Consider the following 144179-nt stretch of genomic DNA (forward strand, 5'->3'; position numbering starts at 1 on the left):
TTACCCAGATTTTCCATAAAAGGCTATTCCTTGTCTTATCCTCTCAACTATTTCAGCAGAGGGGAGATATGGTGGCCACACTATGCTATTGATGACTTTTTACTCTGTAGATAATATCATGACTCTCTTTTCCCAGTCTCTTATGGCTTTGCAACCATATGTTCCAGGGACCATCCCTTTTATCTTTTCCCAAAGAGTGCACAACTCAGAAAGACTCTGGCTCACTTTTCCTAGAGGAGAAGTCAGGTGTTACAGAAAGACAAGTCTCATCAAAAAGGGAATTTCAGTGTCACACAGCTTTTTCTTCATGATATAAAGGTGGTGCAGTTGAATAACAAAAATAAAGATTTGAGGTATTCATTTATTTCTCATTGCAACAAGACAAACAAGTGTAATCCCATTTTTAACAAGTACAAATGGTAGCAATCCCAAGAATCTTAAGCATATGTATAAGGCAAATACTAGTAAAACAAATGTTTGTCATCTCATGGGCATCAAACTTTAGATGACCTTGGAAGAATCACTCCAGGCCCTGAATACCAAGGCTGATGTGCAAAATGAACTTATCTAAAGTAATTTCAAACCTAAAATAAAACATTAATATTCAAATACTTTAACAAAATTCAAAATACAACCAGTACACCAGGAATCATCCTTAGCTAAACAAAGGATCAAGAAACAAAACCATGAACAAAAACAATGCAAAAAAAAAAAAAAAAAAAAGGAAAGGAAAAGTTCATCCAAAAAGACTAGATGTCCATCAAAATCACATCTCTTCTTCTGATTCTTGTTCTCGTTCAACATTTTTCAGGAGTCCAACTTCTGAGGGGCAGGTTCTATTAAGTCGAGATTTAACCAACCTGAGAAGAATGAGAGGCATTTCACATTATGTTGTTTAAGATTAAAAACCCAGAGCAATACGTACTTATAACAAGCTCCAAATTATTTGTGCAAATGGGAGAGGCACCCCAAAAGAGAAAATCACTTTTATTTGGTTTTGGACATACCTGAAAATTTTATTTTTTTATTGTTTTTAAATAATTATTTATTGTTGAAAGTATTGCATTTGTCCCCCTTTTTCCCCCATTGACCCCCCTCCAGGCTGCTCCCCCTCTCCCACCCCAGGCCCTCACCACCCCATTGTTTGTGTCCAAGGGCCATGGATATATGCATACAATGTCCTTGGTTGATTACCTCCCACCCACCTTCCCTCCGAGATTCCGCACTCTGTTCCATGCTTCCATGTCTCTAGATCCACTCAGTTCATCAGTTAAAAATCGTGTGGTGTTTTTATTGTTATTATTAAAGTAAGGTATAATAAGCAAACAGGTCTAAGGTAGCTTCTGAATGCACAGCATGATTATTTGATTACGCATCAAAAGATGCCTAATTATTCAGAACTTTTATCATTTCTGAAACAAACAAGACAATCTCTGGGTTGTAGGAAGCCTTATGAAACCAAACTCAGCCAAGCTTTTCCAAGTCTGCACCCAGCTGTGTATAATAAGTAGGAGCCCTCTTCTGAAAGGAAGTGCATAAGGGTATCTCCTTCCCCATGTCAATCTGGGCTTTATTGCAGCCCCTACTGGAGCCTTCAGAGAGGTGCTTTTGTGCAGGCCACAGGCTGCCCACTGCACATGGTGGTTCAAGTTAGAAGTGCACTCCACCCTTGTTTTCATAGATTAAGAGAATCTTTAGGATTAGGGGAAACAGCAATTATAATTTTTGACATTGGAAGGTACTAAGCTTTTTAGGAACAGAAATTCAGCAGGCTCTCCCCTTTTCTGATGTATTAAGGTCTAGAAAAAGGTTTTCTCTGTGCAGGATGATTTGTAAAGACATTGCACTGTGACCATATCAATAAAACATATTTAACTTACAGAAATACATGGGAATATACAAACAAACTTGATCAACCAAATCATCAAAATTATTCTGATTTTATGAAAAAATTCCCCAGCCTGTCTGCATCTTTACCCTTATTATCTGCCTTTCTTTTTCTTCTTGTGAATGTCTGGCCTGCCCCTATCAATATGCATTGTCTTTACTTGTGCTCTGCATCCACCGTGGTCGGCAAACTCATTAGTCAACAGAGCCAAATATCAACAGTACAACGATTGAAATTTCTTTTGAGAGTCAAATTTTTTAAACTTAAACTATACAGGTAGGTACATTGTTATTAACTTAATTAGGGTACTCCTAAGGCTTAGGAAGAGCCACACTCAAGGGGCCAAAGAGCCGCATGTGGCTCGTGAGCCGCAGTTTGCCGACCACGGCACTAGAATATGAGGTTTATAAGAGCAGAGGCCTCCTCTTACTTACTGTCCTAATCCCAACCAGAGTCTAGAACAGTGTCTGGCACATATGGTGGCTCAACACACATTTGATAAATCAATGGCCTTTGAAGCAATCTTCCAGGAATTCATATCACTCACCTATTCATAGATAATTCATAATTCTTCAGTCAACTCCAATTCAACACTAATTCCTCCAATACATAACAACTGAGCAGTGTTTAGTAACATCTGTTGACTCATCAAGATCCAAAGAAAACTCAAAATCACTTGTCTTGATTATTAATTGACAATTGATGCTGCTTCCAATATCCTCAACTCCTCAAGGCATTGTTCTCATGAAAGGCTAATCGTCTTAACATCTGGGACAGCGTTTGTGTCATTTTAAAAAACCCACACAGTTATTTCCACATGATACAACTTCAATGCATGCTAAATGAAATGCATTAATTAGTTAATTTATTCTCAGGTTCATTCCTGATAACTTTTGTAGAAAATAAAACAAAGACACAGCTACTTACTACAAATTAATTGCTAACACGGATCCTAGTGATTTTTCTTGTTTCCCCTTCCTCCTCTCTGGATTGTACCTGCTATTGCTTCAAGCAGTGAGGATGAATATACAGATACTTGAAATAGGCTCTATCTGCACCTTGTAGCTCTAGATATTGGCACACGCAGAAATGGCCACTGGGGACAGACTGAGGGATAGCGAAAGAAGATGAAGTGCAAATAATTACTAGTTCCTGGAATGAGGCAAATCCAGGGAAATACAGTCAAGGTGTGTTTGGGCTTTTGTTTGCACATGTTCCTCTGGATTAATATGAGGAAGAACAGAGCTGAGACTCTGGGTGTACTTCCAGAATCTATTTGGAAATCAAACTTCCAGAAGTCAAATTATCATATACCTGGAATTGTGTCATCTATATTTGTTCTTCAAAATAGCTCACGTGAATCATTGCTTGGAAAACCAACCTGAAAATGTTAGGGTCAAAAATAGAATATTAATCATGCTCTATTAACCATGATTGCTTTGTTCTGATTGAAGAAAGGACATTCTAACCTGGCTGGGCGTTGTACACCCCTGGGACATGGGAGTCAACCTTGGACCTGGCAATCAGCCTTGGACCTGGGTGTCAACCTAGGAATGCAGTCCATTCTCATTCAAGAACTTCCTAATATGATGGAAAGATTAACAACCTTGTTGCCAAAAAAAAATGGAGTCTCACCCCAACCCCCATTGCCTACTTCCCCATGCCTGTAATTCCTACTTTCCTATGTAATCTTTGTCCTTACCAATGTGAGCAGCTGGCTTATAGGGGATTGGAGAGCAGATTTTTGTGGATGACCTGCTGCTCTCCTATACTGCCATCAGTATTGGAATAAACGCTCATATATGATTCAACCCTGTCTGTGCTTAATTGGCTCTAGTAGTGACAGGCAGCCCGGACTCATTGGTTGTCCGATTTCAAAAAATGGGCAATATTTCTCAACCCATAGAGAAGGGCTTTTGAAATAGCTCTATGCAACAGGGGTGTTTAAATATTTGACAGTTAACTCGGCTGGCATGGCTCAGCGGTTGAACGTCAACCCGTGAATCGGAAGGTTCCTAGTTCAATTCCCAGTGAAGGCACAAGCCCGGGTTGTGGGCTCAATCCCCAATAGGGGGTGTGCAGGAGGCAGCCAATTGATGTTTCTCTATCATTGATGTTTCTCTCTATCCCTCTCCCTCTCTCTCTAAATCAATAAAAACATATTTTTAAAAATAAATATGAAACTTAGTAAAACATGTAATAGGATTTCCAAACAGATAGGTTTCTCCTGTGAGCTGTCCTGATCAAGACTGCAGGCATGGGACTGGATGAAGCAATCTTTGAACCATTTGTCTTGGGAAACTGGGAAGTACAGCTTCATTTTTCAGAGACTTGGACGGGGGGTTGTGGGGGGCGGGGAGAGCTGGGGGTTCCATAAATCCATTTTGCTGCCATGGTAATCTTTGTGCTATGTCAAACATACAGCGTCCTGAAAACCTATCACCTGTCACGGAGTCATAAACCATTCCACAGTCAAACCCTGACAATGAGGCTTTCAAAGAGCCTTATGATTATAGGACTGAATTAGCCTGCCATGTGACCTCACTACAAGTCAGTACTGACTCGTCATGATATTTTTTAAGCTATTGTTTAAGTTTATATCAAAATGTCAGAACATGAGTTTCCAGTCTTATATTTTCAATAAAACTGAAAAGCGTATAAAACATGATTTCCAAACAAATGAAGCCTGTATTCAAATAACTCTGAAACAGATCTATTAAAACAGATTAAGTGTTTATTGAGCATCCACTATATGTTTGACAGTGTGTCAAGAACTGTAAGAAATATGAAAAAGATATTTTCATCAAGGCAACACAATCTGTTAAAACTAACATGAGCTAAGCACAAACATCACACAAGATAGATCACAATTGTTCCAATGTTTGGTAGAGACTAAAGTGATATACAACTCATGAAGGGCATAAGCAAGGGCTAGGATAATCACAATAGTTTTTGTAGAAGAGATCAGCATTTGATTTGATATACAGGTAGAGGGAACTACAAGGTCAAAAGTTTAAACGGAGGGTAGGCAGAGGTTGAAAAATAAACATGGCATTCCTAGAGAACTGTAAGTGGATATGAAAATTATTAAGGGTCTGAAGGTTTCTGAAACAGGAAAAGACAGTAGTCTTCTTTGGGCTCTGAAAGGGAGCTGACATGCAGTAGAGAGGTTCCCTGAATGTTGGCATTGGTCTTGGAGGCTGCCCAGCCCCTAAGGAGATGAGGCCCAGATGTCAGCCTAGAACAACAGAGGAAGAAGCCAAGTTTCACTCAATAGCAGAGCTAGCCTTAACAACCAGCTCATGCACAAGCTTTGGGGGAATGGGATAGCATTCATAGAAATTAATCAATGAGAAGATAAAATTTCCCAGCACCCAAGGCACTTAAAAAGGCAACTACGGATCAAAGTGGGCTGACCCAAAGCCTAGCAGAGACATCTGGGAGACATTTTATTAATGGTTTCCTTACTCAGAGAACCAGCACTTCAGAAACTCAAAGAAGCATAGAGCAGGAGAGGTGACAGGGGTAGGGGGTGGAGGGGGCAAGTCTAGAGAGAAGAGTAGACAGTTAGGAGTCTGAGAGTAGAAAGATAGGAGGCAGAGGCTGAGGCCCCACTGGGCCAAAAGCAGCTGCTGAATTTTAGGAATCCAGGGAACCTACTAGATGTGTACTGTCCAATATGGTAGCCACTATGAATACGGATATTTCAATTAATTAAAATTAATGTGACACTAGGAACATGTCAACATGCTCAATAATCACACGTAGCTCATGGCTACCATAATGAAGGCTGCAGATAAAGAACATTTTGATCAGTGCTGAGGTATAAAGGATTAGGTATTGCTGGCTGCATGCCTAGTAGCTAGGATCAGCCAGGCCACTTGTGGTTTGGCATTAGCTACCTTGGAGAGAGGACCCATGTTCACCCCTTTCTGTTCCTGCTCATCCTCCAAACTGCAGCTTAATTCTCAATTGTGAGGAGGCCTCCTCTGAGTTCCAATCGTGCTTTCTTCTTCTACTATTTCCACTTATTGCACTGTACTTAAATTATCTGTCTCTCCCTATAGAGTCTATACTTATGCATTTTTTATATAGGAGAAGAACAAGAATAGGAAGAATAGCAAAAAGAACAAGAACAATAAGAATAACTTTCATTGAGCCATTATTATGGCCTGAGCAGTTTAAATGCATGATCTTATTTAGGTACTACAATTATCCCCTTTTTGTGAACAAAAAATAATCAGACAGATAACAACAGAACTAGGAATATGTGTTTTTATCAATTGGCTCTATTGCTCCTCACCCATCATAAAACATTGTATCAGGGTCCTTGTAAGAACATGTACGGAATCTTACTTTTAGAAATCCTATCTAATAAAGAGGAAATATGCAAATTGACCATCACACCATCACAAAGATGGCAGCGCCCAGTCCCCTCAGCCCTGCCGGAGTCTCCCAGTCCTTTCGGCCCTGCCAGGGGAGAGGGGGGTGACAGGCGTGTGGTGCGGCCAGACCTGCCCTCAGTCTCCCAGCTGCCCAGGGACAGCCTGAGGTGCAGGCAAGCCTCGGATGGCGGCTGCCCAGCCACCCAGGGCTGCCCGAGGCTCAGGTAGCCAGGGCTGGCTGAGGCTTGCACTGCCAGCAGTGGCAGCAGCAGAGGTGTGAGGGGGGTGACACCTTCCCCTGATGGCCGGGTCGCCTCCTGCCCCTGAGGGTTCCTGGACTGTGAGAAGGGGCAGGACGGGCTGAAGGACCCCCCCCCCCCCCCCGTCCAATGCATGAATTTTCATGCACCGGGCCTCTAGTATTAGAATAAATGTCAAATTAATCAGGTACTCAAATTTAACGGGAGACAAACATGTTGGTCAAAAAATGATACCAGCCCTGGCCAGTGTGTGTTATTGGTTGGGCATCGTCCAGTGGACCAAAGGGTTTCCATTTCAATTCCCAGTCGAAGGCACGTGCCTGGTTATAGGCTCAATCTCCAGAAGGGGGCATGCAGGAGGCAGCCAATCAATGTTTCTCTCTGAACAATGTTTCACTCTCTCCCTCTCTCTCTGAATATCAACAAACTATTCATTTAAAAAAAAAATTTAGCCCAGCCAGTGTGGCTCAGTGGTTGAGCATCGACCTATGAACTCAGGGCACATGCCTCAGTTGCAGGCTCGATCCCCAATAGGGAGTGTGCAGGAGCCAGCCCATTGATGATTCTCATCATTGATGCTTCTATCTCTCCTTTTCCCTTCCTCTTTGAAATCAATAAAAATATATATATTTTAAAAATTGACATCAAGCTTGGGAAGTGCTATAATTGATGTACAGCTGGGCAAACGAAGGACTCAGTCAATGCAGGTGTGGGAAGGGCCATTTATAAGAGGAAAGAGCATATGTAAATGCACGGAGGCACAGAAGAGTGTGTTGAAGGGTGAGTCATAGGTCAGAGGCACAGCAGAGATACTGCTGAGCTATTCTAACTTTAAGCCAACATTTATTCTTTCTATTGGAAATTTCCATGTTTGCAGATAATTTTCTATATTACCCTGTCTGGTGGAATGCTAAGGAATAAAATCCCCTATAATTTTAAGTTCATACTATCAAGTCTTGTTGATCATATATCAAGAAATAGAACTCCCATGAACAAAAGTCACAAACTTACCAGATAACAAAAGCATAAAGCACTCCAATGATGATAAAGGAGAATGCATAATGCCAACAAAAGCATATGGTGAGAAACTTAATGTTGTCATGATCCAGTAGATCCCATGCAGGACCTCCACTGGGGGGATAAAGGACAAAACCAATCTGCAACGTAAAACAAAAGCACACATTAAAATAATCAGCCACATTTCAAAATGCTTGGTTCCAAGAGGAATGGTAACCAAGACAACTCCCATTATCTGAACTATACAGAGAAGACTCAGGTTTTATTGTCTGTTTTAGTAATATAGACAGTACTAGTAGGTCATATTTTTGAAAAAAAATTTTAAGGGCATTTAAAGATCAATTTCAAGATATGCATAGTAATCATCTCTGGGGACTGGTGGACATTCAGAGAATGTACTTAGGTTTCTGAATTGTGCAGTTTCACTTGGTTACTTCAAAATTAGAGTACAGAAATGTTTTAAAATAAACAAATGCCCACAGCTAACACTATGTTTAATGATGAAAGGTTGAAAGCTTTTCCCCTAAGATCAAAACAAGTCAAGATGTCTGATTTCACCACTTCTTTTCAACATTATACTAGAAATTCTATCAGAACAATTAGGTAAGAAAAATAAATAAATCACATATAGATTGCAAAGGGAGAAATAAAATTATCTATATTCACAGATGACATATATAAATATTAAAAACTCTAAAGAATCCACACCAAGAAAAACTGTTAGAGCTACTAAATTAATTCAGCATATTTGCAGGTTTACAAAATCAATGTACAAAAGTCAGATGTATTTTCCATATGCAATGAGCAACCCAAAATTAAACGGGGGGAAAAAACAGTTCCACCCACTTGCAATAGCATTGAAAAGAAAAAAAATACTGTACAGAAGTAAATTTAATGAAAGAGGCTCAAAACTTATAGACTGAAAACTATAAAACATCATTGAAAGAAATCAAAGAAGATCTAAATAATTGGGAATACATCTCATGTTCATGGACTGAAAGATTTAACATTGTTAAGATGGCAATAATACACAAAGAAAACCCCAATAGCCTTTTTTGCAGAAATAGAAAGCTGATCCTAAAACTCATATGGAATTGCACAAGACCAAGAATAGTTAAAACAACTTCGGGGAAAAAAAGTTGTAAGACTTCTGCTTACTGATTTCAAAATGTAATACTTCTGGACTCTCAATTCTGTTCCATTGGTCTGTGTTTTGCCAGTACCATACTGTTTTGATTATTATAGCTTTACTAGAGGTCTGGTGCATGAAATTCATACACAAGTGGGGGGGGTTTCCCTCAGCCCAGCCTACACCCTCTCCAATCAGGGACCCCTTGGGGATCCCCAGACCAGACCTAAACCGGCAGTTAGACATCCCTCTCACAATCTGGGACTGCTGGCTCCTAACTGCTCACCTGCCTGCCTGCCTGATTGCCCCTAGCTGGCCCCCCTGCCGGCCTGGTCACCCCCAACTGCCCCCCCCACCCGCCAACCTGGTCGCCCCTGCCCCCCTTGCTGGCCTGGTTGCCCCATGCAGCCTGCTGTTCAGTTGTTTGGTTGTACCTCACTAATTCCCCTGCCGGCCTGGTCACCCCACACAGCCTGCTGTTCAGTCGTTACTGTTACTGTGATGGGATCACAGACAATTTGCACATTCTGCTATTATTAGTATAGATAGTATAGTTTGAAGTCAGGGAGTGTGATGCCTCTAGCTTTGTTCTTTTTTGTTTCCAGGATTGCTTTGGCTATTTGGGGTTTTTAGTGGTTCCACACAAATCTGATGATTTTTGTTCTATTTCTTTAAAAAATGACATTGGACCCAGTTCAGTGTGGTTCAGTGGTTGAGCATCGAACTATGATCCAGGAGGTCACAATTAAATTTCCAGTCAGGGCACATGCCTGGGTTGTGGGCTAGATCCCCAGTAGGGGTTGTGCAGGAGGCAGCCCATCTATGATTCTCTCTCATCAATGATGTTTCTATCTCTCTCTCCCTCTTCCTTTCTCTCTGAAATCAATATATATATATTTTTTTATATTCACAGATGACATATATTAATGTCAAAAAAATATATATATTTAAATAACATGGGGATTTTTATGGGGATTACATTAAATCTGTGTGTTGCTTTGGGTAATATGGCCATTATAACTGTTGATTCTTACAATCCATGAACACAGAATATTTTTCTATTTCATTATGTCTTTTTCAATTTCTTTGAATAATGCTTTGTCATTTTCAAAATATAAATCCTTCACATCCTTTGTTAAGTTTATTTATTGGTATTTTATTTTTTTCTGTTGCAATTGCAAAAGAAATTGTGTTCTTTTAATTTCTTTTTCAGAAATTTCATTGATAGTATACAGGAAGCAGTGGACTTTTGTACATTGATTTTGTACCCTGCAACTTTACTGGTTTTGTGTATTGTTTCTAGTAGTTTTTTGGTGGAGCCTTCAAGATTTTCTATATGCAGAATCATGTCATCTACAAAATGTGACACTTTTATTTCTTCCTTTTCTGTCCAGGTGCCTTTCATCTCTTCCTCTTGCCCGACTGCCCCGGCCAGGACTCCCAGCACCACGTTGAGTGAGAGTGCTGAGAGTGGGCATCCTTGTCTTGCTCCTGATCTTAGGGGAAAAGCTTTCAGTTTTCGCCAATGAGTATGATATTGGCTGAGGCATTAACAACACAAAGAGTTCTGAAAGCCTGACTTTATTCCTTACCTCAAGAGGAGTCCTTTTATTTTATTTTAGTTCCACTGGAACCAAACCACCAACCATCACTGTGCTATAGGCCTGCAGCCCAGCACTTATGCTGTGCAGTGCTGTTCTGTGTCTGGTCCACAGAGAGCTTGCTCTGTTTTTGTTCACACTATTTAATTGCAGCGAGGTATTTTTTTACTTTCTTATTTTTGTTTGTTTATTTTCTTCTTTTAATTTCTTTTGTATTTTATAAGTAGTTTCGATACTGTATCTGTCATTGTTATTTATTTGGAACAAAGAAGATACACTGACGTATAAACTCACTGTGTCATCTTGACCAGAAGTTATCTCTTTAAAACTTTTTTTTAGCACTAGCTGGTTTGGCGCAGTGAAAAGAGTGTCAGCCTGCATACTGGAGGGTTCTGGGTTCAATTCCAGCCAAAGGCATGTACCTCAGTCCCGAGGATGTGTTCTAAGGCAACCAATCGATGTTTCTCTTTCTCTCTCTCTCTCTCCCTTCCACTCTCTCTAAAAATCAATGGAAAAATATCCTCAGTTGAGGATTAAAAAAATTGTTTTAATTTATTTTTATTTGTAAACTAGAGGCCAGGTGCACAAAAATTTGTGCACTCGGGGGGAGTGGGGGGGTCCCTCAGCCCGGCCTGTGCCTTCTCACAGTCTGAGACCCCTCGGGAGATAACGACCTGCTGGCTTAGGCCTGCTCCCGGGTGGCAGAGGGCAGGCCCAATCCCTAGGTGCAGCCCCTGGTTGGGCTCAGAGCAGGGCCGATTGGGGAGTTGGGGCGCCACCCCTGTCATGCACAGAGCAGGGCGGATCCAGAGGTTGCGATGCCACCCCCAGTCACGCTCAGGGGAGGGCCGATTGGGGGGTTGGGGAGCTGCCCCCTGTCACACTCAAGGCAGGGTCGATGGGGAGGTTGCGGCGCCACCCCCTGTCACACACAGAGCAGGGTCGATCAGGGGGTTGGGGAGCTCCCCCCCCCCTGTCACGCACAGAGCAGGGCCCACCAGGGGTTTGGGGAGCTCCCCCCTGTCACCCACAGAGCAGGGCGGATTAGGGGGTTGGGGCACCGCACCTGTCACACTCAGGGCAGGGCCGATGGGGAGGTTATGGCTCTACCCCGTCACACACAGAGTAGGGCCCTTGGGAGGGGGGGTTGGGGCGCCGCCCTCTATTACCCACAGAGCAGGGCCGATCAGGGGGTTGGGGCACCACCACTGTCACACTCAGGGCAGGGCCTATGGGGAGGTTATGGCTCTACCCCGTCACACACAGAGTAGGGCCCTTGGGGGGGGAAGGGGGGTTTGGGCCCCACACCCTGTCACACACAGAGCAGGTCTGATCAGGGGGTTGGGGCGCCTTCCCCTGTCACGAACAGAGCAGAGCAGATAGGGAGGTTGTGGCCCCACCCCCTCTCACACACACAGCCGCAGGGCAATTAGGGGGTTTGTGCGCTGCCCCCTGTCACGCTGATCCTGGTGCTGGGAGGCCTCGCGGCTCCGCTGATCCCAGTGCTGGGAGGCATATTACCCTTTTACTATATAGGATCGAGTCCTGGTGCACGGGTGGGGGCTGGCTGGTTTGCCCTGAAGGGTGTCCTGGATCAGGGTGGGGGTCCTCACTGGGGTGCCTGGCCAGCCTGGGTGAGGGGATGATGGCTGTTTGCAGCTGGTCACACACCCTTCAGGGTGGGGGTCCCCACTGGGCTGCCTGGCCAGTCTGGGTGAGGGGCTGAGGGCTGTTTTCAGGCTGGCAGGTGACTGAAGCTCCCAACCGCTCCTTTTTTTCTTTTTTCTTTTTTTAATTCTGGGCCAGCTTTAGCTCTGAGGCTTGGCTCCAGCTCTGAGGCCTCTGCTGCTGAAAGCAGCATCTGGTTTGTTTGTGTTTTATTATCGAAACACTGTTTCAACTCCAGCTCTGAGATCCCGACTGGCTGAAAGCAGGTTTCTGGGATTTTGTTTAGCTCCTATATTTGTAACAATGTTTCAAACTGCAAGCTCAGAGGCCGGCAAGGCAGGCGGGAAACGTTGGCTTCCTCCATCACTGAAGCAAGCAAGCCTCATGTTAGCTTCCAACAGCCTGGCTGCCGGCCACCATCTTGGCTGGCAGTTAATTTGCATATCTCCCTGATTAGCCAATGGGAAGGGTAGCAGAGGTACGGCTTATTACCATGTTTCTCTTTTATTAGATAAGATAGGTAATAATATATGCACATGGTACAACAGTCCATCCAGAAAATTTAAAATGCTTTATATTTCATTCTATTTAGATTCCCAACAGATGATAAATAATCTTAAAAAACAAACAAACTTCTGTATATAAGCTTGTTAAATTCACCAATTATCAATTTTATCACATTATAGGACATTTGTTACTTTTCCTATATAGTGCTTTCTTCAAAATAACATTTAAATGTAGCCTCTCTTTACTAACTTCTGCTCAAACAGCCTTTCTACTCCCCCACATGCTTAAATATTACATCTTTCCTACTCCCTGTGTTGACCAGGATGTTCCACTCTCCTTGCCTGTGGTGCCTTTTTCTCATTCCTTGTGGGAAATTCAAGTTCCTGAAATAACCTCATGGTCCCAAATCCCTGCTCTTTGGTGATTAAAATCACTTCTAGGAAGTGTTTCCTGATTAAACTACATTTACCTTTCATTCCAAACTTTCTTTTCATCCCTATACAGATATTGGGTTATGATTTCTTGTTCTCTATAAAATATATGTTCACTGATTGGAATATAATTTTTCAACAACACACCAAGCTTAGGGGTTTGACAGAATAAAATGGAAAGAACCTGAGATTTGGCATCAGATACCTACATTTAGATTCCAGTTTCATTATTTTGTGATCCTGGGAAAGTAACTTGGTCTCTTTGAGTCTTCCTTATCGGATTATGTTGGGAATGATAATACCTAACTTACAAGTCGTTGTAAGGACGTAATGAAACACTGTGTGTGGATGTCCTGTACAGTGGCTGGCCCTTAGTTGTTTCTCAATAAATAATTGTTTCAGGCCTTTCATATTTTTCTTGAGCTTACTACCCATTAGTAAGTTGCTTTAGCATCAAGGAATTGCTTCCAACTAAAAGCACCAGCTCAGAGTTCCTACATCGTGCATATTCAGGTGTGTGATGAAGACGGGCAACCCCCCACTTCCTTCCCCACTGCTCTGTCATTGCTCCCACCTGGGCTGCTCTTGGAGGCCCGCATTCTCACTGCAGCAGCACACAGGAGGAAGTCTCTGGGTTCTAGAGCAACATGCCCCACCAAACAAAGAGAGGAGGTCACAAGTGGAGACACCGGTACATTAACTCACCTGCCAGAACCAGCTCCCCTGAAGCAGAATAAAGCTCGTACGGAGAAGCTCCACGGTTAGATTGCCACGTAAGAAGAGCTCCATGAAGGCAGCCAGGCCTGCCAAAAAGATGACCAAGACCAACAGCTGGTGCACAAAGATGTCCAGTATTTCCCGGCCATGGGTGTGGTTGTAGAAAATAAAAGCTGATAGAGAGGGGGAAATCGTTTGTCTTTTTTAATGAAACCAGTTTCTCTCTCCCCTCTCCCCCATCACAGAATTTTACACGTACACACATTTGTTCCAAATATCTGGTGCCCACTGCTTCCCAGCTTCCCACAATAATGGCATCTTAGGAGTCATCGCTACCTCTTTAGAATGGAATTTTTTAAATTTAACACTCCTTTCCCCTCCCCCAGCCTTCATTCTCTCCTCTAACACAGCATGACATTTTCAACTAACTATATCTCAAACCAGCTTCAATGCAGGAGGAAGAATAATAACCATGCTGAGTGTGGGCAGCAGAAATTAGGGTGAGTGCACAGCTGAACAAGACAAAGCCTTAAGAAATTCAGTCTATTGGAGGAAGCAAATCCTATCCAATAATAGACAAAGATGGTAATTGACCGTACCTTTGCTACGCCTCCCATGGGCTAATCAGCGCAATATGCAAATTAGCTGACAACAAAGATGGCGGATAATTTGCATACTGCAGGCAGGGCGGGACAGCACGAGCTGCCATCCAGGCCCTGTGTGCAGCCCCGCCCCCATCTGGGACCCCCGTGTGCTGCCTAAGCCCCAGTCCAGCTGGGACCCCCATGTGCCACCTAAGCCCTGCCGCCAGCCGGGACCCCATGGCGATCCCAGGGCAGGAAGGTGCAGCCTGAAGGCAGCCCCCAGGTGGGCCTGCTCCTGGGTCGCCATGGCGATCCCAGAGCAGGAAAGTGCGGCCTGCCCCTCAGTCTCCGCAGTGATCCGGCGATCCGTGAGCAGGAAAGTGTGGCCTGCAGGCAGCACCCCACCTTGGCCACAGCTCTAGGGAGAGTACAACACGCAGTGGAGGCCAGGAGCCTGAGAGATCAACACAGAGGGGCGCCTGCTCCAAGCCTCCATGGTGTGGCTGGGGGCAGGCCCCCAGCAGACACACACACACACACACACACACACACACACACACACACACAGCGCCTGCTCTGAGCCTCCAATGTGGCTGGGGGCAGGCCCCCAGCAGGGACACACACACACACACACACACACACGGGATGCCTACTCTGAGCCTCTGCTGCCAGACTGTGGCCGTCAGTAGGACATCCACTGAGGGCTCCCGGACTGTGAGAGGAGCAGGCTGGGCTGAGGGAACCCCACCCCCTAGTGCACGAATTTCATGCACCGGGCCTCTAGTATATACATAAATCACTAGATGCTCTGGAAGCTCCCAAGAATTAGTAGCTAATTACATTGTTTAATCCCATGGAACGATGAGCTTCATCATCTTTTTTCCATTTTGATGAAGAAGAAAAGATGTTTCTTAAAAACATCACAACACCCTGAAATAATAAGACTCAGGTTGTTGGTGCCCACCTTTTATCTAGCCCTTGTTCTCAAAGAGGGATTGACCGAAGTTCTTATCTTCTCATGGAGCAGGCAAGGTGGGGAGCTGGGAAATGACTGCCTCCTGATAATTTGGGGCTTTTTCAGTTCTACAGTCAAGCCATTCTTCACGAATAACAATAAATGAAAACAAATCACTAAACACTTGTTTGCAGTGTTTCCCCATACAGTAACAGGGTGACCAACTGAACAAAAAATGTTGTTCTTCATTCATCTATCAAAAACGGGACCTCATATTTTTATGTGACTGAGTTTGTTGGACCCTACTTACCATGTAATGGTGGACTGTTACTATCTCAATATAAAAAAGGCTAGTTAGTAGGTGATGGAAGCTACTCTGCTGTGTCTCCTCATTTTAGGATATTCGGGTTTCATTATGTCGAGCTCAGTTTCACTTTTAAAAGCCAAAATAATGATAATCTCCAGGATAACCCAGAGATAACTATGGCTGATGGTTCTTTTAAGACAGGTGTGAAATGTGGATAAAGCACTTTGAATGATTGTGCTTGTTCAGCTTTACTAAATGAGTCAGTAGGGAGGGAGAATCTTTGACATCCCACCTAGGGCATCAAATAGTTCACCATGGCCCAAATTGGTAACCCCGTGGATCAAGGCTGCACCAAGACACTAAAGGAATATTATTATAAAGGGCTAGACAAATGTCCAAAAGTAGTTAAAGGTACAAGAAAATACTCACTCTTACTTACCCTCCACAAATAAGGCATTTGACAACATTAACTTGCTTAAAGAGGTAGGAAGTAAACGGATGGTGGAACATAGGATGATCATCACGCCCGCCAGCCCAAAGAAGAAGTACATGGTGGTGTGATGCCAACCCAGGAGCTGGACCCACTGGCCTTCTTTGTAGTTATACAAGGACAGGTGGGGCCCTCCAGGAATAAACTGTTCCCCAAGCATACCTGTAGAAGAACATATCAAAGTTTTAGTAAGTCTCTTCATAACGTGACCGAGAAAGCAGGAAGATGCAGGAGGAATAGCCCACTGCTTAGTCCAATCTAGTGACCTTTTAAATGACATGAGTTCCTATTTCTGGGCTGTTGCCTAAGAGCTGAGCACTGGTGGTTTAGGCTTATTTCAGAGGTTCAAATATTGGCTTGGATCAGTGGTCGGCAAACTGCGGCTCGCGAGCCACATGCGGCTCTTTGGCCCCTTGAGTGTGGCTCTTCCACAAAATACCGACTTCTGCGCATGGGCCACAAAGTTTCAATCGCACTGTACGTGCACTCCCACACGTGGTATTTTGTGGAAGAGCCACACTCAAGGGGCCAAAGAGCTGCATGTGGCTCGCGAGCCGCAGTTTGCCGACCACTGGGATAATCACTTTTAATCAAAGATAGTCAATTCAGTCAAACAGCTATTTCAGACTTTTAATGCTAAAGATTTTAGTTCTACTTAGTTTCATGATCAGCTCCACTGATGATTTTAGTCCCTACTTTAATCTAATAACTAAATAAACCCCAAATGCTTTGGGATTCTATTTGTAAGATCAGTCCCCTAGAGGCTGATTACTTCCTTCTTACCCGCTATATCTCTGGGTAGCTGCCACAAGGTAGGGAGTTGTGCTTGGTTCAGCATAAAAATGCTAGGGTTCAGCTTTTCCCCAATTAAGGATAACTGAGAAAACACAGTCAGACATGGCATATGGTCAAGTCAGCTACACAGTTGCATTTTCTTAAAAATGCTGTTTTATTTCTTAACCTATAGAATTTGACATTGAAATTTCTCTCTTGGGAAATGGTTGTTCTGGAATTTGATGGCCATAGCAAAGCGCTATGGCCATGAATTAAGCATGAAGAAAACCAAAGGAATATTAAGAGGTTTTGCCCTTCATAGAGGAGAAACTGAAGTAAAATTCTAAAAACATAGAACATTTTCACAGAATCATATAGTCAATGGAAAGGCCTTGGAAGTCGTGAGACCTAGCCTCCCTCTCCAATTTAGAAATCACGCAAAAAGAATGAGTGCCTGAGCCAAGTCTTCTTCAGCCTATCCCTTTGTAATACTATTAGCAATGGTTATTCCTGAAGCTCTCCCATGAGCCCTTGATTATTTTTTTTAAATATATATTTTTATTGATGTCAGAGAGGAAGGGAGAGGGAGAGGGAGACAGAAACATCAATGATGAGAGAGAATCACGGATCGGCTGCCCCTTGCACGCCCCGCACTGGGGATTGAGCCCACAGCCCCGGCATGTGCTCTTGACTGGAATAGAACCCGGGACCCTTCAGTCCGCAGGCCGACGCTCTATTCACTGGGCCACACCAGCTAGAGCAGCCCTTGATTATTTTGATGTCATTTTGAAAAATGCTTTCTGATGAAGTTTATTCTTTCAGGCATTAGAATACTTGGTATAAAATTATTTCAGAGGCTCCAGCTAATTCTATAATTAAATTAACCCTGAGTGGGCAGGCAAGTTAATTACCATGACTAACTTATTAAGGAATAAACCTTTGTATAAATATGAAGTATCACCTTCTAACAATTATATAAGATAGAAATAACAATTAGAATATATGTTCAGAGATATTTTTAAAGTAAAAATTCACTGTTAGCAATTTCTTGATTTGATATTAAATCTTCTCTTTGCATATGAAAATAGCCAAAAGGAGAAAACAGAATACTGAAATAGTCCACTCACCAATTACAGCCATGCAGATCATTATGATTCCCTCCACAATATCTATTCGATAGAATACTGCTTTGGAGCCAAAATAGGAAGTCCGCTTGTGCTTCCTGCAGACATACTTCAGAATGCACTTCAGAGTCCACCAAATACCCATGATGATGAAGAAGGTTCCGGGGAGGGCATGGCCCTTGAAACTCCCCATGATTACTGAGATAAGAACATATAGAAGATGAAAATCTTTTACTTCCAGAACTTAGGCCAAACATCGCTTATTCCTTATCTTCTGATGATTATGGATACACCATTGATTCCAAGGAAATGATATTACTGTCAACAGCAATAAATCCACTGAAATATCAATAATACCAGTAAGAAGAAAAATTCTCTGTCTTTGAACACTTACCTCATTCTAGGCCTTGTGCCAAGTGTTTTACATGATAACCTCACCTAATATTTACAACATACCTATGAATGACATTATCCATGCCACATATTTATATATTATTTTTTCAATCCAAAGAACATATAAACTTTTTGTACCTAAGAAACTATAATTTGTACTGACTGCACTTACTCACCATGATTTGGATATATTTTTGCATGGTTCTATTCTTTTCTAATGGATACTTTCTTGTGATGCTTCTAAGCCTGTTCATGGGTATATTGAAAGTCCTCTTCACCCATATACTTCAATCCATAGATATCCCTAATGTTTATTTTTCCTTATATATTTACATACACTATGCACTATGAAAAATAAATAAAATTAATGATATGTATACTATTCAAAATAAAATTTCTTTTACTTTAAAAAAAATGGGATACAGGTTTAGAGAAGTTAAAAGACCTACCCAAATCTCACAATTATTAAGCAAAAATTTTGTGGTTTTTAACAGGAAGCCCAAAAGGATTTCTTAAGTATATGTGAAGGAAAGTAATATGAAAGTTTTACTCTTATGTTTAAAACTTGAAATGATATAAAATTGCCTACAAATTTTTTAAAGTAGGTAACTTCAAAGTATTAAAAATCAAATGTGTGGAAGAGACCATTAGTGTGTATCAAATGTCTGTGTGTTCCTCCACACTTTTCCCAGCCTTCCTCCAGTTCAATCAGAACCATGTTTCTAGTTCTGGCCAGTGGTCTGTGGCATTTATTTCTTCAGGCTGAGTCACGTCAGAGCCTACCTGACTCCTTTACCTCTCTTCCCCTGACTTGGCAACCTTGACATGGCATGTCTGCAACATAGAGGGTGGCTAACCAGCACGCTTCAGATTTTGTTCAACCCTTGATTGTGCCAAGTCATTGAAACTTTGAAGCTTAACAGATTAACCCAGCTGTTAACCCAGATAGATACCAAGGCAAAGCCATTGTAAACTGCTGCATGTTGAAGCAATAATAAACAGAAATGTTCTCCATTCTTGGTCAGCGCTATAGAAAATCAGTCTTGAATTGTGCAAGTTTTGAATTATGTGAGCAGCCCTTTGTTCAAATGTATGATACCATCTATGGAATAAGGAAGAGAGAGTTCAGAATCAGCCTTTTAGATCTTACCATGAAAGGGGACTTTGGTGTTCCCCTGGCCCAGCAGAGTTCTTTATTTCCCTGGGTGGATAGTGGGCCTTTTAATTCAGGGCAGACCCTTTTGGGTTACTTCCACATCCCCCTGACACAACTGTGATGTTTCAAGGGAGGCTGTGAAACTGACTCAGATGATAAAATTCTCTTGAATATCTACTCAACACCCCAAATGGATATTTCAGCACATCCTGAACCATGTGAACCATCCAAGGGACTCCAGCTCAATAGATCACATAGTGCAGGTTCTTCTCCTAACTCTGACTCTAATTAGTGCTATGGTTCGGGCATGTCCTTAACCTCTTGGGCCTTAGTTCTTAATTAATAAAAGAAAAGATGGCCTAGGTAAAACCTGGAGTTCCTTCCTGCTCTAACACTCTATGATTCATTATCCTAACCACCATCTTCCTCATAATGTTCCTGAGTTATCCTGTTTATCTTGGTTTAGGCAACACTATGGGACTGAAAAATACTTCTATGTGGAATTTTAAAAAATACATGCAGCTTGTAAATTATTTGAGCTTTTCTGGGGATATATTTTAAGGAGCCTTATAGAAACCCACTTCTAGAAATGTATCCTAAAAATATAACTGGAGATGTAGGCACCAAATTAAACACAATATTTATGTCTAAAATTAGGAGAATGATTAAACAAGTTTATCATTAAATAAAGTTTTCAAATAACTTACATAACAGGAGATATAGTTACAGATAGATATAGGATTTTTTTAAAAACTGAGAAGAGGCTTTGGATTCAGACTGACTAGAAATGAATCCCAACTTTATCATTTACTAGCTACATGACTTTGGGCAAGTTATTTAACCTCTAAGTGCCTCAGTGTTTTCTTCTGTAACATTGGACAAAAAACAGTACCTACCTACCTAGTAAAATTAAAATGAGTTACTCTAATGCAACTAAGCCATAGTATTATTAAACAAGCTCATATTATTCTCAACCCACCTCAAACTACCTAAGTAAAACAAAAGTAAACCCCGATGAAAAATTTTACTTGGATACTAACTGCTGAAAAGCGAGAAGCATCCATAAAATTCTCTTGGTTGTTATTCATGTACAATCTATAACATTTCTTCAGCTGTTATCTTAGAGGGTTACTGGAATTTTCTGTGGCTATTTAATTTCTTGATTGCAATTACAGAATATGTTTCTGAAATCTATTCTTTCTACTCCCTCATTGGACCTGGATAGTGGGTCATTTATTTAAAAAATATTCCTACTCTGATGTTTCAAAGCGCACTTATACTCAACATACCACAAATTTGAACTGATCATAATATCCACTCACCTGCTGCCAGAAAATCATTTTTTCCCCAGTTAGCCATTTTGGTTAACACCACCATTCACACACTTGCTCAAATTCAGAATATGAAAATCACCATAGAGTCCACCCATATCCCTGAAAATGAATTAGTTATTGAGACCTATTGCCTCTACTGCTTTACTATCCCCTACCCCAAATTTGGCTGACTTCCCATAGCCCCTTCAGTTGTATCCGCTTGGGGAATCCTCCCTGGTGGCCCAGATAGGAGAGAGGCCCTCTTATACCTATCAAGGTACCCAGTTCCCAGTTTAATAAGCAAACCAGTCTATCTCAACACAGCCATTAGGGTGTGATAAGGAGGGAATGGGGAGTACGTAGTTGATGGTTTTTAAAGAGGGATAGGAAGCGATCAGAGTGAGAGGGAAAATTAGTTCTTATTTCTACTTCAGTTATAAACTTCTGTATCTTTAACCATTTAATCTAAAACAATCTGATGGTTCCAATCATTTTCTGTTTAAATGACCCAAGCAAAACGAAGTCAAAACAGGTTTGCTAGCCCTAGCTGGTTTGGCTCAGTGGATAGAGCATTGACCTGAGGACTGAAGGGTCCCGGCTTCGATTCCAGTCAAGGGCACATGCCTGGGTTGCGGGCTTGATCCCTAATGTGGGCATGCGTTTCTATCTATCTTTTTCTCTCTCTTCCCCTCTGAAATATATCTATATCTATATCTATATCTATATCTATATCTATATCTATATCTATATCTATATAACAATAAACAGGTTTGCTATATTTGCTTGACCCAACAAACCCAGCTGTTCCTGCCACTGCAAATGACATTCATTTTACTTCATTTTCAATGTGGAAAGAAAAAGTTGCATAACTCCTCAAATATCACTTCAGTGTCATCTCCTAGATGACACCATTACCCATAGATCTATTTTTTGCTCCCTGCTTTACTATTCCCTGTAGACAAAATTTATTACTTGTAAAATCCGAGTACTCCAGAGTTTGATTAGATCTTAATCCAAAGAACAGACACCTTCCCCTTGGAGAACAGAGGGCATGCCTCGCCCACAAAGCAGAACATACCTGCCGGACAGCCAGCAGAAACCCCAGGGGAAATCTCCAGGCAAGGAAACAAAAGGGTACTTTTCAACATCCTCCCTGCCTGATCTCACCACTTATAATCTCACAAAGGGAAAACTGTTCTTCCAGGCCCACAAGAGTACAAGATTCAATCCCTGACTCCTAACTGCAGTTCATCCTGAAAATGCATACTCCTCCCCCATCCAAAAACCCCTCTGCTCCTAATGACACCAAACATCATCCTCTGGGTTAAAGATGAGATACAACTCCAGACACCCATATTGGCCCCTTTCCTTCTGACTGCCCTCTTCCAACACACACACACACACACACACACACACCCACACACAAACACACACACACACACACTCATTCAATACCCAAAAGGGAAATATTTTAAAACTCTAGCACTTAGAGATAATATTGGTTAAATTTCCAAGATCTAAATTGGGTGTTAGGTGTTAATTCTCAGTATTACAGTCACATAAAGTTCAGAGTAGGCCTGTGCACAGAAAGAGGAAAGTAGATCCGAAAAAAATATTCTAAAGTTTTCTTGGTGAAATTAACCAAATAGCTAATGTCAATAGAAAATGAAAACCATGGAGAAAAACTTCAACCAAAATTTCACCTTGAGCCACCACTAAAACAAAGTATTCCTAAATCTCAATTAATGACTCATATTCCAAAACACATCTGTAAATTCTAATACACCAAAACAATTTGAACTACTTCTTAAGCTTCACTTTACTATTTGCCTTAACACTCAAAGTATTATGTAAGCATATGTAGCTTTAAATATTTTTGACTCTCAAGCATTTCATACAAGCACTTTCCCAAATTTCAACTGTTTTGAAGTTTTCTTAGTTAAACTCTTCTTACCTTCACACTTTTCTCAATGTCAAGTTCAACTCAATTTTCTTCTTCCCAGAATTTATAATGGTTCTGTTCTCAAGAAGGAAAAGCAGGTACTGAATGTTCTCAATCTAAAGCTGTTCTTCCTTGGAGATTAAACCAATGTGCTCATGTCTCCAGGAATGAAGTTGAGCAGATGAGCCTTCAGAATGTCACAATTCCTGCATAAATGTGGATCTAGGGACCACACCCTTTTGAGCATCATACCTCTCTGTCTAAACTTGTGCAATAGAGTATTTCCCAATGAGGCTCACCTTATTACCCCGCCCACATGACCACTGGTTTCAGGCATGTACCACCTGCTATGAGAACCAAAGCCAGTGGGGCATGTGTGATCAGTGCTCTCTCTCTCCAGGCCATCAAGATGAACATAAGACAAAGGAAATGGTTATGGCAGTGGTAACATAATAGAGCCTGTTAGACAAGTCCTATAAAGACAATCCATTTCCTAACGTACAGTACCTCAAGCAAGAGATTACCACAGGTGCCAGGGCTGGCGTCATGACCAAAGCCAAAGGTATAGGAATAGCAAAAGATGATGGAAAAAAATTGTGATACATCAATAATAAAGTTCACTTGCTCCCAAGGAATATACAATCTGGTAGAGAGATAAGTGAACAAATTATTCTAAACCAATGTGAGGTTTGCACAACATGAATGGGAATAAGAAGAAAGGAACAATATGGCTAACCTTGAGAGTAAGCAGCTGTTATCCTCTCTGTTAAATGCTTGGTGAGCTAGGGCCATGGCCCCTCCCATATAATGTTTTGCACCTAGTTAGTACTCAATAAATAGCCAGTGAGTAATGAGCTCCTGCATGGACCTGACCTCCCTAAAACACTGACTTGGGTGGCAACCAGTATCAAAAACAGCTGTAGTGTTATTTAAATGCAGATTCCTGGGCCCCCTTCAGATCTACTGAATCCATCAGCAGGGGGAGGCCCAGGAGTCTACATTTCAACAAGCACTCACCAGTTAAGTTTTATGTATTCTTGAGTTTTGCGAACCAAAGTCTTAGAGTATATGAAAACAAGCAGAGTGGCACTATGACAGAAAAATTTAAATGTAACCTCCCCACCACCATACCCCAGAGGACATTTGTCAACTGTCAAGTGTCATGAACCCTGGCACCTGATGTGTTTGCTCATTTTGGATAGAGGTGGGTGGCTCAACAGCTGCTCCTGAGGCCAGAGTAATAACATGACTCTGTCACAAGACAATAACCATGCTAGAGTGCCACCGTTCTAGTTATTTTATTTTATCAGATATTATTAAGATCTTATTTTATTTTGATCTCTTCGACATCCTGCCTTTTATTCCCATACCCATCTCAATCTTTAAATAACTAAAACCATTTACGTCACATGGACAATTCTTAACCAAACATCCAGAATAACAAATAGAACTATAAACTTGAAAATATGATGGATGGCGAGGCAAACAGAAAGTAAGAACAAATGCTATGTTTCATCACCTGCCTGTAACCAACTCTTCAATGTAAAGAGGAGCCTGGACTGTTTGTGTTAGTAGTGTTGCACCTGAGATGGGAAAGAAGCTAGCATTCATTGAACATCTGGTATGTGCTAATAACTTTTCAGTTATCTTATCTTTGAGACAACTCAAGAGAGTATCATTTCCACCGTAGGTATGTGGAAGCTGAGATGCAAGAGATTTACTAACCTACTCTAAGTCATAGAGTTAGTATAGACCAGAGCTAAGATTCCAAAACCCTCATATATCTGATTCCAAATCTCATACCGTTCCCCTAGATAAGGGCAAACACTAGGAAACATCTGTGATTAGCCCATCAAACAATTTTTATCAATAACCTTTGAATAGGTTAAACACTGAAAGGGCTTCTCCTGCTGGGACTCTCTACCATGGAGTCATCAGCACATGTAAAGGAGGGGAACGTGTGTAGCCTGAGTATGTATTTACCATGCGATGAGCAAAGGCAGAGTGGACCGGGCTGCCAACAAACGGGAAAGCTGAGCTGAGTTGTCGGCAAGGTCTTCATTTGACAACAGCCTAGAACAGTGGTTCTCAACCTTCCTAATGCCATGACCCTTTAATACAGTTCCTCATGTTGTGGTGACCCCCAACCATAATTTTATTTTCGTTGCTACTTCATAACTGTAATTTTGCTACTGTTATGAATGGTAATGTAAATATCTGATATGCAGGATGTATTTTCATTGTTACAAATTGAACATAATTAAAGCATAGTGATTAATCACAAAAACAATATGTAATTATATATGTGTTTTCGGATGGTCTTAGGCGACCCCTGTGTAAGGGTCGTTCGACCCCAAAGGGGTCGCGACCCACAGGTTGAGAACCGCTGGTCTAGGACAGCTGTGGGCAAACTACGGCCTGCAGGCCGAATCCGGCCTGCTTGAAATGAATAAAACTAAAAAAAAAAAAAAAAGACCGTACCCTTTTATATAATGATGTTTACTTTGAATTTATATTAGTTCACACAAACACTCCATCCATGCTTTTGTTCCGGCCCTCCGGTCCAGTTTAAGAACCCATTGTGGCCCTCGAGTCAAAAAGTTTGCCCACCCCTGGTCTAGAGGCTAGATATGAGTATCAGTGATGTGGTAAGAATCTAAAGAAGTCATTTTATAGTTCCACTTTATACTGCTTTACAAGTTCAAGTCAATGAACAATGATTGAGTATTTCATATATACCTAAGGATCTGCTTCGAGTTATTGGGGACTCCATGGTGAGCAAGTATATTCATTTTCTATTGCTTCTGTAACTCAGCTGGAAAATGTTCTCCAATTTTAAGGGAATAGGTGATTAATTTAACCACCTCTGCAAAATAATCCCTTTTGCTATGTAAGGTAATACATCACAAGTTCTAAAAATTAAACATGGCAGGTAGAATGGGACATTATTCTGTCTACCATTGCAACATGTAAGGGTTAGCAGTGTCCAGATAAAGAAGACAAAGACATAGGACTGTGATACCAAAGAGATGAACTAAGATTTATAATAAAGGAATAAAATACTAGAGGTGTGCTCATTCCCTGCTGGTGGGAATGTAGATCGGTACAATCACTATGGAAAGCAATCTGGCAATTCCTCAAAAAATTAAGAATAGAGCTACCATACAACCCAGCAATCCCTCTCTTGGGTATATGTCTGAAAACCTCAAAATCATGTGTTTGCAAAGATATATGCACCCCTATGCTCATTATTCACAGTGGCCAAGACATGGAAACAACCAAAGCGTCCTGCAATAAAGGATTGGACAAAGATGTGGTACATCTACACAATGGAATACTATTCAGCCATAAGAAAGGATGACATACTGCCATTTGCAACAACATGGATGAACCTTGAAAATATTATGCTAAATGAAATAAATCAGTCATAAAAAGCTAAGAACCATATGATTTCACTCATATCTGGAATATAAAACTAAAACTCATGAACACAAACAAAAGTGTGGTGGTTGCAAGAGGGAAGGGAATGAGGGGAGAAGGGAATCCTAATATATGGTGACAGGACATTTGGCTTTGGGTGGTGGGCACATGGTGCAATATTCAGATCTTGTAATATAGAAACCCACACCTGAAACCTATATGATCATGTTGACCAATGTCACTTAAATCAGTTTAATAGAAATAATATTTTTATGTGTTGAGCCCCTTCTTTTAATTTAGGGGCAGGAGAGAGACATATGATAGGGTCTTGGAAGACTAGAAGGGCCATTTGAGCGGGACCTTGAAGAATTAATAGGATTTTGAAAGGTGGAGGTAAAAGAGAACAGCACTCCAGACATAAGGAACAGCATGAATTAAACTCATGGTGGCAGAAACATACAGGAGATTTTGAAGTCATTTCTACCACAGGAGTAGGAGACTAAAGAAAATACAGCTGGAATCCCAACATTTTGGAGAAGTTGGTGTCAGAAATAACAATTCAAATAACCACTCAATGGAAAAAAGTGCTTTTGCAATTAAATCTCTAGTTATAGATAAAAATTAAAGTAGACCTCTACCTCACACCAGATTCTAAATTAAATTTTTGGTGAATTAAAAACCTAATTGTGAAAAATCAAATTTTAAAACTTTTTAAAAGAAAATATTGAAAAGTTCCTATTGACCTTGGGATAGGAAAGATTTTTTAAACAAGATACAAAAAGCAAAATAGTGAAAAAAAGAACTGATAAATTTGAGCACATCAAAAATTAAAACTTTTATACATAATAGCAAGGAAGCACAGGAAAAGATGTTCAACATAATTAGTTATTTGGGAGATGTTAATTAAAATAACAAATACCAATGCACATTCACTAGAATGGCAAAATTTTAGAAGACTGACAGTATCAAGTATTAGCAAGGATAGGGAAAAAGTGAGCCGTTTGTTTGTTTTGGATATTTTCCATTGATTTTTAGAGAGAGTGAAAAGGGGGAAGGGAAGGAAGAGAGAGAGAGAGAGAGAGAGAGAGAGAGAGAGAGAGAGAGAGAGAGACATTGATTTGAGAGAGACACGTGGATTGGTTGCCTCCCGCATATGGCCCAGGGATTGAACCTGCAACCCAGGCACATGCCCTTGACTGGGAATCAAACCTGTGGCCCTTTGGTGCATGGGCCAACACTCAATCCACTGAGTTACACTGGCCAGGGCTTGAATAACATCTTAGTTGCTTCCAAGATTTGGCAATTATGAATAAGACTTCTATTAATATTCATATGCAGGTTTTTACATGTATGTAAGTTCCCAACTCATTTGAATAAATGCCTAAGAGCACAAGCCTGGATCATATAATAAGAGTATGAATAATTTTGTAAGAAACTGCCAAAGTGTCTTCCAAAAAGGCTGTACCATTTTGCATTCCTGCCAGCAATGAATAAGAGAGAGTTCTAATTGTTCTAAACCCTCTCACGGATTTGGTGTTGTCAGTGTTCAGGATTCTCACCATTCTAATGTGTGTGCAGTGACTTCTCATTGATTGTTTTAATTTGATGTTCCCTGATTGACATACTTTCTTTTATCTGTTTATCTTCTTTGGTGAGGTACCTGTTCAGATCTTTTGCTCACTTTTCAGTTGGGTTCTATTTGCTTTCTGATTGTTGATTTTTAAGAGTTCTTTGTATAGTTTGGATGTCAGTCCTTTGTCAGATAAAATTTGCAAGTATTTTTCCCCAGTCTGTAGCTTGTCTTTTCATTCTCTTAAAAGTGTCTTTCACATAGCAGTTTTTAATTATAATGTAGTCTAACATACATTTTCTTCTTTCATAGATCGTGTACTTCTTGTTTTATCTAAAAACTCATCATTATACCCAAGGTCACCCTAATTTTCTTCTATGTTATCGTCTAGACATGTTATAGCTTTTGCATTTTACATTTAGGTCTGTGATCCATTTTAAGTTAATTTTTGTGAAAATATTGATAGAAGGACTGTGTCTTATTCATTCATTTTACATGTGAATATACAGTTGTTTCAGCATCATTTGTTGAAAAGATTATCCTTTCTCTATACAGATTTGCTTTTGCCCCTTTGTCAAATATCGCTTGACTATATTTATGTGGGTCTATTTATGGATCCCTTGTTCTGCTTCACTGATCTAAATGAATGTCTTTCCTTTCCCTAATGCCAAACTGTCCTGAGTACTGTAGCTTTATAGTAATTCTTGAAACTGAGTAGTGTCAGTCCTCTGATTTTGTTCTTCAATATTGTGTTGGCTATTCTGAGTCTTTGCCTTTCCATATAAACATTAAAATCAGTTTGTCAACACACACACACACACACACACACACACACACACACACACACCTTGCTGGGATTTTGATTGGGATTGCATCGAGTCTGTATATCAGGTTATGGGAAAAACTGACATCCTAACAATATCAATTCTTCCTATCCATAAACATGGACCCTCTCCTCATTCATGTAGATCTTTTTTGATTTCTCTCATTAAAGGTTTGTAGCTTTCCTTATATAGATCTTGTACCTATTTTGTTAAACTTATACCTAAGTACTTCTTTTCTCTCCTTTTCTTTTTTGGGATGGTGCTAATACAGTGTTATGTTTTTAATTTCAAATTCCAACTGTTCATTGCTGATATACAGAAGAACAGTTGACTTTTATATATTGACCTTGTAACCTGCAACCTTGCTATAATAGCCTATGGGCAACAGTAGGTTTTTGTGTGTGTGTGTGTGTGTGTGTTTTGTTGCTGTTGTTGATTCTTTGCGTTTCCTACATAGACAATTATGTTATCTGCAAACAAGGACAGTTTTATTTCTTCTTTCTCTAGCTGTATACTTTATATTTCTTTTTCTTACCTTCCTGCACTAGCTAGGACTTATAGTATAATGTTAAATAGGAATGGTTAAAGGAGAAATACTGGCCTTGTTCCCAATCTTAAGGAGAAATCATCTAGTTTCTTACCATTAAGTACAATGTTAGCTGTAGGTTTTGTGTAGCTATTCTTTATCAAATGGAGGAAGTTTCATTCTATTTCTAGTTTGCTGCTTTTTGAGTTCTTTTTAATTTCTTCTCAAACAAAACCTAGGAAGGTAGTTTAGAGCCAGATAATAGAGGACTTAAATGCCAAGTTAAGAAGTTTAAACTTTATTCTATGGACAATAAGAAGCAACTGAATGTTTTGAGCAAAGAAGAGATACAACAGAGATATGTATCAGAACCCTTAAAACCATTCCATAATACAAAAATCTAGTTTCTATTTAAAGATGTCCAGAAAAGGGAACTCCTCCGACCTCTTTAGTAACCCATCTGGTGACATTCAGACATCACTCTGTTAGCCTCATAGCAAACCTGAATTCCTTGGAGGTCCCAGGGAAGACGCAGAATATTCATCATTCTTGATGAACTGTTTCCTTAGAGACATGACTCCCAAACTCAGTCTCCACTCTCTGCCCAGAGGAGAAAGTTGTGTAATTGTGGTCCAGGTTTGGGGCACAGGCACCCAGTGGCCCATACTAGCTTACTACGCAATGTATGGCCAAAATGCAGTGAATGCACCTGAATCAACAGTGTTGACACATTCATTTACATCACACCTTCTAACAGGGGAGTGTTGTTGTCAGGAGCTCTATTTACAATGGCATCTGGATAAATCCTTGTCCTAGCTACAGAGAACTTCTGTAGCCCAGTTCTCATGGCCTTGGCTGACTCGCCTCTCTTTACCCACTTTCTTGCATACTGCTCCTCCCCCTTCCTATTCTCCCTTCTGCCTGCCACAACCCATTCTCAGTAGGCAGTAGAGAAGCATCAGGATTCTAAGCAAATTGCTTCCAAGAGCACGAGGACTAACTTGGGAAAGAAAGACACTGCTGGATCAAATTTCAAATTTAGGCTTGGCTTGGATATCTGTGTGTGGAAGGGATGGTAGACAGAAGATAATTGATAGAAGCCCAGAGAGTCAAGAATAAGGAGAAAAGAAATGATTTGCCAACTAGGGCTAATAAATCTCTGATTTCTGAAACTCATAGACTTACAAACTACATAAGCATCCAGTTCCCCGACCCTTCAGCTTCATATTGCCTATGGGTGGATGTCTTTTCCCCAGCAGGCTACTTGGTGAAATTCATTCTAATCTGATTTTCCCCTGAAAACCTATTCTGGTTCTCTACTTCCTCCTTCCCTCCTGCCACCAACACACATCAATTTTATTTTATTTGAGTCCTTTTCCCTTGGGGAAGGTTCAGGTGTGGGGCCAGGTTTAGGGCCTCCATGTTTGTTTGTTTTTTTCACTGTATCCATCTAAAATAACTCATCATTGAACCCTCACCCTGTGTCAGAGGGAACAGTGTGAAACGTCAGAGAAAGGAAGTCATTTTTTACCTGAGGACAGCTGTGATTCCCTGAGAAAAGCTTTTGACAAGTTTCTGGCTTGTTGAGAGGAAATTCAGTTTTCTTTGGAATAAGTGCCTCTAAGATTACTCAGAGGTATGTATGGGAATGACAGCAAGTGCTCTTGGCTGCCTGTTGTATCATTCATTCCCTCATTTCTCTAACTATTTATCCATGTTTTCAACAAATATTTATGAAACAATCATGATGTGCCAGGTACAGTTCTGTCCATTAGGGACATGAGATCAAGTTAGAATCCTCATTTTAACCAGAGCCCAGGTGATTCATATGCACATTAAAGTTTGAGAAACACTGGTCAAGGGCAGAATTTCTCAAGCACTATTGACATCTCAGGCCCAAGAATTCTTTGTTACGTGGGGCTATCTGTGCCAAGAAGTTTAGCAATATCTCTGGCCTCTACATACTAGATTCTGGCAGCACTTTCCTCCAGTTGTAATGATCAAAAATGTCTACAGATATTAATAAACGTCCCAAGGAGAAAAATCACATTTCCTTCCCCAGTTAGGAAGTGCTACTTTAGTGAATGCTAAGGACAACCACAATGAAATACCACCTCACACCTGTTTGAATGGCTGTCATCAACAAGAAAAGAAATAACAAGTGCTGGGGAGGTGAAGAAAAAGGAACCCTCATACATTGCTGGTGGGAATGTAAATTGGTGCAGCCACTATGGAAAACAGTATGGAGGTTCCTCAGAAAACTAAGAATAGAGTTACCATATGACCCAGCAACCTACCTGAAAATTTTGAAAACATTTATTCAAAATATATGTATCCCTATGTTCATTGCAGCATTATTCACAGTGGTCAAAGTGTCTTTCAATAGATGATTGGATAAAGATATGGTACATATATACAATGGAATATTACTCAGCCATAAAGAAAAGACGAAATACTGGCATTTACAACACATGGATGGGTCTTGAAAATATCATCCTAAGTGAAAATAACTCAGATGGAAAATGTCAAGAACATATGATGTTAGGCATATGTGGGATATAAAACTGAAAGCAACAAATTAACAAACAAGACAAACAAATAAAAACTCATAGACATAGACAACAGTATGGTGGTTACCAGAGGGAAAGGGGGGTGGAAATCGGTAAAAGAGTGTAAAGGGGGTCAAATATATGGTCATGAAGGAGACTTGACTTTGGATAATAAACACACAATGACAGACGATGCATTATAGAATGATACACTTGAAATCTATATAATCTTATATTTTAATTTCTTGTTATTAAAATATAACATGCATATCAAAAACTTTAATAAATTAAATATTACAAGAAAACCAAAATTTCTCTTTGAGATCTCTTCCAGTTACCAATACTTCTCACCAAATTAAGCACTATCCTGATTTTAATTTCTATATATGTTTTACCCAGTTTTAAACTTAATATATATTTTATAGTAATTTTTATATGTGTTTTATATATTCCATATAACTGTTTGTGAGAATACATCCTGTTACCTGTAGTTTATTCATTTTTATTGCTATACAGCATTCAAATCTATGAAACCCATATAACTTTATTATGCAATTAGTGGCCAGGTGGACAAATTCATGCACATTGAAGGAAAATTAATTAGAAGAAATATTTTAATATCACCATTCGCCCTTTCTCTATAATAGAAATGTCAACCAAATTCATAATTGACAATGACAAATTGAAACACATGTGTGCGATTGGCACCAGTGAGAGCTTTATGTGTATAATGCATGTGCGAGTCAACTTAGCCTTTTATAGATATAGAACTAGAGGCCCAGTGCACAAAATTCGTGCACAGAGGAGGGGTGTCCCTCAGCAGGCCTGCACCCTCTCCAATCTGGGACCCTTTGGGGGATGTCCGACTGCCTGTGGGATCGGGCCTAAACTGACAGTTGGACATCCCTCTCACAATCCAGGACTGCTGGCTCACAGCCACTTGCCTGCCTGCCTGCCTGATTGTCCCTAACCGCTTCTGACTGCCAGCCTGATCAAACCCTAACTGCTTGCCTGCTGGCCTGATTGACACCTAACTGCTCCCCTGCCAGCCTGATCGCCCCCAACTTCCCTTCCCTGCAGGCCCAGTCGCCCCCAACTGCCATGCCATGCAGGCCCATTCCCCCCCAACTGCCCTCCCCTGCTGGCCTGGTCGCCCCCAACTACCATCCCCTGCAGGCCTGGTCCCACCTAACTGCCCTCCCCTGCAGGCCTGGTCCCACCTAACTGCCCTCCCTCCCCTGCCGGCCTGGTCACCCCCAACTGCCCTCCCCTGCTGGCCTTATTGCCCACAACTGCTCTTCCCTACTGGCCATCTTGTGGTGACCATCTTGTGACCACATGGGGGTGGCCATCTTCTGCAAGGGTGTGATGGTCAGTCTGCATATTAGCTCTTTATTATATAGGATGTCACCCCAATAAATTTAATAATTGTTTTAAAAGTACTAGTTAGAAGGCCCTTTGTCAAATCCCCTTAACATAAAAAGAATTTTTTCTTTTCTCTTGTGAAAAAAAAGAAATGTAACAAATTTAGCTGTTAACTATTGTATCAAAGTAAGCCCATCCAAGATTATGTGCACCTTTTTCAGAAAGATAATGTACACACTATTGCAACTAATAGAACAAACAAAACATCATTTGGAAAAATGATGTTTGCAAAATTCCCATGACCTTCTACATAAACATCTTTTAAGTTTGCCATTTCACATTACTACTAAGGACAAAGGGGGGCAGGGCATTAAATATGAAATACAGGAAGCCAAGGACTTATCACTGGATGTCATCACTGCCAAATACATTTGTCCTAGGTGCAATCGTATAAAGGTCTACATCTCCCATTTTGAAACAGATGACCAACGAAGGCATAATAATCTGTGTCCATCACACAGTGAAAGTGATGACAAGATGACATGTTCCAATCTAGCTTATGAAAAAATAAATCACATAAGCAGGGGCTGAAACAGTATGGTGATAGCTGAGCACTGTGCAATTTTGACTGGAGTAGAGGAGGAATCATCAGCAGGAAAATTCTTTTTTCTCTCAGTCTCTTGGTGTTGGGAAATTTATGTCTCACTGTTTAGTGTAATTGTTATTTTTTAAATCCCAATGTAAGAAATAATGATTCCTGATTTTGGACAGTACCTATGACAAGTAAAGAAACAACATACTTTCAGCTATTGATAAACTAACCCAAGATTTCAGGCTCAGCTTGGGGGAGTGGGGAAAGTGGTTCCACTTTCGAAGCGCTGAGCCGGGCTGAGCTGAGCTGAGCTGAGCCGGAGGATCAGGCTGCGGTAGGGATTGCCTCTGTGAAGTGGACGAGGCCATCAGCCCAGTGTTGCCCTCGAATGCATTGGTTGTATTGATTCCATTTCAGAGAAGAGGCAGCTGAGCTTGAGACATTTCATGTTTTGCCTGAATGTCCAGAGTCAGTAAGTGGTAGAAGGGAGAAGAGGAACCCAAATATCTGGGGTACTGGTGGACAGCATTCCTTCTACAGCAAATATCCCTGCATTGGTGTCCTGTTGCTGCTCTAACAAATTACCACAAAAGTTTAATAACATACAGTTCTGAAGGTCAGAAGTCTGACATGGATCTCCCTGGAGTAAAATCAAAGTGTTAGCAGGGCCACGCACCCAGACTCTAACAGGGGTAAGGAACCATTTTTTTGCCAAGGGCCATTTGGATATTTATAGCATTCATGGGCCATACAAAGTTATCAACTTAAAAATTAGCCTGCTTTGAAAAAATTATTTACAATGCTATTTGAATGATTTGTAAAAGCTGTGAATCTTGTTTTGTATCTGCGTATTAAACTTAATTTGCCAAAAAATAAAAATTTTAAAATGCCATTAAAAAAATTAGCCTGCTATATTTGGTCAAACATTTAATTAACTCACCCCTAATGCCTTGGCAGGGCCAGACCAAATGATTTCTCGGGCCTTACACAGCCCACAGGCCAGATATTCCCCACCCCTGCTAGAGGCTCTAGGAGAGAATTCATTCCCTTGCTTTTCCCAACTTCTAGAGACTTTTCACATTCCTGGCTCCTGGCTCCTTCTTCCATCCTCAAGGTCAGCAGCACAGTATCTTCAAATCTCTCTCTGATGACCCAAGACCAGGGAAGGGCAAACTTTTTGACTTGAGGGCCACAATGGGTTCTTAAACTGGACCGGAGGGCCGGAACAAAAGCATGGATGGAGTGTTTGTGTGAACTAATATAAATTCAAAGTAAACATCATTACATAAAAGGGTACGGTCTTTTTTTTTTAGTTTTATTCATTTCAAACGGGCCGAATCCGGCCCGTGGGCCGTAGTTTGCCCACAGCTGCCCAAGACCCATGTAATTGCATTGGGCAACTCAGACGACCCATAGTAATCTTCCAATCCTAAAATCCTTCACTTAATCAAATCTCCAAAATCCCTTTTACCATGTGCAGGAAACCAGAATACCTCACACTAAAATATGCCTCTTTGATATAAAAATTATTTTGAGCTGAAGGCAATTAAGAAGCAGCAAATGCAGGGAAAGCTCTCTCTACTCCCCTCCCCTTTCTGCCTAAAGGCAGATTATAAATCCTTCTTTCACAGAAAATAGATTCTTGGCTCAAAGATGGCACCAGAGGAATCTGCAAACAAACTTTACTTCATTAGTTGCTTCCATATGTCTACCTTCTCACAGTTTGCCTCCTAAAACTGCTTTTCCTTTCCTGTCATTTCCTTACAAATTTTTTGTTCTTTGCTGAAGATGCTGTATAAACTGGAATTTTAAGCCACCACCTGGAGTTACTTTTCACTCAGGTTTTTTCCCCCTGTGACATGCACTGCATGCATTAATAAACTGTTTTTTTCTCAGTGTGGCGGTTCCTCAAAAAATTAAAAATAAAACAGCCTTATGACCCAGTGATTCCACTTCTGGGTATATATCCAAAGGAACCCAAAACACCAATTTGAAAGGATATATGCACCCCCATGTCTATTGCAGTATTATATACAACTAGAGGCCCGGTACACGAAATTCATGCACGGGGAGGAGGGTGTTTCTCAGCCCAGCCTGCATGCTCTCCAATCTGGGACCCAAGGAATGTCCGACTGCCCGTTTAGGCCCAATCCCACCGCTCACCTGCCTGCCAACCAGATCACCCCCTAACCACTCCACTGCCAGCCTGATCAACACCTAACTGCTCTGCTGCTGGCCTGATTGCCCCCAACTGCCCTCCCCTGCTGGCCTGGTCGCCCCTAACTGCCCTCCCTTGCCAGCCTGGTCACCCCTAACTGCCCTCCCCTGCCAGCCTGGTTGCCCCTAATTGCTCTCCCCTGCTGGCCTGGTTGCCCCCAACTGCCCTCCCCTGCCAGCCTGGTTGCCCTTAACTGCTCTCCCCTGCTGGCCTGGTCACCCCCAACTGCCCGCCCCTGCAGGCCTGGTTCCCCCTACTGCCCTCCCCTGCAGGCCTGGTTCGCCCCCCAACTGCCCTTCCCTGCAGGGCTGATCCCTCCAACTGCCCTCCCCTGCAGGCCTTTTCCTTCCCAACTGCCCTCTCCTGTAGGCCTGGTTGCCCCTCCCCTGCTAGCCTGGTCACCCACAACCCCCCTGCCCTGTAGGCCTGGTCGCCCCTAATTGCCCTTCCCTGCAGGCCTGGTTGCCCACAACTGCCCTCCCCTGCAGGCCATCTTGTGTCCACATGGGGCAGCCATCTTGTGTGTTGGAGTGATTGTCAATTTGCATATTACCTCTTTATTATATAAGAGGATAGTCAAGATGTGGAAGCAACCCAAGTGCTCATCAATAGGCTAGTGGATAAAAAAGCTTGGCACATTAAAAAACAATAAAATCTTACCATTTGTGACAGCATGGATAGATCTACAGGGTATTATGCTAAGTGAAGTAAGTCAGACAAAGACAAATACTACATGATGTAACTTATACGTGGAATCTAGAGAACAAAATAAACAAACAAACAAAACAGACTTCTAGATACAGAGAACAGACTGATGGATACCAGGGGAGGCGTGTTGGGAGTGGGGTGAAAAAAGTGATGGGAATAAAAAGTACTAATTGTTAGTTACAGAATAGTCATGGGGATGTGAGGTAAAGAATAGGGAATATAGTCAACAATATAATAACTCTGTATGGAACCAGGAGGGTATTACCTCAGGAACACTTTGTAACCTTTATGAATGTCTATCAGCTGAACTATACACCTGAAACTAATGCAGAAAAGTGTTAACTACAAACTGTAATCAAAAAATAAAATAACAGGGAGAAACTAAGATGGCGGCATAGATAAACACCGGGAAATTGCTGCCTTCCACAACAACTTCAAAAATACACCAAAATGACAAAACGGACATCATCCAGAACTGCAGGAAGGCTGGCTGAGTGGAAATTCTACAACTAGAAAGAAAGAAAAGCACACTGAGAGCCAGAGGAGCTGCGGAAGTAAAGTGCAGAGGTACGGAGGCTCGCGCGCGCAGAAAGGGGCTAGCACCTGAGGACGCGGCTGTCTTTTTGAATCAGGAGGGAGTCACAAGCTCCCGACTGCTCTGAACTCCGGTTCCAGGAAGTCTCTGGGGACCCAGGACTCATACGGGGACAAACTGGACTGTCTGGCAGCGGGCAGAATTCGGAACTTGAGGTCGGCTTTCCCTCAGAGATGCTTGCAGCAATTACCGGGACACTGAGACGCGTGGCCCCTTAGGGCAGGGCTGAGAATCCGCCATAGCTGCTTGCTCCACCCTTTGATTCCCTGAGACCCCGCCCCACCCAGGCTGCGGCAGAGGCTTTTGCATATGAATGTCCCGGCCCTTTGCAACCTGAAAATTACCTAACAAACTGCAGCTGGGCCACAGACCCAGAACTTCCAAGAGAAGGCCCAAGGCCCCACAGCAGCTTGCATTGCTTCACAGCTGGGCCTCATCAGGGTACCTCAAAACTCCAAAAAAAGGAAGGGGAATCTGCAGTTCTCTTCATAGCTCCTGCTGTGTAACCTCAGGCAGAGGCTAACTTAGCACCTCTTTAGATCCAAGAGCCAGTGTACCCAGTGGTCAGAGGGGGACCATCCAGATTACAACTCCTCAGATCCATAAGGGACACATTCAGGGGGCAGACTCAGTGAGCACCAAAACCCCACTGAAGCAAGTCTTGCCCCAGAAGGGTGTCTTCAGCACAGAAGTTCTCCCACTGCAGATGCAGCTGATTCTCACTGCCAATTGGCCTGGAGGTCAATTCCTACCAGTGATCCTACAACAATCAAGGCATAACTACAATAAGACTGTGCAAAAAGCCCACAAGGGGGTGCACCAAGAGTGTCCACCTCAGGTAACTGGGGAGGCTGAGCCACTGGACCCTACAGGACACCTAGCACACAAAATCACTCTACCAACACAGGGAAGCATAAAAAATGCGGAGACAAAGAAACAGGTCACAAATGACAGAAATGGAGGAAAGCAAACGACTGGATATAGAGTTCAAGGCCACGTTTATAAGGTTTTTCAAGAATTTTATGGAAACCGCCGATAAATTTAGTGAGACCCTCGATAAATCTAGAGAGACTCTCAAGGATATGAAAAAGGACCAACTAGAAATTAAGCATACACTGACTGAAATAAAGAATAATATACAGAGATCCAACAGCAGACAAGAGGATCCCAAGAATCAAGTCAAAGATTTGAAATACGAAGAAACAAAAAAGACCCAACCGAAAAAGAAAAAGAAAAAAGATTCCAAAAATATGAAGATAGTGTAAGGAGCCTCTGGGACAACTTCAAGTGTACCAACATCAGAATTATAGGGGTACCAGTAGAAGAGAGAGGGCAAGATATTGAAAACCTATTTGAAGAAATAATGACAGAAAACTTCCCCTACCTGGTCAAAGAAATAGACTTACAAGTCCAGAAAGCGCAGAGAACCCCAAACAAAAGGAACCCAAAGAGGACCACACCAAGACACATCATAATTAAAATGCCAAGAGCAAAAGACAAAGAGAGAATCTTAAAAGCAGCAAGAGAAAGACAGTCAGTTACCTACAAGGGAGTACCCATATGACTGTCAGCTGATTTCTCAACAGAAACCATGCAAGCCAGAAGAGAGTGGCAAGAAATATTCAAAGTGATGAATGCCAAGAACCTACAACCAAGATTACTTTATCCAACGAAGCTATCATTCAGAATAGAAGGTCAGATAAAGAGCTTCACAGATAAGAAAACGCTAAAGGAGTTCATCACCATCAAACCAGCATTATATGAAATGCTGAAAGGTATTCTTTTTTTTTTTTTTAATATATTTTATTGATTTTTCACAGAGAGGAAGGGAGAGAGAGAGAGAGAGTCAGAAACATCGATGAGAGAGAAACACCGATCAGCTGCCTCCCGCACACCCCCCACTGGGGATGTGCCCGCAACCCAGGCACATGCCCCCGACCGGAACCGAACCTGGGACCCTTCAGTCCGCAGGCCGATGCTCCATCCACTGAGCCAAACCGGTTTCGGCTGAAAGGTATTCTTTAAGAAGAGGAAGAAGTAAAAGGAACTCTTACCATTTGGCACAGCAAGGATGGAACTGGAGAGTGGATAAATACCACATGATCTCACTCATTTGTGGAATATAATGAACAACATAAACTGATGAACAAAGACTGATCCAGAGACAGAGAGGCATTGATTGGACTGTCGGGCCTTGGAGGGAAGGTAGGGGAGGGTGGGGGTAAGGGGAAAGATCAACCAAAGGACTTATATGCAAGCATATAGGCCTAACCAATGGACACGGACAACGGGGGGGGGGGGGGGGGGGATGAGGGCATGAGCGGGGGGGAGGGTAGAGGGTAATGTGGGGATAAGGACACATATGTAATATCTTAATCAATAAAAAATATATTAAAAATAAATAAATAAATAAAATAAATTTTTAAACGATGCATACATGGAGAGAGTCTCCTTATGTATGCTGACATATAAATATTCATTTTTTACTGAACTGAAATTAATGCATTAAATTTTTCTTTCATCATCAATTGTCTCTCATTACAGTTATGTTGACTGCTTTTTTGAATTATAAAAGCAATACATGTAAATAAATTAAGAATCCTGTCTAATAAAGAGGGAATATGCTAATTGACCCTCACATCATTGCAAAGATGGCAGTGCCCACAGCCAATAAGAAGGGAATATGCTAATTGATTGCCACGCCCTCAAAGATGGTGGCACCCACAGCCACAAGATGGCTGGCAGGAGAGGGCAATTGTGGGCAATCAGGCCAGCAGGGGAGGGCACTTGGGGGGGACCAAGCTTGCAGGGGAGGGCAGTTAGAAGCAACCAGGCTGGCAGGGGAGGGCAGTTAGGGGCAACTGGGCCAGTAGGGAAGGGCAGTTGGGGGTGATCAGGCCAGCAGGGGAGCACTTAGGCATTGATCAGGCTGGCAGGGGAGTGGTTAGGGGGTGATCAGCCTGGCAGGCAGAATTGGTTAGGGCAATCAGGCAGGCAGGCAGGCGAGTGGTTGGGAACCAGCAGTCTTGGATTGTGGGATCGGGCTTAAACCGGCAGTTGGACATCCCCTGTGGGATCCCAGATTGGAGAGGGTGTAGGCTGGGCTGAGGGACACCCTACCCCACCCCCACCCCCAGTGCACAAATTTCATGCACTGGGCCTCTAGTAAATATATAAGAACACACAAAAGTAAAAGACCTCTCTTCAAATAAATAAATAAATGGATGGATAGATGATGATAGATCAGGGATGGGCAAACTTTTTGACTCGAGGGCCACAATGGGTTCTTAAACTGGACCGGAGGGCCGGAACAAAAGCATGGATGGAGTGTTTGTGTGAACTAATATAAATTCGAAGTAAACATCATTACATAAAAGGGTACAGTCTTTTTTTTTTTTTTAGTTTTATTCATTTCAAATGGACCGGATCCAGCCCACGGGCCGTAGTTTTCCCACGGCTGTGATAGATAGATAGATGATTGATAGATGATAGATAGATAAATGATGATGATGATAGATAGATAGATGATAGATAGATAGATAGATAGATAGATAGATAGATAGATAGATACTGTTTTTCTCTGGTTAATCTGTCTTTTTGTTAGAGTCCTGGCTAAAAATCTAAGATGGGTCAAGTTTCGCCTCCCCTGTTTCTGCAAACCAGCTGGGATGCCCCACCAGCTCCAAAGCTGGCAGATGGGATCCTGGGGAAACTGACAAAATGCCAGTGAATGATAGGTAAGAATTCTTACTGAAGTCAGCAGTCTGGGATCTCTGTTTGCAGTGCCCAGCCAAGAAAGGAAGGTAAACTTTTTTCTTATCGTTCCCTTTACAAATTTCCTTTCCAAATGTTTTTCTAAAAAAAAATTGTGAAACTTCGTTCTTTAAAATTGTGACTCTGTGGATTTGATTTGGGGCTACATATAGCTCTCAGAAATAGTCTTCATTTTCCTTGTCTCTGTCATTTGTGCATTTGACCTAAGGAAGCCATAAAATGTCAGCTCTCCTTCCTTTGTTTCATCTGTGCTGGGAGGATTTCCAGTATAACTCATCCGGTAACACCGAGCAGCAGGTCTGTGCTCTCAGGCATCTCTGTGGGAGGCCAGAGCTGTCTTCCCACCTGTAACTGTGAAGGTCTTCACTGCCTTAGAGTATCTTTGGGAGAAACTTTGGCTCTTGAGGGGACTGCATCGTTTCGCTCTTTGCAAAACACCTCTTGTGTCCATGATTAAGCCATGAAGGCTTATTTTATTGGTTTTAAACCATAAAAAGGCTTATCCATTAAAATGGATATACCTTTAAAGATTTGAACTCTTGTGTCTAAAAGGATTTTTTAAGAGAGCTCTTATTCTACACAAATGTCCTACTGGTACATAAAAATTAGCTTTAACAAGGTCCCAAGAACATACATCAAGGCTGTTTAATTGTTTCTTATGCTATAACCAGACCCCATCAGCTCCAGGTTTCTCATATTTCAGGCCCCCTTCACAAATATATATATATATTTTTTATTGAACTGTCTTACACTTAGGAAAAGAATATCTCAAATAGTAATTGCTTTAAATGTATAATAATAGACAAACATGTTCCTGAATTTCTTCTTTAAAAAAGATCACTTACACGCTTCCTCCCAGAGACAGCGTCAGAGGAATCCATAAGGAAAACTTACTCCGTTAGTTCCCTCCCATGTATTTACCTTCCCCCAGTGTGCCGCTCTTGAAACCCTAAAACTGCTTTCCTACAAAGTGACTGTTCTTTGGTTTCTGGAGATTAGGATATGGGCATCTTTGGGGGACCTTTATTCAGCCTACCATTCCTCCTTAGGAATGCTAGTCAGAAAGAGGACCTCTGGCAATTATAAAAATACAAACTTTTAAAAATCACCAACAGGCCCTAGCCAGTTTTGCTCAGTGGATAAAGTGTCGGCCTGGGAACTGAAGGGTCCAGGTTTGATTCCGGTCAAGGACACATGCCTGGTTGCAGGCTCCATTCCCAGAAAGGGGCATACAGGAGGCAGGCGATCAATGATTCTCTCTCATCACTGATGTTTCTATCTCTCTCTCTCCCTCTCCCTTCCTCTCTGAAATCAACAAAAATATATTTTTTTAAAAGCACCAACAGCCCTGGCCAGTTCGGCTCAGTGGATAGAGTGTCCGCCCTGGGACTGACGGGTCACGGATTCAATTCTGGTCAAGGGCATGTACCTCGGTTGCTGGCTCATTCCCCAGCCCCAGTCAGGGTGTGAGGGGGAGGCAACCATTTGATGTGTCTCTATCATATCAATGTTTTTCTCTCTCTCTCTGTCTCTCCCCGTCCCTTTCACTTTCTCTAAAAATCAATGGAAAATATCCTAGATGAGGATTAACAACAACAACAAAATAATAGTATTTAAAAAATATCACCAACAGGCAGAGGGGAAGAAGAGGACAGGAACAGAAGTCACCATCCACAGACTCTCAGGTCCCAAGCCACTGAGGGAGACTCAAGAGCATAGCGTTGTCTACTTCTCAATCCTGGCTGCACCATAGCATCCTTTGAAGAGCTCATAAAAAAGCAATCAATGCCAGCACCCCATTCCTACAGATTCTGCTTCCATTAGTCTGGGTAAGCCCAGGTATCAACATTTTAAAATTCCCCCTCCGGGAATAAGAGCCCTGAGTCTGGAATCAGATTACTTGCATACACAGGCGAGCTCCACCACTGTGGGCTTGACCTGAGGAACATTATTTAATTTTGCCTCAGTTTATCCTTCTATATTGAGAGTGATGATATTTATAGAACTACCTTATTAAGCTGAGGATAAGCTGACATAATACAAGTAAAGTTCCTGCCACTTAATAGACCCTGCATAAATGTTACAAGTTGTTTTTGCTTTAAATGCCTTAAAGCTCTCCAGAAGGGTGACTTATTCCAAGTCAGGCAGGAACTCAAAGTGATTTCTGTGTATCTAGGATGTGAAGGATGGGATCAGTAGGCAACTAAGCACAATCTCTTGTGCCCTGCCGGTTGTGAAGGGCTCCAGAAGTGTCCACCCCAATGTGCCAAGAGAAGGGCATCATTAGGAGCACAGTTGAGGGCTGCTTTTTATATACTCCTCATGCTGGATGGAGTATATAAAAAAATTAGACGAGTGCCCTAACCGGTTTGGCTCAGTGAATAGAGCATCGGCCTGCGGACTAAAGGGTCCCAGGTTCGATTCCAGTCAAGGGCAGGTACCTTGGTTGCGGGCACATTCCTAGTAGGGAGTGTGCAGGAGGCAGCTGGTCGATGTTTCTCTCTCATCGATGTTTCTAACTCTCTATCCCTCTCCCTTTCTCTCTGTAAAAAAGTCAATAAAATATATTTTTTTAAAAAATTAGACGAATGAGTAAAAATAAATTGAAAGGCTGAATGTGTGGGCAGAAAAAAATGTGGTAGGCTATTAAAAATGGGAGGGATGCTAAGAGCCATCAAATAGTGCCAACACATTTTACACGTACCAATTAATTTAATCCTCATAGTTATTATCCTCATTTCAAAAAGTAATGATGAAGTGCATTTCATAAAGATTATAACAGGTGGGAGGGAAAAATGGCGGCTGAATAGGCAGATGTGTCTCGAGCCTTATCCCAGAGCAGATAGAAGGAGCATCTAAATCGAATAACATCCACCTGGAATTGGCAAAGTAGACACAACTGGTGAGACAATTCACAGCCAGGAAGGGCAGAGGACGCCTACAGAATGGTAGGATCGGGGATCTGGGCAGGAGAGAGTCACAAGACCATCGAGCAGAGAGGGTCAGAAGGAAGCTACATAGCACCAAGTCCGTGTCCCTTGAGGACAGGTGTAATATCTGACTGTGGAAAGGAAGTCCACAGGGCTTCTGGAAGCAGGGGAGTATTGATCTAAGTCCGTGAGAGGCTGAGCCCAGAAAGGCAGCCAGAAGAGCTGCCCAAGCCGTGCAGTGCTGGGCGGGGAGTGGGGAGGGGGGCGGTGTAGAAACTAGCAGTCATGTGGTTGTTTTACTTCTGTTTTGTCTTTGCTTTTATTTGCTAAACCCAGTTCATAGAATCTTTCAAATACAAACACTCACCTGTGGCTGCAGTGCAGGTGGAGGTGCAGACTTGTGGAGTCTGGGGAGAGGCTGTGGGGAAGAGTGGGTCAGGGAGAGGTGACCAGGAATCTAGTACTGAGACATTCCTGACCCTCCAGACCTAAGCAGTGATTTTTCTCCTGAAGAGTCAGCCCTCCCAGCAGCCTCAAGACAGCAAATACAGCCACACCCAGACTACACCCTGAGCTGTATAAAGGACACAAAAACTCATAAGTCAGCGGTTCTCAACCTGTGGGTTGCGACCCACCCTTTCACGGGGGTCGCCTAAGACCATCGGAAAACACATATGTAATTAAATATTGTTTTGTGATTAATCACTATGCTTTAATTATGTTCAATTTGTAACAATGAAAATACATCCTGCATATCAGATATTTACATTACGATTCATAACAGTAGCAAAATTACAGTTATGAAGTAGAAATGAAAATAATTTTATGGTTGGGAGTCACCACAACATGAGGAACTGTATTAAAGGGACGTGGCATTAGGAAGGTTGAGAACCACTGCTTTAAATAGTCCCAAAGAGCCTTCTGGTACTGGGTTCAGTACCAGAAAGTGATATAGCACCCTCACCACCTATAGCCCTGTCAGAAACAGACGCTTGAGAGATTAAGATTGACAGCAGGCAGACAGACAAAATGGGCAGATTAGTCCCTCCTACTTGCAGCCAAGGCTGTGGAGATAGACACAAACAGAGGACTGGTGAATTGCTTGGAATTTCAACATGGTGCTGACTACCTAACAGGAAAGTAAGAAGTGGCAGACAGAACAGAAGAGTAGGGTCTTAAACCAGCCCCCATGGGGCATTAAAACCAAGCTGAAATGAATGACACTTCACTTTTTAATTTTATTATTATTTTATATTTTATCTTTTACTTAAAATTTTTTTGTGTTTTTTTATTTTATATTTTTTTCATATTTTTCTTCATTCTATTTTTATTTTTTTATTGTTATTTTATTTTATCTTATTTTCTCTTTTTTCCCCCACACTTTTCTTCTGTCTTTCATCCTTGTTTTCTCTTCTCTTGTTCCTGCTTTAGTTTCTCTTTCCTTTCTTTTTACCCCTTGTTAAAATTGATCTTCTTTATCTGCTTTATTGATGTGTTATTACTATAGTCTCTGTTGGCTTACTCATATATCTAATTTCCTCTCCCATGCTCCAAGCCCACGCACCCTTCTCCTTTCTCTTTCTTTGCTAGTCAATTTTTTTATGCTTGTGTTTCCTCTCCTCTCTTGCTCTCTTCTTCTCCTAATTGTTTAATTAGTCTGACTCACTAAACACAAGCTTACCTGCTCTCTTCTCTATTCTCCTTTTTCGAAAATGGATGAATACATGAACAGATAAATTTAAAAATATTTTTTTGGTTTTTTTTCTTATTCTTTATTTATTTTTTAATTTTGTAAATTTTTTTCTCTTCTTATCCACTCATTCTTTTTCTACCTCTTCTATACTGAATCAAGGACCTTGCCCTATTCATTTAATTCCTTAACCTTACTTTCTGTATATAAGTTCTGCCTCTACCAATTCTGCCCCTCCCCCTTTTTTCTGAGTGTTTATTGTTTGCATTTTTAAAAAATATATTTTATTGATTTTTTTGCAGAGAAAAAGGGAGAGGGATAGAGAGTTAAAAACATGGATGAGAGAGAAACATCGATCAGCTGCCTCCTGCACACCCCCTACTGGGGATGTGCCTGCAACCAAGGTACATGCCCTTGACTGGAATCAAACCTGGTATCCTTCAGTCCGCAGGCTGACGCTCTATCCACTGAGCCAAACTGGTCAGGGCTATTTGCATTTTTTGGTTTATCAGTTTGTTTTGTGGTGTTTTCTCCACATATATGTTTTTTCTTCCTTTTTCTAATTTTTCTGTTCTCTCTTATCTTTTTTCCTTTCTCAATATCATTTTTGCTCTTTTCTCTCTCCCAAGTCTCTTTTCAGTGGTGGTCACTTATATTGGGGTTATCGGGTTGTGAGTACATTTGTGTTTGGTTCCCTTTGTGTTGTGCCTTGCCGAGTTGTATTTGGGGCTGTTCAGTGAAAATGGTAGAGAGAGCCACATAACCAGACACCCGGAGAGGAGACTTCATCCACAAACTGGACAATAACACTCAAGACCCAACTACACCAAAAGAACCCAAATATCCCAAATAGGAGGCATCCCAAAATACCCATCCCAAAAGACCAGAGATATTGCACCACTGGATCCCACAAAACATCTACTATCAAAGACAAATTCAAAAAATCTGGGTGGCATAGCAGTTTGATCTAATACATAGAAACAATCACAAAGGAACAGCAAAACTGGGGAGACAAAGAAAAAACCCCTATTCGAAAGAAAAGGAGGAATCAAAAAAAAAGGAAATAAACAAAATGGAGGCAAGCAATTTGTCAGAGAAATAATTCAGAGCAACGATTATAAGGACACTGAAAAGCGTGGAAGACAAATTTAACAACATGTATAAGAATCAAGAGGAAATGAAGAAGGACATAGCTGCAATAAAGAATACAGTGGAGGGGTCTGAGCAGCTTGGGAAACAAAGCAGCAGCCAGGCAGCCCAGGTTTGCCAAGCCACTAGGCACCCCACTGCCCTCGGGCACCCAGCATGTGCCTGACCTGCCACCACAATACCCAAGAGGAAGATCAGCTCTGTGGATGGGGTGGCCAAGGAGGAGCCCAAGAGGAGGTCAGCCAGGTTGTCAGCCAAACCTGCTCCTGCAAAGTGGAAACGAAGCCCAAAAAGGCGGCAGGAAAGGATAAATGTGCAGACAAAAAAGTGCAAATGAAAGGAAAAAGGGAGCAAAGGGAAAGCAGCTGAAGTGGCTGACCAGGAGCCTAAAGAAGATCTACCTGTGAAAACAGAGAAACTAAAAACGAGGAGAGTCCAACCTCAGACGAAGCAGGAGGAAAAGAAGCCAAGCCTCAACAATGTCATATACTATGTCTTATCGGTGGTCCCTGCCTCCCTTCTTGTACAATCCAGAGGAATCTTTTTATCAACTATTTTGCAAATGCAAGTTTTTTAGTAGCTCTAGAAACAGTTTTTAAAAGGAGGGAATTCCACCTCATCCCATTTTTTAAAAGTGTAAATGCTTTTTTTAAGAGGTGAAATCATTTGCTGGTTGTTTGTTTTTTGGTACAACCAGAAAATAGTGGGATATTGAATATGGGAGACTTTGATTGTCTTGGGTTTCAGCTTCATATTCCATAGATGGGGGTAGTGTTTATATCCTATAATACAAAGCATACTAAATGGCAATTTGGAGTCAGTTGTGCATTTGCTATGTCTTGAATATTTTAAATTACTTCTATTCACATGTTTTTGGTAGAATTATTTCCTAAAGAAAACTACTCCTTGATCTTGGCTCTTCCTGTCAGAATTTTGTGCATCTGTAACTTCTTTGATGTGGTAGTCCAGTTTTCCTAGTAACTTTGTCAATGTGCTGTGAAAGATTGAAAATTTGATTATGTAGTATGCAAGATATTAAATTGTGAATCACTGGGACTTTGATGTAACAGCATATCAACATTTGGAGATAATGGTACTTGATACTCTATTAAGGAAAGTTAGCCTCTAAATTTTAAGCTGGAAAGTCACTGGAATAACTGTTTAGAAAAGAATCAGAACTACATGACTTTACATTTTTTGTTACATATGTTAAGAATTGTGTACAAATGAAATGTCTGCATAAATTTTTTTAGGAAAAAAAAAAAGAACACAGTAGAAAGTTTCAACAATAGACTAAGAGAAGCTGAGGGCTGCACCAGCAAGTTAAAAGACAAGGTAGGAAAACCACCCAAGCACAGCAGCAACTGGCAAGAAAACTTTAAAAAGCAGGAGGAGAGCCAAGAGAGCTTTGGGACAACATAAAACAAAACAACATCTGCATAATAGGAGTGCTAGAAGAAGAAAAAGTGAAGCAAGGAATAGGAAACCTGTTTGAAGAAATAATGAAAGAAAACTTCCCTGATGTTGAGAAGAAAAAAATCTAGACAAGCTCAAGATGCACACAGAGTCCAAAAGAAGATGAACCCAAAAAGACAGACATCAAGACACATCATAATTAAATTGGCAAACATCAACAACACAGTAAGAATCTTAAAAGCTGCCAGAGAGAGAAATTTACCTACAAGGGATCTCCCATTAGACTATTAACTGATTTCTCAACAGAAATGCATCAGGCCAGAAGGGGATACAATGAAATATACAAAGACATGCAAAGCAAGGGATAGAATCCAAGAATACTATCCCCAGCAAGGCTATCATTCAAAATTGAAGGTGAAATCAGGATATTCACAGACATAAAAGTGTTAAGGAAGTTTATTAACACCAAGCCAGCAATGCAAGGAATGCTGAAGGGACTGCTGTAAAAAGGAGAAATAGAAAGGAAAGAAGGAACACAGGCATAAAGAATAAAAATAGCAACAAACAAGTACCTATCAATAATAACCTTAAGCATAAATGGATTAAATGTTCTAATCAAAAGACCTAGGGTAGCTGAATGGATAAGAAAACATGACCCAGATATCTGCTGTCTACAAGAGACCCACCTCAGAACAAAGGACTCACACAGACTGATAGTGAAGGAATGGAAAAAAAATTTTCAGGCAAATGGAAATGGAAAAAAAGCTGGGTTAGCAATACTTATACTTGACAATATAGACCTCAATGTGAAGGCCATAACAAGAGATGAGAAAGGCCACTTCACAATACTAAAGGGAGCAATTCATCAAGAGGATATAACTCTAGTAAACATATATGCACCCAAAACAGGAGCACCCAAATACATAAAAAAAAAACCTCTGGAAGATATCAAGGGAGAGATCAGCAGCAATACAATCATAGTAGAGGACTTTAATACCCCATTGACACCACTGGATAAATCCTCTAGACAAAAAATCAGCCAAGAAACAGCAATCCTAAATGACTCACTAGATCAGATGGAATTAATTGACATCTTCAGAACATTTTACTCCAAAGCTACAGAATATAGATTCTTCTCAAGTGCACAAGGGACATTTTCAAACATAGACCACATATTGGGACACAAGTAAAGTCTCTTCAAATGCAAGAAGATTGAAATCATATCAAGCATTTTCTCAGACCACAATGGCATAAAATTAGAAATCAACTACAATAAAAACAATCCAAAAAATTCAAACACTTGGAGACTAAATAGCATGCTATTAAACAATGATTGGGTTGCCAAAGAGATCAAAGAAGAAATGAAAAGCATCCTGGAAACAAATGACAATGAAAATACAACAATCCAAAATCTATGGGACACAGTGAAAGCAGTCCAGAGAGGGAAGTTCATAGCTCCACAGGCCTACTTCAAAAAAACAAGAAAAAAAAATGGTAATCAATTATCTTACCCTACAACTTAAAGAATTAAAAAGAGAGCAACAAGAAAAACCAAGCGTATGCAAAAGGAAGGAAACAATAAAGATCACAGTGGAAATAAACAACATAGAGACCAAAAATATAATACAAAAGATCAATAAGACCAAGAGCTGGTTTTTTGAAAGGATAAACAAGATTGATGAACATCTAGGCAGGCCCACCAAGGAACAAAGAGAAGACCCAAATAAACAAAATAAGAAATGAAAGAGGTGAAGTAACAACCAACCCCACAAACATACAAAGGAATATATATATAACAACTCTACTCCAACAAACTGGACAACCTAGACCAAATGGACATTCCTAGTAAAATACAAGCTTCCAAAACTCAATCAGGAAGAATAAAAAAACCTGAATAGGCCAATAACTATGGAAGAAATTGAAGCAGTAATCAAAACACTACCAGCAAACAAAAGCCCTCATCCAGATGGCTTCACAGTGGAGTTTTATCAAACATTCAAAGAAGAAATACAACCTTCCTTCTCAGACAATTCCAAAAAAATTCAAGAGGAAGCATACTTCCAACCTCTTTCTTTGAAGCCAGCATTGACCTAAATCCAAAACCAGATAAAGACACTACAAAGAAAGAGAATTACAGGCCAATATCCATAATGAATATAAATGCTAAAATACTCAAAACTCTAGCAACTCAGATCCAGCATTACATTAGAAAGGTCATACTCCATGACCAAGTGGTATTTATTCTGGGGATGTAAGGATGGTACAATATCCACAAATCAATAAATGTGATACATCACATAAACTAATTGAGACAAAAATCACATAAGCATATCCATTGATGCAGAAAAGCATTTTATAAAATCCAACACCCTTTCTTGATAAAAACTCTCAGCAAAATGGGAATAGAGGGTTCATACCTCAATATAATAAAAGCCTTATCTGACAAACCCACAGCCAACATCATACTCAATGGGTAAAAACTAAAACCATTTCCCTTAAGAACAGGAACAAGACAGGGATGCCCACTCTCACCACTCCTGTTCGACATAGAACTGGAAGTGCTAGCCAGAGCTATCAGACAAGAAGAAGACATAAAAGGAACCTGAATTAGAAAATAAGAAGTAAAACTGTCATTATTCACAGATGACATGATATTGTACATAGAAAACCCTAAAGACTCCATTAAAAAACTACTAGACATAATAAATAAATTTGGCAATATAGCAGGATACAAAATTAACACCCAGAAATCTATGGCTTTTGTATACACCAATAATGAACTCACAGAGAGAAACTAAAAAAACAATCCCATTTACCATTGCAACAAAAAAATTTAAGATACCTAGGAATAAAGTTAACTAAGGAGGTAAAAGACCTGTATGCAGAAAACTACAGGACGTTGAAAAAAGAGATAGAGGAAGACATTAACAAATGGAAGAATATACCGTGTTCATGGATGGTAGAATCAATATCATTAAAATGTCCGTACTACCCAAAGCATTCTATAGATTCAATGCAATCCCATTAAAATACCAACGGCATATTTCACAGACCTAGAACAAAATGTCCAAAATTTCACATGGAATAAAAAAGACCCTGAATAGCCACAGCAATCTTGAGAAAGAAGAACAAAGTAGGAGGGATCTCAATACTGGGTATAAGGCTATATTACAGAACCACTGTCCTCAAAACTGCCTGGTACTGGCACAAGAACAGACATATAGACTAGTGGAACATAACAGAGAACCCAGAAATCGACCCACACCATTATGTTCAATTAATATTTGACAAAGGAGGCAAGAACATACAATGGAGTCAAGACAGTCTGTTCAATAAATAGTGTTGGGAAAACTGGACAGATAATGCCAAAAAATATGAAACTAGACCACCAGCTTACACCATACACAAAAACAAACTCAAAAAAAAAAATAAGAAAAACCAATAAATAAATAGGTAAATAAATAAATAAACTCAAAATAGATAAAGACTTCAATATAAGATGGGAAACCCTAAAAAACCTTAGAAGAATCCATAGGCAGCAAAATATCAGACATATGTTGTTGCAATATCTTTACTGATACAGCTCCTAGGATAATGGAAACTAAAGAGAAAATAAACAAATGGGACTACATCAAAATAAAAAGTTTCTGCACAGCAAAAGAAACCATCAACAAAACAAGAAATCCCATTTCTTTCTTGCATGGGAGAACATATTTGCCAATGTTATCTCCAATAAGGGTTTAATCTCCAAAATTTACAGGGAACTCATACAACTTAACAAAAGAAAGATAAACATTCCAATAAAAAAAAAATGGGCAAAGGACCTAAATAGACACTTTTCAAAAGAGGACATTCAGAAGGCCAAGAGACACATGAAAACATGCTCAAAGTAACTAGTCATCTGAGAGATGCAAATCAAAATGACAATGAAGTACCATCTCACACCTGTCAGAATGGCTATCATCAACAAATAAACAAATGACAAGTGCTGCCAAGGATGTGGAGAAAAGGGAACCCTCGTGCTCTGCTGGTGGGAATGCAGACTGGTACAGCCACTGTGAAAAAATAGTATGGAGTTTCCTCAAGAAATTAAAAATAGAACTTCCATTTGACCCAGTAATCCCAGTTCTAGGAATATATCCCAAAAAATCAGAAACATCAACCAGAAAGGATATATGCACCCCATGTTCATAGCAGCACAATTTATAATAGCTAAGATTTGGAAACAGCCTAAGTTCTCATCAGCAGATGAGTGGATTAAAAAATGGTGGTACATCAACACAATGGAATACTATGCTGCTGTAAAAAGGAAGGAATTCTTACCACTTGCAACAGCATGGATGGAACTGGAGAGCATTATGCTAAGCAAAATAAGCTAGTTGGAGAAAGATAAATATCACATGATCTCACTCATTTGTGGAATATAATGAACAACATGAACTGATGAACAAAAATAGATCCAGAGATGGAGAAGCATAAAACAGACCATCAAAACTCAGAGGGAAGACAGGGGAGAGGGGATAAGAGATCAACCAAAGGACTTGTATGCATGCATATGAGCAGGACCAATGAACACAGACAGGAGAAGGGTGAGGGCAGGTGCTGAGGGGTGGGAGCGGCCAGGGAGAGGTCAATGGGAGAAAAAAGGAGACTTATGTAATACTTTAAACAATAAAGGATTTAATTTAAAAAAAAAAAAGATTACAACAAAATTCACAATAGTGTCATGAAAGAACCAAGATTCAACCCCAAGTCTATGTTCAAAAGGGAGGAAAAATGACATCTCTTGGGCATCCACCACTCTAGGAGTGTATAGAGTCCTGTCAATTCTATGAGAGAGTATTTTCCTCTCCATTTTACATTAACGGACAGAGGCTTGACAGGCTAACTTGCCCAGGTCAAATAGCTTCTAAATAGCAATAGCAGGATCCTGACTCAAATCTGTCTACCTCTATACCCCCGTCCTCTTCCCCATTACATCCACCCTTCTCTGTGCCTCAAAAGCTAATTGTAACTATCATTACAAGAATCATGAACATTTATTGAATGCTGACTCTGTATCAAACACTCTACTAAGGGCTTTATATGCATTACCTAAGAAAGGTCAAGAAAGATGACTGTGACATAAACACAAAGGAGTTACCCGCCTAGAAAGGATAGAAATGCCGCTTCTCAGGCCCCCTCTTCTTCTTCTTCTTTTAAAAAAATTCATTTCAGAGAAGAAGGGAGAGGAAGAGAGAGATAGAAACATCAATGATGAAGGAGAATCATTGATTGGCTGCCTCCTGCATGCTCCCCACAGGGGACCGAGCCCTCAACCTTGGCATGTGCCCTTGACGCTCCACCCACTGAGCCATACTAGCCAGGGCCTCAGTTCCCATCTTCTATCATGGGAGTCAGAATCTGCATTTTAACAATCCCTAGGGGACTAAGCCCATTAAAATCGGAGAAGACTGCTTTGGATCGCTTCTGTTTTGCCTTTTATTTTAACAGAGTCGTTTTGGTAATGTGTAGGTATGGCCTAACATTCTCCGTTGACCAGAGCTCACAAGGCACCAGTGAAAGGTACACAGGGGGCAGCTGTGGTTTAGGATGATGTCAGGGAGGGCACGAGGCCCACAAACACCTTTTCCCCAATACAGCTCTTTATCTTTGAGTGTTCCTGGTCCCCAGGCACACTCCATTAGATGTCAAATACCCTCCCCAGGAGGTCACTCCTTAAGACAAAGTGCACTGACTGTGGGGTTGGCTAACAGCCCTATGCAAGCCAGAATGGGACAAAGCAGTGTTTCTCAAACCTGAGTTATAAGTAGACCTTTTAAGAAAAAGAAAAAGAAGTTCTTTCAGAGCCAGTGTGTTGACTTAAGTTGTTTTAATTATAATTTTCTTAAATAGTAAAAATACATATTTGGACAGCTATAAAAATAAAAGCAATTTATAAATTAAATATAAGCAAAACTACCAAACCAACACAAATCAAATAAACTAATACAAATAACATATAACAATGATTTTTCCCCTTTCACAGCCATGACTCTGGCACTGACAGCCACAATTTATCTTCTTTTTGATCCATAATCTGTATATTAAGTGTCCCCCAAATTGACTCAATTCTCTATTCAAACTGAAAGCCCCTGAAAGGCTGTCTGGCATAGTAAACCCATCTTCTTTATTCATCAACCTTTGATAATTAAAATATGATCCTAAATACGAATGTGAGCTGCAGCACTCAGATCAGTGGTTGAACTCTGATACAAGATGCTCATACATATGGTCTAGACCAGCCGTGGGCAAACTCTCCCAGCCCCCAAGAACATGTCAGCAGAAACCTAGGACTTTATCAACTTCAACTTGAAAAACACTGGGATAAAGAATTAGGAAAAACTGTACCCATCTAGTTAATGAGGAGCAATTTCTCTGTGTATAAATATTTCTGTGAATAGCTACAGAGGAAATTATATAATTTAAAACTTTACAAATCCTGATGAAGTAGTAAATTCAGGCATTGATAAATAAAGATTCCTGACATCTAAGAAAGATAACCCGACAAGACAAGCCTGAAGTAATTTTGCAAAAAGAAAAAAAATTAAAGCTCCTCTCCATATTACCAACTTACAGGAAATACAGGGGCAGAGAAGCATGTTAAAAGACATGGAGATGCAACCAGTAACACCCAGATGATGCAAAATTCTATGGGACAAACTAGTTTTTCCACCGATAAATTATAAGCAAAACAAAGAGAGATGAAAGAACTTGTATATCAATAGACTCCTCTGAATCATACCTATAATTGTAATGTATGGGCTTAATTTGGATTTTTATTCAAACTAAAATAACTCAGGATTTTTAATATCATAGGAGTAAAAATAGTGTTGTTATAAGTTTTTTTTAAAGAATCTTTATTTTTTAATATATTTTTATTTCATTTCAGAGAGGAAGGGAGAGGGAGAGAGAGATAGAAACATCAATGGTAAGAGGGAATCAATGATTGGGGGAATCTAATCACTTAAAGGCCTTAAGAATAAAACCAAGAAAGAATTTTGCCTCCAGATTGTCTTCCCAATAGAAATTGCAACACCAACTCTGCCCTATAGAATTCAAACTTGCTAGCCACCATCATTTCAAGAGTCAATTCCTTAAAATAAATAAATAAATAAATAAATAAATAAATAAATAAATAAATCTTTCCATATATTTACACAAACACCACACACACACACACACACACACACACACACCTGTTTTGTTCTGTTTCTCCAGAGAACCATGACTAATGACTAATACAAAAATTATATGGGGGAGAGAAGTGCATGGGGAAAGAGAACAAAATTAGCCATGAGTTAGTAATTGTTGAAACTGGGTAATGGCTACATTATACTATTCTCTCTATTTTTGTATCTTCTTGAAGTTTTCCATTTAAAAAGTTGCAAAGGCCTGGGGTAGGGCAGGAATGGGGTGGAAGGCGATAATAGGACAAAAGGGGGAGGGGAACATCTGTAATACTCTCAACAATAAAGATAAAATAAAAAGTTGTGAAGGGTAAAAAGAATTATTGTCATTAGCTAATTATTAAAAGAAAGAGAGCCCTAACTGGTTTGGCTCAGTGGATAGAGCATCAGCCTGCAGACTGAAAGGTCCCAGATTCGATTCCGGTCAAGGGCATATATATACCTTGGTTGTGGGCACATCCCCAGTAGGAGGTGTGCAGGAGGCAGCTGATTGATGTTTCTAACTCTCTATCCCTCTCTCTTCCTCTCTTTAAAAAATCAATAATTTTTTTTTTTAAAGAAAAGAGAACAGGAGAGTCAGACGTTGTTAAGCATGGTCAGCTGGGGACACTGAGCCTGTTTGCTTCAGCAGGAAACTGCAGCTTCACCCTCCCCCCAGGAAACCACTAGTCCATCCCCCACAGGTCACGAAGGGGGGGCGGGGGGGGGCGTGTAGAGAAAGGAGGGAAGGAGGTAGAGAAACACCTGCACAATAAAGTCAAAATGGCGCAGAGGGAGGTGCTTGACTCCGGAGGCCTGTCAGTCTAACCTGGGGAAAATTCCTGGACCCCAATGCAAGCCCAGGAAAACTTGGGAAGTTAATTGGTTGTTTTGAAAAGCTCCTGGTTAAAACCCCAGGAGAACAAAGCTCTCTCTCTCTCCTGCTGGGAACTTGCACTCACCCCCTTCGTGTTCTCTCCCACCCAGGAATACACAACCACATTGGCTTCACGGCCCCCTGGGATCCACGACAGACTGTGCGGGCTCCTAAGCACGATGAAGCAGAAACTCTGGGCGCTGGCCTTTGCGTGGCCCTGCTGGAGACAGGGTTGGGCTTTTCCATGGCCGGACAGAGAGAGAAGGGACCTTGGAAAGCCAGGAGAAGAACTCTTCTGATATCACATCACAAACAAATCATGCCACATCAGTCTCCCGCGCGTGGGTCTGTGAAATGTTTTTCTCGAGATCCCGTGGAAGAACCTGTTTCCCACCCACAAACCAAAGAAATGTGTTTGTTTGGTCACGAGGTCTGATGATAGAACAGAAATCAAACTGTCCTGAGAAGCCCAAGGCTGTGACCCCAAGACTCACAGGGAAGAAGTTAAAGCTGGAAAGGCCTTGCCTTGGAGGTGACTCTTGATCTTGAACTTCCAGCCTCATTGGACTGCACCTCCCGGGCCCCACAGCACCTGCACATCTTTACCATAGCCCTTCTCTCCCACTGTTACACTCAATCTCCTCTCAGCAGCCAGGAGCTCCTTACTGACCAAAGCACCAAGCTTGCCCTAAAAAATGTTTCATGAATGAAGCAAAGCAATGCTGCTGTTATGCCAACTCATACGCTACGGCCTTGTAGCCCTTATTGTCTTCTATTAGTTGTTACAGCCTACCACTAACTGCTCCATTTTTAAATTTCTTTATGTCCCCTGATTTCAAATATTCACTCCCTACCAACCAGACATTTGAGGTCTCACTTGGGGAGGAGAAGGCAGACACTGGCATTCACCATCACAGAACTTCATAAAACGAACCTTCAAAATCCCATTTCTGGGCAGGAAACAAAATCCTATCCAACAAGAAATCTAATTTTTAGTGCTTTTTCCCCCAAACACTCTGACCCCTAGAACATGTTATGAAAAGTTATTCTGTTACACAGGTCTGCCTTGAGGTGACAGAATTTCAAGGTGAATAGTCATTTAAACCATCTGTGTCTTTGCCTTTGTCGTAGTATTCTGCACGTGTTTTGTTTTGTTTTGTTTTTAACAACTGATAGCCAATTTATTAAAAAGCCTGATTTAAAAAGCCTGGCGACTTCAACCTCCACTCCTGGCTCACTGCTGATGGAAGTCACCTGCTTGACAATCTCAGCAGGGCTGTGCAAGTCGATGAGCCGCCTGTGGATCCTCACCTGAAACCGATCCCAAGTCTAAGAACCCTCCCCACAGGGAGTCATCCTTGTAGTGATTCTCAGAGTCTTGGTCGGCATCTGGACTGGCCCTTTCACTTTGAGATTCTTTTCCTTTGCGCCTCTGATCAAGTCAGCACACACCTTCCCCAGGGACTTGGCGTGGCGGCTGGTTAGCGTGATTCTAATTCTGTGAATCACCACCTCTGGTTCCAGGGCTGTCTTCCCGGTATGCGGCTGGGCTTCCTGACCCACTTGTTCTCCCAGAGAGCGAACGCCGGTGAGTCAGGAGCCAGGGGACGGACGGACGGAGCTGCACTGCAGCAACCACGTCTTCCTCAAAGAGGATTCTGCAGGGTTTTGGAATAAATTTGTTTATTTTATAATTGAAGTGAGAAAAAAATCCTAAAATACGCCATCTTATACATTTTTTGAAAATGAAAAAAAAAAAGATTAGGATCCAATGTCAACTTTTCTTTTGAATCTAACTTTTAAAGGGAGAGAGAACCTGTGAGAAAAAATTAGATAAAGGCATCTAAACTCCAACCTCCTTTAAATTCAAGTTCAGAGAAGAGAAAGTGGAGTGTTTTACAGCTCACTATCTCCACAGGAAATGCCCTGATTCCTATACAGGGAAATGCAGGGTCTGAGTGAGTGGAAATCTCCTTCCTACCTGCTCTCTCCCCTCTCCCCTGATTTGACCCTTAAAGTCATTACTTGATCCCAAAGAAATCTTTACCTTCGCTTGTCTCCCCGCTCCCCCCCCCCCCCCCACACACACACACACTCCTCCCCGCACCCTCCCAAGGTCAGATATACGTGTTCATGCAGATGAGAATGAGCTGAGGGAATAAGGAGGATGAGTAACTGCTGGCTGGGCTGCCAGTGTCTGAGCTGGATTGTGTGTCCATGAAGAACAGCAAGACTCCCTGAGAAAACTATACACGAGCCTTCCTTTGACAGAAACCTGAAAGATCACCAGAAATGTGTCAGTAACCACTGTTGACAGCTGTGCAAAAATGTCACCCACATTCTCAGTTCCTCCCTTTCAGTGCTTGGTACCACTTTGAACATCTGGAGGTAGACTTGCCACATTTAGCCACAATGACGACAAAAGAACAGAATATTAGTGAAATTTGAATGTCAGGTAAACAAATGATTTTTAACAGAAGTATGCCCTATATATTGCATGCATTATTTGAAATTCAAATTTCAGTAGGCATCCTGTGTTTCATCTGGCAGCCCATGAAGGCATTTCCCTGGGGTAAAGAGCATTGCAAGTGCTCAGAGTGGAGATTTCTCAACAATACCCCCATGAAGCTAGTGATGAAATTAACACTAAAGTGCCACATGAAAATAATAAGAAAAAAAAAACAAGAATATTTGTGTCTCTATTGGGTGGATCACTTTTGTAAAGTATATGATTATCTAACCACTATGTTGTACATCTGAAACTAAAACAAAATAATATTGAATGTAAATTGTAATTGAAAAATAAAAGTTTTAAACAAAAATAAATTTTAAAAACATATATTTCTGCCTCCCCAAGAATGAAATCTATTAATCAGGGGTTGGCATGTTTCTTTGAGCAAGAGATCTCAGGTCGACTTGGTTGTGACTTCTGAATATTTTCAAATCTCTATTTAAACATCCTATGCTTTCCTGGATTGCTCATTGGTTATTTCTTAATCACTAATGCTCCTATGCCTCATTTATGCAACAAGAAATTTCATCTAAAATGGTGGTGGCCTCCTCAGGTAAGCTGAAGATACTTGGGCCAAGGTTCCATTGTAAGAGGCCACCTGGATTGGTATGGTTATGTCTTTTTCTTTTAATCAACCGATACTAAAAGTATAGCACAATCAAATTGTAGGATGCAGTGGGGAGGGAACCTGGAAATTCTCTGATGTTAAAAATGGGTCATTCTCTTATTTGATAAGTTTAGAATCATTGGTCTCGGGCAATTTCCAGTGCTTCTTTTACCTTTTCAGGATTCCTAGCATTCGGACACCAGAGCTACTGAATCATCGGTTCTTTACTGGTTCTTCTGAAAACTGGTTCTGAGCAAGTAAAACAAGAGAGGAAAATCTTGGGGCTCAAAGTAAGGACTGCTATAAGGGTGGTCAAGTGTGATGGGCACTATATTAGTCTTGTTCCTTTAGACAGATTTAACAAATACAGATTGAGGACCTCACATACAGGAGGACCTGTTGGTGTTGTGTTCTTTTTCCTGTAGTCAAATGCCACAGTAAATTACTTTTTTTTTTTAAAATGTTAGCTTTCAGTGAAGCTCTCCTTATTTTAATATGTTTTTTAATTGATTTAAGAGAGAAAGGAAGAGGAGAAAGAGAAATATAGATTGGTGGCCTCCATATGCACCCCAACCAGGGATTGAACCTGGGTATGTGCCCTAACCAGGAATTGAACCAGCAACTTTTTGGTGCACGGGACAACACTCAACCAACTGAGCCATAACAGCCCTCCTTATTTTATTACCATACTTAAAACTCAAAACATTTCTCCACCCCCAGTACTCTTCTCAGCATATTCCACCATCTGCCATACTATATATTTTGCTGCTTTATGTATTATCCGTGCCCTACCGTGAGCAAGAATTTATGTTTTTTAATTTTCTTCTTTCTACTCCTTCACCTCCTCTCCTTTGGCAACCATCAGATTGTTCTCTTTATCTGTGGGTCTGTTTCTCCTCTGTTTTGTTATTTATTTTGTTTTTTTTAGAGTCCACATATAAGTGAGATCATATGGTATTTGTATTTCTCTGTATGACTTAATTCACTTAGCATAGTATCCTCTAGGTCCATATCACATCTTCTTTGTCCATTCATCTGCTGATGGACGTCTCAGTTGCTTCCATATCTTGGCTATTACTAGTAGTGCTGCAAAGAACATAGGGCTGCATGTATCTTTTGGAATTAGTGTTTTTGTTTTCTTTGGATGAATACCCAAAAGTGGAATTGCTGGCTAGTTCTACTACAGTTCTATTTTTAATTTTTTGAGGAATCTCCATACTCTTTTCTATAGTGACTGCACCAATTTACAATCCCACCAAAAGTGGGTTCCCTTTTCTCCACATCCTCTTCAGCACTTGTTATTTGTTGATTTATGGATGACAGCCATTCTGACAAGTATGAAGTGATACCTCATGTGATTTTAATTTGAATTTCCCTGTTGATTAGTGATGTTGACCATCTTTTTATATGTCTTTCGGCTACCCATATGTCCTCTTGAGAGAACTGTCTATTCAAGTCCTCTGCCCATCTTTTAATTGAATTGTTTAGTTTTGTTTTTGGTGTTGTGTGAGTTATTTATATATCGTTGATGTTAACTCCTTATTGGATGTGTCATTTGCAAATATTTTCTCCCACTCAGTCGGTTGTCTTAATTTTGTTGATGGTTTCTTTCACTGTGCAAAAACTTTTTAGTTTGATGTTTATTTTTTCCTTTGTTATCCTTGTTTCAAGGAGATGTAGCCCAAAAGATATTGCTGAGAACAATGTCAAAGAGCATACTGATGATATTTTCATCTAGGAATTTTGTAGTTTCAGTTCTAACATCTAAGTCTTTAATACTACAGTAATTTACAGTAATGGGATAATTAATAGACATTTTGATCTCCATAAAAGAGGTGTTACAAAGTTACTTTTTTACTTGCTTTCACTTATTCTCACTTTACAAATACAGGGTGAGGCAAAAGTAGATTCACAGTTTTGAGTACATGAAACAGAGTTTACTCTTGCATTATTATTTTTTAAATATTGTATTGTTTTCCACTCAAACAACTGCAGACCTAATTTTGCTTCACCCTGTATTTATGCTGCACTAACTCTAGACCAGTTATTATATTCCTCTCTTGTTGACAATCTACTGCATACTGCATCTTCCAAAGATATAAATGAAAAGGAAGACAAAGTTTCTTGTTCAGTGATTTCTTTCTGATGTAGATGATGCCCCCAAAAGCATATATATATATATATATATATATATATATATATATATATATATAATTTTAAATTATACTTATACTAGTGGCCCAGCGCATGATTAAATCATGCACGTGTAGAGTCCCCTAGGCCTAGCCTGCAATCTAGGGCCATGTCTGCTGCCCCGCGAGGCCTTGCATGCTCTGCTGATGCTGCCTGCCGGCACCCTGGGGCAGGAGAGAGCCCAAGAGGTGCATGGAGCACCTGATGACTGGTTGTTTGGTCATTACGCATGATAGCCACTGGCCTTTTATAATATAGACTAGAGGCCCGGTGCACAAAAATTTGTGTACTCGGGTGGGGGGGTAGGGGGGGCCCCTCAGCCCAGCCTGTGCCCTCTGGGACCCCTACAGAGATAACGCCCTGCTGGCTTAGGCCTGTTCCCGGGTGGCAGAGGCCAGGCCCAATCCCTAGGTGCAGCCCCTGGTCGGGCTCAGAGCAGGGCCGATTGGGGAGTTGGGGCGCCGCCCCCGGTCATGCACAGAGCAGGGCGGATTGGGAGGTTGCGATGCCACCCTTAGTCACCCTCAGGGTAGGGCTGATTGGGGGGTTGGGGCACCGCCCCCTGTCACACTCAAAGCAGGGTCGATGGGGAGGTTGCAGCGCCACCCCCTGTCACGCACAGAGCAGGGCCAATCAGGGGGGTTGGGGCTCCATACCCTGTCACACACAGAGCAGGGTTGATCAGGGGGTTGGGGAGCTCCCCCCTGTCACACACAGAGCAGGGCTGATCAGGGGGTTGGGGAGCTCCCCCCTGTCACGCACAGAGCAGGGCCGATCAGGGCATTGAGGAGCTCCCCCCTGTCACTCACAGAGCAGGGCCGATCAGGGGGTTGGAGTGCCGCCACTCTCACACTCAGGGCAGGGCCGATGGGGAGGTTATGGCTCTACCCCGTTACACACAGAGCCGCAGAGCGATCAGGGGGTTGGAGAGCTCCCCCCTATCAGGCACAGAGCAGGGCTGATCAGGATGTTGGGGCGCCTTCCACTGTCATGAACAGAGCAGGGCAGATAGGGAGGTTGTGGCCCCGCCCCCTGTCACACACAGAGCCGCAGGGCGATCAGGGGGTTTGGGCGCTGCCCCTTGTCATGCTGATCCCGGTGCCGGGAGGCCTCGCGGCTCCACTGATCCCGGTGCTGGGAGGCATATTACCCTTTTAATGTATATGATAGAAGCCTCGTGCATGGGTGGGGGCCGGCTGGTTTGCCCTGAAGGGTGTCCTGGATCCCCACTGGGTCCCCACTGGGGTGCCTGGCCAGCCTGGGTGAGGGGATGATGGCTGTTTGCAGCTGGTCACACACCCTTCAGGGTGGGGGTCCCCACTGGGGTGCCTGGCCAGTCTCGGTGAGGGGCTGAGGGCTGTTTTCAGGCTGGCGGGTGATTGAAGCTCCCAACTTCTCCTTTTTTTCTTTTTATTTTTTATTCTGGGCCAGCTTTCGCTCTGGCTCCAGCTCTGAGGCCTCTGCTGCTGAAAGCAGGTATCTGGTTTGTTTGGGTTCTATAATCGAAACAATGTATAACTCAGTTAATCCCTTCCACGCTCTCTCTAAAAATCAATGGCTCTGCTATCTGCTCACTGAAAGCAGGTTTCTGGGGTTTTGTTTAGCTTCTATATTTGTTACAATGTTTCTTAGCAGCTCAGAGCTCAGCAGCGGCAGGCGGAGAACGTTGGAGTCCTCCATCACTGAAGCAAGCAAGCCTCATGTTCGCTTCCATCTGCCTGGCTGCCGGCCGCCATCTTGGCTGGAAGTTAATTTGCATATCTCCCTAATTAGCCAATGGAAGGGTAGTGGTCATACGCTAATTACCATGTTTCTCTTTTATTAGGTAGGATATTTTAAATACCTATTTTAAAATACTGACATTAACAGATGATATAGAATTTCCGTGTCTTAGTGTGAAAACAATTGAGAAACATTATTCTAGCCCAGCCGTGGGCAAACTATGGCCTGCGGGCCGGATCCGGCCCGTTTGAAATGAATAAAACTAAAAACAAAAAGACCGTACCCTTTTATGTAATGATGTTTACTTTGAATTTATATTAGTTCACACAAACACCCCATCCATGCTTTTGTTCCGGCCCTCCGGTCCAGTTTAAGAACCCATTGTGGCCCTCGAGTCAAAAAGTTTGCCCACCCCTGTTCTAGCCACATTAACTTACTTTCTGCCTTTGTTTGAAAATATAAAAGTCAATCTTGAACCAATGCCTTCTTCCACTTAAAGCTTCCTAGTTAGAAAAAGATCCTGCTTAATTACTTAGGGGACTCTGTGGCACAGTGTGTTCTCTGTAATTCAATTTGTTTGAGTTATGACCAGTCTGTTGCAATCCAAAACTAATGTTTATTTAAAAAAAAAAAAAAACTTACAAAACACAAAACAAAAATCTAAAACTGTTTGGAAAGATGATTTCTTTCTTTTTTAAAAAATATATTTTATTGATTTCAGAGAAGAAGGGAGAGAGATAGAAACATCAATGATGAGACAGAATCACTGATTGGCTGCCTCCTGCACACTCTCCACTGGGGATCGAGCCCACAGCCCGAGCATATGCCCTGACTAGGAATCAAACCATGACCTCCTGGTTCATAGGTCGATGCTCAACCACTGAACTATACCGGCCAGGCAAAAGACAATTTTTTTTTCTTTTTCTATTTACAATAACAGAGTTGTTTATGGCTAATTTGCCTTAAGTCTACCTGCAATACTGTCTTAGAAAATATTCCCAATGAGAGGACTTCAAAGTGCCTCCTCATTTTGACAGTGGACTAAGCTTACACCAAGTCTCAGGGGAAAGAAGTGAAGAAAGACTGTGTAATAATAACACCTTAAAATTGTGTGAGACTTTTAACCTTCAAAGTACATGATCTGGTTAATTCCATAGAGGACCCTAGAAATGCGATCGGGAACACAGGGAGAAGTGAGGCTATTACTCATGCAAGGCTCACGTTGAGGCCCAGTCTCCGATATCCCCAGCTTCAAGCCTTTTTCACTCTTTTGCACTGACAGAAGTCAAAAAAGACATCTAATTAACTGATAAATCAGCAATTTGGTGGGAAAAACAAAATAACTAGAGAGATTGCTGTGCAAGTAAAATAACAAACCCAGTGGATAAAAAAGTTGTGGTACATTTACACAATGGAATACTGTGCAACTGTAAAAAAGAAAGAACTCTTCCCCTGTGCAACAGAATGGATGGACCTGGAGAGCATTATGCTAAGCAAAATAAGCCAGTCAGAAAAAGACAAGTATCACAGGATCTCACTCATATGTGGAATCTAATAAACAAAATAAACTGATGAACAAAATAGATCCAGAAATGTAGAAGCACGGAAAAGACTGTGGAATCTCAGAGGGAAGGAGGGGTGGGTGGGAAGAGATCAACCAAACCCAAAGACACAGACACTATGGTGGTGAAGGCCTGGGGCAGGGGCAGGCTAGAAGAGGTCAATGGGGGGAAAAGGGATATATGTAATTCTTTCAACAATAAAGATGTGGGGGGAAAAAAAGAAAGAAAAACAGCAAGCCCCACAAAGGCTGACAGGAGTTTTTCCACTAACTCTACTGGATCTGCTTGGACACACTGAGGGAGCTCAGGGGTCCTACACTGGATTGTCTTTGAGGCCCTATCCAGCTCCTTGACACCACTATTCAGTGCCCCCCTCTAGTGTTTCTGGCCAGCATCAAAGGGAGGGAAGGAAAAAAAATCATCAGATATAAGGAGGCTGCTACCTGGCACTAGGGATGGAAAACGAAAGCAGGGCCATAGGTTTCTGGAGGTTATCTATCTCTGTTAATCAGCACTAATATGGTTTACCATTCATTTAAACAATGCCAATGAATTAAGGACTTAATACGGACTAAGCACCTACAAATGCTTTACCTTTAGTGTCTTAATCTGCCCATCCCCAAGGGATACGAATTACTCTTAGTCTTTTGGTATTAACAGAGGAGAAAACTAAGGCTTAGAAAAGATAAATAACTTTTGAAAGACTTCTCACACCTAGTGAAATGGCGGAGCTGGGATTTGAACATGGTCTGGCTGACTCTGGAACCCATGTTCCTACTAATAAGCTCTTTTTCTTCCCTGGGAGGCAGTGCAAGTCTCTGTTTGAAGAACAATGAGAATTCCAGCGTGCTTGGCCCAGAGGATGATGCAGGGCAGGAGGGAAATAAGGGAAGAAGTCTGGAAGTGAAGGTCAAAGACTATTCAACATCAGCTGAAGAGGTTGCCAATACTGCTGTAGGCAGAGCTTCACCAGGAACAGTCGTAATGGTGAAAAGGAAGAGAGAAACGCAGCAGCCCCTGGCAAGCAGCTCCTCTGCCAGTATCCAGAAGTGAGGAAAAGCTTTGAAGCAAAGAAGTTACATGGTCTAAATGGTATTTCAGGAAGATTAATTTGGCAGCCGTGTACAAAAGATACTAAAGAGAGCAAGAGGCCGGAGGCAAGGAAAATGGTTAAGAGGCAAATGCAGACACTCATTTCTGAGATGATGAGTCTGTGCCAGAGCAGAGTAGTGAGAACAGGGAAAAGGAACAAATATGAGCATTACCGGCCACTAAGGAAGAACTGACGGGCCCTGGGTGAAGCTTGGTAATGATCCCTCCTTAGGGAAAACTGCTGTTTGAAACTGATGTTTTAGAATTCTCTGCTGTTTTGAAATTCTCTGTTATTTTTAGACTGTAAAATAACTTTGTTTTTTAGCTTGAATAATAGAAGAGATAAACTTAATTGTCTGACCTTGCAAGCTAGCCATCTAACATAAGAGACTGATATGATGTTACTGATGCCAGGTGTCTGGATAGATATGTACCCAAGGTTGCAGGTGTTTATATAGATATGATACGATACTCAAGGTTACAAGCTGTCTATAAAAATAACTAACACAAGGACCTAAAAAAGATATAAAAAGAGAATGCTTCCTCCTTTGGGTGTTCAGAATTTGACAGAGGAAATCTGCTCTAAACCTGCGCTCAATAAAGATGACTCCTAACTAATTGGCTGATTAAGGTGTCTTGTCCAGCTCGCTGATTTGCGATACAGCATGGGGACCTGCATAGCCAAGACTGTAGTCCATAATGGTCTTAGGGGAGAGAAGAGGAGGAAGGACGCTCCCAGAGCCGGTATTTGCCCCAACCCTGCACACTCAGGGACCTGCCTCTTCTCTCTCCTCACCCGACCACAAGCTCCAAGGAGTCTGAGAACCTTCTGGTGTCTGGCAGCCCCACAGCTTTTCTGCATTCCCAGGGTGTCTGGTAGACTCGGTAAATATTGACGGGCAGTCTGTTTCCTTGGCCTGGAATGCTCCATTCCCACTTTCACCTGGAAACTCCATTTAGAAAGGCCTCCTTGCAGTCCCAGCAAAACATGAGAGGCCCCTGTGACCAGTCAATCTAAATTAGGCCCCCTAGTTTTCTCCCCCATAGAAATATTTCTTCACAGTATTTATTACAATGTGGACTTTATATTTTTTTTTAATTTATTTCTTATTTCCTTTTATTGTTGGTTGTAGTTTTCTATCTTTCCTCATTGGTTTTTCTTTTCCCTGAGTCCCCAAAAGCTAGCACATTGATGTCCCATAGTAATAAAACATAAGCCACGTATGTAATTTTAAATTTCCAGTAGCCACATCTTTAAAAATAAGGAGAGCCCTAGCCAGTTTGGCACAGTGGATAGAACATCAGACCTCAGACTGAAGGGTCCCAGGTTCAATTCCGGTCAAAGGCATGTGCCTCGGTTGCAGGCTCAATCCCGGGCCCTGGTCCTGGGCCCATGCGGGAGGCAACCAATGGATGTTTCTCTCACATTGATGTTTCTCTCTCTCTCTCTCTCTCTCTCTCTCTCTCTCTCTCTCTCTCTCTCTCTCTCTGTCTCTCCCCATCCCTTCCACGCTCTCTCTGAAAATCAATGGAAAAATATCCTCAGGTGAGGATAAATAAATAAATAAAATAAGGAGAACAGGTGAAATTAATTTTAATACCACATTTTATTTAATCAAATACATCCAAAATGTTACTTACTAGTAAACATGTGATCTATAGAAAAAATTATTCATTAAATAGTTTACATTCCTTTTTCTTTGTACTGTCTTAAACTTCTGTGTTTTATATTTCTAGCATATCTCAATTGAGACTAGCCACATGTCAAGTATTCCATAGGCACATGTAGTTAGTGGCTACCATAATGAACACTATAGATCTTTGTAGGATGCTTCACATGTATTGTTTACTTAATAAAAACTTGATTCATGAAAAAGTAAAAATCCCAGGGCTCCTATAAGAATCTCACAGACACACCCATTTTAAAAGTATGATCAATGCAGGCTAACACGGGAGTCTCCACTTCCTCCTCCAGATAATGATTTTAGAGGGATCATTACCTCATTTGCTGCTGTCCATTAAGGCTCTGCTATCACACACACACACACACACACACACACACTAGTGACATTTGAAGTTCCCCAAATATGCTAAGCTCTCTAAGCATATGCTATGCTTTCTTAGTTCTGTATAGTTTTCCTGCTGCCTGGAACCTTTCCCTCTCTCAACTGATTAACACACATGACTCAGTTCAAGAAAAAAGGAAGGAAGAAAGAGATGGGGGGAAAGACTCAATCCAGCAGTCATCTCATTTCAGCCACGGAATCTCCCTGACCCACTATCCAAGTGAGAGGGTCCCCTTCTCTGTGTTTTCCAATGCACTGCTTCTCATGGACTTTTCATGCATGCCATCACAATACATCTCATCCTCACTGGCTTGTAAGCTTCTGGAAAGCAAGCACTACGTCTTTTATCGTTATATCCCCACTGCCCAGAATTTACTGAATGGGCTGTTAAATAAGTACATAAATGAATGGATGGATGGATGAGCATACTCATAGCCCTGTTTAAGCATAAGAAGCAATACCTGGTACCGCACAGTCCAAAGAGTTAAAAGGGAGCGAGAGTGCTCTTGCAATATCTGCACTCCACTCAGTTGTCAGAGCTATGATCACAATGACATGAGCAGGTAGTATCAGCAGAGTACCCCGTGGTTCCTGCAACCATTTCCTAAGAAGCAGTGTTCTAAGCTGTGCAGAAAAGGTAGCGAAGTTGGAACTTGCCCTCAGTTTAGCTCCCACCTCGTTAGTTGTGAAACACGTAGGAATGTGGTGGGTAGGAAGCATGCTCAACATCAGAATGTGGCCACAGAGCCAAGGAGCCCAGACACACTGATCTGGAGGGGACAGAGCACATGCAGTGTTGGTATCCATCTACCCCCGGAAGAACGGCAGACGGTGGTGACAGCACTGAAGGGACCACAGGAACTTAGTTTCCCTAACTCACAACACCCTGGGCAAGCGCGTTCACCCGATGGGGAATACCTTGAGACTTGTTTATAGATGGGACTCTTGGCTGCACCCTGAAATTGTGGTCTGTATTAGGTCTTAGGCCAGAGCTTCTAACCTCTGATGCAGCACACTGGAGTGCTTCTGGAGGTACAGGTGTGCCAGAAGAAAATAAAAATTCCCTCATCCAAAGAACAGCCAAATGAGTAGAAGGGGGGTGGAGGGGCCAAGGCCTGCGGAAGACAGACAGACACCCCTGGCCTAATGCCTAGGAATGAACGCTCTGCTGATTCACCTCTGGCCTATTGCCTCATATATCTACATAGTGTCATGTTCTATATATACTATGACATGAAAAATGTTGGAAAGCTACAACATGAGATGAATGAGCAGCACCTTTTAACAAAGATTTTGTCTTGATACAGCCAAGTGGGTAGAGGGTAATAGGTATGACGGTAACAAGGATCTGGCCCAACAGCCTCTCGAGACTGAGAGCTCTCAAACATTAAGTACAGCCCTTGGCTGGTGTGGCTCAGTTGGTTGGGCATCATCCCATGTACCAAAAAGGTTGCTTGATTCTTAGTCAGGGCACATGCCTGGTTTGTGGGCTCAATCCCTGGTAGGGGGCATGCAGGAGGCAGCTGATCAATGTTTCACTCTCGCATTGATGTTTCTCTCTCCCCCCTTCCCTACCTCTCTCTCTAAAAATCAATTTAAAAATCTTGGGGGAAAAAGAAATACACAATGAGCCCTAGCTGGTTTGGCTCAATGGATAGAGTGTCAGCCTGTGTACTGAAGGGTCCCGAGTTTGATTCCAGCCAAGGGAACATGCCCGGGTTGCGGGCTTGATCCCCCGTAGAGGGCGTGCAGGAGGTGGCCAATCAATGATATTCTCTCTCATCGTTAATGTTTGCCTCTCTCCCTCTCCCTTCCTCTGTGAAATCAATAAAAATATTTTTTTAAAAAAACACACACAATGAAACACAAGTACAGACCAAGGCCAGCCTATTTGTATATATTTCTGTAAATTCAGATAGAAGATAGTACACTTTAATGTTGTACCATTAAAAATAAGTAAAAATAATCCACAAGAGTAAGGCCCATGTCCTTCACAAAGGCACACTCCTGAAAAAAAAAAATCAAGGCAAGTGATACTTCATCCTCCAAACAGCCCATATTTCCTGATCCTGAGAAGCAGTCAGGGGCCAGAGTCAGCCCTACAGTCACTGCCTGGCATCTCCCCATGCCCCTTCCTGGCAGGGTCTGGCCCAAGGAGGAATTAGTCCCTAGAAATTAGAAACTCTCCTGGAATTTCTCATGCGTACCATCATTACAGCCTCATAGACAAGGTGGAAAGTGAAAGGAAGAGGCTGTGACTGTCAGTGAAGCTGGGCTCATTACCACCATGCCCAACATTTACTCTCTTGCCACTAATTCCACTGGCTTTTTAAGCATAGATCTGAACTCAGGGTTGGACAGAGGTGGGCAGGCACATAACCAGAGAACCATGTTGCTACCTGAGAGAGAACTAGAAGTATTAGGAAAGCATGGCTTCTATTAAACTTCCACTCATCTGGAAACAATAAAGTTTATTTAATAAACAAAAGCCAATACCTCTCCTGACATTACTAAGATGCTCAGAAATATACTTCACAGTCACAGCAAAGGGGCCCAGAGCTGTACTGGAGCCAGGGTGCAGAAAGAAGGCAGGAGCTAATGTGGCAAGGATGCTCTTGACCAAACAGGTGCAAGACTAGTTCCACCGGTCAGAGTGGCTCTGGCTGGCATCACTCTCATGTGATCTGAGTAGGCAGAAGACCAGATCCATTTGGCACAAGAGTGTGTGTGTATGTGCTGAGGTTAGCGTTGCATGACAAGAGCTCTACCAAGGAGAAGCTAACATTTGAGATGTAAATAAGCCTTGTCGGGGTGCAGCAGACACCAAAAAGGGGAAACTAAAGCTAATTCCCACCACACACAACCTCAGATAGAGATGCAGATGTCACCTGTACTTCATCTGTCCAACACTGCCAGTGGGTGGCTGATCAGGTGCCAGAGGAATTTAAGCTCTACTAAATCCCAAATTAAAAGTCACCCAAGGCCTTCACCGAGATACACTCTCTAAACTTTGCTCTCAGCTTCTAAAGGGTTCTTCAACATTTGGAGATGATTGGAAAATAAATATGTTCCTTTCCTAAAGCTAATAAAATGTTCACCACTCATCCGCCATGGGCCAAGGAAGAATTAGGGAGTCTCTTTGATGTGAATCCCACCCTGATACTGCCAAGTTTGCATCCAAGTCCCATGCTGGCAGTGACACCATGATGACCTCGACATTTTTGCCTCCCATTATTCTTCTGCTTCCTAGACCACGTCAGCAAAAGTGAGAAGCATTTCTTGGTGATGAAATACTCTGGTCCCATTGTCTTAGGGACAGGAAATGGTGAAAGCAGAGGCTGCTATTGTCCAAAGGCATGAAATTCAGTTGACAACCACCATGTGCTTGCTTCTCTATGTGATGCAGAGAAAAGACTAGCACCAGAAGGCCAGCCCCACAATGGCTCATATCAAGCTGCACAGATTTGACAATAACATATCTATCAACAGTTAAATCTAAAAACAAAATAAACAAACAAGCAGAGCAGAAACAGACTCAGAGATGCAGAGAATGTTATGTTGGTTGCCAAATGGGAAAGAGTTTGGGGGGGATGAGTGAAAAAGGTGAAGAGATTAAGAAGTACAAATTTGTTATTCCAGAATAGTCATGGGGGATACAGCATAGGGAATATATTCAATAATATTCTACAGTATCTATAATATTGTCAATAATAAAATAAATTTTTTTAAAAAATAATAATATAATAACTATATATGGTGTCAGGTGGGTGTGAGATTTATTGGGATGATCACTTAAGTTATGTAATGTCTAATAATGGGGGTGTACACCTGAAACTAGTATAATAATGTATGTCAACTATAATTAAAATTTTAAATGATAAAAATATCTCTCAGCAAACTAAGAATATAAGAGAACTTACTCAACTTTATAAAGAATATCTACAAAACTCTAAAGTTAACATCATACTTTTGTTGTTATTGTTGTTAATCCTTACCCGAGGATATTTTTTTACATTGATATTTTTAGAGAGCGTAGGGAGGAAGGGGGAGAGACACACACATATCAATTGGATGCCTCCTGCACATGCCCCAACCAGGGCTGGGTATCAAACCTGCAACTCAGGTATATATCCTTGATTGGGACTTGAACCCCCAGCCCTTCAGTGCACAGGCCAATGCTCTAACCACTGGACATATGGTTAATAAAGGAAACACTGTACCCACAAATTTGATAAAGATCCCGTGAACATTAAAGGAATAATAAAGGAAACAGGGCAACATCATACTTGATAGTGAGAAATTAGAAGCTTTCCTGCTAAGGTCAGACAAAGGCAAAGATATTCCCTCTCACCACTCTTTTTCAACATTGGACTTGAAGTCTTAACTAGTACAATAAGACAAGGAAGGGGGGGGGAGTAAATATTTGGTAAGAAATAAATAAAATATCTTTATTCATAGATGAAATAATCATCTGTGTAAAAAATCAACAAAAATACTCCGGAAGTATTAAGTGATTATAGCAAGATTTCATTATACATAGTTAGTGTGAAAAAGCCCATCATTTTCTTATATACCAGCAATGAACAAGTACAATTTGAAATTTAAAACACAATAGCATTTACATAAGCACCAAAAAATAATGAAGTACTTAGATAAAAAACCTAATAAAATATTCCAAGATCTACAGGAAAACTACAAAACACTGATGAAAGAAATCAAAGAACTAAATAAATGGAGAGATATACATGTTCATGGATAAGCCTTGTCGGGGTGCAGCAGACACCAAAAAGGGGAAACTAAAGCTAATTCCCACCACACACAACCTCAGATAGAGATGCAGATGTCACCTGTACTTCATCTGCATTGAGAAAGACTCAATATTGTCAAAATATCTTTTCTTCCCAACTTGATCTATAGATTCAATGCAATCCCAATCAAAATCCCAGCAAGATATTTTTGTAGATATCAACAAATTAATTCTAAAGTATATATGGAAGGGAAAAGACACAGAATAGCCAAGACAATATTGAAAGAAAAAAATCAGACGACTGGCACTACCCAACTTCAAGATTTACTATAAAGCTACAGTAATTAAGACAATGTGATACATAAACATAGAACAGATACATAGAACAGCAGAACAGAATAGAGGGTCCAGAAATACGCCCATATAAATATAGTCAACTCATCTTTGACAAAGGAGCAATGGCAATACAATGAAGAAAAGATAGTCTTTTCAACAAATGGTTTGGGAACAACTAGACATCCACTGGAAAAAAAAATTAATCTAAACACAAACTTTATATCCTTCACAAAAGTTAACTAAACATGTATCATAGACCTAAATGTGCAATGCAAAACTAGAAGACAATCTAGGTGACTTTTTTTTTTTTTTTTGAAAGGAAAAAAATGCAAAACTTTTTATTGTCAGATACATGATTTCTATGCAAAAAATCCTAAGTAATCCAAAAAAATCTATTAGAACTAATAAACAAGTTTTAAAAGGTGGCAAGAGTACAAAATCAATATATAAAATAAATTGTACTTCTATATAGAAGACAATCTAGGTGACTTTATAGATACAACAGCAAAGGCATAATCCATGCGAAAAATAATTGATAACTTGGATTTATTACAACTAAAAACTTTTGCTCTATAAAAGACCCTGTCATAAGAAATAGAAGACAATGGAGAAAATATTTGCAAAAGATATGTCTGATAAAGGACAGTTATCCAAAATATACAAAGAACTCTTAAAACTCAACAATAAGAAAACAGAAAGACATTGAAGTCACAAATACATAGAAAGATACTTCATGCTTATGGACTGAAAGAATTAATGTTATTAATATTTCCATACTATCCAAAGCAGTCTACAGATTCAATGCTATCCCTGTTGAACTTCCAATGGCATTTTTCACAGAAATAGAACAAATAATCCTAAAATTCATATGGAATCACACAAAAAATGAATAACCAAAGCAGACTTGAGAAAAAAGAACAAAGCTTTCTTTTTAGAAATGATGCCTTCTTATAGGCATCATACTCACTAATTTCAAACTATTTTACAAAGCTATAGTAATCAAAAGAGTATGGTATTAGCATAAAAATAGACATATAGGTCAATGAAACAAAATAGAAAGCCCAGAAATAAACCCACACCTATATGGTCAATTAATATATGACAAATCAAACAAAAACATACAATGAGTGGGGTAAAGATAGTCTATTTAAGAAATGGTATTGGGAAAATTAGGCAGATACCTGCAAAAGAATGAAACTGAACCAGTATTTTACACCATACACAAAAAAATCAACTCCAAATGGATTAAAGATGTGACCATAAAACCTGAAACCATATAATTCCTAAAAGAAAAAATCAGTAGTAAGCTCCTTGACATCTTGGCAATGATTTTTTTAAAATTTGACACCAAAAGCATAAGCAACAAAATCAGAAATAAACAAGGGGACAACATCAAACTAAAAAGCCAAGGAAACCATCAACAAACATTTTAACACGGCCCTAAAGGAAAACCCAAAAGTCATATTCTGTGCTCCCAAACAAGTCTTGCTTTCATGAGCCAAAAGTAGTGAGGCCCCAGTGAACCAACAAGAGGGAGGTAAGGAGGCAGCAGGCACTTCTCGGTAATAACAAGCGGCACTGTCTGGGAATCGTGTTCAGTTCACTGCAGGGGAGCTCTCTTTATACCTTAATGGAAGCCAACTATGTCCAAACCAGCTGAGCCATGCTCTGGCTCCAGCCCAGCAAAGAGCCTCCCTGAAATACCTGCCAAATTCCACAGTCACTTGTGAGATGTAGGTCATCCTGTACAGGACTGTAGATGCTTCCTCAGATGCCCTGATTTGTTTCTTGTTGCACCATCATGTTGTTCACTCTGTTGCTCTCCTCTGAAATCTCTCCAGTATATTCCAATTTCCCGAGTTTTATTTGCCCTCCTCTGCAATAAGACATGTTCTAAGACACAGTTATTCTTCGGGCCTTGCTTACAGGAGACAAAAAGAAGCTTCAATTTTCCCCCAAGGAACATCCCCCAAGTGCATCCCCCTGGAAGGGCCTGTCTCCCAAGCCGAGGCAATGAACACACCTGTGCCTGGGAGCTCACACCCTCAGGGCCAGGCATGTGGTCACATTTTCACCACCAGATGGGAAGGGAAGTTATAACGGGCTCTGTACCCCAACAGAGGCTGGAGACAAACCTATCTGGGGGACCATCCCATCTTGTTTGCATGTCAGCCCATTCAACATATTTTAAAGTTGCCTACAAAGATTAACAGAGCTGACAACATAAAATAAAGAGGAATGAGAACAATGGAAAGTTGAGGAGCTAGGATCTTCTGAGTTGGGAGTGGGGAAAGATGGACAGCAATTTAATGATCTCTAACTTCATCCTTCCTCTCATTCTTTCCCTCCTTTACTGGTTCTCTGTGATTCCAGCTCTCTTATTAAAGAAACCAAAGATCCCCACATTGCTGAATTTGATGGCCAATCTGATCCTCATCTTACCAAAACCACTAGCACCATTTCACAGAACTGATCACTGTCTCCTCCCTGGAAAATACACGCCCGCCCCTGGTTTTTCCTCTCACTGGCTCTTCCTTTTTTCTCTGATGACTTCTAATCTCTCAGTTTCTTAAAATTGGAATGCCCTAGAGTTCAGTTTTTAGCACCGTTTTCTATCTACCCTCCCCACTGGGAGATCCCATTTTGTTTCATGGTGTTAAATACTATGCCACATGCTCACTACTCCCAAAATTTAATCGTTAGCCCAAACTTCTCCCCTACACTCTAGACTCCTATATCCAACTGCCCGCTTAGCATCTCCACTCAGATAGCTAACATCTCAAATTCAAAACTGTCCAAAACAGAATTCCTGACATCCTAGGCTAGATATGCTCTACCCGCAGTTTTCCCCCATTTAATGACAACATCCTCCCCGTTATTCACATTAAAAATTTTAGAGTTGTCCTGACTCCTCTCTTTCTCTCACTTCCCACATCCAATCCATCAGAAATCTTACTGGCTCTACCTCTGAAACATGCCCAGGGTCTGATCCCTTCTCACCAACCCCTACCCCACACCCACCACCACTTTGGTACAAGCCTGCATTATTACAATGGTCTCCTAACTAGACTCCCTGTTTCTGCCTTTGCCCCTTTCAGACTATTCTCAGTACAGGAGCTAGTGTTAACCTGTTGAAATGTGTCAGAACAAAGTTCTCAGACGGGTCTACATGGCCCTACATGATGTAGCCCCTGGCATGTGCCCAGCCTTTCTTCCTCATCCTCTCCTCTCAACACTCCCTACCAGCCACTTTGCCCTCCCTGCTTTTTCTTGAACATACCAGGTTCCCTTCCACCTTTGGGCCTTTGTACTCCGTTGAAATTCACTTCCCCCTTACATCCTCTACCAGTGGTTCTCAACCTTCCTAATGCCGCGACCCTTTAATACAGTTCCTCATGTTGTGGTGACCCCCAGCCATAAAATTATTTTCGTTGCTACTTCAAAACTGTAATTTTGCTACTGTTATGAATCGTAATGTAAATATCTGATATGCTATATGTGTTTTCTGATGGTCGCGACCCACAGTTTGAGAACCGCTGCAAGCCCTTGCTCAAATATTTTCTCAATGAGGCCTTTTCTGATCACCCTATTTAAACTGCAAACTGCCTCAACACCCCCCCTTTTCTGCTTTATTTCCCCCACAATACATCCCTTTCTAATACACTATATAATTACTGACTTATTTTGTTAATTGTATCCCCCCGCCCCCCCTCATTAGAATGAAAGTTCTATGAGTGCAGGGGTTTTTTTTGTTTTTCCTGTTTTTTTGTACTGCTTAATCTCTGGCTTTTAAAACTGCCTGGCATATAGTAAATGGTTCAGTACCTAAGTGCTGGAGAGAGGGAGGGAGGGAGGGAGGGAGAGGAAAGAATGAATGGCAAAACTTATGCTTCAACTGCCAGATTCCTAAAGGTCCCAGAGGAGGAAAAGGTCACAAATCAAGTGAAGTAGAATTCAGCATTAAAGTTCCCACATCTACTCTGCCTATTTAACTGCAATGCTAGATCCTAGTATAAAATTAAATGTCCACAGAATCATTAGAATTAGGCTAGTCTTAGCTGTGCCTCAATCAAATAAGCAGGCTGGGGACACTCATGATTATAGGAGTCGAGAATGGCAGGCCATGACTCCAATGGTAGGGAAAGGGACTAGAGGAAGAGTTGACTAAAGGTAGCCAACTGTCATTGAGTTTTGTCATCTGACAAGCACTGAACTATGCTCTTTGCTAACATTATCTCATTTAATCCTTGTTACCACTATTTCACAAATTAAAACACTGAAATTCAGAGAGATTATGTTATTTGCACAATCACAAACACACAGTAGAGTCAGGATTCAAAATAGGTCTGTATGAATAAAACAATTCTTGCTCTTTCCACACTAAAAGTTACTCTAGAAATGATGAACTAACCTTGGACTCCCTTCCTAGTCATTCTTCAGTCTTGGTTTCAGTAGATCAAGAACCTAATTGAGGCAGAAGGGATAAGAAAAGAAAGGAAACTAAAACTGGGCCTTTGATTTTTAGTTAATGCTGAAAATTACCCAACAGAATAAAAAAGTCAAAAGGCTGAAAGCCGACACCTTTCAGTCAGTTTTACTACATACACACAACCATATGCACACCAAAAGCAGCCAATAGGTAAAAACAATATTAAAACTTACCACACTTTTACCTTCACAGAAACCTATCATGGGTCATAAGTCCCAAAGACGTGCTGCTTGGTGGCTGACAATCTTGGCAGATGCAGCTTAATGCTCAAGAAAGACAAGCATATTGCACCAGCATCAGCCTGCAACAGCCCCGGAGAAATCTCTTTTCTTCCTCCCACTCACATGTTTCTTCCTGCCAATGGCCTCCACCTCCACCCAACTTACAGAAACCTGGCCCACAACAACCCTGCAATTAATGTCATGAGACATGTACATCTGATTGTCTCACTTGGGATGCTTACCAGACAGAAGACACCGTCCTTTGCAATCAGGGAGGGACTACTGAGTCCCTGTCCACAAGTGTTTCTCTAGCACCTACAAAGTACTCACACTCCTTTATTCCCCCTCTCACCAAGTCTACCTCCTGATTAGTAATTTCTAAAAATTGTTCCACAAACCAACTTAGGTGCCCCGTGTGCAAGAGGAGTAAAATTAGGAGGTTCCCACAGGGAATGGGCCCACCAATGACTTTTCTCCTCTTGCCTGGGCCAACCTACCAAGTCAACCAGATCCCACCCACTCGCACCCAAGGCGAATGGGTAAATGCTCCGGTCTGCACCCCTCACTTGAGCTGCACCTATAAGACTAAGAAAGCTCAGGGATAAATATTCTCCATCAACACTGTTGGTTTCGGCATTTGGACTCATCAGCTAATAAGAATATTGCTTAGTTCTTGCTTAAAAAATAAGACCTACTGGAGTGTGTATGGTGTGCACCTCTGGAATGAGAGGTTGTGCTATCTGGGTGCCAGAAAACAAAGCAAACCAAGGAGATTTAGCAAATGCTTCTCCCACAGGACAGAAGTACCACATGTTGACAAGACCCCAATTCCCTTTTAATTATAGGAAATTGTTCTAGGAGGGGAAGAGAGGCCTCTGAAAGCCTCTCATTAAAAATGTTTAAACATTAAATCAATTAAGACAAGAACCTGGGCAGCAGTTTCATTAGGTGTTCATCTGGATACATAAACTTGGAGGAAGGTGGTGAAACAGACCCTAAATTTTATTTTCTCATTCTTGTTACACTTGAGGGATCCCAAAAGAGTGGAGGCAGAACCAGCCACATGATCTGTAGAGCCCAGAGCAAAATTAAAATGTGGGGAACTTAGTTTATAAATTGTTGAGAATTTCAAACATCAGAGCATTAAACCAAGCATGGGCCCTTTCAAAACTGGGCTCTGTGCAACTGTACAGGTTGCAGACCCACAAGCCTGGCCCTGCAGATAGGGAATGTGTCCCCTGCGTAGTTGACAGACACCTGGAGGGAAACTATGTGAAATGACATGCTCTCTCATTCATCCTGGGTAGCATGCCCTGAAAAGCTGTGACTCTATGAAGGGTCACTCCATGCTGGTATCACTTGGGGAGAAGAGTAATTTCTCTCTTCTGATATAATCCTGAACTGAACTTCCATGAACATGCCTGTTCCCCCAGGAGATTCAAAACCTTTCTGCCCCTGTAATTAGTATGTATGTATGTATGTATGTATGTATGTATGTATTAGTATGTGTGTATGTATTTACTAGTATTTAAGATTGACAAAAATTAGCCTAACCAACTGAATTAATCTAGAAAGATAAATCTTGCAGGGGTAGATCCAGTAAGAAATCTGAGTGCTGCCTTAGCTGGTTTAGCTCAGTGGATAGAGCATCGGCCTGCAGCCTGAAGGGTCCCGGGTTCGATTCCAGTCAAGGGCACATACCCAGGTGGCAGGCTTGATCCCCAGTTGGGGGTGTGTAGGAGGCAGCTGATCAATGATTTGCTCTCATCATTGATGTTTCTCTCTCTCTCTCCCTTCCTCTCTGAAATCAATAAAAATATTTTCTTTTAAAATCTGAGTGCTTGGTGGCAGAAATTGTTCTATAATTTTGGTTAGAGAAGAGATTTCTCTACCCTATCAAGTTGGAAGAGACTTCTTTGGTCATCAACTTAGTAATGGATGGATTATTTAAGAACTAGTTACAAAAAATGTAAGACTCAACCCTATGGCTAAGGGGAGTAAATCAGTCTTCAAGCAGGCTTCCAACAAAATGTTTTGAGAAGACTGGCTCAGCCACTTCTTCCCCTCCCCTTTCTTCTTCCTCTTCTTTTGTTTTTTATTGATTGATTTGAGAGAGAGAGATTTGTTGTTCCACTTATTTACCCATTCATTGGTTGCTTCTTGCTTGTGCCCTGATTGGGCATTGAACCCGCAACCTTGGCATATTGGGACAACGCTCCAACCAACAGAGCTACCCAGCTAGGGTGTCCCTTTCTATTCTTAACTGGCCTTTCACCTTTGTGCTGTTCAGGGTCTCAGTGGAATAACCAGTAGTCTCTACCCTTTCCAGCCACCACTACCTCCCATCAAAATCCACTTATCCTATGAACCAGACGGTTCCTCTAACAAATTAATTTTAGAAATGTAGGTTAATGATGACCAATAGAGAAGCTCATTTAAACCACAGACTCTTTCCTCAAAGGGTGCCACGTAAACAACTGCTTTCTCCAATTACTAGTATGATAGCACTTTCCATAAGAATAAAATGCTCAGCTAATGTACACTAACTGGCTCATCATTTCTCCAACTGGACTTAAACCACAGAAAAATTACTTGTTCACTTTTATTGCTTCTTTTATTCAATGTGGACTCCAGTTAATTGTTTCTCAAATTATACCCAGAGGAAAAAGCAAACAGATGAACTTTGGTTTGGGGATAACGGAGGAGAAGATATTTCTATATATCATTTGTTAACTATTTGAAAAACAAGGCAACAGTTCCAAAATGAACTTGCTCACACTAAGCCCCATGTCACCAAACTGAGACTTAATTACAGTTTTGTCTCTTCCAGAAACAGAATCTTAAACCAGTTAATCAGGAATTGCCTGGTCAGCACTAGTTAGGTCATCGGCCTGATAGACCCCTTCCATTCCATAAAGAAAAGTATTTTATAATAAGACCCCTTCCATCCCATAAAGAAAAGTATTTTATAATAACCAACCATATTCTTGTCTAGTATAATAACTCCCTTTTCTCATTCTCTTCTGCCTATAAAAGTATTTCATTTTGTAAAGCTCCTCACAACTCCTTTCTATCTGCTAGATTGGAAGCCGCTCAATTTGAATAAAAATTTGCTCAAACTGTTCAAAATTTTAATATGCCTCAGTTTATCTTTTCCCCCCTCACCTGAGAATATGCTTTTTATCGATTTTTTTTTATTTTATTTTTTTTAGAGAGAGCATGTAAGGGAGAATGAGAGGGAGATTGAGAGAAAACATCAATGTGAGAGAGAAACATGGATCGCTGCCTCCTGTACGGGCCCCGACGGAATCGAACACACAGCCCAGTCACGTACCTGGAATCAAACCCGCCACCTTTTGGCGTATGGGGACACTCCAACTGAGCCACACTGGCCAGGGCAATATGCCTCCGTTTACCTTTTAGCATAGCTAAAACATGGAGAGGTAAAGTAATGATATGCCAAACAAGGAGGGGACAATGGTACACTTTGAGCCTGAAACTTTTCTGAGAATTTGCTTTCCAGGCCTTGCCAAGTTCCCAATTAATAATATTCTATCCCCAATTTAACAATATGCCTGATGATTCAGCACCTCCTGCGATTGATAATGCACTAAAAGGAAAATTCAGAGGCTTACACTGAGCTCAGTGTGGGAGTGATGCTGTCTTCCATAAAATGTAGGCCCGTGTGTCTGAGGGTAGGAGTGGTGCTTTTTCAGTGATAGCCCCAACCTTTTGTTTTCACAAGAACTAATTTCCTGCCAGTGTGAGGATACCTCAAAATCAAAACATCCCCTCCACTGACTCTTTCCATTCCTAACTTTTTCAAAACGTACAAAAACTGGGTTAATTTTTCCATGGGAGAAAGAACACTAGAGTAGTACATAAATTCTACTTCCAACCCAAAAATGAGACCCACAGAAAAGAGGGGGAGGGGAGAGCGAATCATAGCCTCTTCTGAAGCTGTGCACTTTCTGTGTGGATGAGGTCCCAGAGAAAGTAGGAAGGGCAGAAGGGCAATCCTGGGCTTCGGGGGGAAGTGGAATGAAAGGAAAGAACAGAGACAAAAGTGGGGAAATGGAAATGACACTGAAACTGAGACGAAGTGAAAGGCTGGACCCCTTCCAATTTCACATAGTCAAGCTGATTCTCTTCTTGCAGAAAAAATCAACTCCCATTAGAGAACCAATCAGAATGTGACCACTTATCAGGGTGCATCCACTCACCCCACCCTCTCTCACTCGTCACCACCATAAAGCATAAATAACTTTAAATACCACAAAGGCAAAAACAGAAACACCTATCACAGTTAACAAGACAATTAGATTATATCAAGTGATCTGTGTATTTCTCTCCAGAAACCATCATCTTTGTCTTGATTGCATCTTCCTGGTAGGCTGATGGGCCCTGATCTGTGGGGAGTACAGAAGGCAGTCCTGAGCTCGTCAGATAGAGGCAGAAAGCTCTCACCCAAGCTTTCCTGGTCTCTCGGGTGTCTGTCTGTCTGTCTGTTTCCCTCTATCTCTCTCTCTTTTCATTGGAAAACACCAGAGAGGAATAGAACCTCCTCCAATCAATGCTAATTTGAAGGAAATTAAAGTGTAATCTTAACTTCATCTACCATCTAGTCTTGCTGTTTATTGTTATTATTACTAGAGGCCCGGTGCACAAAAATTTGTGCACTCGGGGGGGAGGGGGGTCCCTCAGCCCCACTTGTGCCCTCTCGCAGTCTGGGACCCCTCGGGAGATAACGACCTGCTGGCTTAGGCCTGCTCCCAGGTGGCAGAGGGCAGGCCCAATCCCTAGGTGCAGCCCCTGGTCAGGCTCAGAGCAGGGCCGATAGGGGAGTTGGGGCGCCGCCCCCAGTCATGCACAGAGCAGGGCGGATCGGGAGGTTGTGATGCCACCCTCAGTCACGCTCAAGGTAGGGCCGATTAGGGGGTTGGGGCACTGCCCTCTGTCACACTCAAGGCAGGATTGATGGGGAGGTTGCGGCGCCACTGCCTGTCACGAACAGAGCAGGGCCAATCAGGGGGTGGGGGCGCTGCCCCCTATCATGTGCAGAGCAGGGCCCATCAGGGGGGTTGGGGCTCCGTACCCTGTCACGCACAGAGCAGGGTTGATCGGGGGGTTGGGGAGCTCCCACCTGTCACTCAAGAGCAGGGCGGATCAGGGGATTGGGGCGCCGCCACTGTCACACTCAGGGCAGGGCAGATGGGGAGCTTATGGCTCTACCCCATCACACACAGAGCAGGGCCCTTGGGGGGGGGGGGGAGTTGGGGCGCCGCACCCTGTCACACAAGGAGCAGGGCTGATCAGGGGGTTGGGGAGCTCCCCCCTATCAGGCACAGAGCAGGGCTGATCAGGGGGTTGGGGCGCCTTCCCCTGTCAGGAACAGAGCAGGGCCGATAGGGAGGTTGTGGCCCCGCCCCCTGTCACACACAGAGCCGCAGGGCAATGAGGGGTTTTGGGTGCTGCCCCCTGTCACGCTGATCCCGGTGCCGGGAGGCCTCTCAGCTCCGCTGATCCCGGTGCTGGGAGGCATATTACCATTTTACTATATAGGATAGAGGCCTGGTGCACAGATGGGGACCGGCTGGTTTGCCCTGAAGGGTGTCCTGGATCAGGGTGGGGGTCCCCACTGGGGTGCCTGGCCAGCCTGGGTGAGGGGATGATGGCTGTTTGCAGCTGGTCACACACCCTTCAGGGTGGGGGTCCCCACTGGGGTGCCTGGCCAGTCTGGGTGAGGGGCTGAGGGCTGTTTTCAGACTGGTGGGTGACTGAAGCTCCCAACCGCTCCTTTTTTTCTTTTTCTTTTTTATTCTGGGCCAGCTTTAGCTCTGGCTCCAGCTCTGAGGCCTCTGCTGCTGAAAGCAGGTATCTGGTTTGTTTGGGTTCTATAATCGAAACACTGTATCAACTCCAGCTCTGAGATCCTGGCTGGCTGAAAGCAGGTTTCTGGGGTTTTGGTTAGCTTCTATATTTGTAACAATGTTTCAAACTGCAAGCTCAGAGGCCAGCAAGGCAGGTGGGGAATGTTGGAGTCCTCCATCACTGAAGCAAACAAGCGTCATGTTAGCTTCAAGCTGCCTGGCTGCCGGTCACCATCTTGGCTGGCAGTTAATTTGCATATTGCCCTGATTAGCCAATGGGAAGGGTAGCGGAGGTATGGCTAATTACCATGTTTCTCTTTTATTAGATAGGATTATTATTATTATTATTATTATTATTATTATTATTATTATTACTATTAAATACTGCAAGTGAATCTGCCGTAGGAAACACCCTGGTGACTATGAGAATACTGACCAGCATCCATTTCTTTTTTTTTTAATTTATATTTTATTGTTTTTTTTTACAGAGAGTAAGGGAGAGGAACAGAGAGTTAGAAACATTGATGAGAGAGAAACATGGATCAGCTGCCTCCTGCAAACCCCCCACTGGAGATGTGCCTGCAACCAAGGTACATGCCCTTGACCAGAATCGAACCTGGGACCCTTCATTTCGCAGGCCAACGCTCTATCCCCTGAGCCAAACCAGTCAGGGCAGCATCCATTTCTATATTCCAGGTATTGTTACCCAATCCACAGTATGATTATCATTGGGAATAAAAGCAAAGTTTTTCAAGAGGTCTGATCAAAAGCCTCCTTTCCAGGTGAAAATAAATGATTTTAAGGCCCCTCTTTTAAAAGACAAACTGACTTCCAATTTCCCAAAGACTGATCCTTTAGTCCCAGTGCCCCAAAGAAAGTAAAATCTCTGCCAAATGATAGTAATGATATCTAACTCTTATCTTCAAGTAGGCGCTTCCCTAAGAACTGTTCTGGGCTATAACATTTCCAGAAACAGATAGTTTTCCAGCATCCAAGAGATGTATACGTTACACAAAGAAAAGCCATATATTTGCACAGGCAGAGTGAGAAGGAATGTCAAAATGCTTAGCACTAGCCAGACTGAAGAAAACTTGTATTCTAGCAGCAAAACATCTAGAGATATTCAGAAGACAGGGTGTCAGACTGGACTTCAGGGTGGTGATGCTGCAGAGAAACATGCGTGGTGACCAAATTAAAACCTGTCCCATCCTCAGAATGACATTAGACGGCCTCGACTCAAAGCTTGGAGCTCAGTTATGGACCTCGAGTGCTCTAAGCCTATGTATGACCCCAGAGCACCCCTCCCTGGCCCAGCCTTGAACCTCTGGTAGTGAAATCAAGCTCTGACTCTTCCACCTGCGTCTTTCTGACTTGCTTCCTTGAATGTTCCAGTTGGGTTTCAAAGGCTTAGCGCACCCCCCCTTACACCTGTCAGCAGATCTTGGCCTCCTTGGTTTAAGCCTACTGCTCTCTAAGGCCTTTGATTCTGAGTCATCTATTGGCTTCAGAATATTAGACCTAAAGTAACCACAAAGGCTGGCCTGAAATTAAAACTTTAAATAAAAGCAGTCATGGTGGATAGTCATGTCCTAGGCTGGTATTTTCCCTGAGGAGGTCAATTTTTACCTAAACTGAGCCTATTGTCTTTTTGTATTTACAATAACATACCCTTGAAATGTCTGGGTAACTTGTAACTTCCCTTTTCTGGACCCCTGGGGGCACAACCTAATGTGCCTGGGCACCAGGACAGATACCACAAATTCCTTCACTGTTATCATGTTCATTGTTGACTGTTGGCTACCCTGCATGTGTCTATCATTTTATTTTTTATTCAATCCCAGAGGTCCCCCCCCCCGCCCCCGCATCCCCAGGCTTTGCCTTCTCCCACCTCTCTAATCTATCACCAATGGATTTCATGTAACTCACCTACGTCCCCTCCTTTGATTACACTGTATAAAAATAAATGGAAACCCGCCATTCTCTGGAGCATTATCCCAATCCATTGAGATACTGCTTCCTGGCAATTGTCGATAGTTTGGCTCAAATAAGCTCACAAAAATTCTTAATAGGTTTGAATGTTTTTACATTAACACCTTCTTCCACAGTCCATCCTCCCGTTCAAGTCTTAGAAAGTTCATTTTCTGAAAATATCACAAGAGCTTCACTCCCGCTTGTGTCTGGGAAGTCTGGCCCTTGAACTCCTTCGGCATCAATGGTTCTACCCAATACCACATGAATTGTGAGTTTTCCAGTCTGGTTGGACAGAACAGACAATATTCTGGGCCCTCTGTGAGTGGAAGGCATTGTTTTCCACTCCTTTCCCGCTTCCTCCCTCCTTGAGCCTCCCTATCTCACCCCACAGTCTCCCCTCACCCCACTCCCCAACTTCCCAGTAGCCTCCTCACACACATGTGCTGACCAGTACTTTGCTGATTACTTACGAGAACGTTCTGCAGACCTGTGGGCCCCTCTCCCCACACCGCTCTCTCATTGCTGGTACTCTGTTCTATGAACTCGAGCACCCTTGGTTTTCCTTGGCTCTTAGCACCATGTCCTCAACTCAGGCATTCTGAGTTCCACCTGAGCTGCCCTTTCTAGGTCTCAACCTGAAAACACTCTCCACTCAGTAAACTGGAGTATTCCTAGAGCTCACCTCTTTTGTTTCCGGTATCTTAGAGATCATTGCTCTTCATTGCCTGCAGGCCAATGTTTCAAAAATCATTGTTTCATATATTTTATCTGATATTTTTTTATTTCAGGCAAAAGGTAACTCCAGCCCTGTTACTCCATCTTGGGCACACACAAAGCTTCTTTAAAATTCCATCAACTTTGCACCCAATACCAATATTGAAAGGACTTTAGAGATAGGAGAGGCAGTTTTAGGGAAGGGGTGTCCATGGGAGAGGAATGCATATGTGATGGGCAGAGACAGCTCCAAGTTGCCAGATGGTTTATAAGAATGTTACAAGATAAGGGAAAGAAGAAGAGGGGGGCACTTGGTGAGCTTTGAAACTGATACCACACAGGGAAAAGGGGGAAAGTGGCCAACTGGGAAAAGCACGGGGGACATAAAATGAGGAAGGGTCCAATTGGAAAGTAACATGTACAGACAAAGAAGCCACCAGCATTTATAAACCTGTAGACAAAGAGACTCACTGGACTAGGTTTTTCCCATTTAGAGAGAGAGAACAGGTTTTTCCCATTTGGGGGACTCCTCCCCAGGGGGAGTTTGTATATGCTTCCAATAAACTTCCACACATTTGCTTAAAATCTTTTAGTCCGTGAATTTTATTCTTCAAACTTCATAGGACAGGAACCTGTGAGGAGAGTCTGAGCTTGCCATTCAGAGTATCAATATTATTACTACACAGAAAAGATACTTCTTTAACCTGGGTTTTTCAAAGTAAAGGTCTTGAACCACCTATCTCAGAATCATCTGGATGCTTACCAAAAATGCACAGTCCTACATCACAACAAATCTACTGAATATAAATTTCTTGCCACTAATATTTGAGAATCGTTGCCATTATCATGACAACTCATTAACAAAAGACAATAAAATCCTCTTCTGGAAGTTAGGAAACTACTGGAATAGGGAATGGATTAAAAAGTCAAGGATCGAAAAAAAAAAAAAAAAAGTCAAGGATCGAACCATAATAATCTTAGAGGAGAACATAGTAAAATCTCAGACATCTCACAGAGCAATATGTTTACCAATACATCTCCTAAGGCAAAGGAAACTAAAGAGAAAATAAACAAATGGACTACATCAAAATAAAAAGCTTCTGCCCACCAAAAAGAAACCACCATCAAATTGAAAAGGGAACCCACTGAATGGGAGAACATATTTTCCAATGATACATCTGATAAGGGGTTAATATCCAAAATATATAAAGTACTCATACAATGCAACAAAAGGAAGACAATCCCATTTTAAAAGTGGGCAGAAAACCTGAATAGAAACTTCTCCAAAGAGGACATACAAATGGCCAAGAGACACATGAAAAAAAATGCTCAAAGTCACTAATCATCGGAGAGATACAAATTAAAACCACAATAAGATATTACCTCACACCTGTCAGGATGGCTATCATCAAAAAATCAACAAACAACAAGTGCTGATAAGGATGTGGAGAAAAGGGAACCCTAGTTCACTGCTCGTGGAAATGCAAACTGGTGCAGCCATTATGAAAAACAGTATGGAGTTTCCTCAAAAAATTAAAAATGAGCCCTAGCTGGTTTGGCTCAGTGGATAGAGCATTGGCTTGCGGACTGAGGGGTCCCAGGTTCCATTCTGGTCAGGGGCAAGTGCTCAGGTTGCGGACTTTATCCACACAGGGGGACGTGCAGGAGGCAGCCAATCAATGATTCTCTCTCATCATTGATGTTTCTATCTCTCTCTCCCTCTCCCTCCCTCTCTGAAATATATATATATATATATATATATATATATATATATATATATACAATAATTTTTTAAAAATTAAAAATGGAACTTCTGTTTGCCCTAGCCAGTTTGACTCAGTGGATAGGGCATTGGCCTGTGGACTGAAGGGCCCTGGATTTGATTCTGGTAAAGGGCACATGCCTGGATTACAGGCTCAATCCCCGGTGGGGGAGGTTGTGAAGGGTGGCCAGTCAATGATTCTCTCTCATCACTGTTGTTTCTATCTCCCTCTCCCTTCCTCTCTCTCAAACCAATAGATGATAGATAGATAGATAAATTTTTTTTAAAATAAAACTTCCATTTTACCCAGCAATCCCACTTCTGGGAATATATCCTAAAAATCCCAAAACACCAATCAGAAAGAATATATGCACCCCTATGTTCATAGCTGTGTTATGTACAATAGCTAAGATTTGTAAACAATCCAAGTGCCCATCAGTAGATGAACAGGTAAAAAAGCTGTGGGGCATTTATACTATGGAAGACTATGCAGCTGTAAAAAAAAAAAAAAAAAAAAAAAAGAGGGACCTCTTACCCTTTGGGACAGCATCTATGGACCTTGAAAATATTATGCCAAGTGAAATAAGCCAAACTGAGAAAGACAAATATCACATGATCTCACTTACTTGCAGAATCTAATGAACAAAATGAATTGACCAACAAAATAAGACCTGAAGCAGGAAGGCATGGAACAGACCTAATACCTCGATGTGGGGTTAGAGGGATGAGAAGTGATAAACCAAAGCACTTATAAACTTACTTGTGGCCCTGTGCACAAAATTCTGGGAGAGGGGTGTCCCTCAGCCCGGCCTGCACCCTTTCCAATCTGGGACCCCTCAGCAGATGTCCGACTGTCCCACAGGGATGGGGCCTAAACCAGCAGTCAGACATCCCTCTCACAATTTGGGACTGCTGATTCCTAATTGCTCACCTGCCTACCTGCCCGATCACCCCTAACCACTCTGCCTGACAGCCTGCTCGCCCCCAACTGCCCCCCCACCGGCCTGATCACCCCCAACTGCCCTCCCCTGCCAGCCTCATAGCCCCCAACTTCCCTCCCCCGCCAGCCTGATCATCCCCAACTGCCCTCACCTCCTGGCCTGATCACCCCTAAATGCCTCTGCCTCAGCCCCGCCAACATGGCTTTGTCCAGAAGGATGTCCAGAAAGTCTCCTGGTCTAATTAGCATATTATCCTTTTATTAGTATAGATATGCATAGCCCATGGACATGGGCAATAGAATAGTGAAGACCTGGGGGCGGGGGCTGGGAGGAGAGGTGAAAGAGGGGAGGGAATGGGGGATATCTGTAACACTATCAAGAATAAAAAATACATTTTAAAGTGAGAGAAAAAAAAGTCAAAGAGAATATTGGAAGGTCAGCCTGAAATGATATTGACCTCAGGATGACCTCTCATATTTCTTCTAGCTGTCAAAGTATGTTTCCTAGAAGTAGCTAAACAAAGCATTTCGGATAGAGATACCTCATTCTCATTCATTGCAATAGCAGTGCACCATTTGGAATTGAAAAGCAAGGGTAAATTGGGGAAAGAATCTTGGCTGCCTCTACAAAAGGGACACTTTGGATAGCAAGCACCAAGGGCCACAGCCAAAGCAGCCTGGAAACTGTTTTGCCAGGATGTGTTTCCCCCTCAGCTCATTAAAGTCATGCTCCCTACCACTAAATTCTCATCAACAGTAACAACATCGCACTATCAAATATTTTATTCCCTAATCTTAACAGTCTCATTTTCTGGGAAATGAAACAGACAGCCTACAAAGCACGTATACGGTGTAAACAGAATACAAACATCTTTAGGCCGAGTAGTCAGAGAAGCAATAGGTTACATTACATGAGCAGAATTGCTCGCAGATCTCTGGGACTTGGTTTTGGCCATCTCACTCATTTTGAAACTAGTGTGAAGTTTCTTGCTACTAGAGAAAGTGATGAAAGCATTTATCTGTGCTTGAGGTAGTAGATGGAAGAACAAAACAAAGTGTATCTCACAACCCAGATCATTATGTGTCCTCTACTTAAACCTACTTTTTTTATCCGAAGCCTGACTATATTTCATCGCCATTGAGGGAAGAGTGGGCAAGGTGGAGACGGGGGTGGGTTGATATAGGCAGAGTCAAATTACCTAGGACCTTCTGGGCCATGGTGAATATCTGAATTTTATTTTGAATGCAATGGTGGGGGGGGGGAGGTTAAGCAAAGGAATGATAGAAACTTATGTATATTTCTCAAAAATTATCATGGTTGCTTTGTGGCAAAAATGAAAGCAAGGAGAGCCCTGGGACAATGTTAGTGAAGCCATGCCTTTGGGCCAGTGCTGGTCAGCAAACTGTTTACAATCTGCAATAAGATAAGTGTGGAAATTGCTGCAGAATCCAACCAGGAGTTTTTATATCTTTATAAACATCTCAAGTCACCTTGGACTGAAGGGAGAAAAAAAAAGAAAACCAAAGCCATACTGGTCCTTCGGCATGGAAAGTTTGAGACGCCATTGCAATAATGCAGGCCAGGGTGACAGAGCAGGTGAGGCACAGAGAAGACTGTGTTTCACCCTCCCAGGATCACAAAGGATGGTAAGAGGAATCTGCATAAGGAGGTCGGTGTGTACAAAGATACCACTACCTCTGCTGACCTGCACTAGACTCAACTACTTACCAACCCTTTGAAAAGTGGCAACAATAACAGTTGCTTCACCCCTGAGGGGAATGTACATGGGGCATAAATGCTAGAGTTCAGACACTAGAGTGAAGTTTTTCTGTGTTTAAATCCTGACTTCACCACTGTGTGACCTTGGACAAGTTACTTAACCTCTCTAGGCCTCAGTTACCTCATCTATATTGTGGGGAAAATGTTAGCCTGCCTCTACCGCATGAAGTGTCTATGAAAATGAAATGCAAAGAACCCCGAGAAGAGGCTGCCACCTGACAGTTGTTCCTGTATCTTTCTGTGAAGAATGAGCTTTAAGGCATGATCATGGTAACACAATCCCTCACCTCCGTGGAGCACATTACAGCTTACAAAGCCCCCACATACATTACTTCATTAATCCTCTCTTAGAAGTAGGAATTTTCTGATGAGGAAAATGTCTATAAGGAGGATCCCAAATTTGTCCCAGGAGGATGAGATTTTGATTCATCTGTCTGCTCTGTGCATTGGAAATTAGCTGTCCAAGAAGTCATAGAAGCAGTAAGGAAAAAAAAAACAAGATCACCCTGCTCTTCCACAGTCTGTCCTTGTGCCCTTCGTACACACAGACTGAGGGCTGAGCGGAAGGAGGAAGAGCAATGCCATAGATGGAGAAACTGGGCGCCAGTTCACCTGAGTGTGTGCTTAAAGGTACGGGGCTCCTAGAGCTCAGACCCAGTTCCCCCCATTCTTCCACGACACAACCTTTTTTCCTCCCCCTTGTTACCCTCTCATCTTCTGGCATTTATCTCCAAGTGTCAGCTGTGTTATGATTTTTGCTGTAAGCAGTTTTTTATGATTTTTTTCTTCTTCACTGACATTCTTAATATTATTGAATTTTCATTATTTAGTAGATATGCAGGCTCCTAAACTATCCTAAATGTGCTTCTTAATACTATATATCTCTCTATTTTGCCTTTTTCTCTCTTTCTTTTTTTTTAAGTATATATTTTATTGATGTCAAAGAGGAAGGGAGAGGGAGAAATAGAAACATCAAGGATGAGAGAGAATCACTGACCGGCTGCCTCCTGCATGCCCCCTTTTAGGGATCAAGCCCGTAACTTAGGCATGTGCCCTGACCTTGAACCGAACCAGTGGCCTCCTGGTTCATAGGTCGATGCTCAACCACTGAGAGGCTGGGCTCCTCTCTTTCTTTAACAATTTTCCATACCATTAGTCTGAATTATGCCTGGCTTGCAGGAAGAGGGCAAGCAAGAATCAAATAATTGGCCCGCCAGCATGGCTCAATCAATTAAAAAAAAAAGTATTTTTAAAAAAGGAATCAAATAATTAGAGAAAAATTTCTGTGTTGGGTCTTTAAATTGAAAGACACATCAAGAGAAAATAAAATGTTTTTAAAAAATAATCCATACCTAAATGTATCAAAGTGAAATTCAGAACTTTATTCTTTTTTTATTTAAAATGTGGGAGTAGTAATTTAATGTAGGGATATTTGGATCTGAGGAATGTCTTTTGAATTTTATGAGAGTAGTTAATAATTCCAATAAATTCCATTGTTTAAAAAGCCACAAAGGAGAGCAAGGACGGCTCTAGACAACAAGGAAGAAAGGAGGCAGTTGCCTCCAGACCTTTTGCCACTCTAGGAGAGTTGATGGCACCAGCGAGGCCCAGGCTGGTCAGAGTGGCGGCAGGTACATGAAAAAGGGTTCATCTTCCAAGGTTTCACTGTGGCAGCTGAGTGGCAGAGTCCTGCTGGGAGCTCTGAAAGCCAGAGAAGAATGGCAACAGTCAGATGGCTCACAGGGAGATGCCAACAGTCCACAGAGAGGAAACAGTCCAAACAAGCCTGGCTTGAGGATCTGAGCCCAATGCTACTGGTGCTTTAAGTGACTTGGTCTTCTGTAGAAAAAGAGCACAAAGATCTGTACGCTTCCACTGACAAGCTGTGGTGTGCATATTGCACACGTATATGTGTATGTGCTTGTGTGTGCGTAGATACTGGCAAATTTTAAAAAGCAAAGGCAGAACCGTGAGTATAATATGGTTCATTTACATTTTACAGTTATGTTTATGTTTAGATCTATACCTGTGAGTGACCTCTTAGAGAAGGTATAGAAGAATGCAGGCCAAACTATTAACAAAGCTTACCTCTGGGGAGAGTAGTGGGATGGAAGAAAGCAGGTAAATAAAGGGGAAACCATTACCGTTGACTATATACTCTGTTTCAATTTTGTAAGCAAACATAAATTATTACTTTTTCAATTATAAAAGCCAAAGAAAGATAAAAAGGGGGAAGGAAGAAAGGGCATGAAGGAAGGAAGGGAAGAAGGAAGGAAGGAAAGCTATCAACAATTAATGCCCTTTCAACACAGAAATAATCTTTCTTCCTTGGAAACATGAAAAGTTACAAAAAGTAGAAATTTTGAGTAGAAACTATGAGGAAAAAATTAGCACTTTAGACATAATTTTTTTAAATGTCAAGAATGAATCAATGTTTTTATACTATGGCTACACCTATGCTAACGGTGTTTATAAAGGTGAACATCATAATGATTGATAAGTGAATGGCTTAGATATCCACACGCAAAAGAATAAAATTGGACCCTTATCTCCATCATATTCAAAAGTTAACTCAAAATATAAAAAAAATCTAAATGTCAGAACTGAAACTAAAAGCTCTTAGAAGAAAATCTTCATGATATTTGATTTGGCAAGGACTTCTTAAATGTGTGACACCGAAACATAAGCAACAAAAGAAAAAATAAATCGGATGGCATCAAAATAAAAACTTTTGAGCATCAAAAAACGCAATCAACAGACTGAAAAGGCAGCCCAGGTAATGGAAGAAAATATCTACAAATCATGTACCTAGTAAGTAGTTAATATTGAGAATATGCAAATAGCTCCCACAGCTCCATGACCAAAACCAAAAACAAAATAAACAACCTGACCTAGGAATGAGCAAAGAACTCGAGTAGACATTGCCCCAAAGAAGATATGCAAGAGATGCTCAGGGTCACTAATCATTAGGGAAATGCAAATCAAAACCACAATGAGATATCACTTCACACTCATAAGGAGAGCAATTATTTAAAACACACACACACACACACACACACACACACACAGAATAAGTGCTGGCAAGGATATGGAAAAATTGGAACCCTTGTGCATTGCTGGAGGGAATGTAAACTGATGCAGCTGCTATGGCGGTTCTTCAAAAAATAAAAAAATTTGAATTACTTTGTGATCCTGAACTCTGCTTCTGGGTCCATATCCAAAAGAAGTGAGAGCAGTAATTCCAACAGACATTTGTACACGAGTCTTCATAGCAGCATTATTCACAATAACCAAAAGATAACGCATTAGTCAGGGTTCTCCAGAGAACCATAGGATGGATGGATGGATGGATGGATGATAGATTATAGATAGATAGGGACTGATTTTATGAATTAGCTCACGTGACTGTAAGAATCTGGCAAGTTCAAAATCTTCATGGAAAGCCAGCTGGCTGGAAACCCAGGGAAGAGCTCATGTAGTTCAAGTCCCAAGGCAGTCTGCTGGCAGAATTCCCTCTTCGAGAGCGATCAGTCTTTTTCTATTAAGGCTTTCAAATAATTGGACGAGGCCCACCCACAGTATGGAGAGTAATTTGCTTTACTCAAAGTCTAGTAATCTAAATTTTAATCTCACCAAAAAAATACCGTCACAGAAATATTTAGAATATTTGACCAAATATCTGGGTACCATGGCCTAGCCAAATTGACATAAACAATTAACCATCACAGATGGAAACAACCCAAATGTCCATCAGCAGATGAAAGGATAAATAAAATGTGGTATATACATACAATAGAATATCATTTGGCCTTAAAAAGTACAGTCAAGCGCTACCTAATGGCGTTTCCATCAACGAGGAACCGCATGTATGACAGTGGTCCCAGAAGGATTAAGATTATAAACAAAAAGCTTATTTGTGATGTTGAAAGAAAAGGCTAGACCCAACTAACTGTTGAGCTTACTGCTAGCACTGGGTGGTTGAAATAGATGAGGAGGCTCAGCATGTAGTCTGTCTGCCCTGTGCCCCACTGGAGGCTGTGGCCTAGAGTTGGTGAGGGAGCAAGAGGAGAAGGCTAACAGACTCACTTCCCTTCCTCAGTTTCTCATCCCTCTCTCCTTCCAGGCCTGTTCTCTCCCTCCTTCTCTCACTCTCTCTCCTCCCCGTTTCCCTTTATTATCTCTTGTCTCAAGCTTTATTTTTCTGGTTTTCTTCTGATCTCTGCTCTCACTTTCCTCCCCTTCTCTTCCTTCTCTCTCACATCCTCCATCCCTCCTCCTGAGCTCTACTCCCCCGCAGAGGGAGCCTCCCTCCACGGCCTTCCTCCTGCCCTCCCCACCATCGGCATGCTCACACATACGCGCACGCACCTTATCGTATTTTGTACTGTACCTTGTCTCCATTTAGATACCTGAAGACTTATCTTTGTGTTACAATTGCCTGTAGTATTCAGTACGGTAACATGCTGTACAGGCTTGCGGCCTAGGAGCAATAGGCTACACCATACAGCCTAGGTGTGCAGGAGGCTGCCACCCAGGTTTGTGTAAGTGCATCTGGGATGTCTGCACAAGGACGGAATCGCCTCAGGATGCATTTCTGGAAATGTATCCCCATCACGGAGCAACGCAGGGCGAATGAAATTCTGGCACATGATACAATACCGATGAATCTTGAAAACATTATGCTGCGTGACATGAGCGTTGTAAAAGGGCAGATATTGTATAACTCCCGTTAGGTGAGGCACCTCGAGTAGTCAAATTCGTAGAGATAGAAAGTATGATGGTGGTTATCAGAGGCTAACAGCAAGGGTAACAGGCGGTTATTTAACGGGTGTGGAATTTCAGTTTGATGAAAAAGTTATGAAGACGGAAAGTCATGATTGTTGCACAACAATATGAATGTACTTAACACCACTGAACTCTACAATTAGATATTGTTAAAATGGCAAATGGTATGTCATATTTTATCACAATTTAAAAAAATGAAGTGCTTACATGTACTAGTATAGGCTTTACTAAGATTCAGACACTACGCTAAGTGAGTTAAATTGATTTTCTCATTTAATGCCTATTAATAACCCCATTTTGCAGATAAGAAAGCCTCCTAGAAAAAGTGACCTGCTCCAGGCGCACCGCACTAGTAAGGAGCAGATCTGGGACTGGAACCGTCACAGTCTGACTTGGGTCTAGGTGCTTAGTCAGTGTGACATACTAAAAGAGTGACCACATTAAGGGAATGAGATAAAAAGCAAATTACAATACTTTTCAACCCAAAATGATTTGAAATCCAGACCGGGTATGATTAGTAACAGGACACCTAAAATTGCCCTATATTGACTTTCATCATGAAGTTCTTATTCCAAAACCACAGCATCTCCAGAAATCAGACAAGAAGCCAGAATGCCCAAGAAATTGGGATAGAATATGTACCTGGAATTGCCCCATTTTTCCATAAGCCTTGGAACATTTCATAGTGTCCCTATTTAAAAAAAATACTGCAGTCCCATCTATATTTTAAAATTATATTTATGATTAGATCTATACCTGTGAGTGGACACTTAGAGAAGGACTGGAAAGATACTGACAAAACTATAACAAAGGTTACCCCTGGAGAGTGTGATGGAATGGGAAGAAAGCAAGTAAATAAAGGGGAAACCATTACTTTTGACTTTTATACACTGTTTTGGTTTTTCAAAGAAGCTAATCATCCAACTGACCTCTATTCAATGTGTACTTTAAGTCCAGGACTATGGTGGTTCTGTAGAAACAAGTTGGAAAAACGGAGGAACAAACAATGAGCTCCAAGTAATGAACAAATAAAACATCTCCTGTCCCCATGTGCAGCACATCCCACAAGCAAGATCATGATGGTATCCTGGCCCCTCCAGGGAAATTTCACCAACGTGATTCTCCGAATGTTCCCTGCTCCTTCAATGATCCGTCCTCCATGGACTTCTTGACTACCACCCCCACAAAGAAGAGCAGCCCCACTGTGGTTAAGGCTAGGGCTGTGCCCAAAACACTCATCAGAAAGGATATGTGCACCCCTATGTTCATAGCACAGCTAAGATTTGGACACAGACCAAGTGCCCATCAGCAGATGAGTGGACAAAAATACTGTGGTACATCTACACAATGGAATACTACATGGCAATATAAAAGAAAGAACTCTTACCATTTGCAACAGCATGGATGGATCTGGAGAGTATTATGCTGAGCGAAATAAGCCAGTCAGAGAAAAATAAATATCACATGATCTCACTCATATGTGGAATCTAGTGAACCAAATAAACTAGTGACCAGAAATAGACCCAGCGACATAGAAGCATGAAGAGACTACTGAACCTCAGAGGGGAGGGTGGGTGGAAAGAGATCACCCAATGAACTTGTATGCATACATGTATAACCGTGGACACAGACAATGGGGTGCTGAGGGCCTGGGGGGTCGGGAGTGGACGGGAGCGGGCTGGAAGAGGTAAATGGGGGGAAAAGAAGGACCTATGTAATACTTTGAACAATAAAGTTTTTTTTAAAGGCTTGTGCTGTGGTGTGAGTCTGCATTTGCCATTTGTTCACTGTGTGACTTTGGGCAAGAGTCTTAATCTGCCTGTGCCTCTGTCTTCTCAGCTAATAAATACCAACCCTCACAGGGCTGTTGAGAGGCTTACATAAACTGAGACATGTAAAGCATTTAGAATAATAGCTGCCGTGTATTAGTGGTGAGAAAATGTTAGCCATGGATGCATCAAATAGCCATCTGCAAGCAACAGGCTGTCCCTGGGATAGTGGAGGAGAAGAATGAAACAGCATCCAAGGGAGAAGGGAACTTAGAGGCCATATTACTGATCGTGGCCCAGAGAGGACCATAATGGCTAAATGTTATGCCTGACATCACAAAGGTGGTTAGCAGCAGCACCAGGGCCAGACTCGGGTTCACTCTGACATACGCCCTGGAGGAAGAGAAAGCAAGAGATCTCCAAACTGACTCTCTACCTAGGTGCATATTAGAAGTCTCATCTACTTCAATAATTGTACATTATAAAAGGATACGTATTAACATGTGACTAGACAATCCTGTCAGTGGGCGGAGAAAGAGCTATTCTGCACGCAGTGTGTGTGTATGGGGGGAGGGGAGAGGCGCAACAATAATCCAAGTCAAAGACTTTAGGGCATGCCCTGTTTCTGAGAAGTCGCCCTTGTAATAGCCCAGGAGGCCAGACCACTTCAGCAGAGCTCTAAGACAGCCACTACAGAAGGAGTCAAAAAGTGGGGTCCAGACTCGCTGGTCCATCCTACCCCATTATTGCCTGCAGGCCCTGAAGGCAGGTCACAGAAGCAACAGAGCAGACAGGGAGGGTACGCTGGGCAAAAGGTAGAGACAGGACTCCCGAGATGGGTCATTCCAGAAATACTTCCACTATGTAACTTTTGCCAGTGCAGCTTGCCATCCCCCACCAATCTACCTCCCACGCCTCTCCTTCCCCATCAGGCTTTCCACCTCTCCCACCTTTCCCACCTTTCCACTCACTAACCCCTCAGATTGTCCTGCATTTCAATTCAGTCTCCACATAGAGCACACCTTCCAGCCTCAGTGCTTTGCCCAGGCTTTCTCTTCCTCCTAAAATGCCTGCCCCCTGCTATTGCTCTATGATCCCTTTCCTCTCCATTAAAACTGGTGGGCAAAATTTTCCCCCAGAAATGCCAACCTTTCCATGAAGCCATCCTATAATAAGAAGTCATCTTTCCATCCTCTGAACTCCCAGACCTTTCTAGATCTTTCTAAAAGCACTTGATAAATTCTACCTCACTCCCCTCTCAAAACTCTCCTGTACAACCCTCTACAGTGCATTGCTAACAAGTGGTCAGCATACTAGTTGCTAGCACAGAGGTCAGGATGGTGGCTGGGAAAACTGGTGTGCAGCAGGAGGAGCTGGGAAGGCAATAAAGAGTCACTACAACAGCAAAGACTACGTGCCAGAACTGTTCTAAGTATTTAACATATCTTAACTCAGTCCTCAAGACAACCCCATGAGGTAGGTGCTACTGTCTCCACATTACAGAGGCAGAAACTAAGGCACAGAGGGGCTGGCTAACATGCCCAAGGTCCAACAGTGGGGTTGTGGATTGAACCAAGCCAGCTGTCTCTTTATATTGTTTCTCGGCAACACTGTTCCTTCTAACCCTGCATCCCTGAAAACCACTTCAACTGTTCCACCCAGTGTATGCATTGACCTTTTGAATCAAAAACATGATCTGTGGACATAAGACACTGGGAGGTAGGGGAGGCTAGGGGACTGTCAAGGGCACGGGGGAAAAAAGGACACATATGTAATACCCTTTGTAATACTTTAAGCAATAAAAAAAAAAAAAAAAAAAAAAAAAAAAAAAAAAAAAAACATGATCTGCAACTTGCAATTTAGACACCAAATTCTCACCTACTGTTTTTTTAAGCCAGAATTAAAGATCAATTCTGGTCAGATCTGCCATGATAGTAAATAATATCTGACAAGGTCTCAAATCCGAAACATTGTTTAAACAGAGAGAATTATAGCTGTTTCTAATGGAATGGGCCTCAGGCCACTTACCTAGCTCAGTATTTGCCATCATTTCCATCCTGAAATATATACCAGAACAGTCTGCAAGCATACACATCTAGTGATCATTCTGCATATTATTTTGATAGAATTATAGGATTAATATACAATTATAGCACAAAGTTACTGATAAACACAGTTGTCTGTCATATGTTTAAGATTTTTTTGACAATCATAAAGGAATTTGGGCCTCCCACTATGATAGGAGAATATAGAAAAGACACATTTCAGTTACAATGACATTCAAATGTAAGTCAAATAGCAATTACCTGTATAATTGAGGTTTTAAATAATCTAATATTAAATATCCCATTCATGAAGCAAAAGTTTTGTTAATTCTGAATAAGCCAGGTAATTTTCTCAACCTTCTATCAAGACAGTCAGAGAGAGGAGGATGTATAAAGAATTCAGCTTTACAAATATATAGTCTGTTTTCACAGAAAGCAAGTAGAAAAATAAATTTATCAGTAGGTTCAACTTTTGAAGTTAGGAGAGATTTACAACAGGGTACCAATTTAATGTCTGTTCCCAGGAAATTTAAAAATAGCGTACAGATAACCAAAAACTTAAATAAAAATCTCAGCAAAGTAGAAGAAAAGGAAGCCAAGGCTCTGTGCCTGTAGCAGCGAGCGGTATTTTTCCTTTCCCTGACGAAGAGACTAGTGAGAACAGCAGAAAGACTCAGAATAGAGATCACAGCGGGAGAAACAAGACACCCAGCACGTCTCCAAAACTTACCCAACTCCGTCTGTTTACTCAACACTTTATTTTTTCCACTTTGCCAGTTTAAGTCAGACAGCGGCTCGGCTTTTGTTGTTGCTCTTTCTGTTCTTTTGATCGCAGAGCCCCATGAAAATGAACCTATGTGTTGGATGGGACCTGGCCCCGTCTCGCATTAGAGGGGGGGAAAGTTTTACACTTGGATCCTTGGTTGCTTCTTTGGGAAAATGAATAAATAATAAGTGGCCAGAAGGAGAGGACGTGGGAGACGTGCTCAGCTGACGTTGGGCCCCCGCGAAGGGGCTGCCCAGCTCCTCAGCGCAGCTGTCCAGATGTGCCTCATCTGGTTCCCTCGCCCGGCACGAATCTCAGCCGCGGCGGCTACCCGAAGCTCCAGCTCATTGGTGGCCGCGATTCCTCACCTGTCGCCTATTGGCCGGTCGGCCCGCCATTCCGGCCGGCCTGGGGCCCGCCTCCGCCCGCCGGGCCAGCTCGTTCCATCCTCTTAAGGAACCTGGAAGTGCTGCGCGCGCGCTGATGTGGCACTCGGCGGGGCAAGCGAGCCCGAGAGGGGCCCGGGGCCGAGGTGTGGCTCCTCCGCACGCAGGCCCCTGTTATGCCCATTCTTTTAGGCAGTTAGACTGGTTTACACAGGATGATTTCAATCTATTCTTGGAATGAAATTAAGGCGCGCCCCGCGCTCGCTTAAGTCCCCTGCATTTCCAAGTGCATGGGACTGGGGCTCCCCGATGCCCACGCTCCCAAAGGGCGTTCAGACCAGGTCAGAACTACATTCTCTCCACTTTCTACAGGGAGCAAATTATAAAATCCAAGAGCCTGTCCCTTGAGGATAGTGTTCTTTTTGTTGGCGGAAAAGCCCTAATGAACCCTTTGAAGTCCTTATTAACCAGGAGGTGGTTGTTATCTGTGGAGACAAGGCCAGGGTTGGCTTGGTGTTTTTGTTGTTGGATGGTGGAAATAAGAAATGTTGCTTGGTGCTATGAGAAATTAGACAGGACTCTCCCCCAACAATGCTTTGATCCTGGGGAAATCGTGGAAGGGTTAACTGGTTGGTTGGTTGATTAATTGGTGAGGGTTGGGGAGGTTGAGATTTGCAAATCCATTGCCATTATAACTTAAAGATGTTGACAGAAATGTGACCTCATTGAAATGTGACCCCATATTAACATGGCAAGAGCCACACTTATTGGGCCACACACATTAGAAGGTGCCAGCTTGACCCACATCATATTTAGTTCTTTAACAACCACCTTATAAGTAAATATTATAATTATCTTCATTTTCAGATAAAGGCTACCAAGATGCAGAGAAGCCTATCTCAGCATATTACCAAAGTCTCCAATAGATGTTTGCAGCACTGTACCATGGATGCATAAACATATGCCATTTTCCAGGAGTGGTTGGGTCAGCATTTCCTGTGAGTGCCTCTACCTTCTTATGCCCAAAGCTTTCACCGCATAGATGATGTCCTCTTGGTTGGTATATTTGTTACCTATTGCTATCTATGTAACAGATCACCACAAATTTATTATTGCACAGTTTCTGAGGGTCAGGAGTCCAGGCGTGGCTTAGCTGGACTCTGCTCAGGGTCTCACAAGGCTACAATCAAGGTGTTGTCCAGGCTGCATTCTCATCTGGAGGCTTGACTGGGGAAGAATCTGCTTTCAAGCTCTGTCAGGTTGCTGTCTCGATTCATTTCTTTGCAGCTATAGGGCCGAGTCCCCAGGTTCTTTCTGGATGTCAGCTAGCAGCTACCCTTCCCCCCTAGGGTTTACTCTTAGCTCCTGCACTTCCTAAAAGCCAGGCGGTAGAGATCATGGGGGGCTACCTTAGTGTATGTTTGCCACAGTGGGCTAGTCAGACACTTCAGTCTGGATCACCCTGATTGCAATGTTACCACACCTCCACAAGCTCTCCAAAAACTCAGGGCCCTGCTTGACAAGTAAACTGAGAAACCATGAGTGGATTCACAACACTCAATCCCTCTGGCAGCCAAGAAAACTCACAAAGAAGGGTTGGCCCTTGAAATCAATCAAAAGTTTGACTTACTGAAGCATTTGTAATTTGACAAGAATGCACCTCTTATCACAAAAGCTACTTAATACTGGAATGGTAGTCAAGGTATATGACCAAACCTTCCATGATCAATCTGCTAAAAAAAGATTTCTGGGGATTCCAGCCTGCAAGAAGGTAGAGTTTACATAATTTTCCCTATTTCTCCTGTTAGTCAACTAAAGAGCCTAAATATATATATATATATATATATATATATATATATATATATATATATATATATATATACACACACACACACACACACACACACACACACACAAACATAAGAAGAGGAAGATGACACACTGGCTAGGAATCTAGGGACCCAAAGAATGACATAATGGTGAGTTCTCCAGGTTTTCTTTTTGTTTCATTAACCCAGACTTGGAGCCCAAGAAAAGTTTATTCTCTCTAGCCAAAGGGCTAGGAAAGGGGAGCCTAAAACAATCATAACAATAACTTTAGATAGTAAAGGCTCTACTCCAGCCAAACACCACAGAAAAAACTGTGGCTCAGCCCACACCCGCACAGCAGAGGCCAAGTGTAGAGTCTAGACTTCCACCCTCACAAGGCTATAACAAAGTGAAAACAAAGAGCTAGGTTTTGAAAAAAATCAATATAATTGGCAAGCCACTAGCATGATTGACAAAGAAATAAAGAGAGAAGACACAAATTACCAATGTCAAGAATTAAACAGACCTTGCAGGAGTCAAAAAGAAAATAAGAAAACAACTCAACACACACATATATAACTTAAATGAAATGGGCCAATTCCTTGAAAAACACAAATTACCACAACTCAATATGAAATCAATATTTTGAATATCCCTATAACTCTTAAGGAAATTTAATTCGTTCTTTAAATACTCCCATACTTTCCAAAATATAAAAAGAACTTGTAAAACTCAACACCAAGAAGATAAACAACCCAATTAAAAACTGGGCAAAGGATCTGAATAGACACTTCTTCAAAGAGGACATATAGACAACCAATACACATATGAAAAATGCTCAATGTCACTAATCACCAGAGAGATGCAAATTAAAACTACAATGAGGTGTCACCTGTCAGAATGGCTATCATCAATAAAGCAATAAACAACAAGTGCTGGCAAGGATGTGGAGAAAAGGGAACCCTCGTATATTGCTGGTGGGAATGCAGATTAGTGTAGCCACTGTGGAAAGCAGTATGGCATTTCCTCAAAAAAATTAAAAATGGACCTACCTTTTGACACAGCAATTCCACTTCTGGGAATATATCTTAAGAATCCTGAAACATAATTCAAAAGAATATCTCCTATCTAATAAAAGAGAAACATGGTAATTGGCGTACGACCGCTACCCATCCCATTGGCTAATCAGGGCGATATGCAAATTAACTGCCAGCCAAGATGGCAGCCGGCAGCCAGGCAGCTTGAAACTAACATGAGGCTTGCTTGCTTCAGTGATGGAGGACTCCAACGTTCCTCGCCTGCCGCTGCAGACCTCTGAGCTGACAGTTTGAAACATAGTTACAAAAATAGAAGCTAAACAAAACCCCAGAAACCAGCTTTCAGCTAGCCGGGATCTCAGACCTGGAGTTGATACAGAGTTTCAATTGTAGAACCTAAACAAACCAGATACCTGCTTTCAGGAGCAGAGGCCTAAGAGCTGGAGCCTCAGAGCTAAAGCTGGCTCAGAATAAAAAAAAGAAAAAGAAAAAAAGAAGCAGTTGGGAGCTTCAGTCCCAGCCTGAAAACAGCCCTCAGCCCCTCACCCAGACTGGCCAGGCACCCCAGTGGGGACCCCCACCCTGATCCGGGACACCCATCAGGGCAAACCAGCCAGCCCCCACCCATGCACCAGGCCTCTATTCTATATAGTAAAAGGGTAATATGCTTCCCAGCACCGGGATCAGTGGAGCCGCGAGGTCTCCCGGCACCGGGATCAGCATGACAGGGGGCAGCGCCCAAACCCCCTGATCGCCCTGTGGCTCTGTGTGTGACGGGGCGGGGCCACAACCTCCCTATCGGCCCTGCTCTGTTCCTAACAGGGGAAGGCGCCCCAACCCCCGATCGGCCCTGCTCTGTACCTGATAGGGGGGAGCTCCCCAACCTCCTGATCGCACTGTGGCTCTGTGTGTGACAGGGTGCAGCGCACCAATCCCACCCCACCCCACGGGCCCTGCTCTGTGTGTGACGGGGTAGAGACATAACCTCCCCATCGGCCCTGCCCTGAGTGTGACAGTGGCGGTGCCCCAACCCCCAGATCAGCCCTGCTCTGTGGGTGATAGAGGGTGGCGCCCCAACCCCCTGATCCTCCCTGCTCTGTGCATGACAGGGGGGAGCTCCCCAACCCCCTGATGGGCCCTGCTCTGTGCGTGACAGGGGGTGGCGCCGCAACCTCCCCATCGACCCTGCCTTGAGTATGACAGGGGGCGGTGCCCCAACCCCCCTATCGGCCCTACCCTGAGTGTGACTGAGGGTGGCATCGCAACCTCCCAATCCCCAATGACAGGGGCGGCACCCCAATTCCCCAATCGGCCCTGCTCTGAGCCCGACCAGGGGCTGCACCTAGGGATTGGGCCTGCCCTCTGCCACCCGGGAGCAGGCCTAGGCCAGCAGGTCGTTATCTCCCGAGGGGTCCCAGACTGCGAGAGGGCACAAGCTGGGCTGAGGGACCCCCCTCTCCCCCGAGTGCACAAATTTTTGTGCACCGGGCCTCTAGTATATATTATAAAAGCCTAAGAACTGAATGACTGAACAACCGGTCAACCAATCACTAGGACACACTGACCACCAGGGGGCAGACACTCAATGCAGGAACTTCCCCCTAGTGGTCAGTGTGCTCCCACAGTGGGAGCGCTGCTGACCGACCCATCAGGCGGCCCACCAGCCCAGCGGCAGCCACTCACTCCCTCAGTAGTCCTGCAGGTCCAATCTCTGGAGAATGGACCAGGCACTGGGCCAGCACTGCTGGCAAGATCCTGACAGCACCGCCAGCCTCCTGGAAGTCGGCCTTAGGCACCTAGTGTGCTTCCCCCCCCTAGATGCCCTGCAAAGAAGAGAGGATATAAAGTGGTCACCAGGTGGCTCCCAACAACCAGCGCAAACATCAGCAGGACAGATGCAATCCTGGGCTGGCAAGGGTGTCCCACCACCCGCCCAGAGGGCCGGCCGCACTCCATCCCCTTCGGGACCCACCCGAGCACAAATTTGTGCACCGGGCCTCTATATATATGTTCATTGCAGCATTATTTACAATAGCCACAATCTGGAAACAGCCCAAATGCCCATCAGTAGATAGTGGATAACAAAGTGGATACACAATGGAATACTACTTGGCTGTAGAAAGAGAAGACAATATTACTTTTTGCAATCACATGGATGGACCTGGAGAGTATTATGCTAAGTGAAATAAGCCAATCAGAGAAAGAAAAATACCATATGATCTCACTTATATGTGGAATCTAATGAACATAATAAACTGACAAACAAAATAGATCCAGAGACATGGAGGCATGGGACATACTGACAGATCTCAGAGGGAAGAAGAGTAGGGGAGCTGGGAAAAAAGAGAGGTAAAGGGGCCCTAGCCGGTTTAGCTCAGTGGATAGAGCATCGGCCTGAGGACTGAAAGGTCCCAGGTTCGATTCCGGTCAAGGGCATGTACCTTGGTTGTGGACACATCCCCAGTAGGAGGTGTGCAAGAGGCAGCTGATCAATGTTTCTCTCTCATCGATGTTTCTAACTCTCTATCCCTCTCCCTTCCTCTCTGTAAAAAATCAATAAAATATATTTTTTTTTTAAAAAAAAGAGGTAAAGGGATTAAGCAATCTATATATATAAAATATGCTAAGCGTACCTTCGACCATCCAACCGGTCGCTTTGACACACACTGACCACCAGGAGCAGACGCTCAACGCAGGAGCTGCCATGATGTGCACTGGCCATTTACAAAGAAACAGCACTACAGACCTGGTGCCAACAAAGCAACACTCAGCTTCCCCCAAGTGGGACACAGGCTCCGCCACCACCCAGAGGGACACCCCACCAATTGCAGCCAACGCTGTCAAGACCCAATGGCGCAAAATGCGGCCCACAGCCCAGCCGAGGCAAGAAACAGTCACTGTGGGCATCAAGTAATGACATCATGTAGCAATGCCCGGCTTCCTCTCCCTAGCGACTAGCCTCATTGGAGTTTCTTCAGCCCAGGAACATGGCTTGCTTTATAGCCAGGTGCAAACATTCCACACTATAACCAAATGTCTGTGACACGTGTTCCTGTGCCTCATCTCATTTGATCCTCACGGAAGTCCTGGGGTAAGTAGATAGGAGACTTGGTAGAATCCTATTTTCCTTTCATTAACCAGAAAACAGAGATTTAGAAAGTTTAGAAACTTGACCCAACTGAAAAGAAGTAAGAAATGGTGGGCCTTGAAAAAGACTTCAGGTTTTCTCACTGCACAGAATATAGTCAAACACGGCTGCCGTTAAATATTTTACCCTTTGTTCTCCCCACGTGATCTACAATAATAATCTGCTTCGTGTTGATATTTACTGCTGTGTTGCTGAAAATTGCCTGAAAGAGATGTTGGGGTGCTTCAGTGGGCTGGAAAAAGTTTAGATAAATCAAAAGGCAGATCCAATTAAGCAAGTTTATTCTATATACATATATACTAGAGGCCCAATGCACAAAATTTGTTCCAGAATAGGCCTTCCTTCCCCCAGCTGCCAGTAGTGACTTCCCTCTGTCACATGGGACCCAGGCTTCCCTCCAGCACCCCAGACCCAGGCTTTCCTCACAGCCCCAGCTTCACCCAGAAGGTCGTCCTGGAAGGACATCCAGAAGGACGTTGGGTCTAATTAGCATACTATGCTTTTATTATCTACACTAATAAAAGAGAAACATGTAAATTAACCATCACTCCGCCACTCCACTACACCCACAAGCCACGCCCACCAGCCAATCAGGAGCGAGTATGCAAATTAACCCAACTAAGATGGTGGCGGCCACGGAGCTGGACCAGCAGGAGGCTTGGGTTGCCCCCGGCGATGGAGGAAGCCAAGCTTCCTGCCTGCCCTGGCCAGCCCTGGGTGCTGCTCAAGGCTACAAAGTTTCAATTATAGAAAATAAATAAATCCCAGATGCCTGCTTCCAGCCCAAAAGGAGAGGCTGATAGCTTGGGTCACCAGGGGGGTGTGGCCAGCCTGAAAATGGCCATCAGCCCCTCACCCAGGCTGGCCAGGCACCCCAGTGGGGACCCTCACCCTGAAGAGGGTGTGGCCAGGCTGAAAACAGCCCTCAGCCCCTCACCCAGGCTGGCCACACCCTCATGGAGTGAGGGTTCCCACTGGGGGGCTTTCCAGCCTACAAACAGCCATCAGCCCCTCACCCAGGCTGGCCAGGCACCCCAGCAGGACCCCCACCCTGATCTGGGACACCCTTCAGGGCAAACCAGCCAGCCCCCACCCATGCACCAGGCCTCTATTCTATATAATAAAAGGGTAATATGCAAATTGACCCTAACAGCAGAATGACTGGGAATGACTGGTCACTATGACACACACTGACCACCAGGGGGCAGATGCTCAATGCAGGAGCTGCCCCCTACTGGTCAGTGCGCTCCCACAAAGGGAGCTCTGCTCAGCCACAAGCCAGGCTGATGGCTGCCAACACAGCAGTGGTGGCGGGAGCCTCTCCTGCCTCCTCAGCAGCACTAAGGATGTCCGACTGCAGCTTAGGCCTGCTCCCCACTGGCAAGTGGACATCCCCTGAGGGCTCCCGGGCTGCCAGAGGGATGTCTGACTGCCAGCAGGTGGACATCCCCCAAGGGGTCCCAGATTGCGAGAGGGCACAGGCCAGGCTGAGGGCCCCCCCCCCAAAAGTGCACAAATTTTTGTGCACCAGGCCTCTAGTTATAGATAAAAGGCTAAGTTGACTAGTGCATGCTCAATATATATAAAGCTCTCGCTCGCACCAATTGCACGCATGCATTTCGATCTGTCATTGTCAATCATGAATTTGGTTGACACTTCTATTATTGAGAAAGGGTAAATAGCAATATTAAAATATTTCTTCTAATTAATTTCCTTTCAATGTGTACAAATCTGTGTTTTGGGCCACTAATATATATATATGACACATAAGCATGGACAACAGTATGGTGATAGCAGAGGGAAATGGGTGAGGAGAGGTGGAAGTGGGCAAAGGGGGGATAAATGGAAATGAAATGAGACTTGACTTTGGTGGTGAGCACATAACATAGTGTGCAGATGATGTTTTGTTGAGTTGCACACTTGAAACCTGTATGGTTTTATCAGCCAAATAAATTTAATAAGATAAAAAATAAAGAAAATTAAAATAAATAAATAAATTCTCCCATACTTTAAATACAAAATCTCCAGGCCCAAATGGGTTTTACTGGAGAACTCTACCAAATGTTCAAGGAAGAATTAACACCAATTCTATATAATCCCTTCCAGAAAATAAAAGAAGAGAGAATACTTCCAATTCACTTTGTGAAATCAGTGTTACTCCGAAATACAAACAAACAAACACATTAGACAAAGAAAATTACACACCATACCCCTCCTGAATATGGCACTAAAATTCTTAACAAAATATTAGCAAATGGAATCCAGCAAAACATAAAAATAATTAGACACCATGACCAAGTGTGTGTTTTTTCCCGGAGTTATAAGTCTTGTTCAATATTCAAAAATCAATCAATACAAACCATGATACTAACAGCCTACAGAAGAAAAATCATACAAACATATTAATTGATGTATAACAAGCATTTGACAAAAGTTGTACTTTAATATTACAGCTTAACCTTTCCAAACTCTGAGAAAAATTTTTAAATATTTGCAAATTTGAGTTTTAAATAGTCTCTCCTAGGCAGCATGGCTCAGTGGTTGAGTGTTGACCTATGAACCAGGCGGTCATCCTTGGATTCCCGGTCAGGGCACATGTCCGTGTTGTGCGCACAATCCCCAGTGGGGGGCATGCAGGAGGTAGCTGCACCTGTTTCTCCCATCATTGATGTTTCTCTCTCTCTCTCTCTCTCTCTCTCTCTCTCTCTCTCTCTCTCTCTCTCTCTCCCTTCCTCTCTGAAATCAATAAAAATAAAAAATATATAGCCTCTTGTTTTCACTTACATTTTTATTACTATGGATGCCATATTTTAAACAAAACGTTGACAAACTAGAGGTTCAAGTGAAGGCATTCAGGGTGATGGGCTGTGGAACTCAGGTTCTGTGAGCAACAGTGGATGGCACAAAGTGTTCCCCCGAGGTTCCCACAGGGCGGAGAGAGGAAGAGAAAGGCGTGCGTGCTCTCCTCGAGAACTGTAGTGACATCATTCAGGAGAGGAAGCTATGCTGTAAGGTACTCCAGGCAACGAAAAAGACCACATTCCACATGGATGGAGCCCTTACAAAAGGGAGATTGCAGCTGAGGATGAGAAAGGGCCCTTTTTGTGTGTGTGGTGGGAGGAGAAGGAGAGCAGGATAACAACAGCATTGACTATGAGAGCTTCAACTCAGTGAAAGAGACTGCCTTCTAGCCCTGGCAGTCATCAAGCAAAGCCTGGTACACACCTGGCAGACTCACTGCAGAGGGAGTTCCTGCCTCAAGTAGGAATTAGGATGGGACAGTCTTGGATCAGATGGTCTTTTTTCCCCTCGGTTTTATTGAGATACTAGAGGCCCGGTGCATGGATCCGTGCACTGGTGGGGTCCCTCGGCCTGGCCTGCACCCTCTTGCAATCTGGGAACCCTCAGGAGATGTCAGACTGCCAGTTTTGGCCCAATCCCCACAGGCAAGGTCAAAGGGACTCCACCATTGCACGAATCCGTGCACCGGGCCTCTAGTATGCATATAAGATCTTTGGTTAATCTCTTCCCGCCCTTATCTCCCCCACTTCCTTCTGAGGTTCATCAGTCTGTTCCATGTTTCCATGCCTGTGCGTTAAGCATCTGCCCCCAGTGGTCAGTGAGCATCATAGCTACTGGTCGAATGGTCGCTTAGGCTTTTATATATGTAGATCATTGCCGTGCACCATTGTATGGGTTTCAGGTGTACAGCATAAAGGTTTCACTTACATATATTGTGAAGTGATTACACAATAAGTTTAGTTAACATCCATCATCTCAGATAGACACAATGAAAAGAAATTTTAAAAATAGAGAGAAAATGTGTGTTTTTTTTCCTTGTAAAGAGAACTCAGGATTTGCTCTCTTAATAGTTTTTATGTATATCACACATGAGTGGTAACTATCATCATCATGTGCACATCACATCCCTAGTACTTTTTATCAGATGGTCTTTAAAAGTCCTTCGCTCTGTTTCTCTCATTCCCCCTCCTTACCATGTTTTGTTTCGTCTGTTTTTTTATTTGCTCCTGCACTTCCTGGAAATGGTGACTTGTCATTGTCTTACTATGTTTGCAAATTGAGGGGTGAGAAGTAAAGCCACTTGTTTATAAGAACATAGTGAGCAGCCTTTAAACACATGAACTAATCACAGGTGGTAGATGTATTTCAGAGATGAGAAAAGAGATTCCTGGGAAAGTCCTTGGTTGGCTCCTTACTCATGTTCAAATGGTTCATGAGCAGTATATTATCATGACCCCTTAATTAATGGCTAACCAGTGCCCATCCCAAATGGAAAATCTAAACAAATAGACACAATAGTTATTATAAAGTTTTCATTTGTTTGTACTTATCCCTCCACCAAAGCACTGGAAGGCAATTTACACAATAACAGTGAAAACATGAACTCTGAAGAAAGATGTGTTGTGCACAGAAGATTGAGGAGGGGGAAAAAAGAGAGGACGTCAGAAGAGTGTGAAACAATGTCTTCTTTAAAGTTTGAAAACCAGTTAGATGAGTGTTTGATGTTGTGCTAAAAGGTTTTGATTTAATTCTTTAAATGACAGGAAATCTGCCAAGGTCTTCAAGCTAGACAGTGACGCAGTGTTTTTTTTAACAAGTTATCTCTGAGCCAGTGATGTGTAAATTTTTGTTTGCTATCTCTTTCCTCCCTGGAATGTGAGTCCCTGGACAACAGGCGTTGCTCACTGCTGTTTCACCAGCACAGTGCAGGCAGATCTTGGCAATTAGTCATCAAGGGAGAGACTCTGAGCCAAGGCGAGGTGTGGCAGCCTCTGGTTTAAGCCACTCAAGAGCCCAGCTGGGCACACAAGCACGCATGAGCTGGGACTAAAAGGGCTGGGTAAGATAGAAAGGCTTCTCCGTTCACTATTGTTTTTGGTCTGTTTGCTTATTTTTTCATTGAGATATACTTGACATATAACATTATAATTGACATATAACATTACATTTGTTTCAGGTGTCCAAGATAGCGATTCAATATTTGTACATATTGTGAAATGATTATCACAATAAGTCTTCTATCACCATATATGGTTTAAGGAAACTTTTTTCCTGTGATGAGAACCTTTAAGACCTATTCCCTTAGCACCTATCAAACATGTAGTATAGCATTATTAATTATGGTCACCATGCAGTACACTATATCCCCAGGACTTATCTAACAAAAGAGAAACATGGTAATTAGCCGTACATCTGCTACCCTTCCCATTGGCTAATCAGGGCGATATGCAAATTAACTGCCAGCCAAGATGGCGGCCGGCAGCCAGGCAGCTTGAAGCTAACATGAGGCTTGTTTGCTTCAGTGATGGAGGACTCCAGCGTTCCCTGCCTGCCTTGCCGGCCTCTGAGCTTGCAGTTTGAAACATTGTTACAAATATAGGAGCTAAACAAAACCCCAGAAACCTGCTTTTAGCCAGCCGGGATCTCAGAGCTGGATGTGATACAGTGTTTCGATTATAGAACACAAACAAACCAGATACCTGCTTTCAGCAGCAGAGGCCTCAGAGCTGGAGCCAGAGCTAAAGCTGGCCCAGAATAAAAAAAAGAAAAAAAAGGAGAAGTTGGGAGCTTCAGTCACCCACCAGTGTGAAAACAGCCCTCAGCCCCTCACCCAGACTGGCCAGGCACCCCAGTGGGGACCCCCACCCCGAAGGGTGTGTGACCAGCTGCAAACAGCCATCATCCCCTCACCCAGGCTGGCCAGGCACCCCAGTGGGGACCCCCACCCTGATCCAGGACACCCTTCAGGGCAAACCAGCCAGCCCCCACCCATGCACCAGGCCTCTATCCTATATAGTAAAAGGGTAATATGCCTCCCAGCACTGGGATCAGCGGAGCCGGGAGGCCTCCCGGCACCGGGATCAGCATGACAGGGGGCAGCGCCCAAAACCCCTGATCGCCCTGCAGCTCTGTGTGTGACAGGGGGTGGGGCCACAACCTCCCTATCCGCCCTGCTCTGTTCATGACAGGGGAAGGCGCCCCAACCCCCTGATCAGCCCTGCTCTGTGCCTGATAGGGGGGAGCTCCCCAACCCCCTGATCGCCCTGCGGCTCGGTGTGTGACAGGGTGCGGCGCCCCAACCCCCTATTGGCCCTGCTCTGTGTGTGACAGGGTGGGCGCCCCAACCCTCCCCCCCCCCCACGGCCCCTGCTCTGTGTGTGACGGGGTAGAGCCATAACCTCCCCATCGGCCCTGCCCTGAGTGTGAGAGTGGCGGCGCCCCAACCCCCTGATTGGCCCTGCTCTGTGGGTGATAGAGGGCAGCGCCCCAACCCCCTGATCCGCCCTGCTCTGTGTGTGATAGGGGGGAGCTCCTCAACCCCCTAATGGGCCCTGCTCTGTGCGTGACAGGGGGAGCTCCTCAACCCCCTAATGGGCCCTGCTCTGTGCGTGACAGGGGGAGCTCCCCAACCCCCTGATTGGCCTTGCTCTGTGCATGACAGGGGGTGGCGCCCCAACTCCCCTATCGGCCCTGCTCTGAGCCTTACTAGGGGTTGCACCTAGGGATTGGGCCTGCCCTCTGCCACCCGGGAGTAGGCCTAAGCCAGCAGATCGTTATCTCCTGAGGGGTCCCAGACTGCGAGAGGGCACAGGCCGGGCTGAGGGACCCCCCTCAACCCCGAGTGCACAAATTTTTGTACACTGGGCCTCTAGTTTATTTTATAACTGGAAGTTTGTACCTTTTGACCCCCTCCCCCCATTCTTCCCTCCGCATCGCCCCCCCCCCAAAAAAAAACCACACACACACATACACACACACACACCTGCCTTTGGCAACCACCAATCTGTTCTCTGTATCTATGAGCTTTTTTTTTTAGATTCCACACATAAGTGAGATTATACTGTATTTGTCTTTTTCTATCTGACTCATTTCACTTAGTATAATGCCCTCAACATTCATCCATGCTGTCACAAATGGCAAGATTTCATTCTTTTTAATGATTGAATAATATTCCTTTGTGTATAGATACCACATCTTTTTACTCATTTATCCACTGATGGACACTTTGGCTATTGTAAATGATGCTGCAGTGAACATGGGGATGCACATATGTTTTCAAGTTAGTGTTTCATTTCCTTTAGGTAAATACCCAAAAGTATTGCTGGATCGTACGACAACTCTATTTTTAATTTTTAAAATGTTTTTTATTGATTCTAAAGAGGGAAAGAAAGGGAGAGGGAGAGAGAGAGGAACATTGATGAGGGAGCAATATCAATTGGCTGCCTCCTGCACAACCCTTATGGGGAATCAAGCTCACAACCAGGGCGTATGTCCTGACCAGGAATCAAACCAGTAACTTCCTGGTTCATAGGTCGTTGCTTAACTACTGAGCCACCTGGCCAGGCTATTTTTAATTTTTTTGAGGAATCCCATACTGTTCCCATAGTGGCAGCACCAAGTTACATTTCCCCAAACTGTACACAGGGATTCCCATGTATTGTTTTCTTCCTCACATCTCCACATGTGCAGAAGGGGAAGAACTGTGCTCAGCCCATTGAAAACTACAGGAATTAACCAAAACAGAATTATATAGTCCAAGGTTAGAATAGGATGTAAATCCAGCCATGTGCTCAGTGGTTGAGCATCTGCCCATGCACCAAGAGGTCATCTTTAGATTCTTGGTCAGGGCACATGCCTGGGTTTCAGGCTTGATCCCCAGTAAGGGGCATACAGGAGGCAGCCAATCAATGTTTCTATCTTTCTCCCTCTCCCTTCCTCTCTCTAAAATCAATAAAAATATTTTTTAAAAAGAATAGAATACTAAAAAATTCCGAAGGCATAGAAAATCAGAACGTACAATTCCTCCCTCCCCCAGTTTAAAATTTCCCATTGTGCAAATGTAAATCATCTAAACAGTATTTTAAGCACTCTTTCTTTTTTTGTGTCCCGTGGAAATTGAGACAAGCTCGTAAGCCAAGACAAGCAGAATAGGGAAACTGAGACAGATAATTAAACAGCCAAGCTATTTACAGCCATCTAGTGAATCCCAAAATCCTATCTTCCCTAAACCAAGGACACTTAAAAAGTAAATGTTTTAGCCCAGCCAGTGTGGCTCAGTGATTGAGTGTCCACCCGTAAACCAGGAGATCATGGTTGATTCCCTGTCAGGGTACATGTCTGGGTTTTGTGCTTGATCCGCAGTAGGGGCGTGCAGGAGGCAGCTCATTGATGATTCTCTCTCATCATTGATGTTTCTATCTCTCTCTCCTTTCCTCTCTGAAATCAATAAAAACATATTTTTAAATATATTTTATTGATTTTCCACAGAGAGGAAGGGAGAGAGATAGAGAGTTAGAAACATCGATGGGAGAGAAACATCGATCAACCGCCTCCTGCACATCTCCTACCGGGGATGTGCCCGCAACCCAGGTACATGCCCTTGACCGGAATCAAACCTGGGATCTTTCAGACCGCAGGCCGGCGCTCTATCCACTGAGGCAAACCCTTTAGGGCTAAAAACATTTTTTTAAAAAAAGAGTAAATGGCTTACACTTCTCCCCAACCAGAGAGTAAATAGCTTAAATCACCCTGCTCAGGGAGATAGCAAAAATCCAATTAGTGCCATTCGCCAATCACACCCAAGGACAGATGAAGTTACAATAAACCTCATTTTGGCACATCAGCATAAAACTGATTCATATTCTATTGAGATCCTCCCCTAAACTCCCAGCCTTTAAAAAACTTCACAACAGAAGTCCTAGTGTGAGCTCTCCCTTCCAGAAGCACATGGGCCTTTTCCTTTCCCCTCTTTCTCCCCCACAGGCATGTATCTCTTAAACTCTAAGGACCCTCATGAAGCTTGCAACCAGGGAGCGATGGGCAGCAGCAGCTCGTCCTGGGCTCACTCCTGAACCTGTCCCCACTGCCCCCTTTTCTCTGATGTCTTAGTGAGCCAAAGCACCCGAGTCTCAGCTCATTTCCCTGCCTAGTCTCTCTCCAGCTGCTTTTCCTAACCTAGGCACCTTCTTGTTTCACTGTCCCGAGCTTTAATAAACTTACTCTCAAAATCACCTGGACTCTTTTTGTGAAATCTTTCCTGCACGAAGTCAAGAACCCACACGCTACTGGCCGGCCCTAGGCAGACCCACTCAAGGCCAGGTCCCCTTTCCGGTAACAAAAATAACCAATTAGTCATTGCCCTTTGTGTTTACTTTTTTCAAAAATTTACCTTTATTGCTGAAAATATTACAGATGTCCCCTCTTTTTCCCTCCATTGACTCCCTCCACCCCATACTCTCTCTCCAGGCCTTCTGGTGAGGATGTGGAGAAAAGGGAACCCTCGTGCACTGCTGGTGGGAATGCAGACTGGTGCAGCCACTGTGGAAAACAGCATTGACTTTCCTCAAAAAACTAAAAATGGAACTTCCACGTGACCCAGTGATCCCACTTCTAGGAATATATTTTTAAAATCCCAAAACATCCATCAGAAAGAATATATGCACCTTTATGTTCACAGCAGCACAATTTACAATAGCTAGGATCTGGAAACAGCCAAGTGCCCATCAGTAGATGAGTGGATAAAAGAGCTGTGGCATATACATAATGGAACACTATGCAACTGTAAAAATGAGGGATCTCTTACTTACCCTTTGAGACAGCAGGGAGGGACCTGGAGAGTATTATGCTAGATGAAATAAGCTTTGTGTCTACTTTTAAATACATTAATAAATCATAAGAATTACCCAACATCTAATACATTTACTCTAACCTCAGAGTTTGGATAAGAAATGCTGCATTTCTCTCCTTTCTGGTTGAAAGGAATAGTAATGATTTTGTCATTGGCCAGTCTTCTCCAGCATTACCTGCCCAAATGTCAGCTCAACTCTGCCCCCTAGAGATGAGAAACCAGAGTGCCCTGACCATAACTGAACTATGTTAAGTTTATAATTCTGACACTGGGCTTTTCCAGAGGACTGCCGCTTTCCACTTTATATGCTTCTACATTATTTGAAAGTGTGTCAGATATTGATTTTATAAGTTAAAAATTTCCATTTTAAGGGGAAAAGATTATCTACAAATATAATTTTATTAGAAGTGCTGCTTTGTGCTATAAAGGTGATTCTCTCTCATCATTGATGTTTCCATCTCCTTCTCCCTTCCTCTCTGAAATCAATAAAAATATATTTTTAAAAAATATAAAAAAGAAGGTAATAAGCTGGCAGCTTCATTTTCAGAGAGCCCCCCCTCCTCCATGTACTATGGCCCTGAAAATATGGTGAAAATAGACTTCCTCCCAGTTTGATAAAATATATTATAAAAACCCTAATCATGATTTTTCCAGGTCCTGCCATTCTTGAGTCCAGGGAGCCGAAAGACCTCCACGGGTGTCTTGGCAGGGGTAGGAGGTGGCGACTGTCTCGGCCAGCCAGACACTGGGCGGAGGAAACTCCATCCAGTTGGCTCCTATTCCCATGGATGGGCACCTCTCCCAGCCCTTTCTATCGGGGTCAGAGCCAGTGGGCAGACCATCCTCAGAAACTTGGTTAACAAGACAGAAAAGCGCTGAAGGAAACCTGGGCTTTCCCACAACTACAGCACAGTGCTGCCCTTGGTGGCAGGTCAGGCCCCATCCTCCCCCGCAGGGGCGGCAAATAACAGGCTAAGGTCACCGTGTAAAGCTTGCAGTTATCTTTTACGTGTGTGAAAAGTATAAAACTGTGTATAAAGGCGACAAAATGGATGCAGGTGTAAGCAGTATGAAAATTGAAATAATTCAAGTCAAAGATCATCACTATTTTACTTTTCTTTCACTGTTTTCCTCTTTTTTCCTTCTCCTGTTCCTTCTTTCTACTGTTTATGTCAGCGTTAGTTTGTGTCTTACCTAATCAATCAATTATAGTATTAGTTGTAAGTAGTTTGGGGAGATACTCTTCTTTACAACACAGCGAGTAACCGCCCTTGGGCATCTGAAGATTCAAGACAGAGACAAAGCCTACGTCAGAGGAGTATTAGAGAATGCTAGAATCTTTTCCTTTAGGGAAAAAAAATAGTAATAGAATATGGTTTCAATGACCTGGTTGCAACCTAATTGACCTGGTTGCATAATCATTTCATGAAGTGTACATATGTCAAATCATTGTGTTGTACAATTTAAACACATACAGTTTTATTTGTCCATTATACCTTAACAAAGCTGAAAAATAAGTAAAACACATGCTCACTTCAGCAGCACGTATACTAGGCCTGGAATAACACAGAAAAGACTGACTGCTGAGCAAAAATGGCACAAATTCGTGAGGTGTTCCATACTTTTTAAATAATTCATGGGATGTAATAGACAGTACGGTGGCTGTAGTTAACAATACTCTCAGTATATCTGAATGTTGCTAAGAGAGTAGATTGTACGTAAAACTTCTCATCATAAGAAAAAAAATTGTAACTATGTGTGGTGATGGATGTTAGCCTTATTGCGGTAATCATTTCACAATTTCTACAAATATGTTATACACCTGAAACTAATATAGTGTTACATGTCAATTATGTTTAAACTAGAGGCCCAGTGCACAGATTCATGCACATTGAAAGGAAATTAATTAGAAGAAATATTTAGAAGCTGGGGAAGGACCTTGGGAGATTGGCCAGCCAGGGAGGGATCAGGGGAGGTTGGCTCCAGGGCATATCTGGCCCGTCTCACCCAGGCCCAGTCCAGAGAGACTGGGGCCAGGGAGGGACCGCAGGAGGGCTCCAGGGTGTGTCCGGCCCATCTCCCCCAGTCCCGATCAGCTGGACCCCAGCAGCAAGCTAACCTATCAGTCAGAGTGTCTGCCCTCTGGTGGTCAGTGAGTGTCATAGCGACTGGTCGAACGGTCAAACAGTTGGACACTTAGCATATTAGGCTTTTATTATGTAGGATAAAACTAATAAATAGCCCTAGCCAGTTTGGCTCAGTGGATAGAGTGTCAGCCTTTGAACTGAAAGGTCCCAGGTTTGATTCCAGTCAAAGGCACATTCCCGGGTTGTGGGCTCAATCCCCAGTGGGGGACTTGCAAGAGGCAGCGATCCATGATTCTCTCATCATGGATGTTTCTATCTCTCTCTCCCTCTCCCTTCCTCTCTGAAATCAATAAAAATATATTTTTAAAAAACTAATTAATAAATAAATGGTAAAGAATAACCGCATAAAGATACAACCAAGAACACACAGCAGACCTCAGAGAATCAGTCTCCACTCATGTAATCAGAATGGTAACCTCCTCCCACTCCTGCTCAGTTCTCAAGTACTGCGACAGGACCCACTGATAAGGGGAAATGGAGGCCCTGCCTCAGGGTAGGAGCACGAGTCAGAATGAACTGGACTCTGTTCCTAGCTCGGCCACCACACCTGTGAGGGCCTGAAGTCTCCTAAACATCAGTTTCCTCAGCCAGCAAGTGAAGAGAAGAAGAGGTCCCTCCTTAGAGTGCTGAGAATTGTTCTAGGTAATGCATTAAAGACTTCAGCCTAGTGGTTCAGTGGTTGAGGGTTGACCTATGAACCAGGAGGTCACAGTTCAATTCCTGGTCAGGGCACATGCCCAGGTTGTGGGCTGGATTCCTGGTGAGGGGCATGCAGGAGGCAGCCGATCAATGATTCTTTCTCATTATCGGTGTTTCTATCTCTCTCTCTCCCTCTTCCTTCCCCTCTGAAATCAATAAAAATAGAAATATATGACCTCAGCCTAGTACTTGGCATGTTAACTACCAATCCTTATTAAACGCTGGCCATTAGACATCCTATATAATAAAAGTTTAATATGCAAATCGACTAAACAGCAGAACAACAGGCAGAACGGCAGGTCACTATGATGCACACTGACCACGAGGGGGCAGATGCTCAATGCAGGAGCTGCCTCCAGCCTGCAGGCCCCAGGCCAGCCAAGGCAGGTACAAACGGGGGCCCACCAATGGCCCTGCCAGTTGCCCCGCAAAAGGAGACAACCGGCAGCCACAGCGGTAGGGGGCAGGGTCAGCAAGTGGGCAGCACCAGGCCGGCCAAGGTGGGTGCAATCAGGGGACCCTGATCACCTCACCAGTCATTCCACAGATCGGCCCTGACCACTGGCCAGGCCTAGGGACCCTACCCGTGCACAGATTTTGTGCACCAGGCTTCTAGTACTTACATAATTACTTCTAATGAGGAAGTAAACCTAGAGTCACACCAATGACTTTTAAGATTATTTGTGATATTGATGTGAAGCAGGACTGGTAAAGAAGTGTGGATGGCTCTTTAAATATCTGTCTTTACATTGTCAAGAATTACTTTATTCTATTAAAACACCTTTCATCCTTCTTACTAGAGGCCTGGTGCACAAATTCATGTACAGCTGGGGTCTGGCCCATGTGCCCCAATCAGGGCCAATCAGGCCAGCCAGCTGGGGGGAGGGGACGTGGGAGGTTGGCAGCTGGCCCCGCCTCAAACGGGGTGAAGGGGGCTGATAGGGGGCAGGGCCAATGGTGGGGGAGGGGCCACCAGTGGTTGGCCAGCCACCCCACCCCCTGGTCGGAACTCCTGGTTGAGGGGACAATTTGCATATTAGCCTTTTATTATATAGGATTCTCATAAAAGGACAACAAAGCAGATCAAACTCTCAACTCAGATGCCAGAGCTGGAGAATGATGCAGTCTTCTTGGGGAGCAGTGCAACCAGCGCCCACTTCCATCACTCAGCATCACAGACCGTTTTTTACAGCTACCACCCCCAGCGTAGTATACAGAACTCAAAAAACGCAGCAGCATCTGTCGTCCTAAAGTGGAAACAAAGTCCTACTTGGGCCCTTTCTCCGAGAGAGGAACCATGTGTGCCTCCCCATGCTCTTCCTTCCTAGAGCTGCCTCTTTCCTCCGCTTTCTCCCGGGATCTCGTCTCCATCCGCAGGCTTTCTCTTTCATTTCTTTCCCTCCTGCTCTCAGGTCCCTGGAAGAGAAGGTCGGAAAAGCATGAAAGTGCCAGTGGCTGACAACGTTCCGCATTTCTCTTAATTATCAGAAATGAAGCAAGGCCTGACCATCGAGCAGACTTTCACACCTCAGTTTCTTGTAATAAATTAGCATAAGCCTAAGGGTGGTGCTAAGCGTTTTAGTCATAAATAAAAGGAATAGGGGCCTGTGATGGTCTATGGAGGACACTCAGCCGGCTCGCGACTGGCTCTGCCTCTGACACACGGAGGGAAGTGATTTCACAGCACAAAACTGAAAAGGGATGTGGTAAGTGAATCATACAGGCAATGATTCTAACCTCCCTGTGTCCACTCCCTTAAATTATATTAATAGTAGGGTTTGCACTGGTTTTAATCTGAGGACTTTGTGAAGACTGAAGTGTCAAAAAAAAAAACCACCCAAATCATCAACAGTCCCCAGCAGGTTACCCAGGGGCCCGTATTCACTGGGATCAGGAGATACGGCACCAACTACAGGACCCAACTTCCTACCTTGTATACCTAGGTGGAGGGACACAGGCAATAAGTCTAAAAGGAAACAAGAGAATAAGCAATAGTGACGAGTGCAATGATAACTATGAACAGGATGAAATGACAGGAAACTATTGGGGGGGGGGGAGATGCTTCTTTCGTTTCCATGGTCAGGGAAGGCCTTTCAAAGAGTGGTGATGATGATATCTGTTTACACTTTTCTCTTTTAAAGTAAAAGAAATAAAATCATTGTTCTCCCCTCCTCCATCTGATCTAGAAACGCCCGGGAACCCCCAAATGCCTGTCAAGTGAATTGATGCAGTGGCGAGTGGCGGTGAGATGAGCAAGGTCCGGACTCAGCCCTGCAGGGGTGTCAGCTACTCTGCAGTGTAAATTGTTAGTGGAATGTACCAAGGTCGTTTCATTTCTATCCATACGGGTCCATTTGTCCCAGAAGACAGAAAGCCAAACAAATGATGAAGCTGAGATACAAACTAAGAGGAACTTAAAAATTGAACTAGCTCCATAAATGTGCCCCCAGATTATTTTCATTAGGTGCAGCAGTTGTATTTAGACACATCCGTCTGATCAAAATGTATATTTAGCAGTCGTGAATGTCTCTAATACTTAAAGAACAGTATAAAAACGAAAATATGGTGACGATTATTTCCACTTTTCCTTTATTGAGAATAAAGACTGAGAAATGCTCAAAAGTAAGACCTGAGATATTTTTCTTATCTCACTTAGAAACAAAATGTGAAAATTATCAATACAAGCCAATTGAGTTTTTCAATATCAAGATGATATTGAAAAGTCATTTGTTGTTGGTCATAATCAGCTACAAAAGCAATTTCTGGGTCTTTTTGATGCTAAAAGATACAGAATTTAAATCTACATATTAGTATGCACCTGGAGCCCAAACAAAAGATAATAAATGTCATTTTTAAATTCACTGACAAATCACACTTTTTAATGTAGTTAGCTTTGGAAAGGTGTGTCAGTTGTGAAATAGAAAAAAGTTTTAAAATATCTGTACATGTTCTGAATTTTTAATTTTGTATTAAGATAAACTTTATAATATACTCGTTAAAACTGATATAAAAGAAAATATTAAATTTAAAATTATTTACTATAAATATTTTTATCACATGAAAATTGAAATAATTTTGTAAATTCCTAGCAGGTTTCTAGCTATTATAGTATACTAAAGGCCCAATCGGTACACCAGTGGGGTCCCTTGGCCTGGCCTGCAGGGATCAGGCCGAGACTGGCTCTCTGACATCCCCTGAGGGGTCCTGGATTGTGAGAGGTCAGTTCTTGGATGACACACCCTGGAATCCAGCTCCCTTCTCTCTGGTTCCAGGTGTGTCACCTGAGAACCACAGCTGCCAAGTGACTGCAGCTCAGTAGCTCCTGCTTTGAGCATCTGCCCCCTGGTGGTTAGTGCAGGTCATAGCTACTGGCCGGCTGGTCGGCCGGTCGACTAGTGGGCTGGCCAGCCGATCACTTAGGCTTTTATATATATAGATACCTATGAAAAGAATTCTTAAGTTAAAAAAAAACAGTTGAAAATGCTGCCTTGGTTATCTTGGCATTCAAAAGGTAGAACTTGGGCCCGGCCGGCATGGCTCAGTGGTTCAGCATCGATCTACAAACCAGGAGGTCAGGGTTCAATTCCTGGTCAGGGCACATGCCCAGGTTGCAGGCTTGATCCCCAGTAGGGGGCATGCAGGAGGCAGCCAATCAATGATTCTCCCTCATCATTGATGTTTCTATCTCTCACTCCCTCTCTCTTCCTTTCTGAAATAAATTTTTAAAAAAATTTTTTTTAAAAAGGAAGAACTTGGGAAATGAATGGAACAACATGTTATATTTTAGGAATGTTAGCAAATGGTTTCACTTAAGCAATTTTATAAGATTATGTGAAAAACAATTCAAGGCCATTACAATCAACAGAGAAGTGTTTAGATTAAAGTATTTTTCAAAATATATTTATACCCTACCTTATTCCAGAAAGGATTTAAGGCAGTTAAATTTCCTAAATGAATATAATCAGTAACTTTAACGTGTAGTTTTAAAACAGGAATTCCTTCACTTCTGCTTTATTCTTGCCAAAAGATCATAATCTTAATCTAACTATGAGGAAATATCAGATAAACCCAATTTGGACGTCATTCTAAAAAGTAACTGCCCTGTACTCTTCAACTGATAGTGTTACAAAAGACAAGTGAAGACTGTGGAACTGCTGCAGAATAGAACAGATTAAAGAGAATGAATTACTTGCAACACATGATCTGAAATCTCCCTACAAAGAATATTATCAGGACAAGAGGCAAAATAGGGATAAGATCAATAAATTAGATACAAAAGTATTGCATTGGTGGTAATTTCCTGAGTTTCATTATTGTTCTGTGTTTATATAAAAGAATGTTCTAGTGCTCTCGTTTGGGGATGGGAAGGAGAAAGAGAGTATAGTAAATATGATAAGTGTTAATATCTGGAGGGAATATAGATGAAGGGTGTATTCTTTGTACTATTCTTGTAACATTGCTCTAAGTCTGAAACCATATTTTTTTTAAAAGCAGTATAAAGAAAGGATAAAACAGGAGCTCTTGATAAGTGACAGCTGTTTACTATTCTTCCTTCTGTATTCCTCTTAGGATCAGGTGAAGAGAGCAGCTTACTGAAGGAGGAACATAGATACACAGGATTACTCTGACAAAAGTGAGGCAAAGGCACACAGTACAGTCCCAGCAGCCATTACTGCTAGGTAGAAAGCATTGTGCTCAGATGGGCAATGAGGTAGGAAGCACCTGAGTGTCCTTGCTGTGCACAGAGCGCAGCTGAAGAACCAGGTGGTAATACACCTAGGTTCACTTATTTGCTCTGTCTACTATATGGCAGAATATAGCATCGTTCCTGTTTTGCAAAATAAAACAAACAGCAAAGGGCCACAAAAAAAGAAGTATTTTGTTCAAGACCGCTCAGTGAGCAAGTTTCCCCACAGTAACTGTACCCCAAAATTAATTGATTACTTATGAAGCATTATTACATTATTACTTATGAAGCAAGCTCAGCATCACCAGTGGAGCTTCTATTATTCCCCCATTTTCAGCCTGTCTTCCTTGTACTTTACTGAGACCCTCCCAAGGCCACTGTGAGCACTTGGACCACCCCTACTCCTGGAAACTTACTACTAGTAGATAGTGACCAGAGAGTTCCCTCCACATGCTTTTTAAAAGTTCAAGGGAATGTGGCATCACGGACTACTTGCTACTGGATTAAATACTGCACAGGAGAAGTGCAAGGACAATGAGTCACAATTATCCTATATAATAAAAGGCTAATAGGCAAATTATCCCCCTTGACCAGGAGTTAGACCGCGAGTTTGACAAGGGGACGGGGCTCGCCGGCCAACTGCCCACAGCCCCTCCCCCTGGCTGGACCTACCCCTGATCGGCCCTCCCCCACTCTGATCAGCTGGACCCCACCCATGCACAAATTCGTGCATCGGGCCTCTAGTTCATGATAAGGGTGATGAAAGCAGTCTCAGAGAACTAGAGGACCTCCATAACAAAAACATTCCACTAATGGTCCTCCAGGAATTCTTCCTACACCAGAAGCCTTCAATAAAAATAATTAAAAATTATGTACATCTGGGCTATGTACAGTAAAACTGAGTGTCATTCTTCAAAGATCTCGTCAACAAGCTGTAAATGAAAAAGTTAGATTTGTCCTCCATGAGTATGGGGAGGAAGAACCCTTTGGGTCTCCTTTTCTAAAGTGGCTTAAATATTCAATAACTCTGTTACATACCAAAGACAGAGAGCGTTTGGTTCTAAAGCACAGTTGTTGTTCAAAGGACTCTGAAAATGTCCGTGTTTTGGAATGGGATCTTCTGTTTGATTCCAATGGGTCCTTGAAGGGCCCATCCTCTGAGCGTTTTCTATAATCCCTCATGTGGTTACGACATCGAAATCCCTGGTCCTCATGAGAATGCCTTCTAGGATGGCTGTCATATGATGTGACTCTGGGAAGCACAGGAAACTGGAAATACAGAATAAAAATGTTTACAACATAAAGAGACTGCATGAAATTAGCTCAGAGACAGAACAGCCATAAATTACTAACTAAACAAACCTCAGGCTGAACTGAAATTTTTTTTTATCTTTTTCATCAGTGGGACCTTCTTCTATAATAAAGCACTAGAATCAATCGGTTAAAACATTAAGTAGAACATCCCAAGACTAGCTATCTTGCTCCTCCACCACTAGGGCAATATCATGAAGCATTCAAAGCCTTGAGTTGATATGTATAAGTAAATTCCAAAATCAAAACAAATTTTAATGAAACCACACATGTTTAAGAAATAATGCAAAAAGGTATATGTGATTTCTGTACAAAGAAGGAATTTCTTTTTTTGTTTTTTGAAAAAATATGGACCGCTTCATGAATTTGCATGTCATCCTTGCTCAGGAGCCATGCTAATCTTCTCTGTATCGTTCCAATTTTAGTATATGTGCTGCCAAAGCGAGCACCAAAAAAGGAATTTCTAAGCAGAAGAGCAATGGAATAAATCAGAATGAAAAAAATTAATTTAACTATGCAAAAAAGCTGATATGCATAAAAAACAACTTAAAGTTAAATAGTAGACAAGAAACAAAAATCATGTGCTACCTGTTACTACTGTTTAATAATATCCTGACAATACATAGTATATCTTACATATATACAGAAAAACGTAGAAATCATGTAATACAATGGCATACGTGTTCAAATCACATTGGGAAATGATCACAGAAGAATATTTCAGAGAAATCAAACTTCTTAGAAGAATTATGACACTTGCTCTCCCAATTTCCCTCACTACCCAATCCACTCCATTCAAACTTTTGCATCCACAACTAATTTTGGTTATGAGGTTGGTCTCAATGTTGCCAAGTTCTGTGCACATTTTGTCTTGATTAATTCAGTAGCATTCGACCCATTTGCCCTTCTGGAAACACTCTGTCCCTTGCCTTCTACCACTGTGCCCTTAGATTCCTTTTGCTCTTTCTTCCTGTGACCTCACCCACCAATTTTGCCTCGCAAATAGCTAATCATCCTTCAGTCACCACTGAAACTGCATACCCCCAGAAAGCTTTTCCTGCCACCTTGATTGGTTCAGGTCCCTGTTAGATGTTCTCCTGGGCTCCCATACCTCTTTACGATATTCATCATGTAATCGGTAATTTGGGTAATTTTGTAACATGTCTCTCTTCTCCATTAATTTGTATCTCCATGACATCAAGGGCTGTGTTTCATTCTCTGTGAAATCCCAGGCCTCTGCAGCACCTTGCCTTATTCACAGGATGAGTTTATTAAATATCTATTGGATTAATAGATATATAAAGAATGAAAAAAAAATTCCAAATGGTAAGAATTGTTTATGCTTACTAGTCACCAACGATTATTTAAATGAAATAATGTACAATTTCGTCTTTCAGGTTAGCAAAAATAAAAATAAAAATAAAAATGTTTCTTAGTGATACCAAGAAGTGGCAAGAGTGGAGACAGACAGGCCTGTGATTCCTGGCTGGTAGGACTACAAATGGACACACCTTTCCAGTAAGCCATTGGCAAAATGTGTCGGGAGGTTAAAATATCCTGCTCCTTGGACCCATCTGTTGAGTGTTGTTATGGGCTGAGTTGTGTCCCTCCCCTCCATTCACATATTGAAGCCCTATGTGAGATACTCAGAATGTGACCTCATTTGGAGCTAGAACAGCGGTTCTCAACCTGTGGGTCAAGACCCCTTTGGGGGTCGAACGACCCTTTCACAGGGGTCACCTAAGACCGTCAGAAAACACATATATAATTACATATTGTTTTTGTGATTAATCACTGTGCTTTAATTATGTTCAATTTGTAACAATGAAATTGGGGGTCACCACAATATGAGGAACTGTATTAAAGGGTCACGGCATTAGGAAGGTTGAGAACTACTGAGCTAGAACCTTTAAGGATTAGGTTAAAATAAGGCCACTAGGGTGGGCCCTAGTCCAGTCTGACTGGTGTCCTACTAGAAGAGGAAATTTGGACACACAGAGACCACCAAGAATGTGTTCACACAGGAAAAACCATGTGAGGACACAGTGAGAAGGTGGCTGTCTATAAGCCAAGGAGGGAACCTCAAAAGAAACCACGTCTGCCGACTCCTTGATCTTGGGCTTCCCACCTCCAGATCTGTGAGGAAATAAATTTCTATTATTCAAGCCACCCAGTCGGGAGCATTTTGCAGCCCTAGAAGACAAATACACATGTCTAGAAACTTACTGTCAAACGATGATCAGAAATATGGTTAAAGATTTGTAAAGCTGCCAAGATACATGAGGGAAATATGTACGTACAAGTCCGTTTATGGTCCTTGGTGCTGTGAATAAGTTGGGGAGCAAAACAGGCAGAGTGTGCCCATCTTGGAGCTCATGTCTGCCTCAGAGAAAAAAACACAAAACAAATAGGCCACATGCTTACTCCTTCGGCTAATGCTACAAAGGTTCAAGGTGGCCCTAGCCAATTTGGCTCAATGGATAGAGCTTTGACCTGCGGACTGAAGGGTCCCGGGTTTGAATCCCATCAAGGGGATATACCTCAGTTGCAGGCTAGATCCCCAGCCCTGGTCGGGATGCATGCAGGAGGCAACCAATCCATGTGTCTCTTTCACATCGATATTTCTTCTGTCTTTCCCCCTCCATTTCATTCTCTCTAAACAGCAATGGAAAAATATCCTCGGATGAGGATTAACCAAAAACAAAGCAAAACACAAAGGTTCAAGGTGCAATGAGGGGATATAACAGGGTGAAACTGTGTGTACTTGGGTGGGTGAGGCTGGGAAGATTAGCAGGAAGCTTCCGTGTAGGTGTGATGACTAAGCTACAATCTGAAGGACAAGCAGGGTTAATTAGAGAACAGGAACATTTTCTGCCTGAGGACTAGCACCGCAGGTGCCCAGGCCCTGTCACAGGAGGAGGAGCTGTGGGGTGGAAGGAAGAAAAACCTGCTGGGGCTGGAGGGCATGGGGGCCTGAGGGGAGGGAGACTGGAATGGGGAGATGTGGAGGGGCTTGACGTAAGGTGCTAGCATAGGATGGGCAATTTTAAAACATACCGAACTGTGACCAAAGGTTTTTCTCGGTGATGTGGGATTGTGTTTGTTTTCTCCTCCTTTTTAGTATTTTTCAAGTTTTCTACAATGAGTGAATTGACATTATCAAGAAAAGAAATGATTATTTTAAAATTCTGAGATAGCCAGGGAAGCACAAATACTGCATGATGCCACTTACATGAGGTATCTAACATAGTCAAACTCAAAAAAAACAAAACAAGAAAAAAACAACCAAAACACATAAATAGTCAAACTCATAGAAGCAAAAAATAGGTTGATGGTTGCCAGGGGATAAAGGAGGGGAAATGGAAGGTTGCTAATCAGTGGATATAAAATTTCAGTTATGCAAGATGAATAAGTTCCAGAGATCTGCTTTACAGTATTGTGCCTCTAGATAATAACAATGGGTTATATACTTTAAAAACTGCAAAAAATGAAAATCTGCTGAGGGTATAGATCCCAGGTTAACTGTTCTTACCACAATTACATGTTTTATAACTTTTAAAATATGTTTTTATTGATTTTTTTAGAGAGAGAGAAAGAGGGGGAGAGAGAGAGAAAGAGACATCAATTGGCTGCCTCCTACACACCCCCTACTGGGGATGGAACCCACAATCTGGGCATGTGCTCTCACCGGGAATCAAACCAGTGACCTCTTGGTGCAGGGGATGACACTCAACCAACTGAGCCACACCGGCCAGGCACCACAATAACATTTTCAAACAAAATTTTAAAATGTGAGACTGGGAGTGAAATATTGATATCCTCTTCCACTGAGAGGCCTGAAAAGATTGGCAAGAGTTATGCCCAGCCAGTGTGGCTCAATGGTTGAGCGTCAAACCGGTTCAGTTCCCACCTGGTCAGGGCACATGCCTGGGTTGCAGGCTGGATCCCCAGTAAGGGGTGTGCAGGAGGCAGCCAATCCATGATTCTCTCTCATCATTGATGTTTCTATCTCTCCCTCTCTCCTCCTCTCTCCCTAAAATCAATAAAAACAACATATACATATTTGTTAAAAGAATGGCAAGAGTTTTAATCACAATATCTTTTTATATCAGGTGGAATTTCCAGTTTGTTTTTGGTGTGGGACTTTGTGAGAAACAAATATAAAAGGGCACTCTAATTGGTTACAGGGAGAAACTCCCACTTTTAAAAATGTTACTTACTATGCAAGTTCTACTTTTGCAATTTTATACGCCTTTGTAATGTAATTTCCCTGACAAAGACATGAATCAATGCCCCCACAAAACTTATTTTTACCAAGTGTGTACTTGTCTCCTGCACAGTCATGGAAGGAGGCTTTGTCACTTGGGGTGGGGTCCGACCTCACTGGCTGAGCTCCCAGGGGCCCCAGCAGCAGAGCCTGCGGCAGACACTGACTCTCAGAGCAGTAACTACCCAGTGCTCTGACTCTCGTTACAGAAGAGGCTTTAACAGCTTAGCTGTTTTCACGGTGGGCCCAGGAAACCGGTGCTGTTAAAAAAAAAAAAAAAAAAAAAAAAAAAAAAAAAAAGCCCTCTGTACTCTCTGACCCCAAGTTCTGATTTTAAAGATGTTGATTATGTAAGATCTTCACTTCAGAGCTTAACAATGTTCTTTATCCTGCCTTTCACTGCAGTCACCCTCGAGTTGTACCCCCCACCCCCCACCCCCGCCCCCGCCCTCTGAGTACACACAAGCTCCTGGCCACCCACTGGCAGCGAGGTGAGAAACAGTGAGCAGAAAGATGAGGTGCTGGGTGTGGAGTCTTAGTGCACAGTGTGTACCAGGGACTCTGGGGACTCTGACCTTGATCACTAACCTCAGAACAAATCCTCCCAGGAAGTCATGCTTCCTCACTTACAGATGAGGAAAATGAATCTTAGCTTAGCTCAGTGATTCGCCTAAGACGTGTGTGCCTAGTGACTACTGGAGAAATCAAGTGCCATGCCTAAGCATGAGGCATCTCTTTCTTTGATTAATAATGCTAAACTTTTATCTTGAACAGCAGCAAAAACTTCATTCTATTTCTATGTGAAACTGCCTATAAATGTCACTTTTAACAATGTACCAGAGGTAGCAGAATTCTACTGCAAAAGTAATAATAATACTTTGTAGGTCTTCAGGAATTATACTATGTAAGAATTTTATGTGAGGAATCCTATATAATAAAGAGCTAGTATGCAAATGGTCATCACGCCCTCATGTCATCACGCCCTGTCACGCCTTAACTGCTCAGACACTCAACACTGGGGAGAGAAGAATGGGGACCAGCCAGGCACAAATGAGCTCACGAGAGAGGAATGGAGACCACCCAAGTTGCAGCCCGGGAGAAGGACAAGCTGCCCGCCCCGTGGTCCTGTGTGCCAGTGGCTGGGGCTGCGGCCTGGGAGAGGGACAAGCCACCTGCACCATGGTCCCAGGCACCTGCAGCTGCAGCTGCAGCTGCAGCCCAGGTGAAGCTGCCCACCCACAGTCCCCTGTGGCTGCGGCGGGCCCTGGCGAAGCTGGCCTGGGTCCTGGGTGTCTGCAGCCAGCCAGAGGGAGGGAAGCCCAGGTCCCACATGCCTGCGACCGACCAGAGGAGGAACTCCTTGGTCCTGGGTACAGGGTGAGGCAGAGGCGGTTAGGGGCAATCAAGCCAGCAGGGGAGCAGTTAGGGACAATCAGGCCAGTAGAGGAGCAGTTAGGGGTGATCAGGCAGGCAGGCAAGGTGGTTAGGGGTGATCAGGCAGGCAGGTAGGTGAGCAGTTAGGAGCCAGCGGTCCCAGATTACAAGAGGCAGTTGGAATCCCCTGAGGGGTCCCAGATTGGAGAGGGTGCAGGCCAGGCTGAGGGAAACCACCCCCTCCACCGTGCACAGATTTTGTGCACTGGGCCTCTAGTCTATATATATAAAAGGTTAATATGCTAAATGTCCATCCAACTGGTAGCTATGACATGCATTGACCACCAGGGGGAAGACATTCAACGCAGGAGCTGCCAAGCTGCAGTGACTTGGCAGGGGCAGTTCTAGGTTGACGCACCCTGGAACCAGAGAAGAGGGAGCCCGATTCCTCACAGGGACACACGATTCCACCTTCATCTGTGGGTTATGTTGTTGCCGGGGCACTGTCTGCCCCGAATCTGGTTTACTGCACACTTGCATTTGCATTCCACACCCTGTATGACAGCAACTTTGCAGAGTGCCCTCTCGCATTCCAGGACCCCTTGGGGGATGTCAGAGAGCGGGTTTTGGCCTGATCCCCGCAGGCCAGGCCGAGGACCCCACCTGCCAGATGGACCCTGCTCACTCCGCAGATGCCCTTCGAGCCATGTCCCCCCCAGGTACAGCCAATTGGAAAGGGACCATGGGAGGTTGGCTTCAGGGTATGTCCGGCCCCTCTCACCCAGTCCAGCCCCACCAGTCACCTTCTAATTAATTTCCTGTCAACGTGCATGAATCTGTGCACCAGGTCACTAGTAATATATAACAGTGTCTAATGATATCATCAGAGTCAAGATGGATGTAAATTAGTCGACAAACAGAAACAGCATCAGGAAAAAAAATTCCAGTTTTCAGTTGATAAAGTGGTAGGTAGTTCTTGTAGAAATAATAAAGAGATGCAATATCATCCACTGGACATCCTTTAGGGAAACTAAAGGATATTCTAAACTATGCATTTACTTAATTATATTTTTTAAACAATGCATTTAAATGCTTTTTTTAAATTGTGGGAATAAATAAATCCTGCTCTGTCATACGGTGGCACTAAATCATGCCGTGGCAGGTGAATCTGCCATGAAGACCCTATCACTAGTCATAACTAGGGACATAAGGGAGAGCCAAAGAAAGCCTCCTGGCACTTATGAAGCTCCATACCTCAGACACTTGGAACCTTTCCCGAGGTTGCTCCCCCTTTCAAGGACTTGTCTCCCTCATTCAGAAACTGAAGCAGCCAAACTAAGCTCATCTAAACCACATGCCGCTGAGATCATACCCCCAGATGCCATTCAATTCAATCTTGTATAGTGATGTTTTCCTCCACTGGGTCCCCACTGTCCGGTGATGACCATTCTTGGTGAAAACATCTCTTAGTCAACTCAAGCTGCCATGACAAAATACCATAGATTGGGGGGCTTGAGCAGCAGATTTACTTCTCAGAGCCTGGAGGGCTGAGAAGGCCAAGGTCAAGGTGACGGCCAGCTCGGCCCTCTGCCTGCCCGAAGATGGCTGCGTTCTCTCCGTGTGCTCGCCTTTCCTCGGGACATGCGTGTGGAGGGAGAGAAAGAGCAAGCTCGCTGGTGCCTCTTCCTGTAAGGGCACCATCACGTCTGGCCGGGCCCTGCCCTCCTGACCTCACCTAAACCCAATTACCTCGCAGGTGTGTGAGCAGTGCTTGCAGGGGCTCCTGCCCCAGCCCTCCCTGTGGAGAGCAGCTACATGAGAACCACCGCATTGGCGAGATGCTATCATCATTGAGCGTGTGGACCACCCTAAGGTCAGTCAGAAATAAAAGTAAAGGTTAAAAATATCTTCTACTGTTTTAAATTGAGAACATGAAGACAGACGATAACATGGGGGGAGGAGGATGTGTTCTTTCAAAGCAAATTTTAAAAACCTTGGCTGCAGGTAGGTAGAGGCTTACTTTAGATCCCCTGTCCCCGCCATTGACATAATGTGGGCGGCACACATGCTGCTCCTTGGAGCACAGAAGAAGCACTGAGATAAGATATTAAAGCACTGAGAAAGTCCGTTTGACGTTAAAGCCCTAGGCCAGTGAACTCAGCACCTAAAACTCGCGGAAAACATTGCACCCTAGCCCGGCTGGCGCGGCTTCGTAATTGAGTGATGACCTATGAACCAGGAGATCATGGTTCCATTCCCAGTCAGGGCACATGCCCAGGTTGTGGACTCTATCCCCAGTAGGGGGCATGCAGGAGGCAGCTAATCAATGATTCTCATCATTGCTGTTTCTCTCTCTCTCTCTCCCTTCCTCTCTGAAAACAATAAAAGTATATTTTAAAAACAAACAAAATATACATTGCAACCTAAAAGTCAATTCTCTAAATAAAGGATTTATCTCAGTTTTTAAAGTCTAATAGATAGTAAAACTTATTTAAGAAATCATATTTTATGTCATGTATCTTCCTTTGTTTTCATATTTTCTGTGGCTCCAAAGGGCTGTTGTGAAAAATAGTAAATCACATTTTTTCCTCTTTGTTTCTTCCTGGTTCACATTATCTGGAAACTGGAAACTAATCATATCCTGGCTCACACATTGTGAATGCCTCACTGGATGTGGCACATAAGAGATTAAAATAGGAGTGTGATAAGTAGGTGTTCTGTTTCACAACAGAGTCAGGGAAAGGCAGAGCAAGAAGTGTTCTCAGAGACCATCCAGCCCAATCTCTTCTTTTTCACGTCAGGAATCTGAACTCACAGAGGTGTTGAAACTTGCCCTTTGTCCTGGAGCACACATTTAGTAAGAGACCTATTTTTAAACATTTGTGTCTCAAAGAGGTCTCATTCCTCCACCTTGCTGATCACTGGGAATAAAAGAGGTTGCACCTGAGAACTCCGGAGCTAAACATAAAATAAAATAACATGACCCCCCAAATTACTTGGTTCTGGGGTTGGCAGAAACAGGGGGTGGGGAGGGATGCTCTGGTACCTGGAATTCTAAGTGACTCCTGAAAAAGAAAAGCTGTAGCATCTCGCTGTGTGGCTGTGAGGCAGAGGACAGACATGTCCACTGTGGAGTCTTCTGTCCCCCGCCCCCAGGTGAGCGGAGAGAACCCTGCCGGTACCTGCTGCCCAGTCCGCACCTCCTCAGGCCCATCCGTTCCCCTCTTAGGGCTTTCCAGCTCACATCTTCACATCTTACTCCCTAGACACTGGGTCAGCCGTGGGCAAACTACGGCCCGCGGGCCGGATCCAGCCCGTTTGAAATGAATAAAACTAAAAAAGAAAAAGACCGTACCCTTTTATGTAATGATGTTTACTTTGAATTTATATTAGTTCACACAAACATTCCATCCATGCTTTTGTTCCAGCCCTCCGGTCCAGTTTAAGAACCCATTGTGGCCCTCGAGTCAAAAAGTTTGCCCACCCCTGCACTGGGTGCTCTGCCCAGTCGTAGGAAACTAGTGCTGAGGATGGGAGAATTTTGGTTCCCTCTCCCATCAGGAAACCAAATGGGAACCAGAAAAAAACGTGTATCAAATTTATCAAAGGGGGTTATTTATTTATTTATTTATTTATTTTTAAATATACTTTTATTCATTTCAGAGAGGAAGGGAAAGGGGGGTGGGGGGGGGGAGAGAGAGAGAGAGAAACCTTAATGAGAGACACATCCATCAGCAGCTGCCTTCCGTAGGCACCCCGACCAAGGTCTGAACCCACAACTTGGGTATGTGCCCTGATCAGGAATGGAACCTGTGTCCCTTTGGAATATGGGGCAACACTCCAGCCAACTGAGCGACACTGGCCAGGCAAAGGGAGTGATTTATTATGTGGAATCCCCAGTTCCTTAGAATTCGCCAAATAGTGAAGTTATTTTCACTATTTTAAAAAGACTATTGGAAATCACACATCGGTCCACGCCGATGCTACACAGACTAACTACAGCATCAGGTTTCTTCCCTTTGACCTGAATTATATCGTCACTCAGTAGGATTATCTCAGGCTTATCAGGAACTCTGCACAGAAGTTAGAGATACCTTAGTACTAAAATGAAGAAATCATTACGAAAAAAAAATCAAGAAGAAAAAAAGAAAAATAAATAAAAAGGAAATTTAAAAAGGAAAAAGAAAAAACAAATAAAAACAAAAATGAATAATAATAATAATAAAGAAATCACTACCTAGTAGAAGAAAATCAGGTCCCTTGGAGGATGAGACAAAACGATAAAAGGTATTTTTGTGGACATAAAAAAGATTTGGGAGTACTGATTTTCAACCAAAGAAAACTTTATACTGCGGGACTTCAAAAATTCTCTATGAGAAATCCCCCTCCCCTAGTCCAGCCCTCCCTGTTCCATGGGATAACTCACTGGGCAGGGCAGGGAAGCTTTCCTGTAACTGGTGTCCTGGGATCCTCGGCGGGCCCGGAGTCCTCTCTCATCCTCCTCTATCCAGCTGTGACCCCAGAAGCTGCTCATCCACTTGGCAAAAGACACATCATCATCATCATCATCATCTCTGTGCTCCATGGAGAGGTGATTCAAAACAGCCAAGGCCTGTCTCTAAATCTGGCAGAGAGGAATATTGTCAAACTCAGCTGACTTGATGAAACCTAGGATCTCCCCAAAGACAAAAAAGAAACTGGTGTTTTCAAATGGTCTCCGAAAATGGATCCTTAAAAGGAGAAAGATTTACTAAACAACCCCTTCACCATCAGGCAGCCCCGGGAAATGTCTATTTATAAATTGTGCTGCCCACACGCCCCTCCCCTCCCCCCTGTCTCTTTAAATTGAGAGGCTTTATAATCCTTCCATTGCCAGGCTAGTGCCTCGCAGCCTCAGGGTGGGAAGCACAGTCCACTGCCTGATGTTCCCAGTGCTCTGCTGCCGATGGCTGTGATGGCATCTCCAGCTGTCAATGGTGATCCTGCATGACCCTCATCATATGCCTGTCAGCTCCAGGCCGGCTCTAAAATGGGGTCACTCACAGGGACAGACTGACTGCAGCCTGCAAGATGGCCAGCTATTGGCATGTCATATCTAGAGCTGGATACTCTCCTAATAAATAAAATTGGTGTTGATATAAAATGCAGCTCCTGGGACAAAGGGTGTTTCACTGACATTATTTATACACTAGAGGCCCAGTGCACAAAAATTTGTGCACTCAGATGGGTCCCTCGGCCCGGACTGTGCCCTCTCGCAGTCTGGGGCCCCTCAGGGGCCCCTTCCCCTGGCTGCTGGCACCAGTTTTCCTCCGGCGCCCGGAACCCAGGTCTCTTCGCCGGGAGGGGCCCGGGCCCGGGGGCGTGGCGGAGGCTGACGCAGTGGGCTTCCCTCTTTGCTCTTCGCTCGCCACACCAGCCTTCACTTGCTGCTCCTGCCCGGGGCCAGCCAGCTTCACTCTGTCGCTTGGCGCCTACGTATGCAAATTAACCGCCATCTTCGTTGATGGTTAACCACCATCTTTCTTGGCAGTTAATTTGCATATCGCCCTGATTAGCCAATGGGAAGTGTAGCAAAGGTACAGTCAATTACCCTTTTTGTCTTTTATTAGATAGGTTAAACAAATGTAAATAGCCCTGGCTGGTGTGGCTCAGCTGGTTGGGCGTCATCCCAGCACCGAAATGTTGCCCATTCCATTACAGGACACAGCACATGCCCAGTTGCAGGCTCTGTCCCTGAGATGTTTTGCTCTCACATCAATGTTTCTCTCTCTCTCTCTCTCTCTCTCTCTCTCTCTCTCTCTCTCTCCCTCCCCTTCCCCTTTCCTCTCTCTCTAAAAATCAATTAAAAATCTTTTTCAAATGTAAATAATTTACATGTAAAATGAGCAACTCTTAAGTGCACAGTCTGATGAATTTTCACATACATTTCCCCCTGTGTAACCACCATCTTGCAGGTGAAGACAGAGCATTCCCAGCACACCAGCAGGCTCCCTCTTTCTTCCTTCCCATCCATCCTCTCGCCAAAATATTACTATTTCTGCTCTCTGTCATCCTAGATTAATTTTGCCTACTTTTGAACTTTCTTTCAATGGAATTATATAGCCTGCATTATTTTGTGTCATTCAACATTATGTTGGTGAGACTTATCCATGCTTTTGCAGTAAGAGTAGTTCATGCTGTGTCATGAAAAAAGTGTATGAATATTCCACTTTCTTTTCCCAATCTACTGGTCATTTGGGGCTGTCATTTGGGTTGTTTCCAGGGAGGCTATTAACAACAAAGCTTCTATAAACATTATGGTCCCTGTCTTTTAGTGACCTTTTTTCCCCCAAGGTAAGAAGATTATTGCATATATTGAGCCCCTACTTTTTGACAAGTATGGAGTCAAATATTATACATATGCTATTTTCATTTTAACCCCTGTGACTGGGAGATTTGTATCACATTTTATAGATGAGGAAATTGAAATTCAAAGAGATTATCACTTGACCAAGGGGACATTGCTACTAAGCAGCACAGCCAGATTTGAAGCGTGCATCATAAAAACAAAATCTTGGCTCTTTTCACTACTCTTTCAGTGTTCCAAAGAGACCTTTGAAAAATCTTGGATTTTTAGCCCTGGCCAGCTTGGCTCAGTGGATAGAGTGTCAGCCTGCGGACTGGAGGGTCCCAGGTTCGATCCCGGCCAGGGGCACATGCCTGGGTTGTGGGCTCCATCCCCGGTGGGGGGTGTGCAGGAGGCAGCTGATCAATGATTCTCTCTCATCGTTGATGTTTCTATCTCTCTCTCTTTCTCTAACCTTCCTCTCTGAAATCAATAAAGAAATATATTTTTTTAAAAAAATCTTGCATTTTTAAACACAGGCATTCTTGGCCATTTTCCACATCTCATTGCTGGAGGAATTATGCACATCCTATGGGACCTTTGTTTTTTGTTTGTTTGTTTTTTATCTTTATTTTTCAGATTATTACAGATGTTCCTCTTTTTTCCCACCCATAGCTCCCCTCCACCCGGTTCCCACCCCACTCCAGGCCTCCCCCCCCCCCCCGGCCAATGACCTCGTCCATAGGTATAAACTATTTGTCCAATCTTTTCCCGCACCCCCCACAATCCCTTCCTCCCCAGAATTGTCAGTCTGCTCCCTTTCCATACCCTTGATTCTGTTATATTCACCAGTCTGTTCTGTTCATCAGGTTTTTATTCATTTGATTTTTAGGTTCACTTGTTGATAGATATGTATTTGTTGTCACTTTGTTGTTCATAATTTTTTATCTTTACTTTTTTCTTCTTCTTCCTCTTCTTAAAGAATACCCTTCAGTATTTCACATAATACTGGTTTGGTGGTGATGAACTCCTTTAGCTTTTTCTTATCTGTGAAGCTCTTTATCTGACCTTCAATTCTGAATGATAGCTTTGCTGGGTAAAGTAATCTTGGTTGTAGGTTCTTGTTATTCATCACTTTGAATATTTCTTGCCACTCCCTTCTGCTGCATGGTTTCTGTTGAGAAATCCGCTGACAGTCGTATGGGTACTCCCTTGTAGGTAACTAACTGTTTTTTTCTTGCTGCTTTTAAGATTCTCTCTTTGTCTTTTGCCCTAGGCATTTTAATTAAGATGTGTCTTGGTGTGGTCCTCTTTGGATTCCTCTTGTTTGGGGTTCTCTGTGCTTCCTGGACTTGTAAGTCTATTTTTTTCACCAGGTAGGGGAAATTTTCTGTCATTATTTCTTCAAATAGGTTTTCAATATCTAGCTCTCTCTCTTCTTCTGGCACCCCTATAATTTGGATGTTGGTACGCTTGAGTTGTCCAGAGGCTCCTTACACTATCTTCATATTTTGTATTCTTTTTGCTTTTTGCTTTTCCAGGTGTTTTTTGCTTCTTCATATTTCAAATCTTTGCCTTGATTCTTGGGATCCTCTAGTCTGCTGTTGGATCTCTGTATAATATTCTTTATTTCAGTCAGTGTATGCTTAATTTCTGATTGGACCTTTTTCATATCCTTGAGGGCTTCACTAAATTTCTCAGAGGTTTCTAGAAGATTCTTGAGTAGCCTTATAACCATGATTTTGAACTCTAGACCCAATATTTTGCTTTCATCCATTTCTTTCATTTGTGACTTGTTTCTTTGTCTCCATGTTTTGGTTGCTTCCCTGTGTTTGTTTCTGTGTACTGGGTAGCTGCTAAGTCTCCTTGAGTTGATAGAGTGGCCTTGTGTGGTAGGTGTCCTATAGGGCCCAGTGACTCAGCCTCCTAAGTCACCTGAGGTGGACGCTCTTGATGCACCTCTTTGTGGGCTGTTTCACAATCTTGTTGTAGTTCAGCCTTGATTGCTGTTGGTATCACTGGGAGGAATTGACCTCCAGGCCAATTGGCTGTGATGGCCAGCTGTGTCTACACTGGAAGATCTGTTGCACAGGAGACACCCTTATGGGGCAGGACTTGCTTCAATGAGGCTTTGGTGCTCACTGAGTCTGCCCCTTGAGTGTGTCTCTTATGGATGTAAAGAGTTGTCATCCGGTATGGTCTCACTCTGACCACTGGGTACACTGGCTCTTGGATCTCCAAGGAGGTGCAGGGTCAGCCACTGTCGGGGGCTGCCCAGCAGGAGACATCTGCAGATTCCTCCTCTTTGTAGGGGTTTGGAGGTGCCCACATGAGGCCCAGCTGTGAAGAAAGGCAGGCTGCTGCTGCCGGCCTTGGGCCTTCTTTTGGGAGCTCTGGGGTTCTCTGACCCAGCTGCAGTTTGACAGGTTTTAGGTGGAGAGAGCACAGGCCATTCATATGCAAAAGCTGCTGCGCACAGCTTGGGTTGGGTTGTAAATTGGGTGGGGCGGGGTCTCTGGGAATCACCAGGGTGGAGCAAATAGCAATGGCTGCCAGTCAGCCCTGCACCGGAGAAGTCCCTGGGTCTCTGCACCCTGCGCCCCAGCCCAGGAACAATGATTGCTGTGAGCACCTCTGAGAGAAAGCCGCCCTTGTTCCTGTCCTGATGCCAGACAGTCCAGTTTCTCCCCGTATGTGTCTGGGTCCCCCGAACTAGAGTTCAGAGCAAGCGGAAGCTGGTATCTCCCTCCCTATTAAAAGAGCAGCACATGAAGGTGCCAGCACTTTCTTCACCTCCGCACCTCTTACCAGTCTCAATGTGCTTTCTTCACCTCTCTAGTTGTGGAACTTCCACTCGGCAAACTTTCCCGTGGTTCTGGGTGGTAGTTGTTCTGCCTTTTAGTTGTTATTTTGATGGAGTTGTGAGAGGCAGCAAGTATAGGTGTTCACCTATGCCGCCATCTTGGTTCTCCTATGGGACCTTTGAAAGCTTGCTTCTGGTTTCCTCTGGACTTCACCCAATATGCCTTTCCCCTTTTCTGATTTAGCTTTGTATCCTTTTAGTACAATAATTTTTATCCATAAATACAACTATATGCTGAATCCTGTAAATTCTTCTAACAAATTCCCAAATGAGGAGTGACAGTTGATGTCTGAAGTAGGATTTCTAAAACCACCTGACTCACTGAAATGTGGCTAAAGCATGTTTGGGAAAGGAAGGATGAAGGGGACACAATGACAAACCTTCAATGCCCAGTGGCTACATGGCCATCTGTGGCATGAAACAGCAGCTGAAATGATGTTTGTTGTGAGGGTCAGATGTGATTTTGAAATAATAGCTCCAACCCCAGGAGAACTGGCTCATTGGATCCATGGGCTGCTTTTGGTCACGGTAGCTAAAGTTAAGGGATTAAAAAGTGTGGTTTGGGAGATGTCTGTGGGCTTCATTCTCTCCTCTAGGTGGGAGGGAAAAGATCCAAAAATTCCCCCAAAAAAAGTTTTGGGTGATTCAAAATGTTAAATCTTTGTATTGATCCCTCCTCCAAGTAAGAGGGGGAACGATTAAGTCAGTTTCCAAGACTGGAGCAAACTTTAGATAAATCAGGAAAAAAGGGAGGGGGATTAACATTATCCACTGGTACAGATACATGCAAAAAATGAAACTAGACCACCACCTTACACCATACACAAAAATAAACTCAAAATGGATAAAGGACTTAAATATAAGACAGGAAACCATAAAAATCTTAGAAGAATCCACAGGCAGCAAAATATCAGACATTTGTTGTAGCAATATCTTTACCAATACAGCTCCTAGGACAATGGAAACTAAGGAGAAAATAAACAAATGGGACTACATCAAAATAAAAAGCTTCTGCACAGCAAAAGAAACCATCAACAAAGCAACAAAGCTTTGGGCGAACATATTTGCCAATGTTATCTCTGATCATTTAATCTCCAAAATTTACAGGGAACTCATACAACTTAACAAAAGGAAGATAAACAATCCAATAAAAAAAATGGGCAACAGACCTAAATAGACACTTTTTGAAAGAGAATATACAGAAGGCCAAGAGACATATGAAAACATGCTCAAAGTCACTAATCATCCGAGAGATGCAAATCAAAACAACAATGCGGTACCATCTCACACCTGTCAGAATGGCTATCATCAACAAACGACAAGTGCTGGAGAGGTTGCAGAGAAAAGGAACCCTCCTGCACTGCTGGTGGGAATGCAGACTGGCGCAGCCTCTGTGGAAAACAGAATGAAGTTTCCTCAAAAAACTAAAAATGGAACTTCCATTTGACTCAGTGATCCCACTTCTAGGAATATATCCCAAGAAATCAGAAACACCACTCTTCCTGCCTGCCTGCCTGATCGCCCCTAACTGCTCTCCCCTGCCAGCCTGATCATCCCTAACTGCCTCTGCCTCAGCCCCCGCCACCATGGCTTTGTCCAGAAGGACAACCAGAAGATGTCCGGTCAACCCAGTCTAATTAGCATAGTACCCTTTTATTAGTATAGATTAGTCATCTCAGACAGCCATAACAAAATATCATAAATTTGTGTGGCTTAAACAACAGAAATGTATTTTTCTCACAGTTCTGGAGCTGGAATTTGGGGTCAGGGTACCAGCATAGCATCGTCCCATACACCAGAAAGTGGTGGATCAATTGCCAGTCAGGGCACATGCCCAGGTTGCAGATTCAATACCTAGTCCAGTGAGTGCAGGAAACAACGGAACAATGTTTTTCTCTCTCTCCCTTCTTCTCTCTGAGATCAATAAAAATGAATGATAAATAAATAATGTTCTGTAAGTATGGTTTTAACAGGAAAGACATTAGTGATCTATTGAGTGAAAAACTCATTATAACACATACACTGAGTGGCCAGATTATTATGACCACCTGACGTTTGTAGGCAAATTAGCTATCATTTCGCGCTGAAGTTGCTAGAGGGCCAGACCATTATAAATAGGGAAGCAGGTTGTTTACCACGACAGTAGAAGTGATTTTTTTCTAAAGGTATGGGTAAACAACGCGATTTAACAACCTATGTTAAATATAAGGACTTAAATATAAGACAGGAAACCATAAAAATCTTAGAGGAAGGTTTGAATGTATCCCACATTCAAAGGCTGTTAAATCGCGTTGTTTACCCATACCTTCAGAAAAAAATCACTTCTACTGTCGTGGTAAACAACCTGCTTCCCTATTTATAATGCTCTGGCCCTCTAGTAACTTCAGTGCGAAATGATAGCTAATTTGCCTACAAACGTCAGGTGGTCATAATAATCTGGCCCCTCAGTGTATATACAGCATGACCCCATTATTAAAAAATATTTATTGATTTCAGAGGAAGGGAGGAGGAGAGATAGATAGAAACATCAATGATGAGAATCATTGATCAGCTGCCTTCTGCATGTCCCCACTGAGGATCAAGCCCAAAATTTGACCAGGAATCATACCGTGACCTCCTGGTTCATAGATTGATGCTCAACCACTGATGACCTCCTGGTTCATAGATTGGTGCTCAACCACTGAGCCCATTTTTATCAATATCAGGCACATGAGGTACATTGGCAAGATCTCACTCCTAGATGAAAGTCTGAAATTGCCCAAACTCCTTTGCAGCCAGGTTTCTGGATATGAATTAGTTTCTGCCGATTGGATGCGCTTGCACAATATTTTGAAGGCAGAAGTGGGGCAGAGGCATCTTCCCGCAGTTTGGGCTGTTTGCTGCTGGTGATCATGTTTGCAGAGATGCGGACATTTTCTGCAGCAGAATCCAGGCTGTGTACAGGCAGTTGTGACAGAGGCAATGCCCAGTGACCTGTTTTGTGGGAGCTGGAGGGCACTTGCGGGGGGCAGCAGTTTCCCGATCCCCGGGTCACAGCTGTGCCAGAGTGTCCCAGGATTCAGTTGTGGGTGAGGGGCAGTTCCTCCCGCTGGGCAGGGAGCCTTTCCTGGGGGCCCAGCCTAATACCCACTCCTCCAGCTTTCCGATGGTTTCCCAAGCACCAGCTCCCTGAGCTACATTCTTTCCTGCCTAAAATAGCAAAGATCTGAAAACATTTTGGATCCTCTACTTTCAACGAAAACAATGTTGCACAGGGGCAGGTCTGAGAAGTGGGTGAGGTGTTGCGGAAGGTTCCCTTCTTTGAGTCTCAGCTTCCTCTTCTGTAGAACTGAGACCAAAGATTATCTGTTCATAGTGAAGACCATGGCAGCTGTGTTTCCTGAAGATGGCCACAACATTTCCTATCCCTCCTGTGTCCTTGCCACTTTGTGCCACACCTCCTCTCTCTTGAAGTGGGGCTGACCTCTGAATTCCAAGGCCAAGGCCTAAAAGGCGCGGGGCTGTAGCCCCGCCCACCCTGCCAGGGTTTCCAGCTCCAGCCCTGCCCACGCTGCTGCTCGGGGCTCTGTCTGACCCTCCTGGCTGGCTTCCCCTCCCATCTGCGGCCCAGAGCCTCACTGAACATCACGGCCCACCTGCTGGTGCTGCTGGGCCCAGCAGGTGGGGTAAGAGCCCACATTGGGCCTTGCACCTCCTGGCTCCTGTGTGCCACTGCCCCCTGCATCCTGTGGCCCCTATTCCTGCCTCTGTTCCGACCGCGGTCAGAGCCCGGGTGCTGTGCGCAGCCTGCAGGGACTGTTGTGGCCACCAGGAACGCCTCCCCACCTCATCCCCAACTCCAGAGCCCTGATCCCAGGTCCACTTCCACCAAAGGAGAACTTTGCCTGCGCAGCTGCCCAAGGCTGAGACAGAGCAACTCCAAGGTCCCCAGACCCCAAATTTCTGCCAGCCAAGGTGGTGGTCCCGCTGGTCCCGCCTTGATTGGGGTGTTGGAGGCGATCCGGCCCGGATCAGGTCGGTTTGCTGGCTGCAGTGGGTGTCATAGCGACCGGTTGTTAGGTCATTATAGTCGTGATGGGCGTTACTGTCTCTGGCTTTTTATATACATAGATTAGCTGGCCTCCATTTTTTTTTTTTTCAAATTAGCCTATTTCTTTAAAAGTATGAGAGAAATGTTTTCCCACTTTGCCTATTCTATTTTTTAATACATTTTTATTGATGTATTAATAAAATACATCAGAGAGGAAGGGAGAGGGAGAAATAGAAACATCAATGATGAGAGAGAATCATTGATTGGCTACCTCATGCTTGCCCCCTACTGGGGATCAATCCCACAACCCTGGTATGTGCCTTGACCAGAATCTAACCATGACCTTCTGGTTCATCAGTCGACACTCAAGCAGTGAGCCACGCAGGCCAGGCTGGACCAAGGTTCTCATAGCAAGCCTGGGGCAGCAAAGGGGCAGGAGCAGCAGC

The 144179-nt window shown here is 42.9% G+C and overlaps 2 protein-coding genes, 1 non-coding gene and 1 pseudogene across 8 annotated transcripts; 1 reads left to right on the plus strand and 3 right to left on the minus strand.

The window, feature by feature from the left end:
- Nucleotides 1–343: 343 nt before the first annotated feature.
- TMEM45A (transmembrane protein 45A) lies at nucleotides 344–100307 on the minus strand. 4 transcript variants are annotated; one of them, XM_036348319.1, is made up of 6 exons: nucleotides 99966–100307; nucleotides 17841–18035; nucleotides 15889–16101; nucleotides 13592–13776; nucleotides 7545–7690; nucleotides 4603–5126 (listed from the first exon to the last, which is right to left on the minus strand). In XM_036348319.1, the coding sequence occupies exons 2-6, from the start codon at nucleotides 18028–18030 to the stop codon at nucleotides 4976–4978; spliced, it is 885 nt and encodes a 294-aa protein (XP_036204212.1). In that variant the 5' UTR covers nucleotides 18031–18035; nucleotides 99966–100307; the 3' UTR covers nucleotides 4603–4975. The 4 variants fall into 4 exon arrangements, with proteins under 4 accessions (XP_036204210.1, XP_036204212.1, XP_036204213.1 ...); XM_036348320.1 differs by lacking the exon at nucleotides 99966–100307 and adding an exon at nucleotides 77552–77703; XM_036348318.1 differs by lacking the exon at nucleotides 99966–100307 and adding an exon at nucleotides 22654–22833.
- Nucleotides 46718–65701, plus strand: LOC118675692 (annotated as a pseudogene).
- Nucleotides 100308–116833: 16526 nt separating the features above from the next.
- Nucleotides 116834–135282, minus strand: LNP1 (leukemia NUP98 fusion partner 1). 3 transcript variants are annotated; one of them, XM_036347163.1, is made up of 3 exons: nucleotides 134942–135282; nucleotides 124602–124832; nucleotides 116834–117309 (listed from the first exon to the last, which is right to left on the minus strand). In XM_036347163.1, exons 1-3 carry the CDS (start codon nucleotides 135098–135100, stop codon nucleotides 117229–117231), a joined length of 471 nt encoding a protein of 156 aa, XP_036203056.1. In that variant the 5' UTR covers nucleotides 135101–135282; the 3' UTR covers nucleotides 116834–117228. The 3 variants fall into 3 exon arrangements, with proteins under 3 accessions (XP_036203056.1, XP_036203055.1, XP_036203057.1); XM_036347162.1 differs by lacking the exon at nucleotides 116834–117309 and adding an exon at nucleotides 119885–120292; XM_036347164.1 differs by lacking the exons at nucleotides 116834–117309; nucleotides 134942–135282 and adding exons at nucleotides 119885–120292; nucleotides 125986–126130.
- On the minus strand, nucleotides 125217–125323 carry LOC118677799. The gene has a single exon (XR_004974525.1). It is a non-coding gene; the product is annotated as a U6 spliceosomal RNA (small nuclear RNA).
- Nucleotides 135283–144179: the final 8897 nt, after the last annotated feature.

Source organism: Myotis myotis, unplaced genomic scaffold (assembly GCF_014108235.1).
Source record: "Myotis myotis isolate mMyoMyo1 unplaced genomic scaffold, mMyoMyo1.p scaffold_m19_p_2, whole genome shotgun sequence".
NCBI lineage: Eukaryota > Metazoa > Chordata > Mammalia > Chiroptera > Vespertilionidae > Myotis > Myotis myotis.

Bases quoted from the DNA above. Each gene is read 5' to 3' on its own strand.
- TMEM45A (XM_036348319.1), bottom strand. From the start codon at position 18,030: ATGGGGAGTTTCAAGGGCCATGCCCTCCCCGGAACCTTCTTCATCATC. The intron at 13,777-15,888 runs GTAAGTAAGAGT...CCTCTCTATCAG, and splicing joins AAATGCCTTATTTGTGGAGG to CTTTTATTTTCTACAACCAC. The intron at 5,127-7,544 runs GTAAGTTTGTGA...CTGTTGTTCTAG, and splicing joins CTTTATGCTTTTGTTATCTG to GCTGACATCTGGGCCTCATC.
- LNP1 (XM_036347162.1), bottom strand. From the start codon at position 135,100: ATGGAGCACAGAGATGATGATGATGATGATGATGTGTCTTTTGCCAAG. The intron at 124,833-134,941 runs GTGAGTTATCCC...CTGTATTTCCAG, and splicing joins AAGCTTCCCTGCCCTGCCCA to TTTCCTGTGCTTCCCAGAGT. The intron at 120,293-124,601 runs GTATGTAACAGA...CTTCTCTTCCAG, and splicing joins CCAAACGCTCTCTGTCTTTG to GGACCTGAGAGCAGGAGGGA.